The sequence below is a fragment of the Phocoena phocoena genome, chromosome 5 (assembly GCF_963924675.1).
Source record: "Phocoena phocoena chromosome 5, mPhoPho1.1, whole genome shotgun sequence".
Taxonomy (NCBI): Eukaryota; Metazoa; Chordata; class Mammalia; order Artiodactyla; family Phocoenidae; genus Phocoena; species Phocoena phocoena.
Window position 1 is genome coordinate 64,243,759 of NC_089223.1, and position 144,179 is coordinate 64,387,937.

General features: G+C 38.8%; 3 protein-coding genes across 5 annotated transcripts in view; 1 reads left to right on the forward strand and 2 right to left on the reverse strand.

Moving 5' to 3' along the window:
* The first annotated feature begins 21,780 nt into the window (after positions 1-21,780).
* On the forward strand, positions 21,781-78,474 carry CLOCK (clock circadian regulator). Of its 2 annotated transcripts, none has more exons than XM_065878248.1 (20): positions 21,781-21,827; positions 24,139-24,198; positions 28,925-29,073; positions 32,000-32,091; positions 37,818-37,907; positions 44,712-44,832; positions 48,630-48,743; positions 48,879-48,997; positions 50,760-50,842; positions 51,055-51,161; positions 52,907-53,054; positions 53,612-53,687; positions 62,675-62,816; positions 64,581-64,681; positions 65,217-65,306; positions 68,265-68,417; positions 69,264-69,473; positions 70,197-70,402; positions 74,708-74,969; positions 77,712-78,474. In XM_065878248.1, the coding sequence occupies exons 1-20, from the start codon at positions 21,781-21,783 to the stop codon at positions 77,889-77,891; spliced, it is 2,550 nt and encodes an 849-aa protein (XP_065734320.1). In that variant the 3' UTR covers positions 77,892-78,474. The 2 variants fall into 2 exon arrangements, with proteins under 2 accessions (XP_065734320.1, XP_065734321.1); XM_065878249.1 differs by having other exon boundaries at positions 70,200-70,402; positions 77,712-77,891.
* A 9,108-nt stretch (positions 78,475-87,582) lies between these two features.
* Positions 87,583-112,475, reverse strand: TMEM165 (transmembrane protein 165). The gene is made up of 6 exons (XM_065878059.1): positions 112,269-112,475; positions 100,967-101,192; positions 92,983-93,158; positions 92,245-92,427; positions 88,394-88,499; positions 87,583-87,659 (listed from the first exon to the last, which is right to left on the reverse strand). Exons 1-6 carry the CDS (start codon positions 112,473-112,475, stop codon positions 87,583-87,585), a joined length of 975 nt encoding a protein of 324 aa, XP_065734131.1.
* An 18,466-nt stretch (positions 112,476-130,941) lies between these two features.
* Positions 130,942-144,179, reverse strand: part of SRD5A3 (steroid 5 alpha-reductase 3) — a 14,388-nt gene continuing 1,150 nt past the window's right edge. Inside the window, exons 2-5 of one of the 2 annotated variants that reach the window (XM_065878229.1) lie at positions 137,756-137,898; positions 135,778-135,975; positions 132,268-132,402; positions 130,942-131,201 (exon numbers count right to left, since the gene is read on the reverse strand). In XM_065878229.1, coding sequence (XP_065734301.1) covers positions 130,942-131,201; positions 132,268-132,402; positions 135,778-135,975; positions 137,756-137,898 — 736 coding nt within the window. The remainder of the gene's footprint in view (positions 131,202-132,267; positions 132,403-135,777; positions 135,976-137,755; positions 137,899-144,179) is intronic. The other variant, XM_065878230.1, reaches the window with a different exon arrangement.

A 144,179-nucleotide genomic window follows, 5' to 3' on the forward strand; every position in this document is an offset into this window, starting at 1 on the left:
TTGTAAGTTATTAAATATTTCATGAGCTGACCCTAAACCTATTTTGTAATACTACTTAATCAAATTTCTTAACAGGTCCCTGTAGATTTATAGCACTAATAAAATTCTGTACTTCTTTTGGGTTGATATAATTCACTCGCTTTTTCTGGAGATCCATCTCAGAAATTTACATACACTTGCCTTTTAAAAACAAAACATTCCAGATCAGGAAACTTGCTCAAGCCTCTTAGATAGCCTCATCCACCAGAGGAGAGACAGCAGGAGCAGGAAGAACTACAATCCTGCAGCCTGTGGAACAAAAAGCACATTCACAGAAAGATAGACAAGATGAAAAGGCAGATGGCTATGTACCAGATGAAGGAACAAGATAAAACCCCAGAAAAACAAACCAAATGAAGTGGAGGTAGGCAACCTTCCAGAAAAAGAACTCAGAATAATGATAGTGAAGATGATCCAGGACCTCGGAAAAAGGATGGAGGCAAAGATCGAGAAGATGCAAGAAATGTTTAACGAAGACCTAGAAGAATGAAAGAACAAACAAACTGAGATGAACAATACAGTAACTGAAATGAAAACTACACTAGAAGGAATCAATAGCAGAATAACTGAGGTAGAAGAACGGATAAGTGACCTGGAAGACAGAATGTTGGAATTCACTGCTGTGGAACAGAATAAAGAAAAGAAGAATGAAAACAAATGAAGACAGCCTAAGAGACCTCTGGGACAACATTAAAAGCAACGACATTCACATTATAGGGGTCCCAGAAGGAGAAGAGAGAGAGAAAGGACCCGAGAAAATATTTGAAGAGATTATAGTCGAAACTTCCCTAACATGGGAAAGGAAATAGCCACCCAAGTCCAGGAAGTGCAGAGAGTCCCATACAGGATAAACCCAAGGAGAAACACACTGAGACACATACTAATGAAATTGGCAAAAATTAAAGGCAAAGAAAAATTATTGAAAGCAGCAAGGGAAAAACAACAAATAACATACAAGGGAACTCCCATAGATTAACAGCTGATCTCTCAGCAGAAACTCTACAAGCCAGAAGGGAGTGGCATGACATATTTAAAGTGATGAAAGGGAAGAACTTACAACCAAGATTACCCGGCAAGGATCTCATTCAGATTTGATGGAGAAATCAAAAGCTTTACAGACAAGCAAAAGCTAAGAGAATTCAGCACCACCAAACCAGCTCTACAACAAATGCTGAGGAACTTCTCTAAGTAGGAAACACAAGAGAAGAAAAGGACCTACAAAAACAAACCCAAAACAATTAAGAAAATGGTCATAGGAACATGCATATCGATAATTACCTTAAACGTGAATGGATTCAGTGCTCCAACCAAAAGACACAGGCTTGCTGAATGGATACAAAAACAAGACCCATATATATGCTGTCTGCAAGAGACCCACTACAGAACTAGGGACACATACAGACTGAAAGTCAGGGGATGGAGAAAGATATTCCATTCAAATGGAAACCAAAAGAAAGCTGGAGTAGCAATACTCATATCAGATAAAATAGACTTTAAAGTAAAGGATGTTACAAGAGACAAGGAAGGACACTACATAATGATCAAGGGATCAGTCCAAGAAGAAGATATAACAATGATAAATATATATGCACCCAACATAGGAGCACCTCAATACATAAGGCAACTGCTAACAGCTATAAAAGAGGAAATCGACAGTAACACAATAATAGTGGGGGACTTTAAAACCTCACTTACACCAATGGACAGATCATCCAAACAAAAAAGTAATAAGGAAACACAAGCTTTAAATAACACAATAGACCAGATAGACTTAATTGATGTTTATAGGACATGCCACCCAAAAACAGCATATTACGCTTTCTTCTCAAATGCACACAGAACATTCTCCAGGATAGATCACATCTTGGGTCACAAATCCAGCCTCAGTAAATTTAAGAAAATTGAAATTGTATCAAGCATCTTTTCTAACTACAACACTATGAGATTAGAAATCAATTACAGGGAAGAAAACGTAAAAAACACAGACACATGGAGGCTAAACAGTACGTTACTAAATAACCAAGAGATCACTGAAGAAATCAGAGGAAATCAAAAAATACCTAGAGACAAATGACAATGAAAACACAACGATCCAAAACCTATAGGATGCAGCAAAAGCAGTTCTAAAAGGAAAGTTTATAGCTATACAAACCTACCTCAAGAAACAAGAAAAATCTCAAATAAACAATCTGACTTTACACCTAAAGGAATTAGAGAAAGAAGGGGAAAAAAACCCCCAAAGTTAGCAGAAGGAAAGAAATCATAAAGATCAGAGCAGAAATAAATGAAATAGAAGCAAAGAAAGCAATAGCAAAGATCAACAAAACTAAAAGCTGTTTCTTTGAGAAGATAAACACAAGTGATAAACCATTAGCCAGACTCATCAAGAAAAAGAGGGAGAGGGCTGAAATTAATAAAATTAGACATGAAAAAGGAGAAGTTACAACAGACACCGCAGAAATACAAAGCATCCGAAGAGACTATTACAAGCAATTCTATGCCAATAAAATGGACAACCTGGAAGAAATGGACAAATTCTTAGAAAGGTATAACCTTCCAAGACTGAACCAGGAAGAAATAGAAAATATGAACAGACCAGTCACAAGTAATGAAATTGAAACTGTGATTAAAAATCTTCCAGCAAACAAAAGTCCAGGACCAGATGGCTTCACAGGTGAATTCTATCAAACATTTAGAGAAGAGCTAACACCCATCCTTCTCAAACTCTTCCAAAAAATTGCAGAGGAAGGAACACTCCCGAACTCATTCAATGCGGCCACCATCACCCTGTTACCAAAACCAGACAAAGATACAAAAAAAAAAAAGAAAATTACAGACCAATATCATTGATGAATACAGATGCAAAAATCCTCAAAAAATACTAGCAGACAGAATCCAACAACACATTAAAAGGATCATACACCATGATCAAGTGGGATTTATTCCAGGGATGCAAGGATTCTTCAATATATGCAAATCAATCAATGTGATACACCATATTAACAAATTGAAGAATAAAAACCATATGATCATCTCAATAGATGCAGAAAAAGCTTTTGACAAAACTCAAAAACCCATTTATGCTAAAAGCTCTCTAGAAAGTGGGCATAGAGGGAACCTACCTCAACATAATAAAGGCCATATACGACTAACCCATAGCAAATGTCATTCTCAATGGTGAAAAACTGAAAGCATTTCCTCTAAGATCAGGAACAAGACCAGGATGTCCACTCTTACCACTATCATTCAACATAGTTTTGGGAGTCCTAGCCATGCCAATCAGAGAAGAAAAAGAAATAAAAAGAATACAAATTGGAAAAGAAGTAACACTGTCACTGTTTGCAGATGACATGATACTATACATAGAGAATCCTAAAGATGCTACCCGAAGACTACTAGAGCTAATCAATAAATTTGGTAAAGTAGCAGGATACAAAATTAATGCACAGAAATCTCTTGCATTCCTATACACTAATGATGAAAAATCTGAAAGAGAAGTTAAGGAAACACTTCCATTTACCATTGCAACAAAAAGAATAAAATACCTAGGAGTAAACCTACCTAGGGAGCCAAAGACCTGTATGCAGAAAACTGTAAGACACTGATGAAAGAAATTAAAGATGATACAAACAGATGGAGAGATATATCATGTTTTTGGATTGGAAGAATCAACATTGTGAAAATGACTATACTACCCAAAGCAATCTACACATTCATTGCAATCCCTATTAAATTACCAATGACATTTTTTACATTTTTACAGAACTAGAACAAACAATCTTAAAATTTGTATGGAGACACAAAAGACCCCGAATAGCCAAAGCAGTCTTGAGGGAAAAAAATGGAGCTGGAGGAATCAGAGTCCCTGACTTCAGACTATACTACAAAGCTACAGTAATCAAGACAATATCTTACTGGCACAAAAACAGAAACATAGATCAGTGGAACAGGATAGAAAGCCCAGAGATAAACCCACTCACCTATGGTCAACTAATCTCTGACAAAGGAAGCAAGAATATACAATTGAGAAAAGACAGCCTCTTCAATAAGTGGTGCTGGGAAAACTGGACAGCTACATGTAAAAGAATGAAATTAGAACACTCCCTAACACCATATACAATAATAAACTCAAAATGGATTAAAGACCTAAATGTAAGACCGGACACTATAAAACTCTTAATGAAAAACATAGGAAGAACACTCTTTGACATAAATCACAGCAAGATCTTTTTTGATCCACCTCCTAGAGTAATGGAAATAAAAACAAAAATAAACAAAAACAAAAATAAACAAATGGAACCTAATGAAAGTTAAAAGCTTTTGCAAAGTAAAGGAAACTACAAACAAGAGGAAAAGACAACCCTCAGAATGGAAGAAGATATTTGCAAATGAATGAACAGACAACGAATTAATCTCCAAAATACATAAACAGCTCATGCAGCTCAATATTAAAGAAACAATCAACCCAATCCAAAAATGAGCAGAAGACCTAAGTAGACATTTCTCCAAAGAAGACATACAGATGGCCAACAAACACATGAAAAGCTGCTCAACATCACTAATTATTAGAGAATTGCATCAAATGTACCATGAGGTATCACCGCACACCAGTTAGAATGGGCATCATCAGAAAATCTACAAACAACAAATGCTGGAGAGGGTGTGGAGAAAAGGGAACCCTCTTGCACTGTTGGTGGGAATGTAAATTGTTACAGCCACTACGGAGGTTCCTTAGAAAAACTAAAAATAGAGTTACCATATGACCCAGCAATCCCACTACTGGGCATGTACCCAGAGAAAACCATAATTCAAAAAGACACATGCACCCCAGTGTTCTTTGCAGCAGTATTTACAATAGCCAGGTCATGGAAGCAACCTAAGTGTCCATCGATAGACGAATGGATAAAGAAGATGTGGTACATACATACAATGGGATATTACTCAGCCATAAAAAGGAACGAAATTGGGTCATTTTAGAGATGTGGATGAATCTAAAGACTGTCATACAGAGTAGAGTAAGTTAGAAAGAGAAAAACAAATATCGTATATTAACGCATATATGTGGATCCTAGAAAAATGGTACAGATGAACCAGTTTGCAGGGCAGAAATTGAAACACAGCTGTAGAGAACAAATGTATGGACACCAGGGGAGCAAAAGCATTGGGAGGATGGAGTGGTGGTGTGATGAATTGGGAGATTGGGATTGACATATATACTCTAATATGTATAAAATGGATAACCAATAAGAACCTGCTGTATAAAAAAATAAATAAAATTAAAAGAAAAACAAGAAATAACAAGAAAGTAATAATACCAGAGCAGAAAACAATTTCTTCTCTGAAAACCAGAAGGGGAGCTTCTGTCTTCTCAATCCTGAAAAAGAAAATTAAAAAAATAAAGCATTCCACAAAGGCTGGGATTGATCAATCTTGTTTTGACATTTGTTTGATACTTATAAATTATGCCATTTTTGTATATGGTGTAGCCCATTAAATAATTGTCCAAAAGGAAAGTATGCTCACATATTCATTTGGACGTTAAAACTTTTGCCATTCGGAATAGTATCCATATAGCTTGTTGCTTATAGCAATCAAGTTTGACCTTCAGTTGCAGTTGAACTCATGCAACTGGAATTCTCATCTACATTATTTTTCAATTCCCTTGAAGAAACATGAAAGGAAAAGATAGTTCAGATAGTTATGAACTTCTGAATGGTGATATAGTCTTTTATGTGTTGATAGATCAAATTATTTAACGTTTATCCCCAAAAGATAACTTCGTGTTCACCAAAGAGATTTCTTGGGTCATGGGATGTGGTAGGCAGAATAATGGCCTTTCAAAGATGTCCATATCCTAAGTTGCTGGAAACTGTGACTGTGTTAGGTTAAATGACCTTATAATGGGAAGATTGTCTTGGATTATCTGGGTGGGCCCAGTGTAATCAGAAGGGTCTTAATTAATAAGGGAAGAGGGAAGCAAAAGAGATGGCAGCCTGAGGAGGACTTGGTCTGCTGATGGATTTGAAGATTGAGGAGGAGATCCATGAGCCAAGGAATGCAGGCAGCCTCTAGAAGCTTGTAAAGGCAGGGAAACATTTTTCTGTTTAAGTTTCCAGAAAGAAATGCAGCCCTGCTGGCACCTTGAGTTTAGCCCAGTAAGACCTGTGTTGGACTCTGACCTACAGAACCGGGAGATAATAAATTTGTGTTGTTTTCTTCCATTAAGGTTGTAGTAATTTGTTACAGCAGTCACAAGAAACTAATACATAGTACCTCTGTTTAGTTTTCCACTAACATGCGTTTTACATGTTGATTAATTGAATCCTAATGTGAATGACAATGTGATTTCCTGCAAAGATCAATTTTAGTTTAGTATATTAAGAAGTCATTTGTGTTGATAATATGCTGGACACTGATGGGCAGACCTTTGTGTACCCGGGGATCTTTAGTTTCTCCTTCACAGGAATGGTGACATGTTTAGTGTGGCCAGAGAATAAGGAGTATGTATACAGTGAAGGTGGAGTGGGAGATGAGGCTGGAGAGAGAGAATGAAGCTAGAAAGGAAAATTGGTGTCTTATAATGTGGCAGAGCAAGTGATCTTCAGAAGCCGTGGTTTCCTTCCACCTGTTCTTTAATATTTGTATTATTTGTGCCTCTATTATTAATTGCTGTAAATAAGTTGGGATTATAAGATGTTTTTATTATCAGCTTGACTTTAGCCGTATTAGAGTTATAAGCAGGTTGCATTTTGCCACAGAATGGCTCATGGAATGGCTTATCTATATGTTAAATATACAAAGGAATCAATGGCAAAAAGGAAGCCTAGAGTTTAGACAAACATGACAAAGAATTGTTTCTGATAAGGAATAATGAACAAGCTGACCAACAGAGACCGTTACTATCTCAACCTGACCAACAGAGACTGTTACTATCTCTGATGTCCCCTGACCATCTCAGATAAACTTGCCTTGCTCCTTCGTACCTTTTATGGGATGAGAAACTCTAAGTGCTCAGCAACGATTAGGAGGCTAGGACAGGTTAAAAAAAAAAAAAAGACATAGACATAAATAAATAAATTAGAGCTATCTGGCCAGTTAGAAAAAAATGCTTGTGGTTTTTTTTTTTTTTTTTGATGGGTTTGAATCAAGCAGATCACATGCTATCCTAGCCCTTGTGTGAGATTCAGAGGGATAAAGTGCTTGAAATTGAAAATATGGAGGGGGGCGTGTTATTATTGCTAATGGTGAATTATAGAGTAACTTCAGGGGAATGAGTGGGAGGTAAGTGCAGGATTGTTGGAGGAGAGGAGATCAGGGAATTGACTGGCCAAAATGTTGGGAGGATCATTTATGTAGATATCAAAATCAAAAACAACTACAAAAGAGGTATTGGAGGAGATATAGTCTGGGGGCATGAGATTCAAAGCTGGGGGATTTAGGGAGGGAGAGAATGAATAATTCAGAAATGACAATGAGGCCCTCACACCAGGGCCTTGACATATGAGACATGGGAGAGAAGAACAGCTATCACTTGAAAGGCCTGGAGATAGAGCAGAACTCCTGGAGGAGAGCAAGAGATCTGTTGGTGCAGGAAACATGAAACGAGTGTACAACAGCAATATTGAGGAAGTAGGATATTTTGCTAATGGTATACTGTGAGTTCCAGAGGACACAATGAAAGGATTTTGGAAATTGGGAAAGAAAGGGGAAAGGGGTCAATGTGGGGATATACGGAGTATATAGGGACGAGAGTCTAGGTGATGGGGGGTGACCTTAGAGTCTTGGGCCGCTCTTGGTGACTGAAATAAAAGGAAAGTAGGGCATAATGGAATTAGACTTGGTGGTTTCCTAGTTAGATTATTGTAAATATGGAGGGAGAGAGGGTTTGGGAAAGGCAGATTTATCAAGAGCAGCCAGAGATTTTAGACCTGTATTAAATTTCTGTTGTCATAGAACAAGAAACTTAGAAACTACCACAAACTTAATGGCTTAAAACAGTACAAATTTATTATCTTACTGTTCTGCAGCTTAGAAGTTCCACAAGGGTCTCATTGGGCTAAAAGCAAGGCGTCAGTAGGGCTGCATTCCTTTCTGGAAGCTTCAGAGGAGAATGTTTCCTTGTGTTTTCAAGCGTCTAGAAGCTGCCCCTATTCCTTGGCTTGTGGCTCTTCTTTCACCATCAAAACCAGCAACACTGCATCCTTCTGACTTTTCTGTCTCACAGCTCTCTGACCACAGCCAGGAAAGGTCTTCTGCTTTTAAAGGCTCATGTGATTACATTGGACCACCCAGATAATCCAGCATAAACTACTCATCTCAGAATCTTTAACCTTGATCGCATCTGCATAGTCCCTTTTTGAAACATAGTCACAGGTTTCAGGGAGTAGGGCGTGGCCCATTTAGTGGGGCCATTATTCTGCCTACCACAGGGTCCCGTCTTTCTTCCTGTGGACACTAGTGTGAGGCCTGGTGCAGGGTGGTATAGGTTCAGGGTTACGGTACATGGTTCAGTGTGTAGTTCACATTGAGACTCAGGCTTGGGCTCTTCCTGCAGCTTCAGATCTTTTATGGGGCTCATTTGAGGCTGGGGACAGTCTCAGGCCTCAGTCTCATCTCAAAAAAGGGTTAAGGTGCTCATGTATTCTGTGGACCAGATCAGTCCATCACATGAAGAGGGAGCTCAGACATTATTTGAAGAAATACATTGGTTGAATAATTGCAGTAGTCTTGTGTGCCACTAAGAGAGCTGTATTAATTTTTCAGTTTTTGTTTACTTAATGAGGCTTCAAAAATACCTCACGTCTAGACATCTGGCAGTCTAGAATTTTGGTAGCATTTGATGTTTGTATTGAGCAAGCATCTTCTTTGGTTCTAAGAGGTCTGATTCATGAGACTTTGGTGTGAGGTGTGTTTCTTGTTCTTACTGTCAATTTTAAATTTAAGTTGGTCTTAGAAACTGCTGTAGAGTCAAGAATGTTTTTCATCTTGCTAATATTTTATATAGAGGTGGACTAATGTTCCCATTCAGTATTGAATAAATTGAGAACTGTTAAATTTCATCTTTACTCATATATTAAATAATTAATTTTAGAAGTATTTCAGTCTTTTTATACAAGTTAAAATTGTTCTCTTAGAAATACTTACCTTTTTAGCTATAATACAAAGAGTAATCTGCAGAAGCAAGTTTGAATTTTTCATAAATGGTGATAAATATAGTTAAGGACTGTTGGGTTTTGTATTATGCCAGTCAATTAAATTTCAGCACTACTTTTAATTAATGTTAATAGATCCATCCGTCCCAGAAAGATCTGTGATATCAGATTGAACTAACCTAAATTCCAAAGTAGGTCAGTGGGTCAATAGGTTATTAGGTTAGAAAAGGGTTTATTGTGGTTTCCATTTTTTAAGCCCAGGTTCTTGAGTTAAACCTTTTTAATGAATAATTTAAAAATTATCAATAATTAGATGAAATTTAAAGTTTTTTCTTTAAGTTACATGAACAGTACATAGGAAAATAGTCTCTGTTACTCATGTTTTTTAATAGTAATGTGTTACTTTGTTACTCATGTTTTGTTCTCTGGAATGGATAACATGCATCTTATGTTCTTATGGTAGCCAGGGCTCTAGTATTGGACAATTAAAAGAAAACATTCAAAAGCAGAAGTTAAGTTTTTCTGATTATAAAATAATACATGTTCTTGGAAAATTTTAGAAAGTGCTAAAGAAAAACTAAAACTGGAAAAAAATCCATGAGCAAATTACTCAGGAATAACAACAGTTGGTACTTAAACATATTTGGATTTATGTTTGATACATTTTAATGCCACTGTTAACTGCTGTTGGATGTTTAAATCTTCCAAGCTTTACTATTTTAAATAATAGTGCAATGAATATAAAACTTTGGCTACATCTCTGATTATTTCCTTTGTTTTTCAAAATGAAATTACTAGGTCAAAGGACGTAAGTGCTTGAATTATTGACACTTCTCATCAAACTTTTTTTAAGAAAGGGAGTCCTAATTTACTCTCTTAAAGCATTGTTCAGTGTCTATTTCATATCTCCATCACCAAACTTATCAAACAGTTATTAAATGTAATAGACACTTTAGAGTCACTTTCTTCTCCACAGTGCAGTGTTGGCATTGTCAACTTCTTAAAGCACTCTTTTCCTTTAATTTTAGTGACAAATAATCCATCCTGGCTTTCTTCTATATCTTTGGTCCTTTTCCAGCTAGTTGATACTATTATTAACACTAATCATACTTAAAATTTATTGAGCATTTGCTGTTTTCTATATACTGTCCAAACGTGTAACATAGTTAATCCTCAAAAGAACTGTATGTGGTAGGTACTACTGTTATCTCCATTTTAGAAATGAAAAAAATGATGCACAGAGATTTAGTGACTAGTCTCAGACTCACAGCTAATAAAGGGGCTGATCCATAATTCACACCCAGGAAATGTTTCTAGAGCCATTTCTTTACATTGTTGCTCTGCCGCCTCCCCGTTTTACTAGCTACTCTTCTGCCTGTCTGTAAAATATTAATTTTTCATCAGGTTTCAGTCTTAGCCATTTTTCCCCTAATTTTATATGTTTTTCCTAGAGAAGCCCATCTAATCATTATCTTCAATTTACCTATTTACGTCGATGGCTCCCACTTTACATCTTTACCCAGTTCTTTCCTGAATGCCAAACCCACATTTCCAACTGCCTACTGGACATTTTTCCTCTTGTATGTCCCATAGATATCTTAAACATAACATGTCTAAAACTGAATCCGTCATTAAAAGTGTTTGTGAGGTATTTGTTACATAGTGATTAAGAGCATAGCTCAGGCTAAACTGTCAGGGTTCCTATCTTAGCTTTACTGCTGATCTTGGCCAGCTTACCTGTTCTCTTTGTGTTTCAGTTTCCTCATCTGTAAAATGGAGATAATAATAGAGCCTACCTCATATGATTGTTGAGTCTTAAATGAGAGAAAACTTTAAAGAATGCCCAATACATAGTAAATGTTCAATAAATGTTAGCCACTGCTTTCAACATCTTTCCCTCACACTACCCTCCAACTTACTCCTTCTGTGTTACCTATCAATCCATAGATGTGTCCAAGCCAAAATTTGAGTGATATTCTTGTCTGCTTCCTGCCCCCAGCTTCTGTTAATCAGTCACCAGATTCTGTCTAGTCATCTCAGGATCTATTAAAATTCCTATATTTCTTTTTATAATCTCTGCTTCTGTATTATTCTACCTGAACTGTTATAATGCTCTGCTTCTACTAGTCTCTCTAATTCTAGTCGAGCCTACTTCCATTCCATTCTCTGTGTTGTAGCCAGCATGATGGTTCAAAAGAACAAATGTCTATTAACGTCACTTTCCTGCTTAAAACCTTTCAGTGTCTTTGTTGAGGGGGCGGAGGTGTTGGGAGTTACCTTCATGTGACCTTTCACGATCTACTCACCTCACCATTATCATCTCTTATGACAGCCTCTGTTACCCCCTGTCCTTGGTTTTTGCCCTAATCATACGAAACTACTTGTAGTATTCTAAAATCACAGTTCCTTCTCATGTCTCCAGACCTTTGCATATACTGTTCTTTTGGCATAGATCAAATTTCTCTATCTCTTTGCCTGGTGAACTGTTATTTTATTCTTCAGATCTCAGCTTACGTATCAGTTCTCCAGGAGGCTTCTTTAACTTCTTTGTCACTCCCAGTGTGTTCAGAGAGCACTTTGTGGGTTCTCTGGGAAGTGCCTCTGATGTAGTGGCTGTGTCTATTTCACCGTTTCCAAACTACAGTCAGCGTCGTATCGGACACTTGCTTGTATTGGTACTCAGTAAATATTTGCTGAATGATAAATATATGAAGTAGAATTTTTAAGGAATCACTAATATTTAACTATAATATGTTTTTACTTAAGTATCTTTGATTCCTAGCCAGGAATAATTTTTACATTTATTAGCCATTTGTTTTCTTCGTGGCTCCTCGTTTAGTTATACTCTTTGTTGTTTGTTTGTTTGTTTTTAGCTGGGTTTTAACATTTTTTCAGATAACTTTTAGAGACCCTTATATGGTAAAAATATTAACCTTTTGAAGTGCTGCAAATATTTAAGCCTTTTATTTTGGCTTTAAAGGGGGAGTTTCCATTTGTGTTTATTTGGTTAATAATTGGTATCCCTATATATTATATCCTTTAGTCTTCACAACAGTTGCCTTAGGTAAGAAATCTGAGGCTTAGGATAACTAAGTAAATTGTCCAAAGATTTTCATCCATGCTTTTCTGACTGCAAACTCATGGTCTTAACTTCTATACTTACTCCTCCAGCATGCTGGATTTGTTAGGTGCTTTAATTGCGACGAGTAACTCGATCCCAGAGTACTTAAAACCAAGTAGGGCAGTAGGATATGCTTCTGAATTTTGCTTCATGCACATTTTAGGAATTAAGTTCTATTGCTATGGTGTTTTTGACTCAGACCTCTTACTTTTATTTGAGTCCGTAATCTCCAGGGGGTTTTTTCTTGTTGCCATCAAAAAAAATCCCTTTTTGTACTCAAAAATACCCCCTCTTTTTTTTTGCTATCAAAAATATCCCTCCTTCTTGCTGTCATATTATATATACAGCAGATTCTTGGTGTTTTAAAAAAATTCTAGAATGGACATTGGATGAGTCAAGCAAAGTATGAGGGTAAAGTTTTGCATTAACTTTGGTGTGGCAAGGTTGGGTTGGTCTTGGTTAATTCAGTTATTCACAATGATTATTGAGTTTTTAGTATTTGTCAAATATTCTGACAGGTCCTAATAATAGATGAATAAGTGAAGCTTCACTCCTGCTTCGAAGGAGCTCATGATTTAGAAGAATGTTAAGAATGAGAATGTTATAGTGATATCTCAGTTCTACAATGAGAAATAGTAAGAATACAGCAATTCCTGATTTTCCTTGTTAGTGAAAACATTTCTATCTGAAACTGACAAGTTCCTGAAGTTCTTTCCACACCAGAAATTTTACTTTTTGATTAAATTTATTCCTAAGTGTTTTATCCTTTTGATGCTGTTATAGATGACATTGTTTTCTTAATTTCCTCTTCAGATTGTTTGTTGTTAGTGTATACAGAAATGCAACTGATTTTTGTATATTTATTTTGTGTCCTGCTATTTTTTTTTTTTTTTTTGCGGTACGCAGGCCTCTCACTGTTGTGGCCTCTCCCGTTGCGGAGCACAGGCTCCGGACACGCAGGCTCAGCGGCCATGGCTCACGGGCCCAGCCCCTCCACGGCATGTGGGATCTTCCCGGACCAGGGCACGAACCCGTGTCCCCTGCATCGGCAGGCGGACTCTCAACCACTGCGCCACCAGGGAAGCCCCCTGTGTCCTACTATTTGATATTTATTAGCTCTAACAGTTTTTTTTTGCTAGACTCTTTAGGGCTTTTTACATATAAGATCATGTCATCTGCGAAGAGAGATAATTTTACTTCGAACTTTCGAATTTTGATTTCTTTCACTTCTTGCTTAATTGTTCTAGATAGTACTGTGTTGAATACAAGTAGCTAGAGTGGCCATCCCTGCCTTGTTCCTCTAATCTTAGAGGAAAAGCTTTCAGTTTTTCACTGAGCATGATGTTAGCTGTGGAGCTTTTCATATATGGCTTTCATTATCTTGAGAAAATTGCTATCTATCCCTTGTTTATTTAGTGTTTTTACCATGAAATGGTATTGAATTATGTCAGATGCTTTTTCTGCATTAATTGATACGATCGTGTGATTTTAATACTTTGTTCCTTAATGTGGTATATCACATTAACTGATTTTTGTATGTAGAACCGTCCTTGTACTCCAAGGATAAATCCCACTTGGTCATGGTGTATGATCCTTTTAATATGCTATTAAATTTGGTTTGTTAATATTTTGTTGAGAATTTTTGCATCTATATTTATCAGGGATATTGTAGTTTTTCCTTGTGGAGTCTGTCTGGCTTTGGTGTCAGGGTAATGTTGGCTTCACAAAATAAGCTTGGAGGTGTTCCTTTCCCTTCAATTTTTTGGAGGGGTTTGAGCAGGACTGGTGCTAATTAATTCTTCTTTACATGTTTGGTATAATTCTTCAGTGAATGTTTGGTCCTGGCTTTTCTTTGTTGGGAGGTTTTTGATTACTGATTCAATTTTCAATTTTCTATTTCTTCATGATTCAGTCTCGATAGGTTCTATGTTTCTAGGAATTTACCTGTTTCCTCTGGATTATCCAGTTTATTGGCACTTAATTGTTCATGATAGTTTATTATGATCCTTTGTATTACTTGGTATCAGTTGTAATGTTTCCTCTTTTTGTTGTTCTTTGCTAAAAACACTTTTTTCCTGTTGTCTTATTTATGCTCTATTTTGTTTCTGCTTTAATCTTTATTATTTCCTTCCTTCTGCTAACTTTGGGCTTTTTCTAGTTCCTTGAGGTATAAAGTTAGGTTCTTTATATTTGACATCTTTCTTCTTTTTTAATGTATTTACCACTATAAACTTCCCTCTTAATGATGCTTTTGCTGCATCCCATAAGTTTTGATGTTTTGTGCTTTTGTCTCAAAGTATTTTCTACTTTCCATTTTGATTTCTTCTTTGACCCATTGATTGATTGTTCAAGAATGTGTTTAATTTCTACATGTTTTGAATTTTCCAGTTTACCTTGTACTACTGATTTCTAGTTTTATTCCATTGTGGTCAGAAAAGATATTTGATAAAGCATTTCAATCTTCTTAAATTTGTTAAGACTTGTTTTGCTACCTGATGTGATCCATCCTGGTGAATGTCCCCTGTGCATTTAAGGAAAATGTGTATTCTGCTCCTGTTGGGTGGAATATTCTGTTAAGTCCATTGGTCTTTAGTGTTGTTCAAGCCATCCGTTTTCTTATTGACCTTCTCTGTCTAGGGTTCTGTCCATTATTGAAACTGGGGTATTGAAATTTCCTACTATTACCGTGTTGTTGTCTGTTCCTCAGTTCAGTTCTGTCAATCTTTGCTACAAATATTTGGGTGCTTTGATGTTGGGTGTATATATATCTATAATCGTTATATCTTCCTGATAAATTTGGCCATTTTATTATATAATGTCCTTTTTGTCTCTTGTGACAGTTTTTTACTTAAAGTCTATTTTGTCTGATGTAAGTATGGCCATTTGTGCTTTCTTGGTTACCATTTGCATGGAATATCTTTTTCCAGTCTTTTAGTCTCTGTGTGTCCTTAAATCTAAAGTGAGTCTTGTAGATAGCATGTAGTTGGATCTTGTTTTTTTTATCTGTTTACCTACTTTGTCTTTTGACTGGCAACTTTATTTCATTTGCATTTAAAGTAGTTACTGACAGGGAAGGACTTATTGTTATTTTGTTCATTGTTTTTGTCTGTCTTGTAGCTTTTTGTCACTTTTTTCCTGTCTTCCTTTGTGTTTCATTGTTTTCTTTTAGTGACATGCTTTGATTCTTTTCTCATTTCCTTTTGTGTATCCTGTATAGATGTTTTCTTTGTGCTTACCATGGGTCTACATAAAACATCTTATAGATTTAACAATCTATTTTAAACTGATAACAATTTAACTTCAAAAACTCTACTCTTTTACTTCTCTCCCCCACCACACTTTATCTTTGTCACAAATTGCATCTTTTTATATTCATTATATATGAGTATTCATTAACACGTATGTGTGTATTCATTAACATATTTTTATAGCTATACTTATTTTTATACTTTTGTCTTTTAACTTCTATAGTAGAATTAAAAGTAATTGTTGTAGTTTTTTTATTTTTAAGTTATTTTCTTTTAGAGACAATTTATAGAGTTTAGCATTTGTTATATATTGGTTTGGCCAAAAAGTTCATTTGGTTTTTTCCATAAGATATTACAGGAAAACCCAAACAAACATTTTGGCAAACCCAATATATTTTTGTGACAAAGTTATAAATTTTGTTATGTTTCAAAATTATTTTGAAACCTTCTTCATGATAAATGTCCATATAAGTTGAGTAAATCTAACACATTTTTTTCTGGTTTAAACAGAATTCTGAGACTGATGGTCAGCCATACAGAAGAATACATTGAACTTACAGTTTTCTGAAGAATCAGTTCAAAAGATCCCCAAAATACAAAAGGTAATGAAAGGGTTGTATCTTGCAATGTACTTTGAAATGACACTTGCCCAGGGAAATGGGAATTACAACCAACCTAAGAGAAAAGATTTGAAGATACTGACATTAAGAATTTCCTCAATGAGGACTTCCCCGGTGGCACAGTGGTTAAGAATCCTCCAGCCAAGACAGGGGACACGGGTTTGAGCCCTGCTCCGGGAAGATCCCACATGCTGCGGAGCAACTAAGCCCGTGTGCCACAACTACTGAGCCTGTGCTCTAGACCCCGAGAGCCACAACTACTGAAGCCTGTGCGCCTAGAGCCCATGCTCCACAACAAGAGAAGCCACACTGCAACAAAGAGTAGCCCCCACTTACCGCAACTAGAGAAAACCCGCGCACAGCAACGAAGACCCAACAGAGCCAAAAACAAATAAATAAATTTATAAAATAAAAAGAATTTCCTCAGTGAAATGTCCCAACCTGATATCCTTAAAATAAAGTTCACAGATCCCATCCTTAAATATGAGCTGTAGCCAAAGATCACTGGACATTTTAGGAAAGCCTCTTTTGTGAGAGTCAAAGACCAAACCAAAATAGAAAATACCAAGTTAGGGGAAATGGAGACCAGATAGGCAGGTAAAAATGGAAAGAAACACAAAACTGTCATTTAATAGTTTGAGAAATAAGAGGAGATGCTAAATCCATGAACATGAGAGAGAAAAAAAATAAGAAATGAAATCAGAAATGGAAAACTCAATGGAAGGGCTAAAAAATGATACTGATGTTGAAAGTAAAGCAAAGAGAAAATGGGAGAGAAAAGATAAGAAAATTGGGGAAACTGTCCAGGATCTCCAATGTTAAAAAAAATCAGAGCTCTAGAAAGAGAATAGAGGGACTAGAGGGGAGAAATACAGAATAGTGAATGATTCAGCAAAACTCTCCAGAAGTTAGAGGACACACATTTACAGGTAGAAAGAGCCCATAGAGTGGCAAATGCAGATATGAAAATTAGTCCAAAATAGGGCATATAACTGTTACATTTTGTGAAACATAAAACTACATCTCTGATAGTTTAGTCCAAGATCTTTTCTCTACTTTTCCAGCCAGTTGGTAGACATGCTATATTTAAAGGAGAGATAAAGGAAGAGCTTCCAGAATAAGGAAAATAATAGGTCACATATAAGGAATCAGTAATCAGAATGGCTTTGGACTTCTTGATCCCACACTGGAAACTAGAAGACAGTGGAGAAGGGTGTCTCCATTGAAGATAGAAGGGAAAAATGATTTTCCTTCATAATTCTGAGGGAAAAATGATTTCCAACTCAGTATTCAGAATCTAGCTAGACTGTTGATTAAGGATAGACCAATGTTAGTTTTAGACTTGTGATGTCTCAAAAAAATTTATCTGCCGTGTTTCCTTTCTTGGGCAGTTAATGTAGGAGGTACTCAACAAAAATAAAGAAGTAAACTAAAAAAATGAAGCCGTAGGAAGAAACAGGGAATGCAGCTTACGTAGAGACCCAGGAAATCACCAGGATGATAGTGAAGAGTGATCCCAAGATTACAGCTAGTCACCAATTATAGTTATCCAGTAGGAGTAGGTCAGAAGGTGCCAGGAGAAATAGCTGCAAAAGATTAAATTGGTAGAATCTGTAATGTATTTGAAGATATTAAGAGTAGATTTAGACAAGGAAGAGTTTAGGGCTGAATTGTAGATAAGTATTTAGAAAACCAGGTAAATAACAAAACAAAACAATGATTAACTCTAGGGAAAACTATTCCAAAAAACAAATTGTAGTATACCATATGGCTTAACTGTGAATTGTATTTACAGAGTCATAATAATGTTAACTCTGGATATAACCACCTAGCCAAAATCACGGTATTGGAGATTTGGGCAAGCGTGCGTGTATATGAGGTAAGGATGGGGGAGTCAAAGCTAAATTATTATTTTTTATAGTGGAATTCAGTAGATGGTGGCTTAAAAAAAAAGACGCTTTAGAGAGCAAAAGCAAGCACTTTTAATAATTACATTGGGGACAGCTCAAATAAATTGGGAGTGTATAGGCATCCTACCTAAAATAGAAAGAATCAAGAAGTAATAAAAGTAAAAGTTATTAGAGATAGGGAGTTAACTACCAAGGGAAACAGTTAAAGAGATGAAAGTGGTTGTAAGTAGGAAATGCGGATCAGAAGACTTCTGATTTTTTAAAAAGTCTTGTAAAATTGGATACTTTAAACTCTGAACAAGTATACATTTGTGAAAATAAACATTTAAGTTTTAAAATGAGAGCGGAATGAATTAAAGATGTTGAAACACCAATTGTACACAACTCTGGCAAGTGGTTTTCCTTGTGAAAGGGAGCAGAAAAGGAGGCCATCCCTGAAGGGGGTTGCTGGGTCGAGGAAGTTTTTGTCTGTTTTGTTTGTTTTTTAAGGTAAAATACTAAGATGTTGATCAGAATATTCCAGTTATAGAGGGAGAAATTAGTGATGTAGAAATGGAAAGCTTTGAGAAGTGACAGCAGGTGGGATTCAGAGGACAAGATACTGATACTGCATAATTTATTTTTAATGTACAATGTGTTATAGTGTATGTAAGAGTTCTTTTCCAAAGATGGAGTGCCAAGCACTGAGATTTTCTGTTAATTATGTGTAATGTTGCATGCTGAATTTAAAACATACCTGCTTCCATATTTTGCAGTTTGAATTGCTTAGAAGGTTTGTTAGTTAATACCTGCCCATGTGATAAATGTTTTAAAACTTGTTTTTAAAATGATGTTTATAAAAAAAAATGCCATCCTGCCCTCCACTGTGATAAAATAGTGATGTGGTGCTTACTCAGCTGGGAATTCCTATCATTGAATGACTTTGAGCTCAAGTTGCTTAAAGTAAAGGAGCATTTGATTCCTAGCAGTAACTTGATCCTTTATCATTTAATTTAATTTTAATTAACTTTATCAGTTAATTTGTAACTGATCCTTTTAAAGACAGATTATTTTATACCATAGTGGTCTGTTAATATCAGTATTTAAGAAAAACGACTTTTAATAATATTTAATCTGTATTAGACCATCTACTTTAAATTCCTTGCTGTGAGTAGAGACATTGCATGTCTTCTAAAAATGACTCCTTAGAATCCATAGCATGAGCAAGTGTGACTCTGCCTAGTCTTTTTTGTGCTGAAAGTGTGAGTCCTAGGATAGACCCCACACAAGACCTTTGGCTGCTCCCACATTACCACTTTGTTTTGTTAAAGTTAATTCAACACCATGTAAAGAAGTCAAGAGGAATCTCCTAACAGTTGCTTTAGAGTACTTATTTGGGCCTATTTCACTTCTTCCTTTATCTTTCCCTTAAATATAGCATGCCTATCAATTGGCTGGAAAAGTAGAGGAAAGATCTTGGACTGAACTATCAGAGATATAGTTTTATGTTGTTCGGTTAGCTGGACAATAAATAGTGTTTGGAAAAATATTGTTAACCAACAATAGTAAAATAGCTTAATAAAGCATCAGTCTATCTTCTAAAGTGTTTTGGATTCACTTCCCTTATAGTCAGCATGGCCTCTCCTATATAGTGTAAGTTCTTATTCTTGGGGTCCTTTTTTCCCTCTGGTTTGCCCTGTTTCTACCTTCTGGTAATTAAACAAGCATATACTTGCTGCCATATAAGGCTCAGATCTGGTCTTTTAACTTTAAACTGAAACTGTTCTTTTTTTAATTCACTCAAATTGGCTGTGTTACCTTTGCACTGTTCTTTCTGTTCTAGTGATAGAACGAACCTCTGTTATTACCATGATGCTAACTAAGTATGTCTGTTAGACCAGAGGGCTGTACTTAGGTGATCTTTAAAGTCTCTTCTAACTCTAAAATTCTATAATTTTCTGTTCCATCTGCTGATGTTTACCCAGACACTTAAAATCACTATTTTATCCTGGAGTTAGTTCTTTTTATTTTTCCTGACTCCCCCACTCATTATCTTTTAAGAACTCTTAGCCCTTCACAGTTCTGCTTCTGCAGCCATAACCACAAGGACAACCCAGCATCATTTATCCAGAGTTATCCTCTCTTCCTCTCATGAATGTACATTTAAAAACAATGATAGAGTATTATAGAGTCTCATGTCCTTTAATATTCTCTCATTTAGTTAGAGTTACACAATAATTTACACTATTTTCTAAACTTTAATTAAAAAATAATTCTTATGCCTCAAAACTGTTAGGATATTTATTAGAGTTAAGGTGGTTATTCAATATTTAACTCATGACTATAAGTATCTTATATGGGTAAAACCTGCTTTATACTTTAGCAAAACTGTATAGAATATAGAGAGATATATTTTAGGCTTATGACTGAGTTTTTAAGCAGTAAATTTTAATCCCTTCAATGTGAGTATGAAACTTCATAATAAGGCTCTTCTCTGCTTGACTTGCCTTCACCCCTTTACCACTCCTGTTGTCTCTCACTTTATGCTCTAGTAATTAAAACTTTCCATTGTAATATGCCTACATTTTTCTCTAAAGAGAAAACTTTCTCAAATATGATGCTCTCTCATAAATGCCTGTCCCTTTGCAAATCACTTTTCTTGTGGCTTAGAATCCCTTCAACTGTTACCTCTTCCTGTCCTTTAGTCTGTTATTTCTCAAACTTAAATGGTCATACAAATCACATGAAGACCTTGTTAAAATGTAGATTTTGCTTCAGTGGGACTAGAGTTGGGATCAAGATTCTATATTTTAACAAGCTCTCAGATGATGGTGATGGTCTCTGGAGCACATTTTCAGTAACAAGAATTTAGACTGCCTAATAAACTCACTGTCATCAAGAATATTTCCTCTGACTGTCCCCCCCACCAATATACCTTCATCATCCCTTTTATTATAACTATTTAGTTATCCATCTCCCTCTTTAATTGCAGATTTTTGCTTATAGTGATTGTGTCTCTCATCCTTCTATTTCCAAAGCTAACTATACTGTTTAACAGAAAGTAGGCTTTCAACAAATGTTTATTGCCCACTAGCTGGTGTTATTCTAGCCTACTTACATAGGCTTACATATGTAGCCTATGTAGTCTAATATATATACTGAATATTAAGAGTGGCTTTTTAGGGGCTTCCCTGGTGGCGCAGTGGTTGAGAGTCCGCCTGCCGATGCAGGGGACACAGGTTCGTGTCCCGGTCCGGGAAGATCCCACGTGCCGCCGAGAGGCTGGGCCCATGAGCCATGGCCACTGAGCCTGTGCGTCCGGAGCCTGTGCTCCGCAATGGGAGAGGCCACAACAGTGAGAGGCCCGCATACCGCAAAAAAAAAAAAAAAAAAAAAGAGTGGCTTTTTAATTTCCACTATTTTGTTATAGAAAGAAAATGAATTATGGTCTTCAATTTTTCTTCCCCTGTAGTCCTTTTTTTAAAAGGAAAAACTGCCTCAAATGTGCCTCAACTAAGTATATTTGCTTGAAAATAATGTTATAGCCTTCAGTAGAAACAAAAACATTTTGAAGTCTCTATGAAAACATAGTGTTTCACAAATTACTGTGTTTGTAGACATAAGTTTTTTAGAAAACTAATGACCATTTATTTTTCTTTCCACCCAAGGAGAAGTACAAATGTCTACTACAAGACGAAAACGTAATATGTTATGTTGTTTACCGTAAGCTGTAGTAAAATGAGCTCACTTGTTGACAGGTATGTTTTTAGAGACTTGTTTATTTTGAATTATATAAAGCTATTAAAAAAATTCACTGTTAGAGTAATGGTCTATATCAAACTGATAAAAGGAGTATTATGCTTAACCATAATTACTGTTCCATTTACCTTCTGTACCAAGCAAATTTCATGTAATAGTAAGTAAGGTATATTATCTAGAGCCAAAGTCAACAGCATGTGGCTTGTGTTCTGAATGGATCTTGAACTGTAATTCTGAGTGATTTGGTCAGAACTGCTCTGAAATAAATTATGACAATTGCAGATGTTTGCTTGGTGCTTTGTGGGATCATCTGTCTCCTTATCTGTTGGTTCTAACTTCAGCCCTTTAAGCATCTTAGCATTTGTGACTCATGAGAGTTGACTATAATTAGGATTTCATTAGTTGAAATTATAATCTTTAAATCTTACTATTGGGAAAAGGATGGGCCTCCTTGTTTCTTTGATTTAAAGACTTTATTTTTTTACATTTTAACATGTCTGACATTGGGATTCATCTTACAATTGGCTTATAATTTAATTGGTGACATTGTTTTCTTTCATAGTGGCACATAAAATAGTAAGTCTTATAGTCAGTGGTGTCTTAAATTTGATGAAATACAGTACCAGTTTTTTTAAAAATACCTGCTCTTTGACAGCTAATGTACAGAGCACTTTTTATGTCTTACTTCATTTAACTTCACAATAATTCCATGAGAATTTACAGATGAGGAGTCTATAGGCCAGAGAGGTTAAATAACTTGTTTAAAGTCACATAGTAAGTAATAAGGTGGAGTTATGACCTGTACTGATCTGACACTAAAGTTCCTATAGTTCCTGTGCTTTTATTATATAGTGTAATGTGTGATTCTTCCATAGGGGATTCTTTAAGAGTTTTGTAGCTAGAGTTGTGCACAGAAGTGACTTTGACATCTAGGGACAGCTTTCCTCCCTTTTCTATGAGGTAAACAGTGAAGGTATGTACTCTATCAGAGCTTAAGACTTAAGGGGCAAGGAGTTTCCTCAGGGAGGCCTGCCTGCCACTGCCATGGATGTAGGCTGTGCCATAGTTTCAGGTAAAATCTATGTGTAGTCTTTTCCTCAGAAAGGATGTTTCTTCACTACTCCTAAAGATTAAATATGATTTTGGCATTATGCTTCTGAATGATTGTCACTTCCTATTCTAGACAGTATGACCTGTAGGGACAACATCTGGGTGTTCAGACATAAAGCAGTGGTTTTTAATATGAGTTCATTATCTCTCTGAATATCGTGAAAGTTATGGACTCTCTTCTCAATAATGTACGTTTACATACAGAATTTTTTATAAATTTCATTGTATACATGGAACCCCAAAAGTCTACTCATGAACCTCTATGATACGAGATTTGTAGATGATCTCAGTTGTGGGGCTCGTAGGCACTTTATAGGCCACAGAAAGATGTGGTTAAAGAAGTGAATAGTGAGTTCATGTAAAAGCTCATATCACGTGCAACTATTTACTATTGCCCCTTAGATTAAGGAGTTAGCCACCAGTGCTCTTGGTTTCACTTGTTAGAATGCTCTTCCCCTTGGTCTTCCCATAACCAACCCCTTCTTGTCGCTTAGATCTCAGGCTCAAACGTCCCCACTTCAGCAAGTCCTTCCCTAACCACTCAGACTAAAGTAACCACCCAGTAATTAAAACATCACCCCTTTAAAAAAAATAATAAAATTCATACATTTTCATGTTGATTTGTTTCTACTAGAAAATAAGCTATATGAGAGTGGGGATCTGTATGTCTAATTAACTGCTCTGTAACCATGTCCAGAACAGAGCCTGGTACATGAGTGCTAACAAATATTTGTCAAATGAATCAGTACTGAATGAAAATATATCAGTATAAGTTAATATGCTAGATATTGTGATGTTTCTGAGTGATTTGTGTTTTATAAAGTAAATGTCTCAGAAAATGTTTTTTAAATGTGCTACTATAATTAAAAATAATTTCAAATGAATCATTTTATATAATGGCAAATATACTGACTTTCTGTAGATTTTCACTGGTTACTAAAAGTTTGGAATAAGATATTTAACCTCTGGTAAAGTTAAATTCTTGTTTATTGTAATAAACTTTTTAAAATGTAAAACATAGTTGAACTTTGTCTATATGTGTTAGAAAACAGGTTAGTAGTTACTGAGTTTGAACTTATGCAATCCATAACTCTACAAAAATCCTAGGATATAACTGATTTGATTCATATGTTGTTTTAGTATTGCTGTTGCTTAGTGAGTCTGCTCTTATTTTCTCTATCCACTTTCTTTTTCTTTTAGAGACGATGGTAGTATTTTTGATGGGTTGGTGGAAGAAGATGACAAGGACAAAGCAAAAAGGTAGTTCAACTTCAGATATAAAATAGTAAATAAATGAATAATAAATAAATGTAATAGTAAATCAGTGATTTCCAAAATCTATCTGCCTTAAGAACTTAGATATGTTAGCAAGGTGGAAGAGGTTAGAGTATCAGTATGTAGTTTATAAATTAAATTATCCTCTAAAAGTGCCCTTCTCACCACATCATATTATGGCACATAATATTTACATGACATCACTGGGGATGTTAGCCTTCGTCACTCGACTAAGGCAGGGTTTGCCTAGATTTACCATTGTAGTTACTATTTTCTGTTAACCCACTCTATTCTTTGGAAATAATTTATTTAGGATAGCACACCTTCAGAGTAGGGATGGGGGAATTAAGCTTCACCTCTCATAGGAAGGGATATCTACACATATTTGAAATTCTTCTGTAAAAAAAAAAGTCTTTTTCCCATTTATTTATATCTCTATGGACTCATGTATATTTTGTATGGACTCATGATTTATTTTGTACTTTAGGTTATACTTCAGTGCTATGTTATTCTGTTGCTCGGTTTGTTCCAGCTTTGGCCTTTGGGAGGTCTTTCTGGGTGGGCTTCTGTGTCTTTTGACATGCCTCCATTCTCCAACAGAAGCGAAAGTGGGTGGTAGAGAGTGGGTGTCGGGGGGAAGAATTGATGGAGAGGTATCATCAAGTAGGTGACAGGATGGGATCTAGAGCCATGGTGGTGATGGTGGGGGCTTGACCTTAGATACGGGCCTTGATGGTGATTACAGTATCAGGAGGGAGGGTCCAGAGAGCATTGCAGCCAAGTTTGTAGTCATTGAGGGTAAGCAGTAAATACTTTATGGTTTTTTTTCCAGCCACATTGAACTACTTGGGTGCTTAGACACGAGGGTAGAGAGTGTAGTAGCACTACATACAGATACAAAAGATAAACATATAATAAGTAGTAGTTCCTAAATGTTTGTATTTAGCAAAATAAAAGGTACTGGGATAAGAAGAATATTCACATAACCAGATAAACTGCTAAATTCTTAAATGAATGATTAAAATATATCTGGGAAGAAGATTTTGAGGAAAGTTATATACAACTTTATTCAAGGAAATAAAAAGACCTGAATTTGAAGCTAAAAATATATTGGATGACTCCTTTCCCTTAACTTCAATCTAGTGGGGGAAGGTTCTTATAAAATATTTCAGGGTAGAGAGAAAGTCACTGATAAGGTGGGAATAATCAGTCTTGCCTGAATGAAGAGGCAGAACTTTTTTTTTTTTAACATCTTTATTGGGTATAATTGCTTTACAATGATGTGTTAGTTTCTGCTTTATAACAAAGTGAATCAGTTATACATATACATATGTTCCCATATCTCTTCCCTCTTGCGTCTCCCTCCCTCTCACCCTCCCTATCCCACCCCTCCAGGTGGTCACAAAGCACCGAGCTGATCTCCCTGTGCTATGCGGCTGCTTCCCACTAGCTATCTACCTTACGTTTAGTAGTGTATATATGTCCATGCCTCTCTCTCGCCCTGTCACAGCTCACCCTTCACCCTCCCCATATCCTCAAGTCCGTTCTCCAGTAGGTCTGTGTCTTTCTTCCTGTCTTACCCCTAGGTTCTTCATGACATTTTTTTCCCTTAAATTCCATATATATGTGTTAGCATACGGTATTTGTCTTTCTCTTTCTGACTTACTTCACTCTGACTTACATCCACCTCATTACACATAGCTCAATTTCGTTTCTTTTTATGGCTGAGTGATATTCCATTGTATATATGTGCCACATCTTCTTTATCCATTCATCCGATGATGGGCACTTAGGTTGTTTCCATCTCCAGGCTATTGTAAATAGAGCTGCAATGAACATTTTGGTACTTGACTCTTTTTGAATTTTGGTTTTCTCAGGGTATATGCCCAGTAGTGGGATTGCTGGGTCATATGGTAGTTCTATTTGTAGTTTTTTAAGGAACCTCCATACTGTTCTCCATAGTGGCTGTACCAATTCACATTCCCACCAGCAGTGCATGAGTGTTCCCTTTTCTCCACACCCTCTCCAGCATTTATTGTTTCTAGATTTTTTGATGATGGCCATTCTGACTGGTGTGAGATGATATCTCATTGTAGTTTTGATTTGCATTTCTTTAATGATTAATGATGTTGAGCATTCTTTCATGTGTTTGTTGGCAGTCTGTATATCTTCTTTGGAGAAATGTCTATTTAGGTCTTCAGAGGCAGAACTTTGAGGAATTAACTTGGACAGATTTAAAGGCCAAGTTTAGAGATGGATAAGGTGAGCTAAGGGTATTCTGTTCACAGAGACTTTGAAGGTTTGATCGTGTTTTTAGGGGACCAAAAATGCTATGGCTGTGGGAAACCTTGGAGAAAGAGAAGGCCTCATAATAATGCTGTCAGAATTAAATGGACCATGTTGAACGCTGACATCTGTGGCCTGTTATTATTGAGGTCATCACAAGGGCTGAGTACGTCCAATCTGAACGTAACATGAAATAAAGTTGCTTTAATGGGTGTGATCCACTGGTAGAATTGGCAGTGATACTTGATTTCTGTATATTTCTTATGCTGGAGTTAAGATGCCTGTTTTGAATTATTACTTCATGGTAACTGTATGATCCTGGGCATATTCCCTTTTATGCCTGAGTTGTCACACTTGTAACATGAAAAATAATAAAGTCTACTTTGTAGGAATTAAGTGAAATTTCATGTATGTTTCTAGTAGTGCCTTATATACAACATTTATACAATTATATACAATTTCCAGTAGTAACTTATATACAACAAATAATGGCTCTAAATTTTACTCATGTCTTCAGATATTTCATATATAATAAGTCTCAGTTGCTTATTTCCTACTTACTCCTTTCTAGAGGAATATAACTAGATCTGTATGTCTAACTTCCTCTAGTATGTGTCCTTTAAAATGTCAAACAGGCAATTTCACCATATTTAAATTCTCCCCAAACCATTGGTCTACCGAAACTAATATCTCAAATTATATTACACATGGGTCATCTGGCCTCCAGTCTTGTTTTGCATACAGTAAATTTCCAGTAGTATTTGTTAAATGAATTTGTTTTACCAAACACTGATCTTTTCATTACTCTAGTGCTAGAATGGTCTTAACAAGGAGTTCTGTTCATGTCAGTCATTTCTTTGCTTAAAACCTTTTAGTGCCTTCCCATGGCTTTCACTATTAAACTAAATCCTTTTGTGTAGCATAAAAACTTCATGATTTTTTCTTCCAGTACTTATTATTCCTAATTGCCACCCACCCTCCTCCTCCAACTCCAGCATAGCTGGGCACAGAAAGCTTGTACACTAGCTACATGAGCCATGCTGAACTACTTGTGATAGGTGTGTGGCCCTTTTTAAATTTTATTTTATTTTTTTGGCCACACCGCACAGCATGCAGGGACATCAGTTCCGTGACCAGGGATCAGACCCGTGCCCCCTACAGTGGAAGTGCAGAGTCCTAACCACTGGACTGCCAGGGAATTCCTGTTAGGTTTTCATCTTTGTGCAAGTATCCTGTGTCTGGAATGCCCTGCTCACACCCCGCCACCATCCCTTTCTCACTTAGCCTTCATGACTCAATTCGGCACACTTAAGGAGGTTCCATAGGTATTAGGTGAATTTCTTGAAAGGGCTTATCTTTCTCTAGTATCCCTAGTCCTTATTAGCACAGTCTCTGTCATTATAACAAAGCATTCAATGTTTGGTGAGGGAGTCAGTTAATTTCTGTTATGTTTCTTAAGAGGTTTGAACAGTTGTATTTTTTCCCAGTACTAATACAGAATAAATGCTCCTTTACTGAAAAAAATTAAATTAAATTAATAGAATTATCCTCTGACCTTTGGGGATCTTTTGGGAAAGTAGTGTACTTTCTAAAATTGAATTCTAAAATCTGACTTCACAAAGCAGGTAATTAGAAGTATTATGGAATGATTAATTGCTCTGTAAATAATTGTGTTTATTTATCTCAAGAGTTCTCAGTACAACTAAGAATTTGCTTCTAGTTACTGCTTCACATAGAACAGTGGGAATTATTCCTTTAGCACATATATTTTGAGTGCTTACTGTTTGTTAGGTGTTATGCTTAAGTGCTTAGATGAAAAAACTGGGGCTCTGTTATCAAGAAGCCTACAACCCAGTGGAGAGACAGCTATGCAAAAGAGTTGTTACAGCTCTGTGTTGGAGGCTGGGACGGAGGAATAAAGAGGAAGAATGTGTGGGTAAGCCTGAGGGTAGGGAAATTTTCATTTTTAGATTTCTGTTTATAATTTAAAACTTACAGGAGATGGATAACTTTCTCCTATTCAATAATTTTTAATGATTTGGACTTATACATTATATGTGCTTTCAGAAACTGTATCTCAGTAATATTCATAATAACCTTATAAGGAAAATACAGATTCTTGGTAAATATTAGATTAAATAAAACCTGAGATTTGAATGTAGTTTGTCTTACTGACATTTTCATAAAAACATGTATGCCGAATGCTTAAAATGTAAAAGTTTCTTTAGTGGTTAAACCAAGAAGAAAAATTATTGCCCTGATTAACTGTATATTGTTGGTAACCTAGGATATAAATATTTATTACCATCTGTATTGACAGAAGTACATGCTCTGTGGTTGTGTCTGTATTGAGCACTGTATTAAACTATTTGTGTAATTAAATGGACTGTTTGAAAACTGGTTATTTAATTTTTTATTTCATCAGAGTATCTAGAAACAAATCTGAAAAGAAACGTAGAGATCAGTTTAATGTTCTCATTAAAGAACTGGGATCCATGCTTCCTGGGAATGCTAGAAAGATGGACAAATCTACTGTTCTACAGAAGAGCATTGATTTTTTACGAAAACATAAAGGTACATTTTTAACTTTGTAAAATGGATTTTTTTTTGAATAATAACAGACTGTCTCTTAAAACATAATGTGATGGAATCTTGGCAGTGATGGCTTGAGACTGTATGCTTCCTAACCATTTTTAAGAAAAGTAAATAATCGCTTTTTTAAAGATTTCCTGGTATGTTCTTTCTTTCATTCAACAAACATGTATTTAGTGCCTACTAGTATATCCTAGATTCTTGTGGTGCAGGGTAACAGTCCTGGCCCTCAAGTAACTCAGGCCAAGGGAGACAAACATTATAAACAGCTAATTGCAGTGCAAGTAATTATAATGTGAGTAGTGCTCGTAAACTGTAAACTTTGTGTGAGAACACAGGAAAAAATGTGTCAGGGAAGTCTTAAACAGTTAATTTTTCAACTGAGCCTTCCTGTTAGCTTAAGAAAAACAGCATTTCACATGGAGGAAATAGCATGGGTAAAACCAGAGAAGCAGGGAGAGCAGTTTAACTGGAGCATAGTTTGAGTTGGAAAGTTATGGGTATATTTGAAAGAGAAGCAAGAGTCAGATCATGAGAACTTTATATGTCATTTTAAAAGATTGCTTCAGTGTATATCTAGGAAATAAAAACACTGTGTTTTAAAGTGATTATTTGTTAAAGAAAATCACTTTGAGTAAATAAGTCATGAAAAGAAAAGTTTAAAGAATGTTAAGTATTTTGGTACTTAATAAATGCTACTTAATAGAAAATAGGTGAAAAACTTGTAAAAGGACATTTCTTTTTCAGATGGAAATGAAACTGCAGAACTTCTCAGAAAGAGAGTTTGTAACTAGTGCCTCTATTGATTGCTAGCTCACTCTGTGATACATTACTAGCCTGGTTTATGCTCCACCACTGTTTAAAATTATTTTTTGTTAATTTAACTAATGCCATGACCCCCTACCCCCTCTGCTACCAATAAATCGGTAGCTTTTTCTTATATTTCATCCTCTTCTGCATCTCTGAAGCACTGGAAATTTTCATCCATCCTCCACTGGCTTCCTTTTCCGTTGGCCTGAGATACACTGTACTTCTTCATTCACCTCCCCCTCCCAACTGAGCTAACTTCTTTCCTCTTTCTTTTTCTGCCCTCTGAACATGACATTTCTCAAGGTCTTGTCTTTTGTGCCCTTGCTTTCTCTATGCTCCTTCCCTTGGTTTTGCCTCTCTCTTAAACTACTAAATCTATATTTCTAGATGCAAACTTTTCAGTTTTTTTTTTCCAGGTAACTTCTGGGTCTTTGTTTTACGTGTCCTCAGACTCAACGCGTCTGAAGTTGAATTCATTTTCATTTTTCAAGTCATCTCTTTCTCTCAGCTTTCCTTTTTTCATTTTCACACCACTATCCTTTCAATCCCCTGGGACTCAAACCTGAGAAGAATTTTGCATTTTTTTCATCTTCTGTAGTACAGTATCACAGTTGCCAGTTTTGTTGATTATTCTCAAAATTGCTGGTCTTCATTTTTATTGCCACCATTATCATTACATTTTATCTCTACAAATAGTATTCTCACTAACTTCAGGGCCCCTTGTTAGATAGCACACTCATTCCTCAGACATTGTAGGAGTTCAGTAAATGATTGTTGAATGAAATGAAATAATATGCATGTATAATTATTTCCCCCTGACAATAGAGGATTCATTTTGGCATTTAGATATTTTTTTCAAAATTGGGTATATGATTCTCACACCAAAAAATTTACCTGAAATTGAAAGGTGATTCTTATATACTTCTTACTCTAAAAATAAACCTGGGTTTAACTACACTTGATGGGATTTGCTTATGGATTGAAGTCCTTTTTTCTGAGTGTGTATAATGTGAATTTGAAAAGCATGACTATGTTCCACAGAATTAGTAGCTATACTTCTCAGTTACTCTTCATATCTAGTACAGGCATTTCCAATATGCCAAATTTTGGGTGCCAATTTAATATGCTATATATATATATCTGATAATAGAAAAATCAAAACAACTTAGTCCATTTTTTTCACTGGAAGGTAGAGTATATTTTGTAGAGTAAGCTCTATGACATAGATTTTAATTTTACTTGTTTGTTTTAATATGTCCACATTCAAAAATGAAAAAATATTACCTAAATAGTTCACATTTCATCATATATGAATAGTTTTCTCATAACTAAATCCATTAGAAGTATGTTGCAAGATAAACTATAATTATTGTGTTAAAATGTGTGCCTTAAGCCAGGGATCTGCAAATTTTTGACCAGCTTCCTACCACTAAGAAAACATACCAGAGGTCACTAAGCAGGATTACTCTGGGTTTATTACTATAAAGTTTTTGCCTAAAATTTTATTTTAGTCTCCTTGATTAATTAAGAATAGAATACCTTAGACTGGAAAGAATCTTTCTGCCTGGCAATAGGCAGGCCTAAAGTCATTCTTTTTTTAATTTTTTTTTTTTTTTTGGAGTGAAATAAAGTCATTCTTTTTTAGAAGCAGACTGACTGATCTCCTTGGCTCCTTTCCTCCAGGTTCACGTCCTTATGTCTGCTCTAGGTGCTACCGTTTGAATGGCAAAGAAAGAAAGGAGAAAAAGAACATATTCCTAATGCTTGGTCTAATCTGCTTGTTCTGATTCTTGTTTGGTCATTGTGTAAAGCAGGAAGCAATCTCAGGCCTGTCAGCAATACAGGTTCTCAGAGCTCCCCAAAGAAAATACAAAGAGACTGGTATTTTCAGGAGAGCAAATCCAAGGAGATAACTTGCTACATTAGCTCAAATATTTCCTCATCCCCAAACTTGGACCTCCTGATAACCTACCTAGACCAATGAATGTTATTGACTATGGTTTAGAGTGGGAGAAGGGAAGGCAACTTGTAGGCCTTTTGTACCACCACCCTCTCTCTGTGGTTGGACTCTACGGCTAATGTGTCAATCTGTTTACAGAAATCACTGCACAGTCAGATGCTAGTGAAATTCGACAGGACTGGAAACCTACATTCCTTAGTAATGAAGAGTTTACACAATTAATGCTGGAGGTATGTCCAGATTTAATTTTTGAAAAGTTTTATTTTCCTTAAAAGAGAAATCATTGGGGCTACCAATTTTAGTATAGTTTTAACAATATTAATTTAATATTGAAAAATCTTAATTCAGTGTAAGTCAGTCAACTATCTCTTCAGTTAAAATTAACTGATGTAAGTATTGTAAGGAAATAGTACTGTGTGGTAAAATAATGCCAAATCTTTGTGGTTTCAGTAACATCTGGATTTTTGAGAGGCTTAATAAAAGTTAGAAACCTATAACTACCAAGTTCTCTACCTGGACCACAGTAACATTCAAATGAAAAATAAAATATATTATTCATCACATACTAAATATTATTATGAAATGTATTCTACTAGACAGTAAGATTTTTTTTAGCAAATTAAAATCCACCTAAACACAACATAAAATGGTAATAAATGAAGTAGTTTGAAAATATTAAAATAATGAAATATACATTGAAAGGCAACTTTTCTCAATTCAAATAGAAACTTCTAAAACGAAATAAGTAGATGTTCTTTTGCGACAAAATTATTTTTGAAAACAATTCAGGTCATATTTGCTTAGAATTGCAAAATTTAATAACTCATACAATCAATTATAAAATCCACAAAAATTTTGAGTCACTCATACCTATCTATTTTACTTTTTTACTTTTTAATCATTTCCTATTTACATTAATAAGGTATCTATGCACACAAAGTACGGAGTTCAGTATCAGATTTCCATGAAAACTTATAATAAACAAAGGTGGTATACTTTGGTTGTAACAGTTAAGGACAAGAAAAATACATATGCAGAAGGTAGACATGGAAGAAGTAGAGGAAAGCAGTTGAGGTAGGAATATATAGAGGTTGTTAAATAATTTACATTTCTCATTCTGTTTGTTTGGGTCTGTTATTTTAGAACTTAAGCATTTTTCTGTGTGGTGTATGTAATGTGGTGTATGTATATGTAATAGCCATGTCTCAAGTGTCTTTGTATATTGACTAAAGCCTAAGGCAACATTATTTTGCTAATTAATGAACTATTTTTCTATTTATACTTTAGGTGGAACAGTTAATTGCTGGATTAATTAAGTCTTTACCTATTCAGCAGAAATGTTACCATATGAAAATTTGTTGGAGTATAAATACATTGTATATATATTTAAAGTTGTGCTTAAAATCTGAAAAATAACTGAGCACTTTTCACATATTACCTCAGTGAATCCTCACAATAATCTTCTGAAGATAAACTATTAGTATCCCTTTCTAACTTTCAGATGGGGAAATTGAGGAACAAAGGGATTATGAAATTTGCTCAAAATAAAACAGTAATTAGCTTAGCTAGGACTCACTGCAGGAAGACTAGCCTCGGGTCCCGGTGGCCCCAGCCCTTGTGCCCACTGCCACTCATGAGACTTGTTTTCAGTGAAGGCTAGCCGTGGCACAGGACTTTTAGCTTAGTAACCAGCAGTCAGCTCTTTAAGTTAGTGGACACTTAAGTTACAAACCAAATAATAGTTCCAATTTTGTTAAATTTTTTCTCCTCTTAAAAGTAGTTTGCCATTGTCCGAAATCATCTCTTTAGATAGAAGTAATACATTTACGAAGGGGTACACACAAGCTGATGTCTATAACCACAAGAAGAAATCAACTCATTTCATTCCTCTTTAATTTTTTCTTTGATTATTTCTCAGTGTAATCATTTAATAAGATCTTCTGTGTTAATCATAAGCTATTTATGTACCCTGCTTTATTGGTATGAAAAATTTTTTATAAATTCATAAATTGATGTAATATCCACACTTAAGAATCTTAGCAAGGTAAATTACCTATTCACTAATAAGCTAAACGGAAAGTATTGTCCTCAAATTTGTCTTTACAATGAACAGATTTTTTAAATTAATTGCCAGGACACATGTAGTGCATATGTAGATAAGTGTTAAAAATAAAGAGTCCAGAGATTGTAACATTATATATAATATGCAACAGAGAAAATTTAAACATGTGAATTTTGAAAATATAAATTAGTTGTCTCATGATTATCCTCACTGCTTTTAAAATTACATTCCTGAAAAATACTACATTTATTTATTTTCAGTATGTCAAGCATATTTTTGATTTTTAGTGAATATTTACAACTACTAATATGTAATTTTAAACTTAAAATTAAGTATGCATTTTAAGTTCATATTGCCAAGATTGAAGGATATGTATAAATGTGTGTACTGTAACCTGAGTCCAACTAACCTAGTTGTGTTACTGTTTGCTGGTCATGTTGATAAGATTACAGTTAGGCAGTCTGGATACCCGTTTCAGCAGAATTTCGGATGTAGGCTATATCGTAGAATGTTAGAGCTGCTAGTAGAGGAGTTGGGGTCATTCAGCTCAACCTCTTCATTTTACGGATGAGGCCTGGAGAGGCTGCAGCTTGTCTGGTCAGATTGCTAATTAATTCAAGAACTCAGACTAAGATCTTAAAATTCACTTATACCTTATGTGTTGGCTGTCTTTCTCCATTCTTCCGTTGCCACCCGTCCCTCTTCCTCTTGTCTCTGTTGCTTAAGGAATATTCCTTGCTACCCCTGGCTGGGGGTGTTGAGAGTAGCCAAGGAAATCAGGGCAGTTTACCCTGACCAGACCTCTATGCAAAGTCATCTCTGTGTGAAGTCATCTCCTTGTAAGGAGTTCTTTCTCCTTGGCACCTGGCAGCTCTCTCCAGTAATCTACAAGGGAAGGGCCAGTGCCCTGCCTGCCTCATCACAAGGTGGTTCTGTCCCCTTCCCTAGAACTTCCATCCAGTCTTCCCATATTAAACACCCACTAAGGAAACAGCGAAGGTTTACACAGGCCTTTTGTTGTGGGTAAAGTAGATGTCAAATAGGAAGATGAGTTTTAACTAATGAGCCCTTTCCCTCCTATCGTACAGTGTGGGCAAGGGATAACCTTCAAGGTCTTCAGTCTTGGTATGAGGATGTCCTTCTGTGTCTTGATCTTCCTTCCACATCTCTCGAGTCTTCCTCCCCAAGGCCCCTTCAGGTTTTGGTGTACCTGCTTACCTTCTTGGGAAATTACATTTTTCCACTCAAAAGAAGTTTGAGTCCTGGATCCCTTCTTGTGTTAAGACTTGGTGAGATGCTGGTGGAGGCTTTTCTCTGCTGAATCTTTGCCTGCTTTGAAAGAGGAAGGGGCAGGCTCTGGTTCTGGGAGTGGGATCAAGTCATTAAGAGTTCTGATTTTAGTTGATTCTCTTCACAGAAGAGAGTTGCATCCTAATTCCTAGCAAATAGAGATCATCATAGAAAATAGTAATTTGCTTTCAAAGATGACACAATCTAGCTTCACATGAGAAAAACATGTCCTTCTTAACATCATTTTGACCCTTTTCCTTAGGAAATAATACCAGCATTATTGTACCAAGGAGTTTTTGTAAAAATTTCATGAATTTGCTTAAAGTATAAGATTTTCACCCCCTCCCCTTACATTAGCCAAGAATGAGTTTGAGCCATTCTAGAAAACAGGCATCTACTCAAAATAAGTACTTTCTGATATCCAAACGTCTCCCTCAATAGAAGAGGAGGTGGGGGATGCCTTTTTCCCTACTTCCAACACGTACCTCAGCAGTTACTTGGAGGGAGGTTACTCTAACTCTCAGATCCATAAATTACATACGGGTTATTTTTTAGTTGCCACGGGCTACACATATGCTAGTGCTGCAGATACAGTATTGGAGGAGTTATACATAATTCTCACTAGAGATTGTATCTTTTGAGAGAACCCTAAAACAAGAAATTCAAATTTAGTGTGATAACTATTTTTTTTTTTTTTTTTTTTTTGCGGTAGACGGGTCTCTCACTGCTGTGGCCTCTCCTGCTGCGGAGCACAGGCTCCGGACGCGCAGGCCCAGTGGCCATGGCTCACAGGCCCAGCCGCTCCACGGCATGTGGGATCCCCCCGACCAGGGCACGAACCCGTGTCCCCTGCATCGGCAGGCGGACTCCCAACCACTGTGCCACCAGGGAAGCCCTGTGATAACTATTTTGATAGGAGAAGAGGAACTCCTCTCACGGTGTATCTTTTCTGCTGTATGTCTTCAACATCTTTTCTATTGCATCTTCTTTCCCTTCAGCCTGCAAATATATTTCAGTTACTTTTTTTAAAAATGACTTCCCTTGATACTTTGTCGCCTCAAAATGTGTCCCTTCATGAACTTTAGAAGGGAAGAAAGAGTGGTTTATAATAGACTTCTGATCATCCACCCATCTCTAAACTCACTGTAGTGTGACTCACCTTCCTATTGAAATTACTCTTAAAAGTCACCAAAATTCAGTCCTCATTTTCTCATTCCTTGTCTTATTTGATTCTATGTTATACTGAACCATCCCTCTTCCTCCTCATTCACTTTGCCATTCTTTCTTCCATTGACTTCATTGACAACAGCATATTCTGTCTTTGTCATTTTCTCTGGTGCTTTTGCTCCTTCTCATTCCCATAAATAGATTATTCCCCAAGGATTTGTCTTTGGCATTCTCCTCTCTTTTGCAGATCTCATTTCTTCAGCTGCAACTTTGGTGCCTAGGATTCTCAAATGAAAAACTTTGTGATATGTGAATACAGGATTGCTTCATTATTATCATTACTATTTTATAAATTTATTTTTTAAAATTTTTGGCTGAGTCGGGTTGGGTGTTTGTTGCTGTGCACGGGCTTTCTCTAGTTGTGGCGAGTGGGGACTACTCTTCATTGAGGTACGCGTGCTTCTCATTGCGGTGGCTTCTCTTGTTGCAGAGCATGAGCTCTAGGCACGCAGGCTTCAGTAGTTGCGGCATGTGGGCTCAATAGTTGTGGCTTGTGGGCTGTAGAGTGCAGGCTCAGTAGTTGTAGCACACGGGCTTAGTTGCTCCGCAGCATGTGGGATCGTCCCGGACCAGGGCTCGAACCCATGTCCCCTGCATTGGCAGGCGGATTCTTAACCACTGCGCCACCAGGGAAGTCCCAGGATTGCTTTATTATTAAGTATTGTTCCCCTATGCTGACTTCTCTCCTGAACTCTAACATCACATTTCTTAATGCTTGCCTAAGTCCGTCCTTCTCTATTCTTACTGCTGATAATTTCATTTGGATTCTCCTTAACTTCCCCAACTATTCTGAAGGCCACTGAGATTTTCCTCTTAATTCACTTTTTCCTCTAAATCCATTTTACACACTGCTTCCAGACCACTCTTGAAAAAAGTCCATATGTCTTGCCCTGGTATTCAAGGCCTATCATGATCTGACCTCAGCCTACTTTTTCACCTTACTCCCTTTCACTTTATTCCCCATGTATCTCCCTGTGCTTCAGTCTGTACATAATATCTCTTTTAATATATCCGAAGGTGGTAATGTGTTCTTTTGTGTGCCGAAGACATATTATTGGTGGCCTATGTGCTTCGGAGATATTAACATCTTCAAATAAGGCCATTGTTGTATAATAACATGATAAAGGTAGAACATTGTTTCTACCTTTTAGAAACCAATCATCCAATAATGGCCATAGGGTGATTTTTTTTTTCCAGAAGCATTTTAAAATGCACAAAGATAGATACTAAGGTATTGTAAAGGGGAAAAGCTAGCATTTTGACAGTGCTCTGGAATTTTCCACAGTTAAGTCCTTTGTCATTTATCTTAGATTTTTATTTCTGTCCTGTGAAATACTTTTTTCTTTTCATTTAACTGACCATTATGTTTAATTTCAGGCTCTTGATGGTTTTTTTTTAGCAATCATGACAGATGGAAGCATAATATATGTGTCTGAGAGTGTAACTTCATTACTTGAACATTTACCAGTAAGTATAAAAATCCTGTCATCTTCTTCTTATTTAATGCCTATTCTAAACGTTCTAAAGCACTAAGAAGTGGACCCCTCAGAGCAGTGCTGAACAGCGGTTGGAGCGGGGATGAGACCTCTAAATATGTCTCTTGTTTTAGTATGTCTGTATTCTCTCAGGTCAGTCATTAATCTATAGTGACTAAATATTCAACTACCACTTTACCTAACCTCTATTCTCCTTGCCCTCTTTATTATCATGCTGAGTTTTCAGTGTTAACTTTTTAATCAGCGTGGTGAAGATGTTGCTTAATCACTGAAATTATCTTGAGAATAACTAAATTTCTACTGAGATATTTGTTGCAGCTAAATAATAATTTTCTCAAAAGAATGACTTATAAGAACATACTGAAAATAATAGATATAGAACTTTTGTGCTCTGTGGCTTGAGTTGATAATATTTTAATGGCCATATTCAATTTGTTATTAATATCAAAAGAGTAGATAATTCGAAAAGAATTATAATTTTGATTAGAATGGTGAATACCTGAATTATGTATTTGCTGTTTTACTTAACATGTATTTATTGAACATCTGCTCTGCCAGGTACTATGCTAGGTGCTCTGCTACCATTGACAGTTCTTATGAATTTGAAGTTTTTATTGAATATGTAATGTTCTTATCTAAGATGGTGTTACCCAGAAACTGGGTTCGCCTCTTGGTGGGTGCCAAGCCAATAGACCCAACCAAGCCAAAGACTGGGAGAAGGAAGGATTTATCATAACTCGCAGCAAGTAAGGAGAACACGTGGTGGTGGTGATGGGGGGGATCTTTCACAAAGTAGTGTCTCCCCAGACAGCAAAATTGGGGAAGTTTTAAGCTAAGGGCACATGCATATTCAGGAAGGGGCTTTAGCAGAGGAGAATTCAGCATAGAAGTGGGGCAAAGGTTGACAGAGTCCCAGCTTTACTTGGCTGAAGTCAGAAAAGGTCAGCATCATCATTATATCCTCCACTTGGGGTGGGGGGCCTTGGTTCCTACAGAGCTCAGATGTATTATTATGTATATCCTTTGAGAAGGAACTAGGACTCTGCTTTATCCCTTCACTATTGTTTGCCTGCCTTTTCTCTCTCCCTGCATTCCTTTGTTCCCTTCAGATCATTAAATACTGAGATCAGGGCAAGCATTGTGGCCAGGCTTAGATTACAAAATGGCTTCTCTTATGTCAAGAAAGCTATTTCTGGTTCTCTTTCTCCAGGGGCCCCCTAACTTATCTGCTTACAGTGGGGCTTGTGGTGTAAATATTTTGAAGTTACTTATAAATTACTCTTAAAATGCCCATCTCTTGAAAATGTATAACAGTGCAGAGTCAACTGTTCTATAAGGATCTCTTTCAAGAGATGTTGAAAAGCAGTATCTCCTTCCCTCTGATTACTCTGCTACTTTGTACTTTATAAAGAGAATGGACTCTATACTTAAAAGGCCAGATTCTAAAAGGGTACTTTGTTTCTGAAAGCCAGGCAGTAAGTAATTTGCTAATTTCTTTGGGTCACACAGAAAATGACTTGGCTTTACTGCTTCTCTAGGGGCTTTCTTTACAAGTAAGCTCAAACAATAGGTGATTAGCCCAACATCTAAAAATTGTTTGGGAATAAACAGTGAGATTATAGCAACATGTAAGTAAACTACTATAGGCAGAGAAAAGGACAGAATTTTCTGGAGGACTCTTTTTAAAAAAATATTTACGGGGCTTCCCTGTTGGCGCAGTGGTTGAGAATCTGCCTGCCGATGCAGGGGACACGGGTTCGAGCCCTTGTCTGGAAAGATCCCACATGCTGCGGAGCAACTGGGCCCGTGAGCCACAATTACTGAGCCTGCGCGTCTGGAGCCTGTGCTCCACAACAAGAGAGGCTGCGATAGTGAGAGGCCCGCACACCGCGATGAAGAGTGGCCCCCGCTTGCCACAACTAGAGAAAGCCCTCGCACAGAAACGAAGACCCAACACAGCCACAAATTAATTAATTAATTAATTAATTTAAAATATATAGATATTTACGTAGTGAAAAAAGCCAGGGAAAGAAATCCTCGATAGGATTAAGATATGACTAAGATAAGATTGAATAGTGGGCTCTAATAAATAAAACGAAAGAATGTATATAACAAAACAGAAGCAGGCTCACAGATAAAGAAAACAAACTGGTGGTTACCCGTGGTGAGAAAGATGGGGGGAGGGACGAGATAAGGTATGGGATTACCCCTACTACGTATAAAATAGATAAGCAACAAGAATATATTGTACAGCACAGGGAAATATAGCCATTATTTTGTAATAACTTTAAAGTATAAATAACTTTTGTAATAACCTTGTAAAAACTTTTGTAGTAACTTTGGAGTGTAATCTATAAAAAAAATTGAATCCCTCTATTGTGCATCTGAAACTAATAATACTATAAATCAACTACACTTTAATTAAAAAAATAAAGTTAAGTAACTTGAATAAAGGTATAATTATATGCTTTTAAACCACAGACATTTTTATTGGATTTTCTTTCGGTTATGTATTTATAGAAACTATATAATCTTTAATTTAGTCATAGTCAGGGTATAATTTGCAATGTGGTCAGACTTTTTAAAAGCCTGCTTCTTGGACACTTTCCCTGGACTTCATTGAGAATTAGATTCCTTTTCTCTGTGTTCTCACGTTACCTTATATGTACTGCCACTGTGACACTTACAGTGAATTGTAATTTTCTGTTTATTTTGATAATAATGGTAGATGTAAGCTTCCCAAGTGCAGGGACTTCATCTCTGTATCCACGTGTGCTGGCTCATTTCTCAGAGAGGCACTTACGAATTATTGATTGAGTATAAGAAAGTGAGTAGATTATTTGATGTAGATGTTTTAAAAACTCCTTCCTAATGGCACACTGGTGTTGGATCTTTAGTGAGGGAATATTTAATTGCATTTTGAAATAACAACATGTCTGCCACAGATCTAGTTGGGATCCAAGTGTTTGATCATTAACATTCTCCCCTCAGTGAGAAACCTCGTCACCATTCCCTCCTGGATTTTTTTTTAAAACTTTTAATTTTAGAACTATTTGTAGATTTATAGAAAAATCGAGAAGATAGTACAGAGAGTTCCCATATGTCCCCTTCCCAGTTTCCTCTGTTAGTAACATCTTCTGGATCTTTTTGATTGTCTTGTCAGCCAAAGCATGTAGCAGGTGAACGTTTGGGCAGAGGAGGTCGCTGCTGATCCAGCAGGCCCATTTCATTCCATGCGGAGTTAATTAGTAGCCTTTATTAAAACAGTTTTTGTGTTTTTTTTTTTTTTTACCGCTCTCCAGTTACGGTGGATACTTTCCTTCACATCACTGACAATGTTGTATGTTATTTGAAGGTTTGAAAACAAAAACACAAGTGTGTTTTGAGAAAATGAAGTAATACTTGTTTAGGATCAAACACAGTAAGGAAAAAAGTATGTGATTTTCTGTTTTGACTTGCTATTAATAATTAAACTGTAACAGATGCTAAACAAAAGGTTTAAAACAATGGTGTGCCTTTCTTTGTATTTGAACATGCATACCTTTTTGTCTAAAACAGAATTTTGGCTCTTGCCCAGAGGGGGAGAAACATTAGCAAATCTCTAAATACAGACTTTAGTGTTTATAATTCAGTTCTGTTGAGAAATTAAAATTTGCCATCTTAATCAGTGGTCAGTGTAACAACATTTTTTAATTTAAATTTGACTGTAAAATTGCAAGACTGATTCTATAGGTCCTGCAAAAAATTTTTTAACTTTGTCATGTCATACTTATGAAATTAATTTAGGTACATTTTAACCTATTTGTAGCTAATAATCAGAAAAGGAAATTTATGAATTTTTTTTTTCCTGGTGGGGCTTTCTACAACAAAATTATGGGGTCATACCACCTCCATGCCAGAAGGGATTTTAGACATCCTTAGCCCAGCCCCTTTATGTTTGTTAGAAGCATACATGAAACCCAGAGAAATTGGACTTAATTGTACAATTTAGTGGAAGTGCCAAGACATAAAGTTGGGTCTCTTTACCAGGAACTTAAAGTTTGTAAAATTTTACAGTTTAAGATTGTTTTCCTCATACTTGCTTAAATGTGTTCCTGAGAAGAGAGTATATTAAATTTGTTACCATGTAATATAGGAAGGAAGATTCACCATGTTACAGCCTAACAGGGTCCAGGACTAAAAGTGCCACTATTAAGATACTGTATGAGCATTTCATTTTCTACTCTTCTTAACTTGGTAATTTTGAATTATAAACATAAGAATGTGCTAAGAAAGCCAGTACCATCTTTGGTGTAAATGCAGTATGCAGAAATAACAATTTAGAATTTTTTTCAATAGTTATATGATTATTGGTGAGTAAATACTTTTAATAAGAAAACAAATATTTGAAATAAGCAAATAAAGCTTACTTGATTGCGCCAGAATCTCCGTTCCTTACGCCTGTACATAAGGAGCATAGTTGTTTAAAAATATGTTATATCCAACATATACCTGACATTTTTTTGGAGGAGCTTTCAGTCCCTTTTGAGCAGCTACTCTCTGTAGCAGGTATTTGTCAGTTTTCTCGCTGAGGAAAAGATAATTGATGAGAGTTAATAATTTCCACCGAACGGTTGCATTGACCTAATGTAAAGAAAACAGCCTATTGATTTATATCATATGGCTATCAGCAGGATTTACATTTCTTCTTCATGAAAATAATTGAGGGACACAGAAGGATCCAGATACCTGTCACTTCCTTCTCTTTCCTTTGAATTGTGCTTGGGAACTGAGTGGATGGTATGGCAACATCAAGTATGATCAGCTTCATTTAGAGATTGGAAGTGTAATGGTTCATGGAAAATCACACATCAGTTAGTTGCCTACTAAGTCTGATACTTCAGTTTATCAAGTGTCTGGGGAAGCAGAATGGTGGAGAAGTAGTGCTTGTGATTACACCACTCTGTATACTAGATAATCATATATTTTCTCTATGCATATGAGACAGCCTATAGATTTATAGATAAAGCAAGGGTGACAAAGGTTAGATCATAATTTACTGAAATAGTGGAAGAAATGTCAGTAAAAGTAAATAGTTGTAGGAAACTAATCATCTCCAAAATGAGTTTTGGTTCTACAAATAGGTATCTTATTTTTCTATCAAGACTATTTTTTATATTAACGTCTGTGCCTATATTTTAATACTTTATTTTATGAATAAAAGGCAATTTTCTAGCCTTTTTTGTTGTTCATGCCTTAATTTTTTGTTTATTCCTTCTGTTCTAGAGACTTTTCAGACATTCAGAAAAATTCCTTGTTAAAATGCAGATATATTTTTGGTGTGGTTACCCCTTAAGGCTTATCAAGTAACTCCTTAATTCAAAATAACTTACTGCACTAATAACCGATATGTGCAAAGCTCAGTGTTATTGTGTCTTGATTTGAAGGATGGGAGATAAAGGTGTAAGAGATAGGGCCCTTTAATTCACCCACAGAGCGGTAGGACATAGAGATTAAAATATAATTAAATATTTTTGATGGGAAATGAAGGATATGAGTAGTAATTACTAAAGGAACTTTATTATTTTTACTTTGGATTATGCAGTTAAGGGACATATTATTGAAGGAAGTAATTTGAACTGGTGTTTGCAAGATGGAAGGGTACAAACATGTGGTGAGAGAGGGGAAAGGTACTCCACTTCATGAGGTGGACCTTGAAGGCTAGAGAAGATACAGAAGGAAGAGTGTAAATGTATGGCTTATACAAGAGTGGTAAACACCCCTTTTCCGACATCTTACCATCCCCAGTGGCTGTTTTTTGTTACTGTTTGAAGTTTGTTTTGTTTTTAACAATCTTTGCAGTGTTTGAAATACAAAATAAAAGTGAAATTTCTTAGTGGAACCCTTAGCCCGCTTTCACAACTCCTTTTCACTTCCCTTGCCCTCCATGCCTACCTCCATAGTCTTGAAGATACCACTTCAGTAACCCCAGGATTCCACAGGGCAGTTTGAAAATGTAGAGAAGCCAGGTAGACTGCATGGGATTTGGCAGGAAATGTGAAGTCACTAAAGTTTTGTTGTCGATGGTTCTTACGGATGGGCACTGTCCTATTCACTTCTGATCCCACAGCCATGGCACATTGTAGGCTACCTGTTGCTTGTCAACTTACTGTTGATTAAAGCTGTATTTTAGCAAGGATTATAATGCTCAGCACATAGCTTGCCTTTTTTGGGGAAGAGGGTGGTTATCTTAAAGCATGGCTTTTTGACAATGGGATACAGGATAGATGGCTGGAAAAGATGAAATAAAAAAGAAAGGACACATTGGACAAATGAAATGACACTAAAGTCAAGTCTCCTCTTCATGTAGCCTGTGGCCACTCCTGTGGTCCTTTATTGTAGTGTACACCACCATAACTTACCAGAGTTTGGGACGTATGGTAAGGCTACATCTGGTAGCCTAAGATTCTTCTAATCAACTTTCTTAGTCCTGTTATATTTTACATGTTCAAATTTGAAACTCACCTTTGCAAATAACTTATTGGACTTCCAAAGGTCATATTGATCATGAATCTGATGACACTAGTCTCAGAGGCAATGAAGTCATGTTAACCTCGTTCACCTTCTCAGTCTTGTTTTTTGAGTTGTGCTCTGTAACGTGACATTTGTCAGTTTTCACAGATAATTAAACGTTAACCATATGCTTATCTGATGTATTAAGAGTGATTATGTACTTTTAAAATAAATGTCTCTTGAATCACTATAATTATTTAACTTTTAAAAATTTCTTTTTCAGTCAGATCTTGTGGATCAAAGTATATTTAATTTTATCCCAGAGGGGGAACATTCAGAAGTTTATAAAATACTCTCTACGCATCTGCTGGAAAGTGATTCATTAACCCCTGAATATTTAAAATGTAAGTAGTAGTTCTTAAACAAAAAGTTAAACAGATTTGGTTGCGTTATCCTTTACTTTTGTAATTTTGTGACAAACCCAGGTATGTTTAACTAAATTAACACGTGGCATCGTTCCAAATACCCTATTAGATCCTTTTTAAATACTAACATATGGTGGAATTATGACCATATTAGAAGTCTGAACTCTTCCAGAATACATTGAAACCTCATCTTTTTGTTACAGTATGCCATAAAACTGTATTTTACACAAAAATGGAACTTGCAGTATATTCTTTTTAATTTTTATATAAAATCTTACTGTGTTTAATGAGAGAAAATGAAACAGCTCATTTTCAGCATCACTAACCAATTGAACACTGAAACTATGGGGCAAGACGTCTATATTTTAAAAAATGATTTAATAAAGGAAATTGCTTTATTAATTAAACAGTAATTTATTGGATATATCTAGTGTGCCAGACATTTGTGTGCTATACCATAAAAGTGCCAAGAATAGGGAAAAATAGTCCCTGCCTTTAATAAGTGTAAAATACCATGGTATAATCTGACTTTTCTCCTAGATTCACTGGACAAATTAACTTGACCAGAATACCTCATTTTCTTGCATAAATTATCTTGTGTAAAATCTGAAATCATTACAGCACTACATTTGGCCATTAGTGATTAGATGTCTTCTTTAGCTACTTTTTCCATGATTTTTAAGTTTTGACTTTTCCAGTAATACTGACGTGAATCATTTTAAAGGTTCTTTATATTTTGAATCTTCAGATTCTGTAGAATACTAACTGTTCAAGAATTGAGATACACATACACACACAGACACACACACACACGTGTAAGTATGTGTGAACATACATCTTTGATAAGATAGCCTGTCAGAAGGAGTTGAGAAGATGAAAAACTGGAGACCAGGAGAATCCATTTGAAGCCTATTTATAATTGTTTAAAAATCAAGTTCCTATGACATTGACCAAGAGACTAGTCTTTCACCTAGGAGAAAGATTTGGGTTGGATATAATGACGTAGAGGCCAGTTATAGGCCTGTAAACGGTATTTGAAGTCATGGATTGAATGATGTTGCTTGAGGTAAATATATAGAGTAAGGAGAGAAAAATTAGAAAGATGGAACCCTGGGCCATGGCAAGAGGTGGACAAAAGAGGAGTCTGCTTTAGAGACCTTCACAAGGGCAACATTGTCTGGAGAACTGAACGAAAGCCTTTGGCAGAAATACAGACCTTAGGCTTCCGTTTCCAAGATCAGGCAAGAATACTTTTTTTTAAAAAAATTAATTAATTTATTTTTGGCTGAGTTGGGTCTTTGTTGCTGCTCACGGGCTTCCTGTAGTTGTGGTGAGCGGGGGGCTACCCTTCGTTGCAGTGTGCAGGCTTCTCGTTGTGGTGGCTTATCTTGTTGCGGAACACGGGCTCTAGGGCGCGGGCTCAGTAGTTGTGGCACGTGGGCTCAGTAGTTGTGGCTCGTGGGCACTAGAGCAGAGGCTCAGTAGTTGTGGCGCATGGGCTTAGTTGCTCCAAGGCATGTGGGATCTTCCCAGACCAGGGCTTAAACCCGTGCCCCCTGCATTGGCAGGTGGATTCTTAACCACTGTGCCACCAGGGCAGTCCCCAAGAATACTTTTTTTTGTGTGTGTGGGACACGGGCCTCTCACTGTTGTGGCCTCTTCCGTTGTGGAGCACAGGCTCTGGACGTGCAGGCTCAGCGGCCATGGCTCACGGGCCCAGCTGCTTCGCGGCATGTGGGATCTTCCCAGACCGGGGCACAAACCCGTGTCCCCTGCATCGGCAGGCAGACTCTCAACCACTGCGCCACCAGGGAAGCCCTCCCCAGGAATACTTTTTAATAGAGAAAAGCCTTAATTAAATGACTTTCAGACCTCCTGCTTAAAGAACTGATATACAAAAAAAGTTATTTCTTTTTTTGTACATGAAAAAGATGTTTCATGTCAAAGGAGTAAACGAGATGTAAAACAGAGGGTAAATTGCTTGGAAAATTCAGGATTCTGTAAATATGCCATTTGGGCCATAATGAAGGTGAGGTAGTACAGGTGATGTGATTTGTGTCTAGAGAAGGAAATAGGGCCTAATGTTTCATCCTAAACAGTTTGGTTTTTATTTTTTAACGTAGTGAGAAGCCAGTGCAAGGAGATTTGGGTGGTTTTGTGGTCTGAAAAGGAAATCTCTCAGGTGGAAAATTTTGAAAAATAACCAGAATGGAGATTAAAAGGATAGCAGTAGAAGTAAGGATGGAGAGGAAAGCACGCATTCGATTGTTGAGTGGATAAACTCAGTAGGACTTGGTGTTAGGCACAGGTGTCCAAATAGCTAGGGATCATCCGTGGGGAAGATTTTAGGAAGAGAGTAGTTAGAGTTTGAACCTGTTGAGTTTGATGATAAACCCATTCATGATAATAACAGAAGAGTATGTGTTTGATGCTGTGAGTGAAGAGAGGTGTTATTAGTCCTTGAGTGCTGAAATAATAATAATGAAAGTGATGTTAGTCTTAGAGTAATAGGCAAGGGTGAATCTGAGTGGGAAGAGTGTGGAGGCATGGAGAATCCATTTTTGCAGTTACCTAGATACAGGGTAATTTACATCTGTACTAAGTTGGTGGTACTGGATGCTCATTTGGAAAAAATAACTCATGAGAGCTTCCTTGGTGAAATGAACAGCACATCCTATGACAGATTAGTTTGGGAACTGGTGATAGGATGAGAAGAGACCAAATTGATATGATTTCTAACTAAGCAGTTAGAAATCATATGGGACGAAGGGGAAGGGCAGCTGGCTTAGGAAGAAAGGGGGATAAATTCACTTTCAAATATTTTGAGTTTCACTTACTGATGGGACAATCAGGTAGAGATGTTCTGAAATCAAATAGTGATATGAGACTTGGTCTTATATAAAACGTTAGAGTTGGGGAGAGAGATTTAGGAGTAAATAATTTTGTCAATGCTGGTAAGTTTGTAAAGGATAATAGATTACAATCAAAAGAACTTTTTGGGCTTCCCTGGTGGTGCAGTGGTTAAAAGAACTTTTGTGATGCCCATAGTTTGGAGACTGATTAGAAGAAGAGATAGAAGTAGTAAGGTAAGTTTTATACTATGGGAATGAAAACATGTGAATTTTAAGAAGAGGTAGAAACAGTGGGGAAAGACCATTGAGCTTAATACAGATGTGGGTGATTTTTAGAAGAGGAGTTTCTATAGAGGTGTGAGGGCAAAAGCCACAATGCATAAAGTTAAGGGAGGTAAACATACGGAAACTAGAGCACATAATGAAAAGGAAGGAGATCTGTGTTACTATAAAGAGTAGCATGGAAAACTCTATATGTTTGCGATGGAAAGACCTGAACAAATTTAAAAGTAGAAAGTAAGGAACCAAAGAAGAACATGTGTGGATGTTAAAGGAATACCGTGGTGTGGCCCTGGTCCTGGAGAAGGAAGAGAGGAAAGACTGTTCAAGGTAGACATAGAAGTATTAACTTTGGAATAGGAAGCAAAACCTTTCTTTGAAATTAGAGTGAAGAATGAGAAGGAAGGACAAATAAAAATGGAGGAACATGGAGTGGCTTGTATCAGAACATCTGTTTTCTTTATTAAGGACAAGGTGAGATCATCTAAAGAAACTGCTTTTATGGACTAAACAAAATGTCATTGAGGACCTCTGTTGGAGGAAATAATGATTGTAGACTTATACAACGGTTATAATCTTACTTTGTGTGATATATCATTCATTATGATAAATCACAAATATGTCATTTTTTTTCTCTTATTTCAGCAAAAAATCAGTTAGAATTTTGTTGTCATATGCTTCGAGGAACAATAGACCCAAAGGAGCCATCTACTTATGAATATGTGAAATTTATAGGAAATTTCAAATCTTTAAACAGTGGTAAGTTAAAATGCGTCTTTTGCAATGTAATTTCACTTGGTATTCTTTTAAGCTCTTAAGGACAGATGTTTGAATATCAGTAAAAACTAGATTTTACTGGAGTAACTGTTGATACTTATTTCCTTATTGTTTTAGTATCCACTTCAGCACACAATGGTTTTGAAGGAACAATACAACGCACACACAAGCCTTCTTATGAAGATAGAGTTTGTTTTGTAGCTACTGTCAGATTAGCTACACCTCAGTTCATCAAGGTATGTTTCTAATTTTATTTCACAAAGGGGTTTCACTTTATATTATGAGAATTGTCTGTGTAATTTTTTTGTTGTTTCCAGATACTTCCTGTAAACATTGAAGTGGTAATGGCCATGAGACATTAAACATACATGATCATGATATTTTTGAAGCAAATAATGAGTTATCAAGGCACTCATTAAATTATGTAACTAAGTTTTAAATGTATACCCTTTGTAGTTAACCAGTGGTTATGTATCACCGTTGTCCTGCTTTTGTGCAAAATTTTAATATGCTTTTTTTGTATGGTTCACAACTACAGTAAAGGGGAAAAGCCAAAAATCTAGGTAAATTTAAAAGATTGGTTCTGAAATTTTCTTTTGAAATGCACAAGTTGCTTTTTACTGCCTTTCATGTACCTCTTCAGTTTTGAAATTCAGTTAAATAATTTATTTTTATATCCTGGGCCCAGGAAGCAGATGATTAGAGGGAAGTGGGAAAATCAAAGACTTCAATCACTGGAAAGTGGCTGGAAATAAGCCAGGCTAAGATTTTAAATTTAGGGAAACACCATATTATAGGACAAAGTACCGAATTAGCAGTTAGAGGATCTTGAACCAGTCTCGCTCTGCTTGTTTTGATCTTAATAGCAGTGGCTAAAATGTTTATTGAGTGCATACCACATGCTGTATACTTTACATGAGTTATTTAATTCTTAAAAATGCTGGTATGACCACCATTTTATATGTAGGGAAACTGTGGCCTTAGGGAAGTTAAATTACTTGCCCAAAGTCACAGCTATTAAGCAGTAGAACTGAGATTGGTTTTAATTCTTTTTCTCTCAAAGCCCAAACTCTTAATCACTACATTGTGCTACAGAAGGTTATTCAAGGACACAGAGGCAGGTTGGAATACGTTGTTGAGTATGACTAGAGTCTAGGGTTACTGTGTGTGGAGGAGTGGATAGGGATGGTGAAAGATGATGTTAGAAAAGTAAGCAGATGCCGGCAATGAAATGTGCTTCTTTCTTTGTTGTTTGTTTCTCCTTGCTGAAGAGTGTAGATTTTATCCTGATGGAATGAGCAACCATTAAGGTTTTTAAGCAGGGAAGTTATACAGTCATATTTGAGTATTTATAAGGTAATTGTGGCCAGAATAGAAGATGAGTTGAAGTACAGGGAGACTTGTTTGGGGAGACACTTTGGCAATAGTGTGAGCCAATGATGGCAAGGTTCTAGAGTCTAAACTAAGACGCTGAAGCTGGATGGGATCAAACAGATTGCTTAAAAACTTAGAAGGTGAAATTGAAAGGATTTAATAGTGGCCATTTAGATGGTGAATGGTGAAAATGAGTATATTGTGACTCTCAGATTTCTAGACTTAATGGCATAACACAAGTATGCCTCTGTTAATGAGATGGAACATTGTGTAACTGGGTATGAGGAGTAAAGCAGTTAGTTTATTTTAGGACACGTTGAGTTTGTGATGTGCAGGAACATCCAGGCAGAAATACAGAACTCTAATTCAGGAGAGAGATCAGAATTCAGAATTCGGGTTTTTAGGCATGTGAGTGAACAGAGAAATGTGTCGAGTGGGGAAGTACTCCTCCAGAAGCCTGCATCTATTTATTGCCATATTCCTTGGTACTAGAAAATAAAAATGTATTAAAAAAACGTTTAGGGAAAAGTTAGCTAAGAATTACTTTTACAGCTAACAATGTTTGGGACTGTGCTAAGGACACTGAAAAGTATTTCTAAATTTTAATTATTAATTTATTTGTAGGAAATGTGCACTGTTGAAGAACCTAATGAAGAGTTTACATCTAGACACAGTTTAGAATGGAAGTTTCTATTTCTAGATCACAGGTAACTCCCATTTTACAATTCCATAAAAAGATAATAATCATATTACAATTCTTGAAATTAATGGATTTCAAGGACAAACTTTTTCTCATCAGGGCACTCAAACTCATTATCCATTATTTAAAAAATAAAGGTTCCTCCCAAAATTGATTTCTAGTTGAGTATTTTTTATTATGGAAAAATTCATAATATTGGTTGTTTTATATGTAATTTAGGGCACCACCCATAATAGGATATTTGCCATTTGAAGTTCTGGGAACATCAGGCTATGATTACTATCATGTGGATGACCTAGAAAATTTGGCAAAATGTCATGAGCACTGTAAGTAGATTTTATTATTTCTGGTGATAATAACTTTTTAATCTGTAAATAACTATCATATTAATAGAAGGTGGTGAAATACCAACTCAGAACCATTTTTGTATTTTTGAAATATATTGGAAATTTTTTCTTTGTATATATAACTAATTCCATTAGGAATCCTAGATCAAGTCTAAATTAAACTTCTTCCCATTCTACATATTTCAGTCTGTAGTAGTAAGTACAGTTTTATAATATGGCATCTAATAAACCTTGTTTTGAAGTATATAAGCTCTACATCTAGAGTAAGAGAAGTAGATTTGTTTGAAAATTGTAATAGTATGTCAAAATATTAGAACACTATTTCATAAATTTTGATATCCAGGCCCAGGAGGTAGGGACACATTTAAAGAATCTCTTTTAGAAAACTCATAGTGAGTGCTTCATTAATGTTACCTGCCATTGTTATATTAGCAGAAGGAACATTATCATCGCATTTTTTGCCCTGTTCTAAACAATTTACGTACATTATTCTCTATTTTTCATCATCACAGTTGTAGAAAGTAGATACTACTATTATCTCCACGAGATAAACTGAGACGCAGAAAGGCTAACTAATTTACTTACAAGCCCATAACTCATTGGTGGCAGAGACAGGATTAGAGTCTAGCCCTACCCCTTTACCACGTGCTATTCATTCCTTGTTTCAGAAGTTTGTTTTTAATAGGTTTTATTTGCTTCTCTGATCCTCCTCCCCAAATCCTTCCCTCTTGAGTGTCCTCTAAATTAGATATTTAAGATACTTTCATAATGTCTTAGGCCGATCTCATAAACCTCTCTCTATGAAAATAAAGCATGTTATATAATATCATCAGCTATATGGAAGATTTTCAGACTAAAGTCACTTCACAAAAGAAACATTCCTCACTTCAAGTGATAATGGGCACTAAGCTCCATGATGTATTAAAAAATATCTGACACCTCTATTAGCTAGCTGGGTAATTTTGGACAAGCAGTTTGAAGTATGTAGAACTTGGTTTCCTCATTAATAGAGAGAGCAAGTGATTCCTGTCCAGCATTTCATAAGGTTTGTTGCATGAATGCCAGTCTATTAAAAATGAATTGTATGGTCAAGGAAAACTAGGTAACAGCTTATAATCCATCCCCATCTCCCCACCACCAGAATCTTGACATATATTAGCATACTCAAGGCTTTGAGAAGACCTGTTTAACAAATTTTCCCAAGTTAATTTAACCGCAAAACCCATTTGTTGCTTAATATCATTAAAAGGCTTCCGAACTTAAAATCTACAGAGAATGTTTTGGGAAATACTGTATGTTCAGTTACTTTAAATAATTAACTTTTTCTGATTTTGGTTAGTTAAGGTTTAGAATTAAATGCCTCAAAGATGCTGTACTTGTGGGGGCCGGGAGGGTGGGTGGAGCCCAGGTGTGATTACTTACTGCTGTTGCCCTCAGTATGTCTTAGCAGGAGAAAGTCAGTATGTGAATAATTTATTCTTGAGTATTTGGAAATTTATTGTATGTGAAAAGTATCTAAGACCAGCAATAACTGGCTGTAAATTGGGCACTGTGGAAGATATGCTAATTGCTGTCTCTACAGAATAGCATTTTCTTATAATTGATGTACTATATGTTATTGAAAAGCCAGAAGAAGAATTATATATATATAGATATAAATGTGGGTGATACCTTTGGCTAAAAATCTAATAATATGAATCAAAACATATTTCTTTTCTTCTTAGTAATGCAATACGGGAAAGGCAAATCATGTTACTATAGGTTCCTGACCAAAGGACAACAGTGGATTTGGCTTCAAACTCATTATTATATCACTTACCATCAGTGGAATTCAAGACCAGAGTTCATTGTTTGTACTCACACCGTAGTAAGGTAATAATTCTTTTTACAGAATTTCTGAATATAGAAACATCCATAATGATTCTGGAATGTAATTTTATGTATAACTTATTAATGAAGTACAAAGTGATTTTTTTCACCATTTTTGATATATATTTCAATTTATTATTACATTTACTTATAGGCATTATATAGAAAGAAATACAGTACAGATATGTAGAAATATATAATTCTTGACATAAATTTTATGGTTTAGAGCAGATGTTGTAACTGTCTTTTATGTACCACAGTCAGTCATGTAAAAGGAGAACTGGAGTAGATAAAGCATACTCTTCCCTTGTTTAATTCCTCTTAATTTAAGTTCTGTGTGGTTATGGATCATTTACAGTAGCACATAAAACTTTTGAGATATGTAGAAAAATGGAATTTGAACTAAGATATACACTGTATGTATATGTTTTAGGTTTTTGTGGTGCATAGAAAATTTGTGATGAACAAGTAAGACACATAACAAACACTGAATGGTTGCACCTCTGCAGTATTTTAAATGAATGATCAAACACTGAAATTCTGTTTTTTACCATTTGTAGTTATGCAGAAGTTAGGGCTGAAAGACGACGAGAACTTGGCATTGAAGAGTCTCTTCCGGAGACAGCTGCTGACAAAGTATGTTATCCTACAGTTTTTTAAAATTATTTTTATTTCTTCCCAGTGAAAGACAAGACTCAACAAATATTTCCTTACTTGTGACAGGGTTATAACTATGCTTTACTATTTATTTTTATATTAAATTTAATATCTTACAACCTTGTGTGCTTCTAAAAAAGGTTTGAAGGGCTGCTATTTAGTGATAACTGTATGAGAGACATGTATGATCTCAGATTTAAACTAACATTTGTTACAGTGTGCTAGGCTCTGGCTAGGTTTTTATATAATTTACAAAATGTCATTTATTTCTCAGACATCCTTATCTGAGTAGGTGATATCCCCACTTTGAGAATATTAAAACTGAGCTTAAAGACTCATGCCTGGCAAGTTGAACTCTGGTTTCTCTTTTCATTGTATCGGGTAGGAGTGTAGGATATTAGCTACCTATTGCTGTGTAACAGAACTTAATGATGTAAAACAACACACATATATTATCTGACAGTTTCTGTGAGTCAAGAATCCAGACACAGTTTAGTTGGGCCCTCTGCTTCAGAACTGGTCATGAGGCACAACGTTTCAGCCCAGGGTCTCTCACAAGTCTGTAATCAAGGAGTCACTGGGGGCCACAGTCATCTCAAGGTTCAACCTAGGCAGAATCTGTTTTCCAGCTCACTTAGTGGTTGTTGGAAGGATTGGGTTTCTAATGGGCAGTTAGACTGAGAGCCTTGGTGCCTTGCTGGCTGATGGCCAGAGGCAGTCCTCAGTTCCTTTCCAGGTGGCCCTTTCTATCAGAACAAGTATGCAAGAAGATCTAGGGAGAGAAAAATCCAGCAAGATTAAAGTCAGTCTTTTGTAACTTAATCACAGAAGTGATATCCCATCACTTTTGTCTGTTCTGTTCATTAGAAGTAAGTCACTAGATCCAGCCTACAGTAAAGGGGAGGGATTATACAAGGTTATGAATACCTGAAGGTAGGAATCATTATGAACCGTATCAGAAGTTGCCTACAACAAGTATTTTTGACCTGTAGAAAAATAAGTGGAATGAAAAGGTCCAGAATGTATATTAAAAAATGAGTTAAAATAGGCAGCATGCCAGGGGACAGAATGGGAGGATGTCATTCAGTCATTCAACAAACCTTATTAAGTACCTTCCGTGCACAGTGAAGAAAACCATCAACGAAATGAAAAGGAAATCTACCGAATGGGAGAAGATATTTGCAGATGATACATCCAATAAGGGATTAATATCCGAAATATACAGAGAACTCACAGGACTCAGTAACAAAAAAGAAGTCCAATTAAAAAATGGGCAGACAACCTGAATAGACATTTTCCCACCAGACACATGAAAAGATGCTCAACACCTTTCTAATCATCAGGGAAATGCAAATCAAAACCACAATAAGGTATCACCTCCTACCTGTCAAAATGGCTGTTATCAAAAAGAGAACAAACAACAAGTGTTGGCGAGGATATGCAGAAAAGAGAGCCTTCATGCACTGTTGGTGAGATTGTAAGTTGGTGTAGCCACTGTGGAAAACAGTATGGAGGTTCTTCAAAAAATTAAAAACAGGACGACCTATCAGTTTCACTTCTGAGTATTTACCTGGAGAAAACAAAAACAGTCGAAAAGATTTATGCACCCATGTTCATGGCAGGATTAATTACAATAACCAAGATACAGAAGCAACCTAAGTAAAAATGTGGTACATATATACAGTGGAATACTTTGCAGCTGTAAGAAAATGAAATCTTGCTATTTGCAGCAATATGGATGGATCTTGAGGGCATTATGCCAAGTGAAATAAGTCAGAGAAAGACAACTGATCTCACTTATACATAGAATTTAAAAAACAAAACAAATGAACAAACAAAACAGACCCATAGATACAGAGAACAAACTGGTGGTTTCCAGAGTGGGGCGGGGTGGGGGGTGTGGGCTGGGGCAAAATAGGTGAATGGGATTAAGAGGTACAGACTTCCAGTTGTAAAATAAGTAAGTCACATAGGAATACGGTTAATAAAACTAATAGCTTTGTATGGGGACAGATGGGTACCAGACTTACCATGATATTCATATTTAAATGTTGAATCGCTATGTTGTACACCTGAAACTAACAATATTGTGCATCAGCCATACTTCAGTTAAAAAAGAAGAGTGCCGGGCTTCCCTGGTGGCGCAGTGGTTGAGAGTCCGCCTGCCGATGCAGGGGACGCGGGTTCGTGCCCCGGTCCGGGAAGATCCCACATGCCGCGGAGCGGCTGGGCCCGTGAGCCATGGCCGCTGAGCCTGTGCGTCCGGAGCCTGTGCTCCGCAACGGGAGAGGCCACAGCAGTGAGAGGCCCGCGTACCGCAAAAACAAAAACAAACAAAAAAAAAGAAGAGTGCCAGGAAGTACTGGACATCGCTCTAGCTGCTGAGAATATGGCTGATGCTCTCATGGGTCCCATATGAAAGAATTTTTCCAAAGAGGCTCTGTCTGCTCAGTGGAGGAAAATCCAGCATGTTTTTAGTGAAAGAAATTTTCTGAGGAAAGTGCTTAAATCTAGAGTTCCTTGAAATAAGGACTATCATAGAAACCAAAGTAATACATATAGAGATTGTTCTCTTTACTTCTTTTTTTCCCCTAATGCCCATGTCCAATCCTAGGAAATTCAGCTAGCCCTACTTACAAAATATACTCCAACTATGTCTCCTTTCTCCCCACATTAATGTTACCACCATGATCCTCCTGAGTTTAGGGAAGAGGTCCACTTGCGATATATTTTTCAGAAATGTCCATGTGTGGATGGTTTTAGTCAGGAATCTAAACATGATCACCAGGGGAATGAGTGTAGAGAGAAGATGATCAGGCACTAAGCACTGGGGCACTCAACATTAAGACGTGAAGGGGTCAAGGAAGAACCAATCACAGGAGACCAAGGAGAAATATCCACTGAAGTAGGAATAATACCAGGAAACTAAGTTGTCCTAAAAGCCAAGAAAAGAAAGTGAGCGTGTCAGTTAGGAGTGAACAGTCAGCTTTGTCAGGTTCTGCTGAAATAAGTTAAATTAGATGAGTACTGAGAATTGAGCATTCAGTTCAGTAACATGTATTCATTGATCAGTAAGAACAGACCAGGTGGAATAGTAATATGAGGGAAAGCTTGATTAGAGTGGGTTTAGAAGAGAGTTTTCTGAGACAAGGGGAATTAGAGATGGTAAGTAGGGAAGGGTTTTACTACAAAGAGGAGAGAGATCCGGCAATAATAGGAAGCACTGGGCTAAGAAGAAGCTTTTGCTTTTTAAGGTGGGAGAAAAAATAGCATATTTGTATATGGACAAGAATGGTCTGAAGGAGAGAGAAAAATTGGTGATAGGAGAGAGAGCAGTAGAAATGCTAGAGCAGTGTTCTTGAGTAGGTGAAAGAAGATGGGATCTAGTGGACAAGTGAATGGATTAGGCTTAGCTAGATAGAGGAGCAGATGATTTCAGCTACAGAAGGAGTCGGGAAACTATGGCCGTTCGGCTTGATCTGGCCCTCTGCCTTGGTTTGTAACACCCACAAGCTACAAATATGTTTTTACATGTTTTTAAGTGATTGAAAAAAAATAATGTTTTGTGACACACAAAGATTATATCATCAGATTTCATAGCCACACTCAATCGTATATTGCATATGGCTGCTTTTGTACTACAACGGTTGAATTGTTGTGACAGAGACTGTGTGGCCCACAAAGCCTAAAATATTGACTCTCTGACCCTTACAGAAAAGTGTGCTGATCCCTGAATTACAGTAACATGAAGAAGGGTAGAATATGTGAGTATGTATGCTGGTAGGAAGGTTGATATAGTAGTGGAGCTGTGGCATTTCTCTACAGTGAAATAGGAAGTGGAGTTTGGGGTTTGAAAAGAGGGAAAAGTGTTGAATGATTTTCTAGGAGAGTGAGAAAGTGAATGGACAAGGGAATTTTAGTCTGTTTGGCAGGCAGGATTAAGGACTCATTGAGGGTCTTGGTCATTTATTTAAAGACAGAACGACGGTTAGCATGTGTGTTTCTTCAGCCATGTTCAGCTGTGCAGGAACAGATGTGGAATAGGTTAATAATTGGGTTTCACCAGCACTGGTATTTTCCTAAGGGAGTATGGTGAAGGGAGATACGGGCAAGGGAGTTGATGATACACTCAAGGGTGTGTCTGATGATTAACCATCATTTTAAGCTGGTTAAAGAGGGAAGAGAAGACAAGAGTGATTATGAAACTGTGGTAGAATTGATGTATTTTAGGTTCCACTGAAGGATTATTGGAGTTGGGATACTAAAGGGAATGAGGAAGAAACAGGGGGAAAGGTGGTTAAAGCGTAGGATGTTTGAAACTGAGGTTATGGAATGCTTATTTTTATTGATTATGACAAGGTCTAGGGTTTAACTATAAGAATAAGTGATTGAGGACAAGTGGATGTCAAGGTCTTCATCAAGGAATAGAGAAGTCATGGTGTCGAATATGTGAATGTTGGTAACCTAGGAATTAAGAATCAGTGAGGGCAACATCTAACATCATACTCAGCAGGAGAAAAGCTGAAAGCATTTCCTCTAAGATCAGGAACAAGACAAGGATGTCCACTCTCACCACTTTTATTCAACATAGTTTTGGAAGTCCTAGCCACGGCAGTCAGAGAAGAAAAAGAAATAAAAGGAATCCAAATTGTAAAAGAAGAAGTAAAACTGTCACTGTTTGCAAATGACATGATTCTATACATAGCAAATCCTAAAGATGCTCCCAGAAAACTACTAGAGCTCATCAATGAATTCGGTAAAGTTGCAGGATACAAAATTAATACACGGAAATCTGTTGCATTTCTATACACTAACAACAAAAGACCAGAAAGATAAATTAAGGAAACAATTCCATTTACCATCGCATCAAAAAGAATAAAATACCTAGAAATAGACCTACCTAAGGAGGCAAAAGACCTGTACTCTGAAAACTATAAGATGCTGAAGAAAGAAATTGAAGATGACACCAATGGATGGGAAGATATACCATGTTCTTGGATTGGAAGAATTGATATTGTCAAAATGACTGTACTACCCAAGGCAATCTACAGATTGCAATGCTATCCCTATCAAATTACCAATGGCATTTTTTGCAGATCTAGAACAAAATATCTTAAAATTTGTATGGAAACACAAAAAACCCCAAATAGCCAAAAATTAATTAATTAATTTATTTATTTATTTATTTATGGCTGCATCAGGTCTTCATTGCTGTGCGTTGGCTTTCTCTAGTTGCAGTGAGCGGGGCTACTCTTCGTTGCTGTGTGCAGGCTTCTCATTGTGGTGGCTTCTTTTGTTGAGGAGCACGGTCTCTAGGTGCTCAGGCTTCAGTAGTTGTGGCGTGCGGGCTCAGTAGTTGTAGCTCGGAGGCTCTAGAGCGCAGGCTCAGTAGTTGTGGCACACAGGCTTAGTAGCTCCATGGCATGTGGGCTTTTCCTGGACCAGGGCTCGAACCCATGTCCCCTGCATTGGCAGGCAGATTCTTAACCACTGAGCCACCAGAGAAGCCCCCAAAGCAATCTCGAGATGAAAAATGGAGGTGGAAGAATCAGTCTCCCTGGCTTCAGACTATACTATAAAGCTACAGTCATCAAAACAGTAAGGTACTGGTACAAAAACAGACTTACAGATCAGTGGAACAGGATAGAAAGCCCAGAAATAAACCCACACACCTATGGTTAATTAATCTATGACAAAGAAGGCAAGAATATAAAAAGACAGTTTCTTCAGTAAGGGGTGCTGGGAAAACTGGACAGCCACATGTAAAAGTATGAAATTAGAACATTCTCTAACAACACACACAAAAATAAACTCAAAATGGATTAAAGACATAAATGTAAGACTGGATACCATAAGACTCTTAGAGGAAAACATAGGCAGAACACTCTTTGACATCAATCACAGCAATATCTTTGGATCCACCTTCTAGAGTAATGAAAATAAAAATAAACAAATGGGACCTAATTAAACGTAAAAGCTTTTGCACAGCAAACAAAACCATAAACAAAATGAAAAGGCAACCCACAGAATGGGAGAAAATATTCGCATATGATGCAACCAACAAGGGATTAATCTCCAAAATATACAAATAGCTCATGCAGCTCAATACCAAAAAACAAACAGCTCAACCAAAAAAATGGACAGAAGATCTAAATAGACATTGCTCCAGAGAAGACATGCAGGTGGCCAATAGGCACATGAAAAGATGCTTAACATCGCTACTTATTAGAGAAATGCAAATCAAAACTACAGTGAGGTATCACCTCACATGGGTCAGAATGGCCATCATCAAAAAGTCTACAAACGATAAATGCTGGAGTGAGTATGGGGAAAAGGGAACCCTTCCTGCACTTTTGGTGGGAATGTAAGCTGGTACAGCCACTATGGAGAACAGTATGGAGGTTCCTTAAAAAACTAAAAATAGAATTACCATATAATCCACCAATCCCACTCCTTAGCATGTATATGGAGAAAACCATAATTCGAAAAGATACATGCACCACAATGTTCATTGCAGTGCTACTTACAATAGCCGGGACATGGAACCAACCTAAATGTCCATCAACAGAAGAATGGATAAAGAAGATGTGGTATGTATACATAATGGAATATTAGCCATAAAAAATAACTAAATAATGCCATTTACAGCAACATGGATGGACCTAGAGATTATCATACTGAATGAAGTAAGTCAGACAAAGACAAATATGATATCTCTCATATGTGGAATCTAAAAAATGATACAAATGAACTTATTTACAAAACAGAAGCAGACTCTCAGAGAACGGACTTGTGGTTATCAAGGGGGAAAGGTGGATGGGAGGGGTAAATTAGGATGCTGAGGTTAACATATGCAGACTACTATGTATAAAATAGATATTCAACAAGGACCTACTTCCCTCCATTATAATGAGGAGGGAAGAGAAGAAGGTTATGTTCATATACCTGGTATGTTAATAGGTAGAGTTACATATTTGGTGGTGGCAAGTATTCTCATCGATATAAGACAAAGCCATCAGTTGAGAGAGGGAGAAAGAAGCTTAGGAACAATGGGAAAGATATGGAGTAATTGTGAAGAGTAGGAAGATGAGCCCACTAGAAAACTTAATGTTTCTGCTTAGTTTTGAGTATCTTTTTTAGGTTGGCGGTCATTTTAGGTTGACTATAATTGTCTCCAAAGGAACAAGTGAGCTGGAAGGCTAGGTAGGACAGGGCTGGTTTAAAGTTAGATTTTAATTTGTGCTCTTAGAGGTGCTAGAGTATCTGGTAATGACAAGGAGTAGAGATTGAATGCGGTAAAGTAGAGGAAAAAGTTTCTTGGAGACGAGGAGTTCCTAGAAAGCTGAGAGGCCAGGACAGGATATTGGATGAATCACCAATATGGATATTGAATTCTGGAGAAAGGTCAGAGTTGGTATGAAGAAGATTTTGAGCAGTCAAACGCGGAGTTCCAAAGATGCTTTTAGTGCCTTGTCTGTAAACTTAAGTGTCATCTTAATTCTGTTGGGTTTTTTTTTTTTTCACTTTTTCTTTTTTCTGATGTGGTGAAATATATGTAACAGAGTTTACCATCTTAACCTATTTTAAGTATACAGTTGAGTGGTATTAAGTACATTCACACTGTTGTGCAAGCATCGCCACCATCCATCACCAAAACCTTTTCATCTTTCCAAACTGAAACTCCATACCCATTAAACAGTAACTCCCCATTCCCTCCTCCCTCCAGCCCCTGGCAGCCACCAATCTACTTCTGACTCTGTGAATTTGATTCCTATAGGTACCTCATGTAAGTGGAATCATACAGTATTTGTCTGTATGTGACTGGCTTATTTCACTTGGCATAATGTCCTCAAGGTTCATCCATATTGTAGCATGTGTCAGCATTTCCTTTTAAAGGCTGAATAATATTCCATTGTATGTATACACCACATTATGTTTATTCATTCATCCATCAATGGACACCTGAGTTGCATCCATCTTTTGGCTATTGTGATTAATGCTGCTATGAACATGGCTGTACAAATATGTGTTTGAGTACCTGCTTTCAATTCTTTTGAGGATATACCCAGAAATGAAATTTCTGGATCATATGGTAATTCTATATTTAATTTTTTCACGAGCTGTTGTTACGGTTTTCCATAGTAGCTGCACTGTTTTATTTTATACATTCTTGTCAGCACTGCACAAGGGTTCCAGTTTCTTCATATCCTCACCAACACTGGTTATTTTCTGTTTTTTTTTGTAATAGCCATCTTGATTGAAGTGGTATTTCTTGGTTTTGACTTGCATTTCCCTAATGATTAGTGATATTAAGCATCTTTTCATGTGTTTGCTGCTTATATATCTTCTTTGGAGAAATGTCTCTGCAAGACTTTTGCCCATTTTTTAACTGGATTTTTTGTGGCAGGTATTTTTGGGTTTTGTTTTTTGGTTTTTTTGTTTGCTGTTGAGTGGTAGGAGCTCTTTATATATTCTGGGTATTAATTCCTTATCACATAAATGACTTACAAATGTTGTCTCCCATTCCATGGTGCTTTTCCACTTTGTTTATAGTGTCCTTTGATACACTTCTGTTGCCTGTGCTTTTAGTGTCATATCCAAGAAATCATTGCCCAATCGAATGTTATAAAGCTTTTCCCTTTTTTTTTCCTAAAAGTTTTATAGTTTTAGTTCTTAACGTTTAGATCTTTGATCCGCTTTGAGTTAACTTCTATATATGGTATAAGGTAAGAGTCCAGCTTCATTCCTTTGCATCTGTTGTTTCTTTAAATAGAGAATGAAACCAAAACTTTCTGGCTATTAAAATTTTTTTTTTTCATTTCTTTACCTAATATTACACAGGTACACTTCCCTTGTTATGGGGTAAAAACTGATTTGGGGGAGGAGGAATTAGCAAGCAGTATTGCTAATTTGGTAACTCTGAACTGAACCACAAGAAAACATTTATTTTACTCTTGTCTCCTTAGAGCCAAGATTCTGGGTCTGATAATCGTATAAATACAGTCAGTCTCAAGGAAGCATTGGAAAGGTTTGATCACAGCCCAACTCCTTCTGCTTCCTCCCGGAGTTCAAGAAAATCATCTCACACTGCAGTCTCAGACCCTTCCTGTGAGTACCCCAGCCTGAAAGCAGACTTCCTTTAAAGAGAGTCCTTCTGAATTGTTTATGTTGCCGGTATCAGCATTTTTCATCGACTGCCACTTTCAAATGATAAGTGTTTACATTTCTGAAATACACTAGCCTTTTCAGTGAGCAAGAGGCACATTGCTCACATCTAGCGAAGAGTTAAGTTTATAAAGTAGCCTATAGAATATGTAGGTAGTAATATTGGTCTTGTTATTTTTTAATCATCCCTCAAGAAGAAAGCAAAACTATTACAGTAATTCCTTTTTTATTGGTAGAGCCAGTAAGTAGTGCTCTTTGAGTTTGCTTTTTGAAAGTGCTTTGTGTGTATCTTGTCTTTATGCAGACTTACATAACTGTCATTAAATTAATATCCTTTTTAATTTTTTAAAAAGAGTCTAGCACCTTTGTTTCTCAGAGTATTAAAACTATATATAATGAAAAAGGGGGTTGTCTGAACTACTCAACATTGTGGGTAGAACATCAAAAGAGGTTAAATATAGAAATTTCTGAGATCATAGAAAAAAATTTTTTCCCTATTATAGCTATTTCTTCCTTTTAAAAACCAAATTATTTTACTGTGGCAAGAACACCTAAAATGAGATCTACCCTCTTAAATTTTTAAGTGTACAGTACATTATTGTTGACTATAGGTATGACGTTGTACTGCAGATCTAGAGCTTATTCATTGTGCTTATCTGAAACTTTATGCCCGTTAATTAATAATTCCCCATTCCCTGCTGCCTGGCCATTGGCAGTCACCATTGTGCTCTTTGATTCAATGAATTTGACTATTTCAGATACCTCATATAATGGAGTCATGCAGTACTTGTCTTTTTCTGTCACTGGCTTATTTCACTTAGCATAATGGCCTCAAGGTTCATCCAAGTCCCAAACTGCAGAATGTCTTTCCTTTTCCAGGTTGAATAGTAGTATTTCACTGTATGTATACACCACATTTTGTTAATCCATTCATCTGTCAATAGACATTTAGATTGTTTCCATACCTTGGCTCTGATGAATAGTGCTGCAGTGAACGTTGGAATGTTAGTATCTCTTTGAGGTGCTGATCTCAATTCTTTTGCATAAATACCCAGAAGTGGGATTTTTAGATCATATATGGTAGTTCTAATTTTAATTTTTTTGAGAAGCATCCATACTGTTTCTACAGTGTCTGCGACATTTCCCATCCCCACCAACGGTGTGCAAGCGTTCCAGTTTCTCCACGTTCTTACCAACACGTCTTCAGATTTTTTTTGAACAGTTTATAAGCTGGATTTTTTTTTAATTGAAGTATAGTTGATTTACAGTGTGATATTTTTGATAATAGCCATCCTGACAGGTAGAGGTGATATCTCATTGTGGTTTTGATTTGCATTTCCCTGATTAGTGACGTTGAATATTATTTCATATATCGGCTGGTCATCTCTATGTCTTTTTTGGATAAATATCTGTGCAAGTCCTTAGGCCATTTTTTAATTGAGTTATTAGTTTTTTTTACTATTGAGTTATAGGAGTAGTAACCATTTTTATATTTGGAGTTTTCCTATTTCAGATATTTTCTTTGTCCTTAAAAAAGAAGTGATTAAAATGAATCATCTTGTTGTCATAGACTTCACTTTTATTGAATAATTTAGAAAAATAACTCAAAAACCACTTTTATTCACTGAAATGCGTTTTGAGATTGATCTTTGAAAATTATATTTTATAAAGTACTAATGCTATTCTGTTTTTGTTGACCAACCTTAGCTACACCTACAAAGATCCCAACGGATACTAGCACTCCTCCCAGACAGCATTTACCAGCTCATGAAAAGATGGCACAAAGGAGGTCATCATTTAGTAGTCAGGTAAACTCTACAGGTAGTATTCTTCTGAATAAAGATTTATTAAAGGGGAAAAAAACATCATCTAAATCTTCAGAAATTCATTTATTCATTATCCCTTTCTATGAAATTCAAAATAGTTGTTGATACATAACACTTACTCAAGATCTTTATTTTTCTGTGAAGTAGTTGTCAAACATACCAGTCCTTTTGATTATTTTTCAGGTAAACTGTTAGATTTTTTTTTTTCAGTTATGGAAGACTGATAATTTAGAGCCGTTTTATTTCTAATTTCAAATACCAATCACTTTCAGTAAAGTCCAACCAGCTTTTATTGGGAGCCCATGCAAGGTAATGTGGCAGGTGCCTTGAGAGACAAAAAGATAAATAGGGAATAGGCATTTCCAGTTTAGAGGGGGAAGACATGCCTATACTCAGCTAAAAAAGTATGAGGCTAACTGTAATTCAGTTATAAAGATGCCATGGTGATATTTCTGGTGGAAGTACTCATTTATGGGAGTGATTGTCACCCCAGTGTTATTTTCTGTTTTGCTTCTAGTCCATAAATTCCCAGTCTGTCGGTCAGTCATTAACACAGCCAGTGATGTCTCAAGCTGCAAATTTACCAGTTCCACAAGGCATGTCCCAGGTATTTCTGTTTGTTTCAGTTAAGTATTTTAAAATTATAAATTGTTTTTAAGCTACTAGAGATTTTTAAAAGTACATACTTACAGGGCAGTAAATCTCAGCTGTGGGCATTTAGAATATCTGGGGATTTTTTGATTGTCAATGATATTGGGGTACCACTGGCCCTTTAGTCAGCAAGGACCAGGGGTGCTAATTGTCTTTTAGGGTGTGTGACAGTTTTGCACAACAAAAAACTATCCTGTTTAATCCCTATTGAGAAACAGTATAGGCAGAAAGATACTAAAGATCAAATGTAGCTGTTCATTTTGTTCTTCTTATGGATAGTGGAAGAATTGAGTAATTTTATTCATATATTCATTCATTTGTTTATATACAGGACATTTATTGAGTTCCTTGTATTATCAGATATTGCAGGTGCTGGCAGTAAATATATCTGTACCAAGAGACTTTATTACATCTAGAGGGAAGGACAGTTAACTACAATACAATGTACTATAGTCTATGCTCAGGGTCTGAAGTCTTGATATGTGAGCACATTAGATGGACCCTTAATGCAGCCTGAGGAAGTGAAAGAGAACTTCCTGGAAGAATTGTTACTTGGACTGAGTGCCAGAGGAGGCTTAAATATAAAAACTAGCAAGACAAAGGAGAGGTATTGCAAAAGTGACACTTTTGATTATAACTTCGCAACTTGTCATTTATGACTGCACTCATTCAGTGCCTCAGACACGTTAAAAATACTACTAAGTTGTGCTAAAAATAATCCAAAAGTTTCTGTTTGGTGTTAAAGATATCTTAACAGTATCTTAATTTCAAATAATGATAGTTAGCAATAGGTAAAAACAATGTTTTTCTAAAAATACCCTTATCATATGTGGTTATTTAAATTATATATATATATATATAACTATAGCTATTATATATTATGACACTTGTACAGATATATTGGCAGTGCTATAAATTACCTAAATGTCATAATCTTGACCTTTAGCAACATATAATTGTGTAAGGTATTTATAACAGCACTGTATTATTAAATAGTATCTGGAGTTGCAGTAGTTTTTATCAGCACTGAGTCCTCAAAAGCTTTTTATTCTGAAGGGTAACAGAACTTTTTATGTAAATATTTGACATATTTTCAATATTATTAGTTCATTAATCTCAAGATACTGAATAAGCATTTCTTAACATTGTAAAGGAATATTTTCATGAAATAAATAGTATCGACTATGTCAAAAATGTTAATAGGTATTCGAATCTCGTATTTCATTCAGTGATAAAGCCAAGCACTCTGCCTCTTAGTTCTGTGATTTTATTTCCCGTTATTCTGCTTTCTGTGTTTATTTTTATTTTCGTATTTGTATTTAATAGAAATCCTTTAAGTGGTGACAATGTAATGTTTACCTAAAGGTATAAATAACTTTAGTTAGGATAAAATATATTTGTATGACATAAATATAAAATTTCAAACAATGAAAAATTAAGGCATGAGGGTATTAAACTTGTAATGTTTTCTCACACCTGGTGTAATCTAATGTATGATTTGATCTGGTATTGTCAACTTCAGAAGTCAGAGTCGTATACTTTGAAAAGTAATAATCAGTGTTCTTAGTACAAACTTTTGAAGATAGAGTAAAAAAGCTTTTGGGGGGCATTTCTCACTTTTACATGAATTGTAGGAGACTATTTTAAGATTAAGACAGATTTCCAATACAGTGAAATTCTTTCTGCTCTTACACTGTATCCTGTGCAGAATATTCCTGGAATTAAGTAAACGAGCTTAAGTGGTGAATCAACAAATGTGACTAAGTTTCAAGCAGTAGTAAATAGAAGCTGCCTATAACTCAGGTGAAACAGAGAAATAAGTAAGATTGAAAACATTATTTACTCTGTAGGTAGAATACCTATGCTTTCATTCATGTATGCATAATCGCTTAGTCTTTAAAAGCCTAGGTTTTGTACTTGTCTGAGAACAATTTCATGGTTGGTTATCTGTCAGACTTTTACAACTTTCTAATGTCAGATTTTTATAACTTTCTAATGCACAAAGAGGACATTCTAGGGATGACAGTTTGATGTGAACAACGCTAGGTGCAGGCTACTTTTTCAGTTGTTAAAGAGTAGAAATGAAGTTCAGTGACTTGTTCTAGCAAGTGGTAGTGCCGCAGTAGGAACCTAGGTCTTCTAAAGCCAGTGTTATTAATTCATCTTGTAATCAGTCAAGATCTAGTCAGAAGCTAGACCAGAAATTTGAACAGGGGTAGTATAACAAATTACTGGTAACAGAGATTAACTACTGAAAGCAGTTAAGAGAATTCAAAAGAATACAGGGAAAACAGCTGTAGAGACCAGCCACTAAATGTAAGTGAAAGGGAGAGTAGCCAAGGGGGAGCAACTTGGAAGACCCCCTCGACCCTCCTGAACTCCTGCTCTTCCAGGCCAGGCTGAGACTCAGATCCCATTAGGCAGGTGTGTTTGTAGCCACTGGATGGTACACACATTCACGGAGGTGCCACAGACTAGGGCTGGAGAGCAAGAAGCCACTTGCTGGGGTACCAGTAACATTTGCTGGGGAGCTGCCCACTAGGATGCCAGTGAGACTTGCTGGAAAGCCACCTGCTGGAGCGCTGATGACACTCACTAGGATGCTACCCATTGGCATAAAAACAAGAAGCAAAAGCACCAGAACCAGAAAGATAGGCACCTCACTTTGCAGTATCCCTCCAGCATCGTCACTGACAGGACTGCTTGTGCCTGCTGACTACGGAGATACATTTGTCGGGTCCAGCTCCAGTATCACAAAGCCGGGCAAAGACAGGTGAATTAGGAGTTGAGAGGCGATACATTAGTAACTGGCGTAACATTCTTAGCTCACGGTGTACTGCTTGTGTTTCACATTTTACAGTTACGAGAAGTGATTGTAAACTATGTTACACTTTTTCCATCCACAATACTTAAGTTTCAGTTCTCAGCTCAGTTAGGAGCCATGCAGCATCTGAAAGACCAGTTGGAGCAACGGACTCGGATGATAGAGGCAAACATTCATCGGCAACAAGAAGAACTGAGAAAAATTCAAGAGCAGCTTCAAATGGTCCATGGTCAAGGGCTTCAGGTACGTTATTACATTTGAATTCAAGCAAAGCATGCTATTTGCATTTTGGCTTCTTAAGGAAATTGACTTTTCTTAATTAAAGGTGAGATGCAAAAGATACATTTCCTCAGTTTAGTTCAATAAATACTCATTGGTTATTTACTCAATAGGGTTGTATTAACAGTCTCTAAAGATGATTCATTCCTAAGAGTGTTTCCATCAGCATCCTTGTTTCTCCAGATTAGAGTCATCTTTTAGCAGGCTAATGTTTAGTAAGCTTTAAACCCATAACATCAAAATACTTTACATAGACTTTTAGGTACACGTAGGTACAGAATTTATGAATCAATCATCAATCATTTTTTAAAAAACATACTAGTAGGTGTGATTCAAATTAGTCTCATTTGGTCAACCAACAAGGCCACTCTAAAGTTATGTCTATCCAAGGAGACTAGGACTTTGGTCAAAGGAAACTTTAAGTGAAGGCTACTTCTGTCTAATGCTGTGAATTATAAATGATGAGTGATGCAGAGCTGCCAGTCCACAGACCTTTGAGTAGCTCTGAGTTAGGGTAACGCTAGCTGATAAAATAATCCCCAACATGTAAAAATGTCAAACAAGTGGAGGTTTTGAAATTTATAACGCTTTTTTCCTGACAATTAGAGACATGATAGGGTTAGGGTGACTGAAAGAATGAAAATGAGTATCATGTTTTACTCAGCAGTTATGTTTTGCTCAGTGTTCATTCAGAATGACTTAGTCTTCTTGTTACTTGCCTTTCAAACTTAATTTTTAGCTGTTTTTTTTTAATGCTCTCATTCTTTTTAACTTAAAAAGATCATTTCAATGTAATCTTTATTTTTAAAGATGTTTTTACAACAGTCAACCCCTGGATTGAATTTTGGTTCTGTTCAACTTTCTTCTGGAAATTCATCTAATATCCAGCAGCTTGCACCTATAAATATGCAAAGCCAGGTTGTTCAGACTAACCAGATTCAAAGTGGGATGAATACTGGACACATTGGCACAACTCAGCACATGATACAACAGCAGACTTTACAAAGTACATCAAGTCAGGTAACGTTATCGAGTACAGTGGGCTGTGGAGTGTTCAGTGATTGAAATGTATGGTGTTGCTAAAACAAAAGCTTCATCTTGAACATTACCATATTTAAAACTTTACTAGTAATAGAAACTATAGTATTGAGAGTGATAATTAAAATATTTTGAGCAAAATTGTTCTTAATTGTTGAACATTGAATGCTTTCAGTATTTTGACATTTAAAAATTTTGCAGTTTGCTTAAAATGAACATACGGACTAGTTCTGTGTGTTAACAAAAAAAAAGACTTTGACTTGCAAGTGTCTGACTAGGACATATGTTACCATAGGTGAAGACTGTATTGTTAGGGCAGTGATGGCTTAATCAACATTCTAGGAAATTTTGGTAATTGGTGTGCATCTGTGATTATAAATCTCAAGACTTCAAATGAAAGATATAAAAATGTGTAATGTCAGTCACCTACTTTGGGTGTTTGAAGAAATTCTTCATGTATATTTCATATCCTCCCTGTTAAGAGCATGCTCCTTTTCAAAAGTCATAGCTTACCTTCCAGCAAGATACTGAAGGCTAATTCATCCTCAATGACTACAAGTTAGTCCTTGATTTCTCCCAGAGTAATATGTTCTGCCACTTCTTTTTCTGTCATGTCAGCTATTGTTAGAATGATGAGTAGTAGAATCATACTTCCTGAATAAATTTTTTTCAGATAATCTATCTGTAAAATCTTCTCTTTCCTAGCAGAATCAACAGAATGTACTGAGCGGGCACAGTCAGCAAACATCTCCTCCCAGTCAGACACAGAGCACTCTTACAGCCCCACTGTATAACACTATGGTGATTTCTCAGCCGACGGCCGGAAGCATGGTCCAGATTCCATCTAGTATGCCACAGAACAGTTCCCAGAGTGCTGCAGTAACTACATTCACTCAGGACAGACAGATAAGGTAGTGGTCATATTTCGTCCGTCATTTCAAAGATGTAAATTGTTTGATTAAAAAGCAATACTTTACGGCTTCCCTGGTGGCGCAGTGGTTGAGAGTCCGCCTGCCGATGCAGGGGACACGGGTTCGTGCCCCGGTCCGGGAAGATCCCACATGCCGCGGAGCGGCTGGGCCCGTGAGCCATGGCCGCTGAGCCTGTGCGTCCGGAGCCTGTGCTCCACAACGGGAGAGGCCACAACAGTGAGAGGCCTGCGTACCACAAAAAACAACAACAACAGCAACAACACTTTGATCTTTAAAAACGTGATTTTAATTTGTTGCTAACTCTTGAATTTGAAATAAAAACACAGAATGTATCCATTGTTTACGGACTTTATAATAAAAGAGTAACAACAAGTTTTGTTTTGTTCAGAAATGTGCTAACAAATATTATAGAATCCAAATTCTACAGCACACTGTTACACAAGTTTTATAATAGGGTTTGTCTATATCACTATAAAACTTTTATCATTTCAGTACAGATGCTGGTGAGTTGTCAGTGTAGTAACAGTGGTTAGGGTGTTTGCTGCCATAGTTTATATGTGTTATGGAGTAAGAGTAGCTCACCTTTCTTGATTTGTGTTAAGTACTGTACTACATGCTCAAAATATATTATCTCATTTAATTTTTATTTTTTAAAAAAATAGGTGTTAGGGTCTTTTATTTCCCAGGTAAGAATAAAGTGAGTTTTTAATAATTTGGTCAAGGGTCTATAGCTGTTAGGGAGTGAAGAAGGGTATCTGAATTCAAGCCTGGGTGTCTGATTTCAAAGCTCACGTGCTTTAACATATACTATGCTAAAGTTCTGTGGGCACTTCTAGAAAAACCGCCATCTGTGACTTATTTTAGTCATCCAAATAGCTGACTTAGAAACAAATATTATGAAGAAATACCCTTTTCGAATATTAGGAAGGAGTCTTTCAACAACTATAGGATTTCTAGTCTTAATGATATTTTAAATACATTTTATTTTTTACTAATTTTAGTACAATATAAGTAGGCTGCTGCTCTTATAATAAAACCTTGCTGTTGTATTAGACTGTGTAATAGATTTTATTAAAGTCCTATTAATAATTTCCAGAGAGGAAAGAAGCTGCAGGATTGCAGAAGCAGTAAGAGCAGAGAGAAACTCATTTCTTCTCTTTGGAATTCAGTTCCTTCAAGTTAAAAAGTCCAGCTTTCAGCTTTGACTTCTGAAAGAAAGTATTATGAATATGCCCCACAGAAATATAGAGAACTAGTTTTAAAGCCCGAGGGAAAATCCATTAACGTAGAACATTGACATGCATTTGGGAGGACACAATTTAGCAATTATTTGTAGACAACTGTTTTTTGAAGGGGGAAAAACATACTTCAGCAAACATTTGCGTGCCTACTTATATGAGTATGGCGCATTCTTTATCCCAGGACAAAGATCAGACTAGTCAAAGCCATAGAAAGGTAAATAATCAGTATTGTTTGATGTGGTAAATCCTTACTAGGTCTTTAGAAAGGAGGAAGTGAGCAGTGTTATGGGTTGAGGCAAGCAGGTGAAGAGAGGAGTGTGGTTAGGGAAAGCTTCAGGGAGGAGATACTTGACCTGAGTCTTAAAGAGCTTGGCTTTGGATATGCATGTGGCAGGGAGTCCAGGAGGGTGTTCTAGGCAAAGGTAGGAGTGTATACAAAGCCACAGAAGTTAAGCCAAAGTAGCTTGCAGACTCTCTTAGTGCCAGAGAGGGATGAGGTAGTCTCATAGTTTACCAGTGGGCAGTTGGACAATTCAGATACGAATTACTTTTTAGATTACAGAGAAATTAGTGCTTAGCATTTCTATGATTAAGCCACTTTGTAATGTTATTTGTTTCTTTGTGCTTTCTTTATAGGTAAATTTTTTACTATATATGTTTTTGCATTAAATAATGCATTTGGTCCTGAAGTATATAATATACAGTATTTTATTTTTAAGGTTTGGAATGGATTCAGAATAGATTTATTTTGTCTTGTGGAGCATATAAAGTATGTATATGTGCTAAGTTGAATCGTAGTTATGTGCTTTGAACAGTTTGTAATTGCAGCTGTGTCATGCTAAATCGACGGTAGAGTCATGTCTCAATTTCCTCACCGTGATGACGAGTGTTGGAAACTAACTTCATCTCACAAAAAAGGCAGATAGAAATAATATTGTTCCCTGAAGAGGCATCGTTTTTTGTTGTTGTCTTGTTAAAGACTGTGGAAGAAGGAAGGTGGGTGGGAGGGAATATTAGTGAATTGTAACACGGTGGGTACTCTGCTCCTTGATAAATTTATAAATTGAGTGTATTTTTATGTACTGTTAGGATGTCATTTAGTTTTGAATTATGTTTATAAGATACAGCTTGCAATGTAAACATCTGTAAACCTAGAGAGTTTTTTAAAAATTCCCTTATGACTGCTTTATTTTGATTAGTTTATTTTCATTAGCAAAATCATGTGTCACATATACCTACCTCCCAAGTACCTAGTAATTTTATAAAGAGAAAAAAGTTGATACTTTTAACAGGTTAAATTTTTTTTTATTGTGGTAGAATATACACAACATAATACTTACTGTGTTAACCATTTTCACACGTACCGTTCACTGACATGAGTGCATGCGCGCCATTGTGACAATCACTCCCTTCAATCGCCAGAATGTTTTCTTCTTCCCGAACTGAAAATCTGTGTCCATCAGACGGTAACTCCTCACTTCTCGTCCCCCTAGCTCCTGGGAACCACCATTCTACTTTCTAAGCACATAAGTCTGTGACTTTGGCTACTCTAGATACCGCAGATAAATGGAATCACATAATATATGTCTTTTCTAACTGGCTCATTTCACTTGGCATGATGTCCTCCAGGTTCATCCATGTTATAATATGTGTCAGCATTTCCTTCCCTTTTAAGGCTAAATAATATTCCATTGTAATGTATATATCACATTTTCTTGATCCATTCATCTACTGATGAACACTTGGGTTGTATCCATCTTTTGACTGTTTTGAATAGCTGCTGTGAACATGGGTGTACAAGTATTTATTTGAGTCCCTGTTTTCAGTTCTTTTGAGTATATGTCCAGAATTAGAATTGCTGGATCATATGGTAGTTACATTTTTAATATATTTGAAAAAACACCATACTGTTTTCCATAGTGGATGAACCACTTTACATTCCCACCAACAGTGCACAAAGGTTCCAATTTCTCCACACCCTTGTCAACACTTTGTTTGATAGTAGCCATCCTAATGGATATGAAGTGGTATCTCCTAGTGGTTTTGATGGGCATTTCCCTAATGATTAGTGATGTTGAACCTCTTTTCAGTGCTTATTGACCATTTGTATATCGTCTTTGAAGAAATATCTATTCAAGACTCTTGGCCATTTTTTAATCAGAGTGTGTGTGTGTTGCTGTGTTGTAGGATTGCTTTATATTTTCTAGTTATTAACCCCTTATTAGATGTATGATTTGCAAATATTTTCTCCCACTCTGTGGAGTGCCCTTTCACTGTGTTCATAGTGTCCTTTGAAACACAAACATTTTTAATTTTGTTGTACAGTTTATCTGTTTTTTCTTTTGTTGTCTGTGCTTTTAGTGTCATATCCAAGAAATGATTGCCCGATCCAGTGTCATGAAACTTTCCCCCTATGTTTTGTTCCAAGTGTTTCATGGTTTCAACATAATTTATGTTTAGGTCTTTAATCAATTTTGAGTTAATTTTTATATATGACGTAAAGGTCAAATTTCATTCTTTTGCATGTGGATATCGAAAAACAGTTTTGTATTTTTGTTTGGGTTCACTCCATTTTGCTCTACACATTTTTTTTTTTTTTTTTTTTCTTTTTTGCAGTACGCGGGCCTCTCACTGCTGTGGCCTCTCCCGTTGCGGAGCACAGGCTCCAGACGCGAGGGCTCAGTGGCCATGGCTCACGGGCCCAGCCACTCCGCGGCATGTGGGATCCTCCCGGACCGGGGCACGAACCCGTGTCCCCTGCATCGGCAGGCAGACTCTCAACCACTGCGCCACCAGGGAAGCCCCATGCTCTACACATTTTTGTTTCACTGATATCCCAAAGGGAATCTTTAAAAACATGAAACAAAATTGGAACGTACAGCTTTTAGTATGGCAGTATTAAAAGGGGATTATCTTAGAGTTATACCCTATCAGTTCATTGGCAATATCATGGGTATTATCTTAGAGAAATGTTCAGCCCACCACCTTTCATAATGTATACCTTGTACTTCTGACTCCCTTTCCCGTTCTTTCCTCCTAACAGATTTTCTCAAGGTCAGCAGCTTGTGACCAAGTTAGTAACTGCTCCTGTAGCCTGCGGGGCGGTCGTGGTGCCCAGCGCTATGCTCATGGGTCAGGTGGTGACTGCCTACCCTACCTTTGCTCCACAACCACCGCAGTCACAGACACTGCCGGTCCCGCAGCAGCAGCAGCAGCAGCAGCAGAGTTCCCAGGAACAGCAACTCCCTGCAGTGCAGCAGCCACCGCAGGCGCAGCTGGCCCAACCGCCGCAGCAGTTTTTACAGGTAATTCTCCCCGTGGGGAAGCTGTCCCAGACCTGTTTACTTTTATGGAGTGAAATTAGGGATTAAAGGAACATTTTTAAAATGATCTGAGAAGTCCATAAAGGCTCATTGTATGACTTAAGTTTATATAAAGACAGAACGCTTATCCCAGTTGGCTATTTTTTCTTCTCTTGTTCTGTCTTTGGAAAACCTTTAACCTTGCCGTGGAGATACCCCACTGTCTGAACTGCTGGACAGAGTAAGTGGCTGCTTCTTGCCCATATCAAGGTACTTTACATAGAGCTCTCTCTGGCTAGAGTTTCTGGAATTCAAGCAAAGGCACCTTTCTCTGTTCTCTTGTTTTCCTAGTGGCCCATCAAGCTGTACTCTCTACAGGGCAGAGGTGTTGAAAGGGATTTTTTTTTAAAAATTAGGCATTATCTTAAATTATTTTATTGGATTAAATTTTATAGTGACTTTTTGGTAATACATTAACATCAGAGGAGATATACTGTGGAGGCATAGCCTGCGCTGAGATGGAGTCACTGCTGTACCACATACTGTGTGAACTTTGGAGGTTACTCAACTTGCTAAAATTCAGTTTCCTCATCTGTAATATGGAGGTGCTAGTAGTTAATATCTCATGGTAGTTAGTAGTTAATAACTAGTAGTTATTATATCATGGTAGTAGTTAATATCTAGTATTTAATATCTAGTAGTTAATAGCTCATGGGTAAAAGAAGCATGCAAATCACTGAGTATGGTATAAGGCACATAACCAGCTTTATTTTATGACCACTGTCTTGATAAATGTATTAATAGACACTCAGATTAACCAAAATGCAGACACAGATCTCATGTGGGTATATCAGACAGAATCTACTTATCTAAAGGGTGCAGAACAAAGTCACCTAGACCGGGATCCTCAGCAAAGAAATCAGCAGGACAAATTTCTGGACCTCAGTACCCTCGTTGGGGGTACACAATAGCAGACTATGACATCTGGAAATCCAGCTTTTTCCTTACTGGTCTAAAAGGCCAGCGATTTTGAATGTAGGCTAAGCCTAGATTTGTGCTGGATACCATTCCATGTATGCCAGGTACATAGCATCAGTTTTAAAGTTATACAGCATATGGTATGATTAGAAGATTCAGTGTTATACTGTATGCTCAGACATAAATACAGTGTTAATTTATCGCCATTGGTGTTCTGGTACAAATATAATTCTGAACTTGGTGATGTGCTCAACTAAAAGAGGTTAGTTGCCTAAATATCTCTGAGAATCACACAACCCCTTAGACCTTAAGCCTACAGTGCAGCCATTAGTGACTGGGTTAGCTACTGTTACCAATGAATTAATGACAAGAATTTATAATAAGTTATAAACTGTTCTCTAGGGGAAATGTATTCAATGAAAATTAAGCAAAAGCTTAGAAAGGGAGAAGACTTGCCTTAAGAGCTCAGTTTTCTCTCAGGGAACGAGGGCTCTTAAAAGAATGAACATTCTCTTCCACTTCTAAAAAAACATTCCAAAGACGTGGGACCACTAAAGAAATAAGAGAGGCAATACCCTTTAGAAATACACTCATATGTAGATAGAAATACACAATTTGTCTTTTCTGGTTATATAACACCTAGTTCCAAAGTGTACCTCTGTTGTAACCCTGTAAGGCGTATAAATATCCTGAGTTCTTTATCTTACAAAAGCTTTTCCTAATAACAGAGGGAAGAAGAAAATGTCTCCAGGTCCTTAGCAAAGCTTAATGGCCTTAAAGTTTCAAAGATCTGTCCGTTTGTGTGCGTGTGCAGGTGTCCTTCATATACATTTGCAGAAATCACCCATCACAGTTCCAGTTTAAAATTATGAACCCTGCATCAAGATGTATTGTCAGTAGCGAGGAAAGACTTCCACCTTCTTTTGGCTAGTTTCCTTTATATCTCTAGAAGGAGCAATTAGGCAAAAGAAACTGAAGTGCATGGACTTGACATTTGCCCAAGGCCACACAGCTAATAAATAGCAGAGCAAAACTCACAGCCAGGGCTTCAGACTTCAGATTGCCCGCTCGCTTTTTGTTTTGCTTTTTCTTTGTTACATCATACTGCTACCTGTAGGACATAAGTCTCTGACTTTGCCTGCCCTCATTTTTATGGTACTTTTAAATAAAAATAATGTTAAAATTTAATCTTCACAGAAACCCATTGTGGGAGGTACTGTGATTCTCCTTATTTTGTAAATGAAGAAACTGAGGCCCAGAGATGTAAATAGCTTGACCAAGTTACACATCGGGTAAAATGGGGCAGCCAGAGTTTGAACCCAGGCAGTGCACCTCAGGGCCCATGCTCTTGGCCACTGAACTGCTGCTCTCACCAATCAAAAAGCCTGTGCAGAAGGTGTTGTCTGTTTGACCTCAGAATGTTCATGTTTCATGTGCTCTTAGCGATGCTTAAATTGTATCATCTGTTTAAAATGTGGTCTTTAGGACATATAAAGTGAAAGAATATGTGTGGTTTGCCTCAGGGCATAGATTGCTTTCTGTACCATAAAACCTCTAGCTCAGTTTCCTTTTAAAGAATGAAATTCTGTTATACTTTCAGGAAGAGGGAAATCCTCATTAGCGTTTTCCAAAATATTATTTTTAAATGAGAAAGCAAAACTTATGTAGAGATTTTGTTCCTGCGGAGAGTGGAAAAGTTGAGTAAATCTTAATGTAGAGAGTATAGTGCGGGTAAAGCAGTGTTGCATAATCCATTTGTTTTTTTAGACTTCTAGATTGCTCCACGGGAACCCTTCAACTCAGCTTATCCTCTCTGCTGCATTTCCACTACAGCAGAGCACTTTCCCTCAGTCACATCACCAGCAACACCAGTCTCAGCAACAGCAGCAACTGAATCGGCGCAGGACTGACAGTTTGACTGATCCTTCCAAGGTTCAACCACAGTAGCACACACGCTTCCTTTCTGCCCTCAAGGGAGGAAGGGGGTGGCCCATAAAAGAGTTGCTCGGATGATCTGAGGATAGTGGTTTCATGAGATGCAGTATTGAGTGTTCTAGTTCCTGGAATTAGTTAGCAGAGAAAATGCTGCCTCGTGTTGCGGATGTGCATTAAATACCAGCCAGCAGGAGATGATCATAGGGCCATAGCCAATCCTGACAGTGTTTTACTTGCCCAGATATTTTTTGATGGAAAAAGAGTATATTGCCAAATGTTAAGAAACTCAGCTATGAAACATGACCTCCAGTGAATAAGAAAGGCACTAACAATGTTAGTAACTTTGAGTGGTTCTGTGCCTGTTTTCAAGTGTTACAGAGGATACACCACTGCCATGTCAGGGGTTTGCTTACAATGATGCCATGAAGACAGTCCAGTAGACTCAGTAGGCCCCCTTCCCCAACCCCTCTCCCTTTTCGGATAATGATGGAATAGTAATTCATTTCGGAATGTTGTATGAGTTTAAATTCTCTATGTACAGACGCTGTAAAAATAATATTATGTATATGTCTGGATAAAAGGAGAGAAAGCAAAACATTTTGTATGCTGCATGAAAGCATTATCTCATTTAGGTATGAGTAGTTTCCTTAGATTCTGACACCATGTGCAAACTAATACATCCTCTTCTCTCTTTTGTTTACCATACAGTAGTGTTCTCTTCAGTTTCCGGGGCACAAGTCTTCTTATGTTCATACTTTGGCTGTGATGTCACAGTTTGTTCAGTGAGGTATGATGTGCTGCTGGGAATGGATTTTTTTTTTTTTTTTCAGGTTAAATTATTTGAAACAGGATTTTCAAGTTACTCAGAAATATCCCTCATTTCATTATTTTTCAATTATGTTTGAAAATAGGATTTGCACTGCTTTATTTTAAGATGGTTGGGAGTTTTGATCACATATTTTGATCTAGTTCATAGTTGGAAATAGTTGTGTAAATGGTTTTTAACAAGCCTGAAAGTAATTTCAAGAATGTTTCAGTTATAGGAGTGAATTTGCACACAAAATATTTTAGGCACTTTTTAACGTTCTCACTGGTGGGAATTTTAACTTTTAGGATTTGTTGGAACCTTTTTATTATCCCCACAATTTCAATGCTTCTTTTAGTCAGAAATGATTCAGGGTTATTTGAGGAAAAACAAAAAACAAAAAAAAACAACCCATTGTGCCTTGATTTTGATTCAGGTGATAACTCACCACCTTGAACTCATCGTCTGGTTTCAGTAGCAGTTTTGAAATCTTGGTACATTTTTAATAGCATGTGGGTGTCAGTGCCATTAAGTTTCTAATGAAGACTGCTTTGAGTCTCTTGGTTTAGAGGTACAAATAATTTCGAAATAAAAGATGACATCCTAATGATACATCAGAGTTACTAATGTGATCACAAAGTTGTTTTGCTAAATCATCATTTTCCTTAAAGCTATGTAGTCATTTAGTAATTACCAGTAAATATTTGCTCAATGTGATCTTAAAATCCTGTGAAGAAACAAGAAGGGGTAGGAATTGGCTTTGCCTTCACTACAGCAGTAGAATATTGTAGCTCACATGCTTCATAAACATGAACTAAGATTTCATTTGTTAATACATTTTAAAGGTAGTAAGTTCCAACCAGAATTACGTACATAAAAAAAAAGCATTTTATAGATTTTATGGTACTAGTAATTAAATTTATAACTACAGAACAAAGGAAAACTAATGGGAAAATATCTTATTAGAATATCAAAAATTATTACTGAGAAAAGGGAAGACAGCAAGCTATAATAAATCAAAATTGACCTTAAAAGAAAATGTGTAACAGAATTGAGGTTGTTAAATAGAAAAGATTTCAGCAATGAAAATAATCTAGTACAGAATTGCTAGATAAAGGAGTCAGGGGAACTCTCAGTCAGTTCTTAAGACTTTTCTGTTCTCAGCTTTGCTATCATCCTTAAGGGGTATACTTTGACTTTCTGTAGAAAACCATGCCTGGCCACACATAAACTAGAAAATTAATGTTGAAAACAACCAAAGAGACTTGGTACCTACCCTTCTACAAAAGAAGTGTTACTAGATGCCAATCAGTAATTAACATATCAAGGAGCTCCTCTTCTAGCTAAATGATCATGACTTTCTCATGAATGTCGAGAATAAATGTCAGAATATCTGTGTACTTGAGCATATGTACACGTGGACAACACTGATGTTGTAGAGTATGGCAACAGTATTTTTTTCCCCTTTCAAATTGCCTTTCTTAACCTTATCATGCCATTCCATATATATCTGAGTTGTGCCTCATTTATTTATTGGCAATATGTAGTGATACAGATTTAGCAAACAAAAGATATGATGAACTATTATATTAAGGTTTATTTTCTAAGTCCCATATGTGAAAAGAAAGATGGTGCACCGTGAGTACTGTGTACTTAGGTTAACACAAGCAAAGTGTAAGACAAGCCACAAGGTAAATCTGTAGACTGTTTATGCACATTCTCTTCCACCAGTCCCTTCAAGCATCTTTTCATCCTCACAAATATTTGGGAAAGAAAATTAGACAAGATCCTGCTTTATAATTCCTGCTGTTCCTCACAGCTCATTTTTTTCCTACTTAGAATTGGTTGCTACGCTTAAAGGAGCAGCTTTTCTTTTGCTGTCAGAATGAAGTGTTGGATCAGAAGAGCTAGTAACTGCCTCTCGGCTCCTCCTTTAACTCGGTTTTCCTCCTGCTTCCCTGGAACTTGGGGCTGCAGAGCAGTCCCTGTCCCCTCCTCCATGAATTGAGACTTGAGCATTCTGATGAAGATTCAGCAGTGGCCTGTTCTTCATTTCTGTAGCCAAAGTTGTTCATTAAAATCCAAATCTAAGTCATGAAAAAATACCAAATAGGAACACCTTTCAACTACTTAAAAATCTTATCTTGCCTCTGCTTTACTCTCATAGATCCTCGGTTTTTCTTAAAAAACACTTGATTCTGGGTGGCAGTCATTAGGTGTTATCTTCTTTGGACTGCTGTGGCACTGGGTGAGTCACTGTTGTTCTCACAGCTACCAGTGAGGACTGTAAGCGTTCATGAAGTTGCTGCCACGAGTGGCGTCAGACCAGAACCAAGACACTCAAAAGCACTTCAGTTTTTGAGTGAAAATATTGGGAGAAAAGCAAATATGGGGGAAGATGGGGGTAGCGTGTGAGTAAATACTACAGTTCAGTCTCCCAACTCCGTCCCAGGTTGAGGGGGTAATTTGAGTCCTGTGCTCTGCTTTGTCACGTAAGTCTGGTTTAGGGATGTACTAGTAATAAAAGGATGCCAGTGACTTTGAACAGTTTGTTGTAGAATTCTCAGTGTAGATTCGTGAAAGTGTTGTAATTCTTCAGAAGTGCTTGGGTTGTTGGTCATTGCCTTAAAGCGGTCTGCTTGCAGTTAGTTAAGGGCACTGCTTGTTGAAGGGAGATGAGCCCTTGTTCAAGAAGCCTTAGGAAGGGGCCCCTTAAAATAGTACTCTATTTGCCGGCTCTACACAGACAGGTGAAAATTATTTTAAACTGGAAGTTACTCAACGTGTTTTAAGATGTCTCCACGACATTGAGGTAGCCTATTTTTTTTTTTAAAGTGGACTGCAAATAGCATTTTGCTCTGGTATTGCTCATTTCTGCTTTTTTTCTTTTCCTATAGTTCTCTGGTAATTGAAAGTTTGTTGACAAACATTTGTGTAAAACTCATTCAAGTCTATATAACCTTTCCAATGTCTGTGACCCTGTTCTTAGTCCCTCGGGAGTCAGTGTTGGAAGGTATAAACACTGGATATTATTATTGCTGAGTGAGTCTAGCCAGGAATAAGCTGATTGGAATTTTTAAACAGAGGAAAAGAAACAGCACAAAGGCACTTGCCATTTTATAGTGATTGGAGGAAAAGAGTCTTTTGTTTGGGGTGGGTGAGCATTCTTCCAAAAGGAGCTTCTGAAGTAATTGCAAAGGAAAAGAGTTGACTATTTTTATAGCATATTTAATATATTTGTATATAACTATGAATATAATAGGAACCCTTCACATGCCTCCCCCCTTTTCTAATTTACTTCCCCTTTTGCCATAGCTCTAGCTTAGCCTCATCCGCATGGGTAACGTGCCTATTGTCAGCCTACCAAGAGATAGTGCTGCTTTCTGAGACAGGTGAGAAGACCCAACTCTCATGCCTGGGGATCCTTTATATAGGAATAGCACACACTTCGCAGACAACACACCACAGTCTAAAAGCATCATTTTGAAAGGTAACAAGCACTTTATTGCAATTACTCATTTTGATAAAGTTTATTATCTTAGATATTACCATTTCTAAAGGATCCCCGAATCATCACTTAGGTGAAATTTTTAAATGACACATTTCTGAGAAATGTTTAGATCCAGTGAACCATAGTAGGTTTATGGGAGTGATTTCATGGTAGCCAAATGAACTTTGACTTTTGTTTTGAATGTGGTGGAGTCAAGAGACTGTGGATGCCTAGCTCCATTTAGACACTATTGTAAACCTATCTTGCCTAATGTGTGGACACCAAAAGAGACCAATGAGCCTGTTTATTTTCAGAGGTCTAGGAGAATTGCATCAGTGTGAATAGATGTATAGAACTAACTTAAAAGTGATTGGTAGTCATATTTTAGAATACAGTAATTTCAAGAATTATTCTGGGTGTTTTAAATGTGCTCTGAAATGTTGGCATGTCATTTCAGTGTTTCCATTTGAATTGCTCTTGTAATATTTTTGCACAGAAAGGACTGAGAAAGACTACTTTGGTTGAAGAAAAGGAAAAAAAAATAATAGTTTGGTCATATTTTAATGTCTCCTGTGGAAACACTGGGGATGAATTTTGTTGGTACAGTTATTAATTCAGGATGTTTGAAACAGTATTGAACAGCTCACAAGAAATTAAGCAAACGTGGATATTAAAAATTAAAACTCTTTCCATGTGACTGTTTTGCATACTTTTTCCCCATGTCATAATTTAACACTACATTCCTTGTTTTTGTTAAATAAAATAATACTCTGCAGGTTCTGTTTTTGAGTATTTAACAATATTTTGTAAGCTGCCTGAGTTTTCCTAGGGAAACGTTCTTTAGTGAAATAGTTTATGAAGAGGTATTAAGTGAAAGTCCATCACCACCACCAGCAAATAGTGAGGTGCTGCATTAAGTGACAATCAAAAGAGTATTTATGGGAGAATTTAGAAAGTGGTTTTTAAAGAAGCGATTGCTTTGAAAGCAGTTCTCTGGGTTTCTTGAATAAAAATGGCTAAATGTATTTATTTATATTTTTAAATATCTTTGTGTTCTGTTTTCTCATCAGAGTGATCTCACAGCATATTTAATTGTGGTTTGTTTTGTTTTGCCTTGTAATCTTCTATGTGAAGGACTGGCTCTTCCTATCTGGGGTGCAGTCCTTAGCCCTCGCGACGCCTCTTCATGGCGATTGGAACCTGTTCCACTTCAGGACAGCAGTGGAGCCCCAGTCCAGATGCCCCTGTGCTTCCCTGCTGTTCTCAACTTAGATAGGAAACAGTAAAGGTAACTCCTTTCAAATCCGCTTCATATAGCTCCAACGTTTTTCTAGTTTCACTTGCTGCCTTTTCTATTTTATGGGCACTTTTAATATGATAACTTCCCCAACACAGCCAAACGCCAGTATGACAGAACCCAAAACACGCGCGGCCTGCTTGGGAAAATGTTATTAAAACGGTCAGCACCTTCTAATGGCCGTCACTATCATATCCATATTAAAATCCATCTAAAGTCCTTAAATATAGGTGGAATACGGCAAACTCTTCTACAAAAAATATTTGCTGTGTTTATATAGTGTAATGTTGCTTGGTCCTTTAAAAACAAAGCCACACCAAACCTCCATACACAGCATTGTCCAATAAAGCAGTGTTTGAACATTTGAGGCCTAGAAATTTGAGGATACTTCTTGCTGGTCTGTATTGGAACGGAATTCCCCACCTTAGGGCTCCCAGAGTAGTTCTTGAGTGCCACAGCCCAGGTCCAGAGCACGCTCTGGCTTTTGGGATCCCTTAGAGAATGGTAATTAAAGGAGGTCAACCACCAGTTGGATTTAATGATATAAAAAATGTTTCTTGACTCTAAGGGTTAAATTGGAGATAACGATGTTTTTAAATGTACGCTTTTTAGTTTCTGAGGAAACAAACGGTGACATTGCTTTAAAAACTACATTCAGATGTTTTATGATGTGTATTTTGAGTTGGCCTATACTGGTACAGATTCACTGCTGGCAATGGTTGTACCAGTACTAAAGAGTTCAAATGTTAGGAAAGCTCTGTTATTTATCTTCAGATTGGTGTATATTATGTAACCGGACAATCACCATCAAGCAAAAAGAAAAGGAATTTGGCCAGGAAATGTCCCTTTCCTTTATAGATGTCAGCCAGAACAGCTGTAATTTAGATCATCCTAGAATTACTCTGAAATCTGTTTTATCATGGTGTAAGCTGGGGAAGGTGCTCAGTATGGCACTTGCACATTCATTCTATGTAAAGACTGAAGCCCAAAGATGAGTTAAATTCAGTGCTGTATCGAAACCAGTTAGTGCAAAAAAAAAAAAAAAAAGTTTTATCTCTGTACATTTTTAATTGTTAATTTCACATCAGTTGGTAATTGTAAAAACACACACCAAATTCTTTCTAATGTTCTGTGTGGTTCTTAGTGTACTACTCTTGGCATTGATGTGTCCTTACTGCTTGGTTCTTGGTTTTAAATTAAAATTAGATATAGCCTGTCATTCTTCCTTCTGAAAGGGTGGAGCTATAAATGGCTAAGAATACCTTTTTTTTCCTAAAGCAAACATTTCATTGAAATCCAGATTGATTTACAAAAACAAGACTGACATTTTCCAAGTAATATCTTCAGCCCAAATCCTAAATTACACAGAAGCACAATGGGATAATGAATGGTTTCAACGGTGCTATAATAGCGTCTCTGCTGATTTTCATGAGCTATGTGTGGAAATTCAGTATTATATAAAATGCGGATCATTGTGTTACTTATTTAAATATTGCCATTTTAATTTGGTGTTACAATTGGTCACACTTGTTTCTCAAAGCTGTCCTTTGAGAACAGGTAAAGTGTTATTAGCCTACCTCCACTCAGGCCTCTTGCTGTATAATCATCTTTCCAGGTTACGATGTGCACAGTTTTTAAAAACTATATGTACTATTATAATGCTCTTTCCCATACTCTTGTATTCAGAACCTAAAATTATAGCAAAAGAGCCAAGCAGTAGCATTGAGTTTTTTTATAAATGTAAAATTAATTAGATTCAGACTTTGTTTCCTTATTCAGTTTTAAAAATAAAAAATACCTCAGTGCTGTTTTCCAGTATCACCTGCATTTCTCAAAGAAATAACACCTGCTTTATGTGGCACATAACTTGTAAGAATCACATTATTTTGGATTTTAAAGAATATTAAATATTTTAAAAGCACTACCAATGACATTTTTTCCTCTCTTTTATTCAGCAATGGAGTGTAACTGCATTAGCAATTTTTACCTTGTAGCTAAGGTCTGACCTGCCAAATTCTCTGAGTAGTTGTGTCCTGTTACAAGATTGTGGTGCCTCAGAAAGCTTCGCTGTTATTCGCCGTTAAGCTGGTGCTGGGACCAGGCGGCCTGCACTTCCAGGTGGGGGCTATGATGGTACCAGCTACTTCCTAACAAGCAAGTATCCTTTCTATTCTTGGAAAAGAAATAATGCAACTCCTCACTTATTCTGTTTGTAATAATCTAAGGCAGTATTAGGGGTATTTAACGCCAGAGAATTCTGGTGTAGTTTCAGGATTTAACCTGAGATTTCTTTGAAGTGCTTTATCTTAACTCACGGACATTGTGGTTTCTTTACGCTGTAACACACACTTTTCACGGTAGAGAACTCCTTAAAAGTTTCTAAAGACTTTTTCAGAAATATGTGAACTGCTGCTTTTTAACTGACACTTTTAGATCTCCTCACAGTAATGGTTACTACCTCAGAATGATTGCTGTATTGAGAATGCTGGGTGATTAACGAGATTATTTCACAATCTGTTCAAGTTACAAATGACTGTACATTGTGAACTTTGTAGTAGCTCAGTAAACCTGACTTGCTCTGGGTCTGCTATTACTTCACACAAGGAACATGTGGGAGTTTCTATAGAACTGTCCCTTCAGGTCTCTAGAGGCTTCTGATGGCAGTGTTATTGCATATGGTAATAGAGCCTATGAGGCTGGGAGAAAACAGTTATGCTGCTTGGACGGAACAGTTAGTAAGTACTCAAGTTAGAAGAGACTTACTTAAATGACTTACTTAAATGACAGTGATGATTACTGAAGTTGATAACATGAGGTGCCCTTCACCATAATCGGTGATTATGGTCTCTAGAAGTAAACTGTCTGGCTTGACTCCCTGCTCTATCATGTAACCATGTTAACCCTGGATGAGTTAACCCTTTTTTTTTTTTTTTTTTTAACTTTTTATTAGTAGCTACTCCCTCACAGAACTGTGTGTGTGAAGGTTAAGACAGTGCTTTAGAACAGTGCTTGGCTACTGTTTTTTATATCAGCTTTAGAAGCTGGTCTATAAATGTTAATGATTTGATAAATTAGAAAGTTATGAACTTGCATAACACACAAGGAAAAACAAGCACTGGTCATATCGCTTTTTTATTTATGTTGTATCTTTGTTACATTGTTTATTCAATATAGAAAAAATATGAATACACTCACAGTATTCTCTTTTAATTTGGTAATTCCACATGGTCAAATATTGACTGACTGTTATTATATTGGGTTTCCTACCCAATTGAAAAAAAGAGGAAGAATGGACCTGGCAGACAATTCTTGTCATGTTATTAACAGTAATACATTTCCCTTGCTCTTAAAAAATACATACAAACAAAAACCCTAATTTTTTTTTTTTTTTTTTTTTGCGATACACACACAGGCCTCTCACTGTTGTGGCCTCTCCCGTTGCAGAGCGCAGGCTCAGCGGCCATGGCTCACGGGCCCAGCCGCTCCGCGGCATGTGGGATCCTCCCAGACCGGGGCACAAACCCGTGTCCCCTGCATCGGCAGGCGGACTCTCAATCACTGTGCCACCAGGGAAGCCCCAAAAACCTAATTTTGAAAAGACTTCTGATTATTCTGATAAATCACTGCTTACTGGCTCAGGAAAATGTTTTAAAAGATTGATTGATAGAAATTAATTCATTCTGTCCCCCAGGAAAAATTTTAAGGTAAACAAACGTCGTAAAACACCTCAGTTATTCAGGACAAAACTCATAGTCCTTGCAAAGGGGTCAGTGCTGAAAGAGAATCAAGTGGCAGGCCCCCTGCCGAACAATGGCTCTCTATATACTACCCTCACCTCACCCCGGCCAAGAAAAGGAGACCATATTCACGTAATTAAGCTGGAGAAAAGAAAAAAATCCACACTTAGGTATCAGTTGGTTTTTTTTTTTTTAAAAATCCATTTTGCAAATAGAATCAGTGATTATTTCTCTTGGACATAATACGTCATTAAATGGGTCAAACTCACAAATCAATGCTACAAAATACAGTATTTTCCATCACTTTTAGTTATAATATACACTATGTACATAGTTCACCTATCTTAGACTAAATATAAATGAACAGTATCATGTTAAAAACCAGAATCAGGACTTATAAATAGTGCAGAAAATGCAAATGCCAAAAATACGATGCCTCCTATGATTGTCACTGTAAGAGAACAGAAAAAAGTTTAAGGCAAAATTCCTCTAAATAAGCCCTGATGGTGCCTATTATTCTTCTAATCTAGTAAACTAACATTAAAAACAAATTAGGAATACTTGAACAAATGAGAAACACTTCAACCTCATTTCCACAGCAAAATACTTAACATGCCCGACTGTGAACAGGTAAGAATCAGTTTATTTTCCAGCACTCTTTTACTGACAGAATTATTAAATTGAAACAGTGCTGACAAGCAACAATAGAACTATAACTCATCTTAAAACCCAATTATATAAAAGAGAATTTTCAGCAACTTCTGACCACCAAAGAGACTATTTATTTTTATTCCATTTTTAAGATCTATCAGCTACGTAGGAAATTTTCAGCTGAATCAGTAAATATGGTCTCCATCTATGATTGCCCATCCCGAAGACACGTTTTCAAAGCTAAGAAGTTCTCGTATTTCCACAGGGTTGTTTCACTGACTTAAAAATGTTGACAAAAAGCTACTATGAATCCAGCAATGCTTTGAGATGGTTCTGTATTTTACTAACACCTCCAAGTGAAAAACAGTCCATGTTTGCCACAGCAGAGCCAGTACGTTGGACCTCTAAGAGATTATCGTAGCAAAGACCAAGTCTGCTTCAGAAGAAACACATTCTCTTTTCTAACCTCAGTGATTCTAAAAGTTAAAATAAATGGAATTTTCTTTCTAATTAAAAAAAGAAAAAAAGACTTACCAGTTCTGACAGAGATTTTTTGTGCTATCATTCTTCCTCCAATTACTGCCAGTCCAGTGCAGAGGCAATGTCCCACTGTTCCACCCACCGCTACGCCATAGGGGTCCTGGAAACATACCACTAATTTAAAACCAAGGTTGAAACTGCTACCTGAGAAAGATAACTATCAAGCAATGAAAACAGAGGTCAGTAACAACAACAAAAAAAGCATAAAACAATTCTATGAATCCAGCTGTACAATTTATGAAAAGTGTCATGGCTGCTTGAAAGAATATGTTCCATTCATACCTAGGACTAGAGATAAAAGAATAAACTCAAATCAATGTGTAAGATCAAAGTAACCTAATTCAACCTTTCAGCAGTTGTTGAACTTACTTCACAGGCACTATTTAGCTCTTAAGTGACAAGTGCTAAGGAGACGTACCCTCGACACCTCTTCGCTCAGGCAGTATTTGATACTGTCTAGAAACTACGTAAGAGCATAGCCTCACTGTACTTCCTAAGAACAGAGACCCTGCCTCTCAGTCTCCACTGGTGTCCCAGTGCTTTAGCTCAGTGTCAGGACACAGTATTCGTTCAGTAAACACCTGCCACCAAAGCAAACTGGAGGCACTCAGATCGGGAAGACCAGTGAAAGTTTTCCAGAAAAGACAGCCCTGAAGCACAAGCGGGAGCACCTGACCTGGCAGCAGGCCAGCAGCAAGAGGCAGCTGCGGAGCACTTGAGTGTTTCTAGAGAGAACCAGTGAGTCACAAGAGGAGGAGTCCCATCAAGGTAGGAGGGGGCTGGGTCACGAAGGACCCGGACAAGCTTAGAGTTTAGACTTTTTAAGACACTGGGGAGTGACAGACAGGTTATGCTTTAAAAGTCGAGTCTAGAGAGTGAACTGGAGGGGAAGAAGACTGAAGGCAAAGTGATCAATCGAGAGGCTACAGCAATAGCCCTGGGAAGAGAGAATGCTGGCCTGGATTGGCATGGGAGACTAGGCAGAGAAAAGCAGATGGATTCGAGAGAAACTGAGGCACTACTGATACACCTTAGTGAGAAGGGAATGACAGGAATGAAAAAAATCAGGCCTGACACTTGAGTTCCTCACCCATAATTCTCTAGATGAATTATGGCAATACCAATGTGATTTAAAAGGTAGAGTAAGCAAGGGAGAAAGGGTTTGTGGCTGCCAACAAAGGAGTTCAAAGTAGAGAAGTTCAAGAATCAGTTGAGTTCAATGGAGAAGAAGTGATGGGACTGAACATTATAACCCCAGGAGAGAATGTAGGAAAGCGCTGACGATACGATCATGAGGAAAGCAACACTGAAGAGCTGACAGGGGAAGAGGAGCCCAAGGGAGATGAACAGGTGGCCAAGCAATTAGCCTCCCGAGATGACCACGGCAAGCCCCACTGGTGGCTGCAGTGAACTTAAAGCACCAAGTCAACCGGTGAGTCAGAAGCTAGAGCCCAGTGGGTTTAGTAAGCAAGGGAGTAGAGCCAACTCCTGTTCCCATCACAGCCAAGCCCTCTGAAACTGAGGGAAGTGGGGGAGGAGGAGGCTTATATTTGGAAGAGAAGCAGAATTGAGGAAGGGGTAAAACTTTTTTAGATGAGAAAAACTTGTGCATATGCTCGCAAAATTGGGCTGGAAGAAAGGCCAAGATTTAAGCTGTAAGTGGGAGCACCGGGTGCTGGAATCCAGAATACAGGTGGGCAAGGACCCACTGTGATGGGTGGCAGTGAAGAAACAATGACCTCTGCTTTCTTCTGTGAAGTGGCAGGAGGCCTGTTTGCTGGGGTGGGCAGTGTGTGTGTGGACTGGGGAAATGGAGAGAGCTGGAAACTGTCTGTGAGGAATGGAAGAGTGGGACCACATTTCCTAAATTCTGTTATAACCTCTAAAACTAATATCCCAGAAGATGGTTTCATTCTATTTGAAAGTGACACTTGAAAAATCACTGGATTTAAATAAAATTAAATGGTTCCTTTAATACAGGATTTTTCAGAGTCTTTGGTATTTTGTATACTCCATCTTCAAAACAAAAAAAACCAGGATATATTATTTGCCAAATCTATTTGACCCTGGAAACTTTTTCCTCAATTTTTTTGTTTGCTTAGTACCCATTAACGTCTCAAAGGACACTAGGATTCTGTGACATCCAAACCGAGAACACTGAATTCTACTGGGAGCAGAAATGAAGTTCAGACTAAAATGGACTGGACCTGACTACTGCATGGGTTATACAAAAAAGTTACCAAAAAAAAATTAGGAAGATTAAAGTAACAAAGATAGACAACCGCATCTGTGCTCGTGAAGAGCCCATTGCACGTGCCCGTGGTGCTGCAGCGTGGAAGGTGGCTGACGCTGAGTGCTCCCCACGGTGGGGACCCTATGTGCATCACTTTGTTTCAGCTCAGAGCCACCCTGGAAGTAGACGCTGCAGTGATGTGCTCGCATGGCCAGAGACTCAACCCCAGGCCGCAGGTGCCGCACTGCTGGCAGGGAGCAGACCCCGGGGGCTCAGGGAGTCTCGAGCCTGTCCCAAGTCGCTCGTGCCACTTAGACGACAGTATTAAGAAAAATGCAGTGATTCTGCCGTCACGACAGCTCACGTGGCAGAACCAACCGCCACAGAATGATCACTTGCTTTCAGGTCCCAATTGTGACAATCTGAATGCCAATAAAAAAGGCTGGAGACCAAGAAAAATACAGGTCAAAGCCATTAAAATGACATTTTAAAAGAAAGCTTATTTTTAAATACGGGACTCAAATGAAAAACCGAGTTCCTTTTTTCCGCATTTTTGAGGCTGCTTTGACAAAACAGCCCATCCTCAACTATCTTAGCCCTGGCTTTCAACTCTTGTTTTATATTTTGAACTGCAGCCTATGTTGAGGAACTTGTTCTTTTATGGTAGATATTTCCTAGGAGTTAAAAATAAATTCAAATCAAGCTTGCTATCTAAAAATCTTACCATCTGATTAAAAACAATGTAATTTCATAGATATAAAAATATAAGAAACAGCATTAGTTAAGATCAAGAAGAGCTGAAAAGCAGCAGCAGCCTTCCATCCCACAACCGTCTCTTCAGGAGACCTCAATCAGTGTGAACAATAACAGACACCTCATGTAAAACTTTACTCCCCTCAAAAGAAATGAGGGTTAAACATTTTCTCAACAAACAGTTATCTTTTACAGAGTGGCATCTGACAACTATGAAGAAGATACAGCAGAAAAGCCTAGAAGGCAGACAGCCTCGGCTCTAGTCCTCGTCCCTGCTACCAACTAGCTTATGTCCCTGGACAAGTCACCCGGCCTCTCTGGGCCTCAGGATCTTATCTGTAGAGCAAAGGCTAGAACGAGATAATCTCAAGTCTCTTCTGGCTTAACATCCTAGGACTGAGTAACCTGGGGCTAAGACTTAACAAGTTTTCTAAGTAACCTCTGCAACTCTCAAATTAGTTTTTTAGCACAAGGAACAGAAAAAGCCAAAGATATCTACTTTCAAGGCATTAGGTATTTATTGCCAAATTGGCCTTCAATAGTAATATACCAATTTATGTTCTCAACATAAAGTATACAAAGGAAGTTTCTGAGAAAAGAAAAAACTAAGCCAAAACAACTGCCACACCATCATTTTGGCAAAATTGAAGGGAAGAGGAGTCAAAAGAGAGTAATCTGACCGGCTGTAGAAACTGGGAGAAGGTCAGTTTTAAAGAGCAGTGGCGTAATTAGATCTAAAACAGTCTAGCATATGAAGTCATCCCTTGACCCACCCTGACTCTGTCCCGTGACCTCTGGACCAAAGTAACATTAGTTATGCTTAGTTTTAATAGAGAAGTAGTCTCCAAGTACCACTCACCTCTCTAGCTGCCAAAACAATTGTAGTTAGTTGAGAGCGATCACCCCATTCTGCTAAGAATGTTAATGTAAGAGCTTGAACAAAGATGGGTGAAATAAAATGCAGCCACTTTTTCTGAGGTATTGTCGTGCTAGTACCCGTTTCAACATCTCCTGGTCCATTTAAGAGTTTGGTTCGTTGAAACTAAATTTCAAAAAAAAAAAAGACATTAATTCTAGGAACCAAGTCAATAGAGCACAAAATTACTTAATCTTTCTTTTAAACAGTGTTTAAATTCCATGGGAATATGCTCTGAGAAACTAAAGTTATGTGACCCCAGACTTCTCTTTTGAACCACTGGTCTCACATAGCAACAAATGCTATATTCTCAATTTTTCCATTTCTTCCCAATGAAATAAACAATATTAACTGATCACTCATTATCCTAGATGCTGTGGAAGGAAACAGGTAAAATTATGAACTACAGTTCCTGTTTTTCAGGAGCTTATAGTCAGTCTAATTAAGGAACTTGATTACAGGTGTTCAGTATTCATCCCCGAGTCCTTTCTCTACCACATTCACACTAACCCAGTCCTATCACAGCCAGATGTAAGAACGGAAACTAAACAAAATAAGCTACTTCTGTGTAGCCCACACACATCACAGATATGGATGACTATTGGAAAACCTCTGGATAGTGTTTACTCTTAACAGTTGAGTGCCTTTTTGGTCCAGATGTTTAACAGTGCTCTGACTTACTTCTTCATCTTTTTTCTTTAATTCTGCTTGAACTTCTTCTAGTTCCTCTTGACCTTCATCTGGACTCATCTTTAAGCCTTCCCGAAGCATTCTAATGCCAAAAATGGCAAATAATGCCGTTGAAACATAGTATGTATACACCCTGGGGATGACTGTGGTGGCATAGCCAAACAGAACTGCAAGGAAGTGCAACAGTGTATTGGTTAATTAGCACATTATACACCAACCAAAGAAACAGTTAACTTCAGAAGTCATCATTTACCACTGTTTTAAAGGGAAAATGGTTCACATTAGAAGCTCAGCTATTACATAATAACCTTAAACTCCACTTCTTTTCCTCCACCAATATCGAACCCTTAAGCTCTAGCCAATGACTCATCACAGCTTAGCAAGAAATCAGTGGTGCAGGTTGAGGTGGCAGGGCTTGCACACGTATCTCTCATGAGATGATCATCTCCTCTTCAGACACCCACCAGGGGCGGGCTCGCCACAGGTCGTGCAGGGCACAGAACTTTAGTTAGGAGGTTAACTTTGACACCCTCTACGGATCCCATGATCTAATAACCTGGAAGCTATGCCACTGCCCTATGTGATATTTCTTCATCACAAATCTTTAAATTACAAACTTCTGTAGTGAAGAATCACGACAAGATACTCATGTGGCATTATTCAAACTCTGCAACCATTTAAAAATAAGTATTTAAAAATAACTATATCTTATGAAAGAAAACTAATAATTCCATATCTATACATATACACATACATATATATCCAAACTCACATATATGTAACATAACAGACAAACTTACTCAGTACTATGCTTTCCTATCATCAAGTACAGAGACACAATTGTATAAATTATACAAAAAAACTATACTTGGAACTATCGATATATCAAGAACCTAAATCCTAACTGTGAAACACATTCATATTGGTAATATGAAGTTAGTAATTAAAAACTATGGAAGGGCCAGAGGGTATTTGCATATATATAACAAATGCAATTACTCTTTACTTCACCAGCTCTTTTTATAAAATGGGCACAACACTTACAAAACTGCCTGAACATCAAAAATATAACTGCATAGATAAAGCATTCCTTGCTTCATTATATTACAAAATGAAAAAGACTTTAAAATCATGTTTAGAAATGTAAACCTATGCTTATGTGCATATCTATATCCAAGTTACATAGGTACGTGTGTATATGTACCCGCACACACACACATAATACAGACATATATTTTCTAGTTCCGTCCACTGAAAAGGCCAAGAAGCCAAGACATCTCAATGACAATGAGCCATCTTTGCACCCAGATCTTGATTTCTAATACATTCTCCACTAAAAGTCTCCTCAGAGAAATGGCTAATTCCAGGACTGGGCAGAGCAGGTACAAGATGAGCCTGCACTATCCTGTTACACTAGAAAGTAAGGAAGAACAGAAACACATAACAGCATGTCACAAGGACACAGGAGTCAGGCTGCAGGGGCTCCTAGCCGTCACATCTGGGACAATTTAAGGAACAATATAGTTAAGTAATTAATTATAAACCACTGAAAAAAAGGAGTTCATGAATTTATATTGATAATAAACATACAAACCAATGGGAGGTGGGGTGAGCTCTTTATCTTAGAGTAGCATGCCAGGGCCCACTGGTAAACGTGGATGGGGTACTGGAATTAGCCATCATTTTGCAAGCGTCGAGGTGAAGTTCAGATCATGTAAGAGTCATCAACTGATGCTAAACTATGGGGAACAGGGTATTTGTATTGTCTTAAAGTGTCTCCCTAAAGATTACATATTAATTGCAAGGGAAGAAGAAAAACAGTATACAAAGAGAAATCCTTACAGGGTGATCAAAATTAACATCATCAGTGAGGGACAAATGGACATCATGTGCTACCAGATGTGATACTCTTTTAAGAGGGACATGCATCACCTATACAGTGTTCTAGTCAAGAATACATAACCTCAACCTAGTCATGAGGAAACATCACACAAACACAAAAAGAGGAACAGCCCGTTAAAGGGGAGGGGGATGTATCTTAGAAAAATATTATAGAATACATAAGAAAAAACTACAGAAATATTTCAGATTAAAAGACTGAAAAGGACTTAATGTACCACCTGACCTAGATTAGATTCTCTACAAGAAGGAAAAAAGTGCTAGAGAGAATATTTTAGATCAACTGACAAAATTAAAATATGGATGATAGAGTAATGTATCAATGTCTATAAAGATGTGTCTATGTACTTTATTTCTCTATAGATATATAAACTGTGTGTATATGTACATATATACCTAGAGATATATAAATTATGTGTGTATACACATAATTTTATTCAGATATAAAGGGATAGGACACAAATGCTAAAGCAAATGTGGTAAAATGTTAACAACAGGTGAATCTGGATAAAAGGTATATAGGTGTTCTCATACTATTTTATTTTTGCAACTTTGTAAATTTAAAATATTTTCCATAAAAGGTTTTTAAAATTTTAAAAAGCGACGTAGCAAACCTTTTTAAATCTCCTAAATTTGGCTTTCCTTTTACCTTCAGATAATCTAAAAGAACTATTTACTGACACAATCCCATGTTTTCTGCTTTGACATCTCCACAGAGAGAAAAAAAACGATCTGGCACTATAACCTTGTTCTTCTTCCGCTGGTTGCTGTCCCTCAACTTCCTCATTTTTGGAAGTCTTTCCTCAGACACTCGAGTACCTTGGTTCTGTGAATAAGGAGAGGTTATTTCTCTTTAAGCAAGTGATTTGCATCAAGTCAGAAATCACTGATTTACAAGTAATTAAACTGAAAACACTTGGCACAAGAACATTAGTGTGAGGGGAAAAAATGGCCCAAGGATAAAACTGTGGGGAATATCAATATTTATGGTACAGTTTGTTTTTTTTTCTCAGAGGGATAAGACTATAACTCAAAGTAGGGGGCATCTTAGAAGCCAAGAGAATAAAAGGATGAGAATGCCCATGAATGTGGCCTGAGGGGCTCATTAAAATGAAAATTGAACTCTGTAATAACGAAAGCTGATTACTGAAGCCTTTAAAACACAGACTTTCCGGGGGACACGGATGAACAGTTTGTGAAAGAATCTATTTGCAGAAGTTCAACTTCCATGGGTACTTTTCCCTAAAACTTATCCGCCTGAAAACATGCTTGTAGCTGAGGAGTCGTGCGGGTTCTCCTTTCTCACGTCCCTTCTTCACAGCTGCCCTCTGCTCACTCTACAAAGATGCCTTTCACCCAGCACCTATGGTGCATTTCCCACAGTATGTAAAGATATCCTAGGGCACCAAAGAGAGGGTCTGAAATACTGGTATCCCCAGTCAAGGCATCATAAACCAGAGATGGGGCTTTGGGTCTTCCCTGTCTTATACAAGTTTCCTATAAGGCCACGGCATTAGAAATAATGGCATTTTAGGCACCGGAAGTAACGGTCATGGACGAGAAATAGGGTATTTGGACCTCAGTAGGAATACTTTTTACTTAGAAATTGTGCTTCCTTCATCCTCCAACCAGGGGGATGCTTTTCCCTAAGGCAGAGTCTTGATACAGCAAAGAGAGCATCAGAAAAGATACTAAATCCCAGTGGCTTATTTCCCCAGGCAGCTCACACCGAGCTGGGTTCCAGGCCCAATCTGGCCAGCCAACCATTTTAGAATTAGAATTCTGAACAGCTAGTTGCCATGGGGACATATATCATGTTTATTAAATTCAAAAACCAAGTAAACGTCTTCTGACAGAAAATAAGCCTGACTTAGATGGTTCACTATGGAGCAACTGCCATGGCAATTAGGCAATGTGGTAGACATTTTCCATAAACTGAATGAGCTAAATCTGTGGCTCCAAGGCTCCAGAAAAATATATTTTAAACGTGATCTGATACAATTTTAAAGATGAAATCATTTATTGGTGAAAGTACACTGAAATTAAAAATATTTCAATTTTCTCAACCATTTCTAAATATATCCAATTAAACAGGGAATTGGGTTGGCCAGAAAGTTTGTTTGGGCTTTTCCCCAAGATGTTACAGAAAAATCCGAATGAACTTGTTGGCCAACCCAATACTTCTAAGTAAAAGACTAAACATGTATAAGAACAGTCATTTGATGAATTTCAGAAAAACACTTTTTGGTATACTCGATGGTTTCCAACTCTCTGCTTCTAACAAAATTGACAGAAGACCTTATTAAGTTGTCAGTTGGTAAATCATTTAAAATCTCCTGATGATAGACCAGTATGTGATTTTAAACATATATATAACCCAGGAGTTCAATGAACTGAGTGACGTGGCTATAACAAAATTCCTTCCTTTTTTTTTTTTTTAGAAAGACCAGAATTGATTCTAAACCTAGCTTCATTCTAGCAATAATTATCATCCATGGACATACAAACTAATTTTAAAAGAACAGTTCTATCATCTCATTAAGAGATGCATTTCCAACTTTTAAAAAATGTTTACTTAAATTTGTGATATATTTTGCTTTGATCAACTGTATGCTAGTAACTATAACTCAATCGATAAATGTTAACATTTAGAGACTTAACAAAGGAAATTTTCACCATCTTCTAAAGTTCAATTTAAATGCATATTTTTGCTGCAGATAAATGACAGTGTGATCCATAAAAGATTTTCAAGCAAAAAACTTATCATCATTAGAGTAAAATTCTATGAGGAAAGTAAATGAAAGTAAGAATTAACGGAGGAAAAAGAACTGGCTGAGTCGGGAAGGAAATCAATGTTGACTTACAGCTGCTCCTACCTCCCCGCTGATTGCTCTCCTTCCTCTCAGGCCTTCTTCCAAATCTGCCCTGGGTTTCTCTATAGTCACTCCTCCTAAGGAACAAACTCACAAAAACTGAGAAGTTGCCTCTCTTGACGGCTTTGAATTTTAGTGAGAAATTTTGAAAACAGCCAAAGACAAGAATGCCTGATGGAGGCTGTTCAGACATCGAGCTCTCTTCAGGGTGGGACGGGGCAGGGGGAGACGCCTCTCACAGCCTCCGCACTACTGGCTGCCCATGCCTCTTCCACCACGCATGCCTGGCCACAGACCCAACACTTTTCTAGGCACACAGGTGGTTCTAAACAAGTACTTGTTGAATTAATTGGCCATTTTTGTAAATAATGTGAAAATATCCAAATAAATGGTTCAGTTGTGCCCTGGGCACAGGTGAACCATACCTAGATGCAAAGCCTCTTTATGATAAGGGGGAAGAGAACTAACTGTTACGGAACTAACCATCCTATACAACATGGTTTGCTTGCTTTCCTTCATTTAATCTTTCTTACAATTCTGTAAGGATTGTTACTATCAGTATCCTGAGTTTACAGCAGACAAAGACTCTCCAGGAGCTTAAATAACTTAGAAAGTCATAATGGAGTAAAAATATAGTTATTTCCCAATGACTTTTAAGCTTCAAACCTTTTCCCAATAAAATTTTAATTAGCAAACAGATGACAGTAAACTGTTCTCAGAGGGAGGATTGGGGGCCCATAGCCACCCTGACTGTACAGCCTCCAGCCCTCATCCACCTCCCCCTGCAGAACCTCTTACCCTGAAGAAAACCATCAGAAATCCCTGGATTCAGAGACAGACACAGCCTTTGAATCCCAGCTCCACTGCCTGTGAGCCATGAGTGCCTAATATGTCTCTGCTTTCTGTTTGTCCATCTGTAGCAGGACAAAGGGTTGTCCTGAAGCATCATGCACACAGATGGTACTCAGCAAATGGCAGCCGTGTGACCTGCTCCTGTCTGCATGACGGGCAAGCAGTAGAGGCTAGATTCAGCCCCAGGCTCAAGACGTCAGGTCTCGTGCCTTTCCTGCCCCCCACCCCCCAGCAGCTCCACGCTCCTGAACAGAACATAGAAAAAGGGCTCAGGACCCAAAGGCAAGCCAGTTTAGGAGCAAATCTGGAATGCTGACAAGAAAGAAAGAACACTGGCAAACGGAAATTTTGCAAAGGAAAGCACTGGCTCCATGCTTACAGACTGCTGAAATTCCCCTGGAACTGAACTCAGCCATCTAGGGGGAATGGGTACAGTGTGACCAGGCTGATGGGGAAAAAAATGGGGTCAACAGATTTGACCGGGGAAGCAGTGTTTAACCTATCTCCAAAGACTGTGTTTAAAATGTATAATGTCTGAAATTTCTTTTTTAATCAGTTTGCAAATGCAATATAAATTTAAATATTGTGTAACAAATGTTAAAACACTTATAAGACAAACATAAAAAAAAAAAGAATACCAACTATAACAATTCTACACAATATACCAAAAATTAGATCTTTGAAACTCCTTGAACTTACGATGAAAAGTGAGAGGGGGTATAGTTTTTCAAAATTATTTTAGAGATATACAAGGAAGAGGTTTGAAGACCACTGATACAGCCCATTCCTTCAAATAGTCCAGGTGAGAGGAGCTGTCAGTACCAGCAGCCAGAGGGAGGTGGGCCAAGGGTCAGGACGAAAGAGACCAGCCCCACTCACCGCTGAGGGAAGGGAGCTAAACCCATAGAAAAGGGGTGGGGGGGGAACGCATGGAGCCAGGTTCTGAGGAGGGAATGCGTGGAGAGAGGACAGCCTTCTACTTTATCCTCAAAGCTGGAAGTTTCAAAACTAAAATTCTCTGATATTATTCAAACTCATTCCAAACAAGTGACTTCACCATTTACAACCTGCTCCACTATTTCCTAGAATCAAAATTTGCTTTTGAAGAGAAAATTTCTGTGTGTGAAATATGAATAATGCTAATATCCAAATGTGAAAAGTAGTCAATTTTTTTATTCAATAAAATACTCATTATAGTAGGTTTAAGAAGACAAACTTTAACAAGCATCCAAGCATCCAGAAATAGAACCTGTCCTGTACTTTAAGAACTGTGTTTCAGGAGAAATCTAAGGCATGCTGAAAGAGAGGAGTGAATGACTGAGCACCCGAAATATAAGATCTCATTTTAATACAAACCGCAACCCTGTGAGGCAGCTAGATACTATCTCCAGTTTACAGATGGGGAACTGAAACTCAAAGAGGTTAAGTAACTTACCATTAAGTCAATACACAGCAAAATAAGACTCCAATCCAAGTCTGGCTCTAAGGGGAAAACTCGCTGTTTTCCGTCCAACTACATGGCTCAAGGTAGCTTTTGAATCAGAGACTAAACTATGTTTAATTATGTAGTGTTAAATTTACTTTCTCCTGGTCTTAATTCTTTGAAAAATTGAAGCCTATATAATAGTAACTCAAATAGTAATACAAACCGGGAATCTAAGAATGTTTCATTCCCTACTGTTGGGGTAAGAGGTTAAGAATAGCTTAACAGAACACAATACTCTGAACATTACCCCTCACTACTGATTACCAAATGCCCTTCAACAGAAAATACACAATTCTCTGTGGTTGCTTGTGTCCTGTTTCTAAGATATCAGATATAAATTTCTCTGGACTTAAAAAGGAAAAAGAAAAAAAAGCAAGGATAGCCATAGCAAAAGCAAGGATCAAAAAACTAGTGAATAAATGAGGAGCATGTATCTTGACTGTGAATAGCTAAAAATTTAATTTCAGGGCTTCCCTGGTGGCACAGTGGTTGAGAGTCCGCCTGCTGATGCAGGGGACACGGGTTCACGCCCCGGTCCGGGAAGGTCCCACATGCCACAGAGCGGCTAGGCCCGTGAGCCATGGCCGCTGAGCCTGCACGTCCAGAGCCTGTGCTCCGCGACGGGAGAGGCCACAGCAGTGAGAGACCCGCGTACCGCGGGAAAAAAAAAAAACAAAAAAAAACAAATTTAATTTCAAAAGTGCAATATCGTTTTTAGGAATTTATGTACTGTAAACATTTTCTGCTTACTAAGTTCTGAAACATGAACCAAATTCCAATATAACTAGTTGAATGATTCAGTGACTTAATACCACCATGCTTTCTCTTTAATTCAATAAACTCATTAGGAGGAAAAAGCACTCACCTGATAAGCACGTCATTAGGCCCAAGGCAAGCATAGCACCAGCCAACACTGTCAAACGATTATAGCGCATTGCCATGATGGCTGCTATAAAAAATGTCTTATCACCCAGTTCAGATACAATGATAACTGATATGGCAGCCACAAATGCATGGATAAATCCCAAATTAGTTTGGGTAGCTGGATCTTCTTTATTGGTATGAACTGGAGCAGCTGGTGTAAATCCTTTCTGAAAAAAAAAAAAAAAACATATTTATCAGCTACTTCTTTGAAAAAAGTCATTATTTTAAATTATTTTATTTTGAATGTGAATTAAGATTGTTTTTCTGTCATGGTCATTAGACTGACTTACTGTCTAATCACTTTGAAAGCCATTAGCAATGACAGAAACCTCTGATTGATGCCTGCTACAATGGAAATCCAACTACAGGTCTACAAAACAATTAAAAAAAAAAAGAGTAGAGACCAGCTATATCCACACATCAAAATTACCTTGTTTTCTAAGTGTGAGTTGAGATTTAGTTCTTAGCTATGTCTCATTCAAATTTTTATTCATAACTTGTGTGTAAGACCCAAGGTATGCTTATCAAACATTGAACAGGAAGCTGAGAGAAATTTCATGATGAACACTTATGAGAACAAAGTAGGATCCGGAAAGCTCTCAACAGGCTAGAAGAAGAGTTGGCTCTAGCTAAGATGAGATCTAATATAGCTGGATATATGGCTGGTCCTACACTAAAAATATCCTAGGCCGAAATGTGGCCTAATAAAAAAGATAAGCCAGAGTCTCAGCTGGTGTTAAGGTCATTCTGAGTTGAAAATGTGACAAAGCTCCAAAAAGGCAGCAGGCACTTTAAGCACTTTAAAGAGTTAGTGACAAGCCCATCTTCAGTGCTGCACAGCCCTCACCCACAGTTCTGTACTGGCTCTGAGGCAGCACATTTTAAGAAGGCACTGCCCTCTGAAGATTACTGCAGACAAAAGAGACTCTAAAGCCAGGGACTGGCAAGCAACAGCTAAGAGTAAATCCAGCTGAGAATGACTTTTACGTTTTTTAAGGGTTTGCAAAAAAAAAAGAAAAAGGGAAAGAGGGAGGGATGGAGGGAAGTAGGAAAAGAAAATTATGCAACAGAGACCTTAAGTAGCCTGCAAACACGTGGCCCAAACCTAAAATATTTATAATCTGGCCCATGACAAAAGGAAGTTTGCCAACTCAGTCTCTAAAACAATCACATAAGGGACCAGGAAGGACTGGATGCCTATGTTCCAATAATTGAGAAAGTCTAATGAAAGTCTATATGGTCCCAAGAGATAGAACTAAAAAGTTATAGGTGGCATGGCAGGTTGTAGCTTAACACACACAAAAGATTTCTACTCCACAGGAGCCCCCAGAGGCTGAAATGGACTTCTAGAGAGTGTAGCAAATTCCCCCCTCAACGTTAGAGTTCCAGAGAAGAGAACCACCACCTACAGAAAGTGTGCTCATCAGAGGTTCTCAACCAGGGCGATTTTGTCTCCCAGGGGACTTTTGGCAAAGTCCGGAGACATTTTTTTGTCACAGCTGAAGGGAAACTAATGGCATCTAGTGGGTGGAGGCGAGAAGTGCTGCTACGGACAGGACATAATGCGTAGGACAACTCCTCACAACAAAACATTATCTAATCCAAAATATCAATAGTTCCTAGGGGGAAAGACCCTGGACTAAAGGAATCACTTCTAAAGGTCTCTTCCAATTTTAATTGCCTATCTTTAATTAATTTTTAAAGCCTATGAGTCTCTAGAAACCTGAGGGATAAAAAAGAAAAAGAAACCCAAGAATGTATGTGATTTTGGACAGAGTATAAAAAGAAGTACTTTGGGCTTCCCTGGTGGCGCAGTGGTTGAGAGTCCGCCTGCCGATGCAGGGGACACGGGTTCGTGCCCCGGTCTGGGAAGATCCCACATGCCGCGGAGCGGCTGGGCCCGTGAGCCATGGCCGCTGAGCCTGCGCGTCCGGAGCCTGTCCTCCGCAACGGGAGAGGCCACAACAGTGAGAGGCCCGCGTAACGCATAAAAAAAAAAAAAAAAAAAAAAAAGTACTTTTATTCACAAAGGCTCCAGTCAGAGATAAGAATAAAATCCTAAATTTTTAAGTGTGCATGTCATTCCTTAACACATGACATAAACTTGACTCCCAAATTCCACGGTAAAGATCAGAAAACTTTAAGCATTACTCAGACTAGACCTCTGAGCTAAAAATTGGGGAAATTTAACAATTTAGAAAATACTTGGTGTGAGGGCTAAATCAAAAGGGCAGCCTCAGAAGCTAGCTCTTGATTAAGCAAGTACCATTTTAAGGGATTTTAGCTTTCTCTCCATTATCATTTTAATTCCAACTATGCTGATCTTCTTGTCTCTTCCAATACCCTATGAGCATTAAGCATCATAAAAAATATAAGCATTTTCATTCAGCTTTCACTAATGCAACGTTTTCCTCTTGGAAATACCTTTTGAATGAAAAAGTTTCATTGCAAAATATTTAGGACCTGAAATCCAAGAAAATTTTTTAGGAATAAATATTCCTAAAACATTTATTTACAACCAATTAGCTGCAAGCTCAAACAGAAAATGTTTACTTTTAAAAACAAACAATAATGATCAAAACCACAAATTCTCATCGTTTTATAATTCGCAGCCATAAAACCGTGGCCACATTACTTAGCCTCTCTGTTCCTCTGTGAAATGATGAGAATAAAACTTGCCTTGCAAGCACAAAGCAAAAAAAAAACTACATATTCTTAAAACCTTTCTATATACAAAGCACAAGAAAAATTAACTTACAGTTTTTTTTATATATTGAGCTCATCCTGGATAGCCAAAATCAGTGTTAAACAGCCACCAACCACGGTGTGATAAGAATTTAAAACAAAAGTACCACGGTATTATGAAGATAGAAGATTTAAAAAACTTGAAGTGTTAATAAATAGGGGCAGAAAATGATCAATTACCATTCATTCATTTGTTGTCGATCAATTGCCCAAGTGATTACTGTGTACAAGGATCATCTCCTTTTTCTAATTCACCTTCAGAGTGACAGAATGTACTGGTTTAATAGGTGGGCTCTGGAATCAGACTTCCAGGGTTCATAGCCAAGGTATTACTGGTTACTGTATGACCCTGCACCAGTAAGTTTACCTCCCTGTGACTCAAGTTACATCTCTAAGATGAGGGGTACCTATACCTTACAAGGCTGTTGTGAGGATTAAATGAATTACTACACATAAAGCCCCTAGGATGGTGCCTAATATACAGTAAGCACTCAGTTACAGTCGGTTATTATAGCACACCACAACGTGACCAGTTGAATCTTCCTAAAACTAATTTCATCATGACCTTCTTATGCCTAGAACATAAAATGCAAATACTTAATTCTGGTAACTATCAAACATGTCCCATCTAATCACATACCAATTCCCAAAGTGAACCTTGGTGAACCTCCCTAATGAAGGATGAGCCAGAGCAGCACTGTCCAACAGAAAATAATGCAAGCCACATAATGAATTTTTAAAATTTCTAAAGGGGGCTTCCCTGGTGGCACAGTGGTTAAGAATCCGCCTGCCAATGCAGGGGACATGGGTTTGATCCCTGGTCCGGGAAGATCCCACATGCCGCAGAACAGCTAAGCCCTGGCACCACAACTACTGAGCCTGTGCTCTAGAGCCCGCGAGCCACAACTACTGAGCCCGCGAGCCACAACCATTGAAGCCCATGTGCCTAGAGCCCGTGCTCTGGAACAAGAGAAGCCACCACAATGAGAAGCCCTCACAACGAAGAGTAGCCCCTGCTCACCGCAACTAGAGAAAGCCCGCGCGCAGCAACGAAGACCCAACACAGCCCAAAATAAATTAATTTTTTAAAAAATTAAAATAAAATTTCTAGGGAATTCCCTAGCCGTCCAGTGGAGTTAGGACTCCATGCTTCCACTCCAAGGGGCACGGGTTCGATCCTGGTTGGGGAACTGGGATCCTGCAAGCTGCGCAGTGGAGTCCGAAACAGTAAAATAAAATAAAATTTCTAGTAGCCAGATATTAAAAAGTAAAAACAGATAAAATTACTTTTAATATTATTTAATTTAACCCAATATATCCAAAATACTACTCTAGGAATATTTTTCAAATGACTAATGAGATATCAGTATTTAACCCTCTTTTTTTGTTCTTACCAAATCTTCAAACACCGGTGTGTATCTACTCACTGCACACATCTCTTGCACATCTCAGTTTGGACCTGCCACATCTTTTCAAGTGCTTAAAAACTGCCACATGGCTCATGGCTGTAGTACTGGGCAGTGTGGCTCAAGAACACTTCAAGTTTTTGGGTAACACAAGCCTTCAGTCACGCAGTCCTGCTTCCCTTCCTACCTTCCTATTATTATGCCCCTATTCATCCACATTCCTCAAGCCCCAACTTATGTAGAGCCTCTTGAGCAAGCTGTACCTCAACAACTCCAGCCCCTTAAGGATCCCACTTCCCTCAAACTGCAGGCATACTGTGGGCAATGAGTCATACCAAGTACATGACTGGAACAAAGTTTGAGGTAGGAATACTCAGGGAGTTAATCGTTTTGTCCTAGAAACGCGTATAACTGTAATGTTATCATTTGTAATAATTAAGAGACATAAATAACTAAATGTCCATCCATAAGGAACTGGTTAAATAAATGGTAGCTCCATATACTGGAATATTACGGGGCTAAAAATAAGAATGTTTTATATACACTAATAAAAAAATCACTAAGACGTTTTTAAGTTGAAAAAAGTACATCTTATGTACATAGTTACTGCATATATGTTATGGGGTGGTGAGTTAGGGAGGTATATAAAGTATATACACAGTTGCTAATGAACCGGAAATCTCAGGACACGGTAACAGTGGCCAGGGAAGGAACCAGGATGACTAGAACAGGTGTTGGCAAACTTTTACTTAAAGGGCCAAATATTTAACCTCATGGACTGTAAAGTTTCTTTGGTAATTACCCAACTCTGAGGCTACACCCCGAGATCAGCCGTAGGTAACACTTAAACGAATGGCCTGGCTCTATTCCAACAAAACTTTATTTACAAAAACAGGCAATCAGTGGCAAACTACAGTTTGCTGACCCCAGTCAGCGGCAAACTACAGTTTGCTGACCCCTGAGCTAGAATACAAGAGGAGGTGACACACTTCTCATTCTACATTTTTCTGTACCTTTTGGATTTTTCACCATGCACATGATTAAAGACACCTACTGTGCACCACTTCAAAAATCTCTTGACCCAATCTCTTACTCCAGCTAGGGAGGACCAATTCCTTGCAGGCTGTAACTAGCTTTAGGCAGATCCAACCAGAAAGTAAGCGCGGTGCACATACTTACTCACTACACTACCCAGAAGTATACAGGAGTTAACCCCTGTGGGGCAACCTTTGACCAATGCGGAGGAATCGATTCTGAGGTTCATTACATTAGGCTCCCAGAAAGTCGCAGCAGGATTCATACTAGTCACTCGTGGAGTGGCTAACTTCAAAATGCATCAGGTACATGCATTCTCCTTCTGCCCTGGACTGACAATTTGAGAAAATACAGGCTTTATTCTGATAACAGGGAGTAAACCACCAGATGAATGGTTGGGGTAAGATAAGAAAGATAAACTGGACTGGAACCGAAAAGCCTGTATGTTTATGGACCAGCTTAGAGGCAAGCGAGAAGCCCTTTCAAGTTTCTGAGTAGAAGACACAAACGTAATTAAGGCACTGTGACTAACAGATCGGTACAGAAAGTAGAGAATATAGAGAATACAGGCCACTGGACCAATTAATTAGAAGTAGGAGGTCTGCTGCACAAGACCAATGTTGAAGACAAAATAAAGGAAAACATTCTGCACATGATGAAAAAGAAAAATTAACAGAATTTTTTAAAGGCAAAGAATCAAAGATGCTATTCATATTCTCATAAGGTACACGGGAAAGAGGTATAAAAATAAGGGGTTTGGTTTCACACATGTTCAATTTGAGGATAAAAAGCATTTCAAATACAGCTTTCCAAGAAGTCATCAGAAATGAAAACCTGAGTTTAGGCCAGCACAGCCTCAAGGTATGTATTTGGTTGCTGGCAACCTGAATTTATCAGCTAGTCTTGCAAAGGCAGAGATTACATTGAAAAAATGAACCTTAGACAATGTCTATATTTAAGGAAGGTGTGGAGGGGGGAGAAAAAGAGAAAACAAAATTGTCTTAGATATTTAGAGGCGCAGGCAGGAGAACACCACAGATGGTTCAAGTTAGGGGCAATCACCATTTCACTGAGCTGCTAACTAAGGGCCAGGGATTTCCATATACATTGTTTTGATACTCAAAACCTTAAAGCTGTTATCCCAGCTTAACACAAAAGGAGAAGCTGAGAACCAATAGAGTTAAACCATTTCCTCAAGTTCATACAAACCAAGATACATCAGGAGTCTTAAAAAAGTGGATAGATAATAGCGTCAAACGGGAACTGAAAAAGAGCCCTGGATTTAGCAATTAAGTAGGTTACAGGTATCCTTCAAAAATGAAATTTCAATGTAAAGACATGGGCTGATGCCAGATAACAGAAGACTAAAGCAATGTGGAAAAGCAGCTAATTCCCTAGTTAAAAATTTCATTTACAAAACTGAGGAACAGAAACTAATGCAGCCAAGTAGAGTTAAGTCATTGGCCTTTTTTTTTTCCCTCCAAACGGGAGAAACCTGTGGGCATGTGTAAGCAGATAGAAAGGAACCAAAGAAAAGGAGAGAATAAAGATACTGAAGGGAAAGTACTGGAGGTCAGAGGAGAATGGGCACATGGACAGAAAGAAATATGGAAAGGGTGATCGTTTTGTCCAATTCAGAAGAAAGGCAGAAAGTACTGGCATAGAAGCAAATATTTAGATTAGTAAAGGACAGTCACATGCAGCAGTGACTATATTTCCAATTTTGGCATTCCACTAGTCAGTTACACAGTGTTAAAGTAATGAAACACAGTGTTTTCCTTAGTACAAATACCACCCTTTCAGTATTTTAATTTGGGTCTGAAACTCAGATCATTTAATTTGATCTGAAACCCAATTTACATCCTGATAGCAGAGTCAACAACTTATAATTAGAAAACAAAACCAAAAAACGTACTGAATAAAACTCTTTAAGTTAAAATTAGTTCCAAATTGAAAAATTGTTAAAAAGCTCCCTCATTTAGAGAGTATCCTTTTATTCTTTCATTTTCTTCAGGAGATGAAAATAACAATTAACAATGAAAAAATAATTCCTATTCTAGTTCCAGGGCGCAAATGAACACATACGTGACTGTAATGAAATTGATACAGATCCCTGCATCAGAATCATCTACACGTGATGAACTAGAGAAGATGAAGATGCTTTCTTTGGAACAAAAGCTAGAACCTGCTACCAAGAAAAAGACTGATGTCCCTGCAAAAACAAAGTCCCTCAACAAAAGTTACCACCCAAGAGGTAAGATTATTTGAAGATAAAGAAGTCATAGGAAAACGCTTAGAACTGTCTCAGAACTGTCTCCTTGCCATTACTTTATTATATGAAGTCAGAAAAACCTTTCAGAAATTGGAAAAATGTGCACAAAAATACACGTGTAACTTAAACAATGACACCATGGATAATCTTGGTTTTAAAAGACTGCATTAATATAAAGAAATAGGGCTTCCCTGGTGGCGCAGTGGTTGAGAGTCCACCTGCCGATGCAGGGAACACAGGTTCGTGCCCGGGTCCGGGAAGATCCCACATGCCGCGGAGTGGCTGGGCCCGTGCGCCATGGCCACTGAGCCTGCGCGTCTGGAGCCTGTGCTCCGCAACGGGAGAGGCCACAACAGTGAGAGGCCCGCGTATACACACACACACAAAAAAAAAGAAATAAAATTATATTTTATTATAAATTTTCATTATCACCTTTTATTTGTGGATGTTGGACTTTTTCTTCCATAAATTTTTTATTTATTTATTTTTGGCTGGGTTGGGTCTTCATTGCTGTGCGCCGGCTTCCTCTAGTTGCGGTGAGCAGGGGCTACCCTTCCTTGCAGTGTGCGGGCTTCTCATTGTGGAGCACGGGCTCTAGGCACAAAGGCTTCAGTAGTTGTGGCACACGGGCTCAGTAGATGTGGCTCACGGGCTCTAGGCGCGTGGCTTCAGCAGTTGTGGCGCACGGGCTTAGCTGCTCCGCGGCATGTGGGATCTTCCCAGACCAGGGCTCGAACCCGTGTCCCCTGCATTGACAGGCGGATTCTTAACCACTGAGCCACCAGGGAAGCCCTAGCTTGTTGTTTTTTAAATAATATTTTTATGAATGTTATTGTTAATTCATATTAGAATAATATATTTAACAATTACACTTTTCTAAATACATTTTTATTTTAATGAATCTTTAAACAGCTGTTTTTATGAATGTTACTGTTTCATAATGTATTTATAAATTTTGACATTTGAAATGTATTAAGTGTATTTAATTTCACTGATTTTTTTTTAATGAATTGCTTTGACAGCAGAACACCAACTAATAAATGCAGTAACATCATGATCGTTTCATTCTGACACAGCAATCATGAGTAAGACAAGGGTCTTCATACCCTTGGCATCAGTCTTAGCCGTAAGGAGGCTAGAATTGGGAGTTTGGACTGGATGGAGCAGGACTGCAACTTAATGAAAATGGAAGAAAGTTTAAAATATTGTGTGGAAGGCCTTGGTGTTAGAAGATAATAGACAAAAGAAATGCCAAGAAACAGTAAAGCAGAAATACAGTAAGGAGAATGTGTACGGGGTTGAGTGACAGGCTTCTGTGGCTTTATCAACAGTGCTTCACAACCAGAGCAGTCCTTCACTGGCCCTTCCAGAATACACAGCAAATTATAAATTACCTCTGTTAAATCTAGCTGATTTCCCCCAACTAAAGGGACTTAATGCTTCTTGTACTACATACTCTGCCCAAGGAAGGATAAGAAAAAAAACTGAGTATGTCACTAGAAGTAAACTGCATAAACGAAAGGATCTCAGTAATCTTGCTTTAAAGCACCCTATAAGATACAACTACAGGGCTTCCCTGGTGGCGCAGTGGTTGAAAGCCCGCCTGCCGATGCAGGGGACGCGGGTTCGTGCCCCGGTCCGGGAAGATCCCACATGCCGCGGGGCGGCTGGGCCCGTGAGCCATGGCCGCTGAGCCATGGCCGCAAGATACAACTACATTTTTATAATACATTTTATATTTGAAAGCTTACCAATACATTTTTTGCTCTCCATTTTCATAAGTCCACACTCACACAGTGGCATGAAAGCATATATTTAAACATCCTACCCTTTTAAAAGATCTGCTCCATGCAGTTGCAAAGCAAAACAGTTGAAACTTTCGGATATGCAGTGATGCTGAATCCTTGCTTACATGGCTATTAAACTGAACTCTGGCCATATTTTACTTCTGCCAAGTGGACAAAAAAAAAAGCAAATGATACTTACATTACATAGCTTAGAAAATATGTGAAAGAAAAATCTCTTCCGATATACTATAATACCAGAGGGAAAAAGACACTTGAGCCATAACAAAAAGTTACGTGAAAATATAATTAAAACAAAATAATTAGAGTCTACTACAATACAGAAGAGAGTAAATTCCTATCTAAGAAAAACCACAGAGAATATATCAAAATAGTAAAGACAAAAATCATACTATCTTGTGCCTGTCCCTTCCCTTCACATCCCCAGTTTTAAAGACAAGCATCCTTAAGACACTTAAATATGGTCACTGGATACTGCTGCCTTTTTTTTTTTTTTACACGGCTATACTTCTCCTAGCTGTCTAAAAAGGTATCGATAAGCATACCTACCATTATTTGTATCTCAAAAACTACTATATGACTAAAACTTTAATTCAAGGCCTGGAAAGTTACACAACCCAAAATATTTACCACTTTAAAATAAACTTCTGATAGTGAGTTAAGTGACAGAAAGCTAAATGATGAACACTAAGAATGAATTTCATGAATCACCATTTCGGTTGAATTTCAGAAGTGGAAATGGTGAGCCGGGTCAGCTGAGCCCACGAGTGACAGGCAGGAGAGAGAAATAACTTTTTGCCCGGAAATTTTAGGGAAGTCTTCACGGAGAGGAGATATCTGCTGGTTCTTGAAGAGTGGGAAAGGTTCTGATCAGTAGGCTTCAAGCTCACTAAAGCCCTTTTATTTAGAGGCCTTTTGTTGGAGAGACTAGCAACAAGAGCACATGGCACGTCTTGGATTTGAGTACAGCATATGATTGCGCAAGGGAGTGAGGACTAAAAAGTCTAGAGAGGTTGACTGGAGCCGGATCACCAAAAAACCTGAACATCTTGCTGAAGAGGCTGGTCTAAAATCATTATGCCGGGAAACTCACTGAAGATTTCTGAGAAGGAAAACGGAATTCAATGTTTAGGAAGATTAGTCACCTGGGAACATGCTGAAGGTAGCCTGGGGTGGAAACGGGAGGGTTGAGTGCCAAATGGTCCCCTACTAGAAGACACTACAGAGGGCCTGGATTCAGGAATTCAAATTGGAAACGAGGAGAAAGCCCGGGACCCACACTGGGACTAAATTTAAAAACGCTGCTGAGATTTTGAACACTAGTGACTGATTCTATTAACATAAATTAAGATGTTAATTAATATCTACTTAGTGAAGGCCAAAATGCAGGATTCTGGTACACTTATAAATTTAGTCTTGGCATCCCACACCGCTGCAGCACTCCTTACTGTCAAAGACTGACTGTTCCTCTGCATTCCTAAGGCTACTTCCTGCAAGCCAGAGCACGTTTTTAAAAAAGTGAGTCACACTTCGTTATCCATATACATTTGGCAAAAATCACAAGTCGTGCAAAGCTGAATTTGGTAAACAATTTGGGATAGTCTGTTTCAACAATGAAATGGCCCATGTTATTATTCTCAGAGAATACGAAAAGCCTCCCAGCTGCTCTCCGTTAAAAACTTTCTATTTGGGATGAGTATTTCCATCTCTCTAGAATACATCTGATCAACAAGACGCCCATTCCTCAGCAGCATCTTTATCCTCCCGAGCTAAAGGTTTACAGTTGGCATCCCAGCTCTGCTCTCCCCTCCCCTCCCCCCATAAGGAGCCGGGCGAGGCCAGGCCCGACCCAGGAAAAGCGCACTCCTCGGTCTTCCACCCCAGGGAGCCGGGGCCGGGCTCCCCTCCCCCCGCTGGCAGCCTGCGTCAAGGGCGGCGCTCCGGCGGCGGCGAGCCTGGTACCCGGCCCGTCCTGCTCACCTCGGCCCGGGCCGGCTCGGGGCCCTGCACGGCCGCGGGCTGCTGCTGCAGCTGCTGGGCAGGCGCCGGAGGTTCCTTGTTCCGGTGGCTGAGGTCTTCGTCGGGTACGGCCCGGACCCGGGCCGGGGCCCACAGCAGCGGAAACAGCAGGAGCAGAAGCAGCCGGGGCGCAGATGCGCGGCCGCTACCCCGGGCCGCCGCCGCCATCCCGCCCTCCGAGACAGCCGCGCACGGGCGCCTCAAGAGGAAGTGCGGGCGACTGGAAGCCTCGACCCCGAGCCGTCCCCGGGCGCGTCCCCCACGCCTAGCCGCCACCTTTCAGGGAGGAGCCTGCAGCATGCGGGAAGTGGCCAGGGCGGACGTGAGGCTTAGGTCAGGCCGGCGACCGTGGCCGGTGACTCGCACTCTCCTCGCCCACGGTGGCCACACGACTCCGCGAACTGTCTCAGCGGAGCCCGGCCCAATTCCTCCGGGCTCCGCCCCTGACTGTGACGGCCTCCCATTGGCCCGGCGTCCGCCTCGGCGTCGTGACGTCCTCGGGCAGGTTGAGGTGCGACTCGCGCCCTCTTCCTATTGGACCCGGCGCTCCCGAGGTACAGGTCGCTGCGTGACCTTCCTCGCCTCGCATCCTTCTCGCGCTCCACCTGGGACCCGTTTCCCATCTGTCTGTCCACCGTCCCAGAACCGCACGGCTCTTTACTTCTTGTTCCCTCCTGAGTCTTTTGCCCTAATATCCAGTCCAGCCTGTCTCTTAGCCTTTCCTAGATGTCAAATTAGTTCGAACGCCCTGGCTACGTGGCAATTGCGGGAGCCGCCACTGCTTAGCCGGGTTCCGCACTCCTTCACCGATTCTCGGTGCCGCCTCCGACCCGGCGATCTACTGAGGACAATGGGCTTAGAGCGTCAGGATGCGATTATTTAAAACAAACCTCTGAGATGAGACTTAGGAAATAACAAGAAAAATGTCAAGCCTTGTTTTAGATGTTGTTTGTTTGCCTATAATCGCCCCCAGACCAAAAACATCTAACATTACCCTTTTCCTGTAACGCCTTTTCGTTTTACGTGTTTTGTGCCACACCTATCTTAGACTGGCCTCTTAATATGTTTGGCTTTTGAAATTGAGTGTTTAGGATTTTTGAAGGATGGGGATTGGGGTGGGCAAACATAGGAAATAGGAAAGGATGATTGGTTGAGAATATTTTTACATCTTATTTTTTAAAAGTTGATCTATTTAGTTATCAGAAGTGTGACTAAGGTTGTGCTAACCTTGAGGCCAAGGCAGTATTATAAATACTTTATATATATTAAGCCTGTACTTTGTGAAGAACTAAGGCAGGTTATCAATAAATACTGGAACAAGAAATTAATCCAACAAAACAATCTGTGGAAGAGTGGACAAACCTACTTTGAATTCACTGAAGATACCATGTTATGTCATGGGTTAGTAAAGCTTTTGTCCATGCTGTTCCTGTCTGTAACTAACTTCCTCCTTTCTGTCATTGTAAACTCCTACTCATACTTCCAAAACCTGTTCAGGCCTGACCACTCAGAAGTCTTCCCCCAACACCTCCTCTTACAGAATTCATCAGTCCTTGCTTCATGCTACTGTAGATTATGCATGTTTCTATTACTGTGTTAGTAACTAGGATGCCATACAGCTTGGCATACAGCTATTGTGCCTCCCAGTTCATCCCTAGGATGCAAACGTTTGAGTCTCACAAACTAGTAGAGAACCCAGAGGTGTGAACTATCCTCCCTCCAACACCCTCTCCTTTACGCCTACAGCATTTGCTGAGCTTAAGAGGTAACTGAAAGGAAGTCTGCTGGCTCAGTCTAATGACTGAGACGGAAGGGTGAATGCAGCAACACTGGCCATGTGTCCTGGATTCCTGGAAGGTGCTTGGCTTATTTTCTGGAATGGGCCCCTACACTCCAGAGCTCTCTAACAGGAAGTACTCATGGCTGAATTCCCAGCCACCTTGGCAGATGTGGCAATGAGGACTTACGGGTTAAGCTGCAGGATGTCTATGCACCAGCCACTGAGTGAGGGGTGGCTCAAGGGCAAGGCAGCAAAGCTCTTAGCAGATGTAAACAGACAGAAAGCCTTGCCCTCAGGGGGGACCTGCACAGTGGGGTCAGTGACAGTGTCAGAATCTTGGCCAGAGTGGGGCTCTTCCAGGCTGTTCCAGTGCACCCTGATCCAAGGGCCCTCAGGCTCCTCAGCCAGTTTAGGCTCCAGGTGTCAGATTCCAAAGTGATCAGCTCTTTCCATGCCCAGGAGTGCTACATCAGGGCTGGTTCTAGCTTTCACCACCTTGAGGATTTAGAGTTATCATTGTTCTACTCCTCACTGGTAACTAACTCCTTTGGAAAACAAAACAAAACAAAAAAACTAAAAACACAGGCAGTTTCCTGATACCTTTCTTGCAAACAGAGGTACTTACTTGACCCCAACCAATAAGGATGTAGGAGGCTCAGCAATTCCAAGATTATTTTTTATTTATTTATTTATTTATTTTTGTCCTGGCCTGCATAGATAGAGCCTCACTAAAAACGCTATCACTGGTAGGCACCCTTCTGGTAAGAAACCCTACTACATGTGCATTACACTGTATTTTTTTTAATATAAATTTTATTTATTTATTTATTTTGCCTGCATTGGGTCTTCGTTGCTGCGCACAGGCTTTCTCTAGTTGTGGTGAGCGGGGGCTACTCTTCATTGCAGTGCACGGGCTTCTCATTGTGGTGGCTTCTCTTTGTTGTGGAGCACGGGCTCTAGGCACGCAGGCTTCAGTAGCTGTGGCACTCGGGCTCCAGAGTTGTGGCTTGCGGGCTCTAGAGTACAGGCTCAGTAGTTTTGGTGCACGGGCTTAGTTGTTCCACGGCATGTGAGATCTTCCTGGACCAGGGCTCGAACCCGTGTCCCTTGAATTGACAGGCGGATTCTTAACCACTGCACCACCAGAGAAGCCCTACACTGTATTTTAATGTTTTTTTTCCTTACTGAGCTTCAGATGGTAAGATGATGTCTTTGATCTTTTATATCCCTGGCACCTAGCTGATCCTAACTTACTAATAGTGATAGCCATCATTACAGTAGTAATAGTAGCAGGAAATCTTTACTGAGTGCTTATTCTGATCCATGCAGTGCACTGAATGTGTTACATGAATGATCTCACAAGGCAGGTACTCATTTTTTTTTAATTTATTTTTTACACAGCAGGTTCTTATTAGTTATCTATTTTATACATATTCGTGTATATATGTCATTCCCAATCTCCCAATTCATCCCACCACCACCACCCACCCTGCTTTCCCCCCTTGGTGTCCATACGTTTGTTCTCTACATCTGTGTCTCTATTTCAAGGCAGGTACTCTTCTACTTTTTTTTTTTTTTTTTTGCGGTACGCGGGCCTCTCACCGCCGCGGCCTCTCCCGTTGCGGAGCACAGGCTCCAGACGCGCAGGCTCAGCGGCCATGGCTCACGGGCCCAGCCGCTCCGCAGCATGTGGGATCCTCCCGGACCGGGACACGAACCCATACCCCCCGCATCGGCAGGCAGATCCTCAACCACTGTGCCACCAGGGAAGCCCCCAAGGCAGGTACTCTTAAACTCGTTTTTACAAATGGGAAATTTGAGACAGCTCAAGTAACTTTCCCAAAATCGCACAGTTCATAAGTGGCAGAATTGTGCTTGATATCTGCTTGTTGAACTTAACTGTGTCCTACTTACTAAAAAGCCAAACATATAAAAGCCGCCAATTAATGGTGAACATTTCCATTATCATTAGGGGAGAATGTCCTCTCTCCACTCCAAGTTTCCATGAGGAGGATTGTTTCCTGGCTTCTGAGGCTTAACCATTTCGCCTCTGATGATGGAAAGTAAATTTGGGCAGAGTAACTGAGCATACTGGGCCCAGTTCTGCCACCTTTGTCCTCTTGGAAGGTGCAGCCCACAGGGAAAAACAAGTTTCTGCTGCTCTCCCTGCAGTCTGCTCGCTCCCAGTCCAGAGCTGCTTGGAACTGGATGGGGACAGCTCTTAATTCTGAAATTCAGTAGTAGCTCAGCACACCTGGCTCCCAGACCTAAAGTCACTCCTGTGGGCCTGTCTCACTCTTTGTTTTCTTCCTCATCTTTTCAGAAGTAAGGAAGAGGTGATGAGCTATTTCCTGAGCTCTCTTAGACACCTCTCCCTGCACTCCAGTATCATCAAAGGGTGACTATAAGTGTTTTAACTTGAAACAGTCTACAGAGGAAAGGCTGGTTAGAAAAGCCAGGGCACGAAGTGATGAGAAAGGAGAGGGGGAAGCAGAAACCAGAAACTTCCTGCTAACAGTCAACTGAAGATCATTCAAAATTAAGAAGGTGCTTGGCAAACTGAAATGTAAGTGAATGACAGAGAGCAATTTACAAGTTGCCGGACCTGCACAACTCTTTAAAGCACTTCTACTATGTGAAATGAAGCCTATCGCTACCCGTAGGTATGCTAAAACCCTTTAGATGATGGGGTCTGGACCTTGTAGGGCACCTCCACTGGTCCAGAGGAAAGGGGAACTGCCCTTTTAGGGTCATTCTTGGACTTTCCTAAGTTTCCACAAGCAGGCTGAAAATTCCAAAAAGGATGCTAAATATGTCTCCACGAATTCTTATTTATCCAACAACATGTTCACCATCTCTATCTAGCTGTTTCACAGGCATTTCAAATAAAGCATGGGACAAAGAGTTCTCTTGATTTTCTTCCAAAAAGCTGTTCCTTCTTCAGGCTTCCATCTCAGTAGATGGAAGCAGCAAACCCATTTAGATTCCTCTCATTTTCTCCTACTCCATATCCAATCCACTTGCCAAGTTCTGTTGTCTCTACCTCTAAAGCAGATCCTGAATCTGTTCCCCTCTATCTCCACTATTACCACCTTGTCCAAACTAGGTGTCATTTCTTACTTGGGACTGTTAAAACGACACCCACTTGGCCTCCCTGCTTGCACTCTTGCCAATCTATAATCTAACCAGCATCCAGGGAGAGCTTTCAAAATTAATATAAGTCATTTCATCCCCCTGCTTCATATTATCTTAATGGCTTCTAAATGCCCTTATAATTGAGTCCAATCAATGCCCTTAGAATAAAGTCCAAGTCTGAATTAAAGTTCGATGGGGTCAAGCCCCTGCCTTCTGTGTGACTTCATCTCTTGGCTTTCTCTACCTCATGATGCCCAACCAAGCTTTCTTCTACCTCAGGACCTTTGTAGTTGCTGTTTCTCTTCTTAGAGTACTCTTTTTTCAGATCTTCTTTGGGGTCATTCACGGTAAATATCACCTCCTCAAAAGAGAACTTCCGGCCCATCCATCTAAAGTAGATTGCTCCCTTCCCCCTTGTTGCTCTCCGTCTCACCTTTTTTTTTCTTAAGTTGGGTTTTCTTTTTTTTTTTTTTTTTAGTTTTTTCATAGCACTTATCACTATCTGAAATTACCTTGATTATCTAATTTTTTACTTGCGATATTTATTATCTGTATCCCTCAACTAAAAGGTAAGCTCCATCAGGGCAGAAATCCTACCTGTTTTGCTCACTGTATTTCCAAGGTCTAAAACAGTGCCTGGCCATTGAAGACACTCAGATATAAATGAATCATTGGTTTAACGAAATTCTAAGAATGAAAAGGCAAAGATAAATCTAGATATAGACATAGACATAGTTTGGCTTGAAAACACAGATTCCTAATCTTGTCATAGCTTCCCCTTTGAAGGTTAGCCTCATTCCACACCCAAAAGGCCTGAGCAGTTTTGAAGGGTCTTTTATGCCTTCTTTGTCCTTAGCCTGATTCTGAGAGACAGAGTTCATCTTACTTTCTCCTTGTATCCTAGAGTTGTTGAGTTCATTCATAGCCAAAGATAAGAATCAGTCTTTAGGGCTTCCCTGGTGGCGCAGTGGTTGAGAGTCCGCCTGCCGATGCAGGGGACACGGGTTCGTGCCCCGGTCCGGGAAGATCCCACATGCCGCGGAGCGGCTGGGCCCGTGAGCCATGGTCGCTGAGCCTGTGCTCCGCAACAGGAGAAGCTACAACAGTGAGAGGCCCGCATATGGAAAAAAAAAAAAAAATCTGTCTTTACTTCACCAAGAACCCTTCCAGTCAGAACATCTCTCCTCCCAGGTCCATTTAGGTCTGACAGCAACCGGGCCTCCAACCTCCATCCCCTCCCCCAAATTAGGGGGAATCCTCTTAGGCCATGTCAAGTCAATGCAGGAAGTTTGGTGACGCTATAAAGGGCAAAGATGGCTGGAAACTGGGTGGGGATGATACACTTTCACTAAAATAAAACGAGTATATTAGTGAGAAACTGGGTCAAAATTATATGGACTACAGGAATACAAATTCATTAGACTAAATGAAGGTCTTTAAAATGAGAAGACTGTTGCAGCCATGGAGTGGAAGACCCTCTGTATCCCTCCTCCCAAGCCTTGAGTAGAGCTTCCGCACCATGACAAGTCTGCACACACGGAGACCTGTCCCGCTCCTCCCATGGGCAGGCCTATAGGACTATGAGGCAGTATCTCAAATGGCAGAGGAAGGCCCGTTTCCCCCTGCATCAGACACATCTTCCTTTGTGGACTACACCAACTTGGGAATGCTCCTGCTGCAAATGATGCAGAGAGGAAAGACTAAGCTATAAGGTTGGCATCCACGATTTTCCATCCTTCCTATTCTCCAAAAAAAGTAGCTGGAGAAACAGCCTAAGAGGACAAAGTAAGTTTGTGCAAGGGCCTATCACACAGTAGAAGTAAAACCCCATCATCTATGTCAGGAATAGAAGATCACATGCCTTCAGGAATTTAAACAGAGGAAAAGAAGCTGATGGGGTCTCCAGCTCTGTCTAAAGCAGGTGAGCATCCATTATCCTGCCCTAGGCTGTTGCTAAAATGAGGAGCATGACCCCATGTGTATCAGATATTCCAAATGGTCAAGGGATTAGAATTTTTATTCCAAATGGTCAAGGGATTAGAATTTTTATGTGATATTTTCTAATTTTTAAACTAGGATTACCTTCCACTAAATGTAACAGAAAATCTAGAACATCATCTGAATTAGATAAGAAGGTTTTCCTTTGTGAGAGGCAGTTCAGAACTAATGTAGTAGGTCCCAAGGGATCAGGGATCCAGGTTCCTTCCAGCCTTCTGCTCTATCATTCCTAGGGTGTGGCCTTTATCTTTATGACCCAGTATAGCTGCTAGAGCTCTAACGGCCTGGTCCAGACAGCAGGATAGAGGACTGGCTGGAAAAAGAAGGGCCACAGGATACGTGTCTTTTAAGGAAGCTGGCACAAAGCATATCTGCTTACATCTTATTGGCTAGAACCTAGCTGCGTGGCCACTGTTAACTGCAATGTCACTTTTCCCAACTTCCCTTGCAGTTACGTGTGTGTGTGTGTGTGTGTGTGTGTGTGTGTACAGAGAAAGACGCTTATTTTAAGGAATTGGCTCAGGTGATTGTGGGGGCTGGCAAGTCTGAAATGCTTAGGGCAGGCCAGCAGGAAGCTCAGGCAACATTTTTATATTGCAGTCCTGGAGCATAATTCCTTCTCCAGGAAACCTCAGATTTTGCTTTCAAGGACTTCGGTTTATCAGATGAAGGCCACGCTCATCACTGAGGGAGACTTCCTTTACTTAAGGTAAACTAATTACAGATGTTAATCACACCTACGAAACATCTTCACAAGCAACATTAGATTAGTGTTTGAACAAGCCATTGAGCACCATAGCCTAGCTAAATTGACACGTAAAACTAACCATCACAGCCGCCCATTAAAAAATGTTCAAAACTGTGCTGGCAAATTAACACCCATGAGTCTGATTTGGGCTTCAGCCTGCCCGTTTGCAATCCTTCCCCTACACTAGAGCAAGGAGCTCTGTTACTTTATAGCCCTAGAATATAACAACCCCATATACCCTCCACACAGCTGGAATCACACATGTATGATAACAAGAGGCCTGCAGTCCCACCCTTTCCAGGAGACTATACCTAGATAAATAGCTAATCTCAGGTTTTTGTGTGTGTTTGTTTTTATTTTTGTTTTTGCCACTGTGTTGATGGTATCTGATAAACATCCTTTTCTCTTTGACCTTGTTCTAGCTCATTATTTTCACTGTAAATTCCAAGCTTTCTGGTGCTAGTGGTTTAGGGAGAGTAGGGCGGGCTGAGGGGGCAGGCAGGGCATTTTGGCTAATAAAGCCTAACCACCAGTCACTGTATTCCCTGAGGACCACCCAGACAGAGGAATGCCACTCTTTTCCACACTCTCCTCAGACAGTTCTTTTAAACTTGCTTTTGTCTTTCAAATCTAACTTTGATACAGTCAGCCTAGAAAACTGAGGCCTGCTGCAGTTATTTTGTCACTAATTTGTAAGAGGGCTTTATATGAGTGTTTATTTTCTCATTTTTATATGTATTGCGCTTGTTTTTCCTAATTTTGTAGACATTGTTTATGATGCCTTTCTCTGTAATTCTGTACATGCTTGCAGCTTTTCTCAGTCTATTTTAACATTATAGGTACTAGAAATGTGACCCATTAAAAGCACTGATAACACAAATTATATCACTTAGAAATCCATAACTTCATTAAGTCAGAAAGACAGAACTAAATTTGTTTTGGGTAAATGTGCATCTTCTTTTAAAGCTGTTTTATGTAACAATCTTCACACAAAAATAATTTTAATGAAGTGGATCTTTTTTGTTAGCCTTATGGGAAGCAAATTTGGTTTATCTGGTTTAAATGCTTTTCCTTGATGTTTCATTTTCAAATGTAAGTCATCTCTACGGTGATTTTGTATCTACGGTAAAGTTCACTAGAAGTCGTCGGTTCTGAAGAATCCTAGAAGGGGAGGGCCCATACTGTGGTGCCATTTCTCTGGTTTTGGGAAAAACAGCTCTTCGTACTTGAAAGTCACAGAATGCTGACAGGACAATCTGACCGACTTACTGCTTATAAAGTATGAGTTTGACCCTCATTTGAATGGATGTTTATTCCTGTTAATCTCATGCTTTGGACGGCAAACACTATAATTTTAATCAGGATGCCAACCCATTGGAGGTATTGTCCCCAACTGTTCGTGACGTCCGTTTTGGATCAAATACAGATTTTTCCTTTTGCCAAATTCTGCACTCTGGCCCAGAGTATTACATTATTTTACTCTTAACATAGGTAAAATGCCTACCAGCTGATAGATTTTTGTATGGAACACATTAAGAACATGTGTTTTCTTGGGCTTCCCTGGTGGCGCAGTGGTTGAGAGTCCGCCTGCCGATGCAGGGAACGCGGGTTTGTGCCCCGGTCCGGGGAGATCCCACATGCCGCGGGGCGGCTGGGCCCGTGAGCCGTAGCCACTGAGTCTGCGTGTCCGGAGCCTGTGCTCCGCGACGGGAGAGGCCACAACAGCGAGAGGCCGGCGTACTGCAAAAAAAAAAAAAAAAGAAAGAACATGCATTTTCTTGCATATCGTGCTCTTTTCTATACTTCTTAAGCATTCATAGCACAAACTGTCTTCAATAATGGCTTATGATGAATATTTGTCATTCTCTGACCTGACCAGGGCTGGCTACATAATTTGCTGGGCCCAGTGTGGAATGAAAACGTGGGACCCCTGTTCAAAAGCAGGGGAAAAAGTGCAGTTAAAGGTACTAGTGTAATAGGGGTAATGGTGATAAACGGGTAACTTGGTGAACTTAAAAATTGCAAAAATATATTTGGGGGGGTCAATATTCTATATAATGCCATAAACAACAACAGTATATTAATGTGGTATCTTGATCACGAAAATTTTTCTGGCTCACCTGTCTGCAAATTAAGATTTATACTTGTCATTTTTTTTTCATTTTCAACAGGTAAGAAATTCATTTCACATAGTTTTTTTTCCCACGAGATATGACTGAAAGAAATATCAGTCACTCTCGGCAAATGCAAGATCACAAGTTATGACCATTTGCATTTTGAAAAGGATCTTTCTGCTGATGCAACTGTTAAGAAAATTTTATAGGCTGTGACAACACAGATAAATTTCTAATAACATTTTGAGACATAAATTTTAGTAGTTCTAGTCTATTCTAGTGTTGATTCTTGTGGAATTATTTTTCTAAACAGATTTTTCACATGAATACATTTTATGTAAGTCTGAATTTAAATATAAATTTATATAATGGCATTTTAATGTTTCCTCAGACATGGGGAAATGTTTCCTGAAACTTGTGGAGGTCGTACAAGCAACTGAAAGTGACTTTATGGTTTGAGTATAAATCAAAAGGCCTGTTCATGCTTTCCGTTGTCGTAGCTTCAATTACAAGGAAAAAGATTTAATTGCCTTCCTCTTTAACAATTGGTTCATTCAGACCTTCAAATGAAAATAGTGTTTTTTAAAAACTGACATATAGTTGATTTCAATAACATTAGTTTTGGGTGTACAACATAGTCAATCGATGTCTTTATAATCTGTATAAAGTTATTGTAAAATACTGGCTATATTCCCTGTATATTACAACCTTGTATCTTACTTTATACCTAGTAGTTTGTACCTCTTAATCCCTTAACCCTATATTGCCTTTCCTCCTACCTCTCTCCCCAGCAGTAACCACTAGTTTGTTCTCTGTATCTGCAAGTCTGTTTCTGTTTTGTTATATTCATTTATTTTTTTAGATTCCACATATAAGTGATAACACACAGTATTTGTCTCTATCTGACTTATTGCACTAAGTATAATACCCTCCAAGTCCATCCATGTTGTTGAAATGGCAAAATTTCATTCTTTTTAATGGCTGAGTAATATTCCACTATATATGTACCACATCTTTCTAGTGTTATTTTCTGTAGAATATGATGATCTTTATATTTAATTTCTATTTCTACATGTGTGGTTATTTGCTTCACCATGTTGCAGCAGTTTTCAAAACTAGAGATTCTAAATACTTTAAGAATTCTAATAATTCCCTGATAGGCTTTATTACAATGTTCATGTATTTTGTTTTTGTTTTTTGTGGTACGCAGGCCTCTCACTGTTGTGGCCTCTCCCGTTGCGGAGCACAGGCTCCAGACGTGCAGGCTCAGCGGCCATGGCTCACGGGCCCAGCCGCTCCGCGGCATGTGGGATCTTCCCGGACCAGGGCACGAACCCGTGTCCCCTGCATCGGCAGGCGGACTCTCAATCACTGCACCAGCAGGGAAGCCCTGTCCATGTATTTTGTACTAATTTACTGATAAAGTCTGCTGCCTGAGTGCGAGCAGTTCCTGTCCCAGGGTCAGGCTGATGAGTTCATTTGTGTGGATGACAGGGACTTGCAAGCTGGCTTCCCACTGCAGGTCCTGGTGCTGCCCCCGTGCAGAGCCCCTTCCCACCTGTCGAGCCAGGGCTGCCACAGCTGTTGCCTCTGCTTCTGCTGTTGCCGCCACCATCCCCACTGCCGTGCAGGCCCAGGAACCTGCCTGGCTTTGGCGAGCTCCTCGGAGGCGTGTGTGTGCATGCTGGGTTGCCTGCACTGCCCGAGCCCTCTGCGCACGTGCAAGCATAACCTCTGGTTATGTTTCCACTGTTCACGTGCATATTCCATTGTCCTATCAGACTTCACTTGCCAAACACAAGTTCAAAAATAAAATTATTAAGAATTTCAAGACAGGAACAGCAGAGGATTAAACCAAGCGTGGGGTCTTTCTGAGAGAAGGGCCCTGTGAGACTGCACGGCTCATACGCTCACGAAGCTGCATATGGTTGCATAGTCTGTCAAGTGTCAGGATTTGAACTGGAAGAACAAGAGGTGGTAGGGAAATGATGAAGCTGATGGATTCCCTCCATGACTTTAACTTAAGGAAATAGGTTGTTGATAAATCTGTGTCATCCTCATACTGAAATGTTACTTATTGAGAGCAAGAATCGTGTCTTATATAACCCGGTACGCACCACAGAGCCTACCTCCATGCTTTGGATATAGCAGATGTCAAATAAATTTGGTTGAATAGATAAATTGCTATTCTTCTGTTTTCAGAGGGGTAACATCTAAAGACCTGGCCACAGACAGATGATCTTTTTATGTAAGTCACTAACCTGATCAAAGTCGGTGTAAAAAACTCTGATCTGATTGTCTGATCCAGGAGGAGGAATATTGTTAGTAAGCATTGTTTCCTGTAGCGATTCTCTAAATATGCCTGTATGTAAACTTCCTAAGTTTGGCGGGCAATCCTTCTGCCTTTCCCTGGACTAAAAGAGAATCTCTTAATTGATTTCCATTTTTTTTCTCCTTTGTTTCCTGAGGGGACTTTAATTCTTTTCCAGACCCAAGATTAAGATGGCATTATTCTTTACCCAGAGTTTCCAAAGGTGATTTTGTAAATATTGTCTTAGACCTAACGATGAAAGACTGCTGACTAGGGAAATCTAATCAGCAAGTGGGAGATGAAGGGAAGGAGCAAAGTCTATCATTCTGCCTGTAACTTTTTATTAAAAACTGTCTTCTATAGTAGGCAAATCAGGGTGCTGCTCCATCAAGTTGCACAGGTACTTGCCTTGGAGGCTTCCTTGTTTCACTTACTGTATAAGTTTGAATTTAGGGTAATAAAAACAGACCTTGTAAGATAGGCCTGGATTCTGCAGGGCAGTTGCAATAAGTGCTCAGTCTACAGACAGCCAGGCCCTTGGCCAACCTCTACTAACCAGTGTTAAGGTCTATCCACAGCCCAAAATTCCTGTCGATCTTGATAAGTCTACACTCTATGAATAAGTAAAATTTATTAGTATGCATGCCAAAATGGCACACTCGGATGTTACTTATTCATACTGACACACCCTGATACTATCAGGCGCTTCCAATTCTAAATTACCACACATTCCAGAGGATGCGATCCAGGGAGTACAAATAACAGTCCTCTGGGTTAATAAGAGCCTACGTCCCTCTTATATAAAACAACAACAATAGAACTTACTGATGGGACCTCAGCCCTGGTGACACCTTGACTGCAGTGAATTCTTGAGGCAGAGGCACCCGGCTAAGTTGTACCTGAAATCCTGACCCACAGGAACTACGAGAGACGTTTGCTGTTTTATGCTGCTAAGATTTGGAGTACGTCATTACACAGCAGCAGATGATCCGACTTAAAGGGGGCGCGGGGGTCAGCCACGTGGCCCTCTGGAGGAGGAGCACTCTAGGCAGAAGAAACAGCCAGTGCAAAGGCCCTAAAATAGGAGCACGGCGGATATGTATACGGGACAGCAAGGGGGGCCAGTGTGTAGGAAGAGGGCATGAGGGTAAGAATAGGAGATGAGGTAAGGGAGATGACTGCGGGTCAGATCATATGGGAAGCTGGCAGGTTACTGGAGTAACTCTGGTCTTGATCTGAAGAAATTGGGAGCTGTTGCAGGGTTTTGAGAGAGTAGCGGCATGATCTACGTTTCTGAAAGATCACTCTGGCTTGTGCTGAGAAGCAGCTGTAGAGAATAAGGGAGAAAGCTAGGACACCAATTATGAGTCTGGGGCAGTAAATTAGGCAAGAAATGATGGTGGCTAAAATCAAGATGGTAGCTCATAGAGTCAATGTAACAGGGATGTCTTCTGGATGTAGAACCACAGATTGGTCTGCGGGGCATGAGAGAAAGAGAAGAGTCAAGGAAGATCTCATCATTTTCAGTTTGAGTAATAAAGAAATGGGAAGACTGTAGGAGGATCAGATGTGGGGATGAGGAAAATCAGAAATTCAATCACATCTATCGAGATATCTATTACACACCAAGTAGAGACATTAAGCAGGAAATGGGACATATGAGTCTAGAGTTGGGGAATGATGTTTAGGCTGGATATATATATTTAGAAGTCGTCAGTATACAAATAGTATTTAAAGTCATGAGACTGTATGAGATCACCATCTAAAGATAGAGGGACCAAGGGACCAAAAACTGGGAATTGGCATATTCCTACATTCAGAAGTCAGGATAGAGAGAAGGAATTGTAGAGAAACCTGGGAAGGAATAGCCAGGGAGGTAGGGGGAAAACTCGGAGTGTGTGGAGTCTTGGAGTCAATTAAAGGAAGTGTATCAAGGTGAAGTGGCAGACCACCACTGCTGTGCTGGTATGAATACTGAAAAGTGACCGCTGGATTTAGCATGGACTTTCAAGAGCAGTGTCAGTTGAGTCGTGAGGTCTGGAGAGTGACTGGAATGGGTTTGGCAGCGAGAGAAAAAGAACTGGAGCTAGTAAGAACAAAATAACTCTTTCTAGTTTTGCTGCGAAGCCACCAGAAAAATCAAGTGGTGAGGGCAATGGGGTTAGGTGTTAAAAAGGTATTTTTCTGCTGATGGGAAAATTGAGAAATGGCAAAACTTTGCTGATTTAGTAGGAGGAAGAATGGCTAACCAATGTCCTTAGGTAGACTCTAGTGCCCAAGTAGAGGGCCTAGCTTTGAGTAGAAACCCAGAGAGATTGTTTAGTCTCAGGAAAAAACTGCAAGTGACTTGGAAATGAGCAAAAAATATTACGGGTGCCCTGTCCAGCACACTCCTCAGGTTATCTGCACCTCGTCTTTGAGCTATTTTGCAACTCTGTAAGCAGCAGACTCTCGGTACTGGTTCTAACATCTTACTAGTTCCTTCATTATGAGTTCAATAAAATCTTTGGCATGTGCTCATTTTATATTTGTGAGAGAATCATGATTATACATCCTCTTTTAAGAAGAAAGTATCCTTCAACAGTAACGAGGGCGGACAACATAAATGGGCAAATGCTTAGGTGGGTGGAGGCAGTGGTGGTAACAGTGGAAGCCGTCTTCCAGCAGCTTCATTTTCCTGAGGACAGGGATGTGACACAGTCAGCAGAGTGGGAGAGTGAATGGACTGGGGAAATTTAGTATGACTGCAGCAGTGAACACCACTTGAGGTTAACGGCCATGAATTCGAAGGGGGATGTTGGTGGACTGTATTTCTCCAGCCACAGTTCGTTGCATAGGTGCACACACCAAGGAGGGAGGGTTGAATTTAACCAGGGGTGTGCCTTGGTTAAACCACCAGGAAGAAGCAATGTGGGGCGGCAAGAGAACTGGGGATATATACAGAGAATGCTTAGAGTGATTCACTTAAGCAGGGTAAGGAGATATGACTTAGAAAAGGTGAAGGACTACGTTCTATCGACAGACTGGAGGTCCCAATGGGGTGGAAAGACTTGGAGTCGCTGTACTAGAACAATAACCTGGGAAGACAGGAGCTGGTAATCAGAGAAGCAAAATATTCTCTCTACTTGGGGCCAGCATCCTAGCATCTGCACAGACATTCTGTTTGAGGGTCACTTACCTGTTAACCACCAGACTCCTCTTCTAGTGTGTGGAAGCGGAGATGTTTTGCATGGAGTGCTTACTTCCCCTTCTCCTAGTTTAATTCTTATGGTCTTTCTCAATGAGATGATTCCATGAAATCAAGTTTTGTTTTCTTCAAGAGTGAACAGAATCTGCAGACAGACAGGCAGCACGATGAGCAGGGTCTCTCTGGAAGGTTGTGCAGGCTGCTCACTGCACAAAGGACCGCAGGCTGAAGGGTGAGTGGGCTGAGATCCAGCTCAAGCTCCGCTCACTGAGCTGCAGTCCTATCACCAGCTGCCTTTTGTGTCCACAAAGGTTCATGCCCTGCTCTTGTGGGGATGTTCTAGAGTAACGACTTATCTAATTCACAGAAAGACGCTATGTAGACCAAGGAGCCCTGCTAAAAACTGCACATGTGCTATGAGGCTTTACCCAGAGGGCTAGGCTCAGGAGGCAGATATGTCTTTTGTGTAGAGAAATCTCTTGTGTTCTTTTGTCCTCTAAGCATTTCAAGTGTTCAGAGTCTTTTTGAAGGAAGAGACCTGATATTATGTGCATAGAGTAGCTCTCTGTTTCCCCCAAACCAATACATGGCTTTCTAGATCACTGGTATTTGAGAAAAATGATGAAGTATGCATCACGTGAATTACTTAGGGATCACTGCCACCTCCACTGTTTCTTGTCCATTTATCAGAAAAATCTTAGACTAATGTAAGACACTGATAAAAATCAGCTGAATATTTTTTTTTTCTGATAAGCAATGTAAGCGAGTGGGCAGAAATTGCTTAGATAGGTGTAAAAAATTTCTACTTGCTCATTTACTATTTTAAGACCTTTAATACAACAGTTCATTTTGAGATATGTTACTTATCAATGGCCTTTGAATTTTCAGGTAACTTCAGTTATGCAAATGTTTACAGTCTCCTTAAACTATCCATTAAGCTTCATATAAGAGTACCGGCAAAGGCTTCTTTTTGGGATAGGAATTCTAGCAATAACCACTCATTGAATTAAAAACACAATACAGAACAAAGCTTTGTGGAGACAAAAGAATCCATGCTACTGAAAGCAAATGTTAGTATAGAGGATGAGCTACAACTTGGAGACTTAAAAACAAAGGCTATTTTCAGTACACTTTTCTAGTCAGTAGCTAATCCAGGGAATGCTGTCATGAGGTAGTTCAGTAACATTTTCCCGAACTTAACAGTAACAGAGAATTAAAGAGTAAAGCTATTCAACTAAGCCAATAGGAAAATCAAGACTCTCCAACCCCAAGCTATTTCTGGATTATCCATGTGAAGAATCTGCAGACTCTCTCTGGTGTTCTCCCTTTAGGCACATGGACTATTTTTACCAGCACAAAGAGCAACGTTGACTGTGATCTTGCGAGCACAATTCTCAATTATTCTCCACGGCTGAGCTTTCGGCAAAGACCACACAACTTTGTTCGGAGCCTCTTTGAGGACATCACTACTTCCTTTTCTGTCTTCACCTAGAAATGCAATGTTTGGGCAAGGAAGGGGGAGGGAGAGTAGAAGACAGGAGAAGCATGAGAAGGATGGCAAGAACGTGGGGAGCACAGAGCTGACTGGGAACCCTCTCTCAGGGCCCGACAGGCTTCTTCACAGGGAATGCTCATTATTTTACTTAAAAGTACAATGAAATTCCAGAATAGCAGACAAATTCCTAGTCTAACCTGGTATAAAACCGTACGCTAAAGCAAAATACATTTTTCTCCCCAAATAATATGCTAAAATTATTTATGCCATTTGTGTGGAAATTAAGACCAAAATGCAATATGCTTTACATTTCTGGTGTAGAAAGTTTTGTTCCTGAGTCCCGGTCCTGAGGATGGCAAATCTAAATGATAAATGAAATGACTATGTCATTTATTAGATGGAACAGCTGATGGAAGTGGTATTTGATTATTGGGGAGAAAATGCTACTTCAGACATCTAAGCACTTTAGAAAATGTGCTGATACACGTACATTGAAAGCTGGGTTAAAAAGAATCTGTTTACCAGCTTCGGTTTACTACTCCAGAGATGCAGGCTGGGAGGATATTCTTAGACTGTGCCTTCCATGCGTGTCTGGTTAATAATGAGGTGCTTTCCCCCACAGCACGGTACATCTTAGTGCAAAACTTTAGTACCTAGTAGACTATAAGAAGATATCTGTATAAAAGAAATAAAGTTAATACCTCAGCCAGTAAGCCAGTAAATCTCATGCTGTACGAATGTGCAGTTTTTACTGCGTTGCTCAGGCTATAGTATTATTTTCTACTTTCACACCATGCGGTTATATCCACTTGATTGAATCATGGATATTTTCTTTAACATAAGCTATCTTAAGTGTAAACTTCATTTTTAAATGTCTTCAGATTCATTCTATTAGTTAAAATACACTCAGGCAGACATTAATCCAATTTGAATAACTACATATGAATGAGGCTACAGCACTATCCAATACCGAGTGCAAGTCAGTTCCATTCATGAGGGCTTTTCGTGCATAAATATAAAAATATTTTATTTCAGACGCTTACACTTTTAAGGTACTCCCTAGAAAGGGATGTCAAAAAAATATTAAATAAAAGAGGTTTCAAACTTTGTTAGGCTATGATTTGAGGGGGAAATGACTATTGATGGTTACATAGCTGGAAGTCTTTGTGGTAATAAGTATAAGCTCACTTCAATAAACTCACTTTTCCCAGAATCCATTGGTGTGAAATTATACATTGTTGTTATTGTCAAAGGCTGTTCAGCTTTGACTGATAGGCAACAAGCAGTTACTGAGCATCTGCTATATTGCTTATTGTGTAGTCTAGTTAATTTGTCTCTAGCAAAAACAAAGCCACAGATGACCTTATCTCTTCCACTGTGTGTGTGTTTGTTTGAAGCTGTTTGTATATTCTTGATTAGTCTGTTTTTGAAGCAGCTTGGAAAAGTCTCATCTACTTTTTAGCATTTGGCTGCTTTTATAAAGCATCTTAGAAAGCAGACATAGCACTCCCAGGTCTGCCAGAAGTATTTCTTCTCTGAAGACTCAATTTCTTCCATTGTTAAAAAAAATTTTATTTATTTTGCCACGCTGAGCAGCAAGTGAGATCTTAGTTCCCCAACCAGGGATCGAACCCATGCCCCCTGCAGTGGAAGTGCGGAGCCTTAACCATTGGACTGCCAAGGAAGTCCCAAGACTCATTTTCTTGAGTGGTATTGCTTTGCTCATGCACTGAAGACTTCTGGTAACAGAAATGGACCAGAGGGTTTTAAACAGTTCTACAGAAATTGTACTTTGGTCTCTAGACTTCGTTGTCCTTGGGAATTGGAACTGTCACCTGGTGTGCATTCCTCATAACTGAGATTATCTTAAAACAGAAATGGTAGGAAAGCTTTCCTGTGCTTCGGGTAGGAGACGAATTTGCTTTTGTAGAATTTGTGGCTGAGGAAAGCAGACAGGGCCTGGCTGAAGAAGACATATGTTACCACGAGCCACCAAGTTAAGTTGTGGAAACCAAAGGTGACAGCCATGGAAATGTAGATCATCAGCTCTGCCAAGTAGTTAGGGGAAGAAACGTATTCAAACCAGTCTCCAAAAGGGATTCGGTGGTTACAGTGAATGACCACTCCTGAAATGGAAAAAGAAGATACCCTGAACATTCGAAGTTGCCAAAACAAAGTTTTACCACTTCACCCTCCAAATAATTTATAAAACTTATTTAGAAAAAGGTGTCACAGACCTGTACAAACCACCATCCTGTCACACCTCCATTGTCATTCTACTACATATTAAAAAGTCACATGCTGAGGTTATACTAACAACTGTAAATAAGTTTCTCCAACAATCCTCCAAGCTATTAAGAACTCAGACACCAGCGTCAGACTGCATGAGTTCAAATCCTAGCTCTGCCACTTACAAGCTGTGTAACTTTAGATAAGTTGCTTAACCTCTCTGTGCCTCTCTTTCCTCAACTATAAAATGAGGATAAGACTGTACCCGCCTAAAGCGAGTACTGTGAAGTTACATATAAAGCACTCAGAACAGGGCCGGCACAAAATAAGCACTTGATAAACGCTGAATAGTACTATTCCATTTTTAATACTTCAAAAAGTCTAATAAAAACTCTAACTGTGATAAGTCAACACAAGTTAACTAAAGAGTCAAGGTTTTTTTGCCTTAGCTGGAATGATACTAACTTGGCACAGTAATACTAGGGCTCACATGCTGGTTAGACACATATATGCAGTGTAGGTCCCAAAATGTGGGCACAGAATACAGTCGTAGAATGTCAGGGCTAGATGGTGTCAGGGAGGTCTAAAATGCTCTCATTTTACAGATGGGAAGATCAAGACCCAGAGAGTCTTGTCAAAAATGAGCATTGGAGGGCTTCCCTGGTAGTGCAATGGTTGAGAGTCCGCCTGCCGATGCAGGGGACGCGGGTTCATGCCCCGGTCCGGGAAGATCCCACAGCCGGCAGAGCGGCTGGGCCCATGAGCCATGGCCGCTGGGCCTGCGTGGAGCCTGTGCTCCGCAACGGGAGAGGCCCGCGTACCACAAGGAAAAAAAAAAAAAAAAAAAGATCATTTGATAGATTAGTCAACTAATTAGGGCAGGAAAGAAAAGAGAGAAGTAATACGTACACCTAACTTCTGAGGGCTAAAATCCACATGCAGTGGTTCTAAAAGATATCTCACCTGCTTTATTTTTCCTGAGATTGCCGAGAATGACATGACACTTATACTGATGGACAGATGACCAGATGAACATCATCATTCCGAGGATATGGAACCACCGAGCTTGCATCAAGAGATTTTTCCCTATCACATAGACTACAGAAATAAGAATTATCTTATTAGCCAACCCTGCAAAATTTCAGAGGCTCAGAGCATTAAAAATATCATATAATCAGTAGAACACCATTACCTACTTATTCTGTTCTTCACGACTGGAAAATCATCCTGCTATAGTTTCCCAAGTACAGAGGGGAGAACAGCATCCCTGTGGATGGGGGAGGTGTGCTCCTCAGCCAGGGGCAGCTTCAGGGGCCCCTGGCAGAGAATTCCGTATCAACACATTCTCTTGTTCCTTCTTCAAGTGCTTCAAGCACAGGGGTCAGCTCTGTCTCCCACTCTTGTGTGGTGAGACTACTTAGCATTTTTATTTCTAAGCCTGGTTTTATGTCCTCTTTCTTACAGTCCGTCAGAAAAACACTTCCTAAAGGATCTCATCCCGAGCCATTTCTAAGGAAACCTTTAAGGCTGACTTGACTGGCTCTGGCCAGTGAAGAAAATCACTGGAAGTAAAGGCTAACAGTGGAACTTCTCAAAAAGAGGAGAAATGGAAACTGCAAGATAAAGACCAAAACAGTATCCCTTTCTGATTAGAGAGAATCTAGTCAGAGAGATTTCGTTTCAGGAGTAGAAACACTCAAAAGTTTCATCTTCTTTCTTCTCCAGCTACCAAGAAGACGTGAAGAATGCAGGTTTTCTAAGGACTGGCATTAGAAAAACAAATTAAGGACTTCCCTATGTTCAGCAGGAAGCAGTGAGGCTAGTCAGGGATTTGACTGAAAAAACAAAGCTGTCCATTGACAACGGGGAAGAGCCGGAGGCTCTGCAGCCAAGAGGGAGCCCCTACAAAGTTGATTCAGGTAGGAGAACCAAGGATCAAGCTATTCCATATGGGTACCTGGAGGCAGGACTCAGCTGATGACAGCTAATGACTAATGACAGTCCACCAAAATCTAAGTGTGAATTTCCTTTAAAAACTTGCTTTCTCTAAACAATCTACCATAGTCTCTTAATGTTGACTAAGTTTAGCCATTTAACTAAATAGTTATATTTTTATAAGTTAAAAATAAACAGACTATGAAAAATAGTTTTAAATCAGAGGCTATAAGAGCAAGTCACCACAGGACTAAAAGTTGAAGCAAGTGTCTGAGAGTTCATGTTACAGCCAAGTAAGTCACCTACTCTAAAGGCAGAGAAATTACCTATGAGAGAAAAAAAAATTTAAGAGTAAGTTTTGATACAGGAAAGGGGAGGCAGGAGGAAGGCTATTTACTGAGAGTCTAATCTGTGTAGTATTTAGTTATTCATTTATTCATTAGTTCCTTATTGAGTGTCTACTGAGCGTGGCATCTCTCACAAGGGATAAAGCAGTGGGTAAGTCAGGTGAGGTCCCAGTCCTCATGAACTCACACTCTAGTAGCAAGAGATGAAACAAGTAAAAAAATCAATAACCAAGATAATTTAAGGTACAGATGGTACTCTGAAGAAAAAACAACAGAACAATGTAATGGAGAGTGACTGGGGGTGGACCCTCTAGATTCTGAAGGCAAGGAGATGTGAAGATATGGGTAGTTTACAGACACACTTTCTTTCCACTTCCACAAAAACCCTCTGAAATCAGTATATGTCCCTAATTCCAGATGAAGGTTCTGAGGCTCTGAGATGTTAATAAGCCAGACTTCAGACTCAGGCCCATCTGACGCCCAAGCCCCTGTCATTTCTATCAGACTCTGCAGCTGGCAAATGCCCCAGTGTTCTCTTCCAGTGAATTCCTGAAACCAGTCCTCCCCATACTGTCCCAGATGATCTCTTGAAGGACAGGTAGGTGAAACACAAGTTTCAGAAAACTTCAGAAAGGAGTGTCTAGGGTCTACAAGCTATTTTGTGGGTGTCTCAGCAGCCTTTCCTTGACTTCTTATACAGGAAGGAAGGTGGAAGTTGGGGTCCAGCCAGCAGAGGAAACTCCAGGAGAGATATGTAATGCTAACAGACTGCAAGCTAGTGGGTTACCAAAGTGCTTTGGAAAGCTCCTTTGGGTTAAAAACCTCGGACTGTTCTCCAGGAATACGGCTCAAACCATGACATGGGAGGCACAAGGATGCCACAGCCGAAAGCTCAGGTAGGAAAAACTGACTTACGTTCAGAGAAATTAGATGGAGAGGTGCTAACTGAGTGGCTGGAGCCAATAAACAACTCAGGAATTGAGAAAGAGCGTCAATAAGTCATACTTTAAAATCGTTCCTTGCGCCATGGAGGCCACGGGCTGTCCTACAGCAACAGAGAGGGAGGCCAATCAAGGGGTACTTGACACTGAAATCAAACCTGAGGAGAGAGCTCACTCACTGAGTACTGGAAATATCCAGACCATGGGCTCAATTTACAAGGAGGGATAGGGCAGCTTTAGGAAACAGGGAGACTTGGGCTTAGTGAAAACGGCTGTGAAGGACCTACCCTAGAGCGTGTGGGCTGACGGATACCAAGGGTGCGAGATGAAGTTAAGCTCAGCACTAGAAAACTCATTTCCATCACCCAAAAGGACTTGAATTCTTTATTTTAAGCATGCACTGCTTTTACAAAAACCATGGTCAGATATGTCAGATATCCAATCCTCCCTCTCCCCCATCCCCCAAATCACATTTCATTTCCTCCTCATAAACAAAGTCATGATTTTGCTTCCCTCTTCCTGGCTAGTGAGAGCTCAGAAGTGTTAAGGCACAAATTTGATTTACCACAGTGCTCTTTTGTCCTCTCCGCTCAGGCTACCTCACTTGAAATAAGCTTTGTTACAACGGGAACAATCACAAGAACGAGATGGCAACAAAATGGCTCCCTACCTCCTCGTCAAATCCCAACTATTCACCATGAGCTCAGGCCACCCTTTCCTCCTCTGGTATTCCATGATTTCACCGTGCACAACAACTTTCCCTTCCCCACCCTCATCCCTCACCCCTCCACCCCTGGATGATGAGGCTTTGGTGAGGCAGCTTGGCTTGCTGACCCTTTCTCCTGTTCCAGTGTGTTCCCCTGCTTCCTGTTCTACTCTTGACCACACTGCCTCTCCTTTCCAGACTAACTCCACAGAAGTTCACTGACTTCAATCCCACTGATGGAAACCCCACATCCCACTTCTTCATCCCTAAACCAGGCCTCCTGAAGACTTTGCACTTTATTCTCTTTACTGAAGGCATTGCTGCTTACATTGGTATCTCTCAGGTTTTAGCAGTTATGGTTGTGATGTGCATCTGCTAGGCACCCTTGGGCATGTTGACTTTTTAAAGCTACAATTAGAGCCCAAACTCCTCAAATGCAAAGTGAACTCCTACTTTCTAACTTCCATAATGCTTGGTGGAATGCTTCACCCAGAGTCCCTCATATACCCAGTGACTCAGCTGACAGACCCCAGCAACCACTCACCATTCCTGCCGTCCATTGGCACTTGGCTCAACACAGTTAGGCCAACAAGGACATAGTAGACAAGTCCAAAACAGTACTGCACGACGTGAATCATGGCATTGGAGAAGACACTGACATAGAAGCACTCGAAGAGTCTTCGTAGGCTGTGCAGCCACAGAAACACTAGTACTAAGAACGCAGACAGCGCGAGCTCACCCCCTACAATTCAGAATGGAACACACTCAGCATCTCTCTCTCCAGGACTAATCCAAAGTTATGATTTCCCCTACTGTTAAACAGGGTATTAAACAAGATCAGAGCTTGGAAGGGGCCCTAGATATCATCCAGCCTAACACCTCCTTTGTTTGGCAACGAGGGAGTGAGCCAAGTGAAGTCAAGGCATTTGGCTCAAGGTTACACAGTAAGCTGGTGACAGAGCTGAGACAGACTCGGGTCTCCTGACTCTACGCTGTGATGTGAAAGCCTTCTGGGTTACATGGCTGTGAAGGGATCCATGCTCTCAGAACCCAAACTCCATGGTCTCTGGTCCCTGGCACTAATCCCCATCTGAAGATAGGAAGAGTTCCTGGATGACCTCTGAGCAAGGACTCCTGGTGGGATCCCTGAGGTCAGGGGGGAGAAGAGACACAGGCATATACTGAAGCAGAAAGGGGGATGGGAACAGAGACAGGAAGAGTTATGCATTTCTTTCCGTATTTAAAAAAAAAAAGAAATTATACTTTTGGGGGACTGTGAGACTTGAGATCTATCTTCCTATCTGCCTCTCAGCCCTCTGCCTCAAGAGAAGTCAGAAGAAATGCTGGTTTTTAAAATGACATAAAATCTAGATGTTTTTTAAAAATGTTATCACACACATCATAAAAATACAATAAGGACACAGCCTAATGAATTTTTGCAAAGTACACCAGCCCATCCCACCCGTACGACCAGCCCCTACATCAAGAAACAGAACACAGCCAGCACCTCGTGCTCCCCTCCAGGCACCCTCCCACGGGTACGCTCTATGGAGACTTCTATCACACAGATTGGCTTTGCCTGCTTTTCTCATTTAAATATAGTGAAACCTGGTTCTAACTCTTCAGGAATAGGATAAAACAACCAACCAAATACAACTCCTCACAACCACCCTTCAAATATCCGAACCCCAGCCAGCCCCCCAGTAAGCGAATGAAGAGGTAAAGTTCTAATGGGTGAAGTGGGATTCACCGAGGTATCTTCCCCTCCCAAGTAAGATCTGCATAGCTTTTTCTTTCTGTCATCTTTTGCAACAAGTTCCTCTGGTTATACAGAAAAGGACTGTTCCTAGGAAGCCAGCGGTTTGGCTGCTGGAACAAAGGACAGAGATAGCACCAGAACAATTTGTTTCTAATTCTGCCCCTCTCCTGATGCCTGATATTAATTGAGGCCACTTTATGGTTTTCACCTTCAATTCCTTACCTTTTAAATTGTTCTGTGTATCCTTTATTCAAGGCACAGTGAGGCAAATTTAAATGCTATTTTGTAATCATCTGATCAACAACTATTTACAGTCAATTTTTTAATATAACCAAAGCCTCACAGCATAACAAACATTTTTAACCTGTGATCAAAAAGTAATTTTCTATCAAATTTCTGGAGTCCAGAGGCATGACTGTGGTTGGAACTATATATGAGATAAATGTTTCAAGGCAAACCTGAGGGATCCTAAAGTACTAAAAATATCAGAGGGAGAATAGCCAGTCCTGTTCAGCACAGCACTTGCTGGGAAATCAGGGATGAAGAGCTGACTCTCAGCTCTGCCACGATCTCAGTGAAGGACTTGGGGCCTTCCCCTTGGCCATCTGGCTGTGATCCACGCGGAACCCTTTCTGCCCCACCCTTCACTTCCCAGCCCCGCCAAGAAGCTGAGAGTGGCTATGAAATACCGAGAACACCTCCCCGCAGGCAGGAGAGACAGGAACAGGATACAATGGTTGGTATTAGCCAGAGGAGTTGTTACCTCGGAATTGCGCAGCCCCAAGAATTCTGAGTAAATGATGAAGCCAGTTTGGAAAAGGTGCTCCCACAAACAGAGACTGAGTAAGGCTCCAAAGCAGGAAGCCATTCCACAGCACTGAGATGATATAGAAGTGAGAAAAATACCTGCGGAGGGAAAACAAGTTAGGTAATAATCAGAGTGGATCCACTTTAAGCCTTTATACAGGAAGACTATTTTTAGTTTCCCTATCCTCTTTCCTTCATTCTGCAAGTATAGCTTTGCTTTTTTAATAGAACCTGAATCCTACAGATGTTCAGATTTTTGAAATTTCCTTTCAAATGATGGGACTGGTTAACTAATAAGAAAAAGGCTTCCTAAAGTCAACAAGAACATGAATGACCTTGTTAAACTTAGATGTAGGGTTAATTAGCTCTCTCTTATCTTCAGGTAACAGGATTGGGCTCAAACTCAAAAATAGGGGGCCCCAGGGCCTGGCAGAGACAGCCTAGATTGTGCTAACACTAGCCAAATCTGTGGAAGATTTCTAAATCTCGAGTGATGTTGCTGCAATAGCTGTACAACTGTTACACAAGATTTGCACAATCACAGGCTCTCAGGGTTGCAAGAAACCTTAAAGGTCTTCTGATTCAGTGTTTTCTTAAATTGTGTTGATCTAAATTACTTTTATAATAACATGACAAATATTAACTCATAAAACTAGCTATCAACTCCTGATGGGTACCGCTCTCATACAAATACAATACATATTTTGCAATCAACACAGTAAGGAATGAAATAAATAAAACCACAAAACCAATAAAAGTTGAAATTAGCAATGTCAATTTAACATGAAAGATTAAGCTGGTTTGCTGCAAAGGAATCACCTAATACGGCACCAGGGCCTAACATGCTTTTTTGAGGTCTCTTTACCTATACCTCTACTATTTTTCTCTAATCAAATCAATGCAAAATCTTTCTGACTCTGCAGGGTGCCTGGAAGTCACCTGGCCTTCCCTGGTCTTCAATGATCACATCTATATTAAGCCCTTCTTCTTGTCTCATTAATCTGTGATGCAGTAAGACAGCCTGGAGTCAATAGGATTACACATAGATTCAGGGACTCCTCTTCCAGTTGATTCAGAGTATGCTTGTATGTACCAGACCTCACAGTCCCCCAGACTATGCCCACAACCCGTCTGATAAACACTGATCTAAGCTGACCATTCCATAGCAACCCACTTAGTCTCCCCACTACTGTTACAAATTCTATCACCAGATCTGTCCTCTCTGAGATGTCCTGTTATTCTGGATTCAGATCTTCTCTAGGCTCAAGTGCTTAGTTTCCTGCAAAGTTCATGCATGAGTGTCAAGTCTACCCCCTCGTCCCCACCCCTGGGCCCCCGGCCTTTGGTTGCCTCCCAGGGTCTTCCGTAAGACACACTTCCTAGAACTGAGCCCAGGTCTGGTCTGAGCCAGCAGAGCAGAATGGCAGCTGCAAGGTGCTCTGCAGGCTCCCATGGAAAGGGGAGGGGCCGGCTTCTGAGGAGCAACTTTCAGCCGCTTTACCTACTTCATGTTTTCAAAACAATTTACTGAGCACTTAGAACATGCTAGGTGATGTTCTTGGAGCTGGAGACACAGCAGGGAGCAAACTGAACAGGTGGCTGCCGTGATGAAGTTTATCTTTCCGCAGACAGTCAGCAAATGAACCTGTAGACGTCTAGCCCAGTGCTGGGTGAGGGGACAGAGACGGTGCAGAGGGGAGGCCATTCTGGGTGAGTGGTCAAGGATGGCCTCTCTGGAACTGACACTTGGCTAGAATGAATAACCTTTGTGAATTTCTGAGCAAAGAATGTTCTAGGCAGAGGAAACAACCACCACGAAGGCCCTGAGGCACAACAAAGGACACATGTGTGGAGGGTGCTAGGGCATTAAAAGCAAGGGCAGACCCTACAGGGCCCTGTAAGGACACTGGCTTTTTCGCGCAGGCTCAGCGGCCATGGCCCACGGGCCCAGCGGCTCTGCGGCATGTGGGATCTTCCCGGACCGGGGCACGAACCCGTGTCCCCTGCATTAGCAGGCGGACTCTCTCAACCACTGTGCCACCAGGGAAGCCCAGGACACTGGCTTTTAAGTGGGATGGGAAGGCATCTGAACACAGCAACCTGAAGTAATACTTTATGTTTTAAAAATCCTTCTGGCTGATGGAAAAGTTCTGGAGATGACGACAGTGGTCATGGCTGCACAACAATGTAAATGTACTTAAAGCCAACGAGCTGTACACGCAAAAAGGGTTAAAGTGTAAAATGGTATGTCGTGTATATTATATCACAATCAAAAGAAAAAAAGAGAGAGAGCATTGTTCATTCATTTTGGTCTTTTTTAAGTTAAAAAAAATCCCCCTGGTAAGGAAAGAGAATCGTCCAGTTGTGGGGAGACCAGTTAAAGAGTATTTCATTTCATCTTCCCAACAATCCTGTCAAGTTTGCATTATATTTACACGTGGCAGCTGAGAAAACTAAGGCTCAGAAGGTTAAGTTACTCATCCAAGGTCATGCAGTAAGTGGCAGTGTTTGGCTCCACACTCAGCCCTGATGACTCTGAAGTTAAAATCACATGGCTGTGCTCCTATTCATGCCATCTAGACTTGCCAGAACCTGCTTTTCCAGCCCTATGTTACATGTACCAATTTATACCAAACCATAAGTCAACCAAATTACTCAAGAATGTTTGATATAAGATGCTAAGCCACATTTTGCTGTGCCCTACTTGTGCCATGGGGTTTTGATTCACAGGCAGATTGTTTTTCTTATTCCTACATTTTGCACATTCTATCTCTTGTTTTGCTTGCCTTATTTCCTGCTACAGGAAACGTGTCCTACTCTTAATTCGTGGTTACATCTGTGTTTTGAAAAGACCCAGCTCTAGCCTCAAAAGCAGATCTGAAAACTCTCCTTCCTTCTCTTCTAGACGCTCTCCCTCTTTTTCCTCCCTTGGCACTTTGCTTAACTGAAGTGAACCCCTGGGAGCAGGGATATGGGGACCCTTATGGTAGCTCAGGGCTGGGCACCGAGCAAGCACTCCTCTGACTTAACAAACATTTTGGTGCTTAGCATAAGCCAGGGACTGCTCTAGGCTCTGGGGATACAGCAATGAACACAAAAGACAACAGTTCCTGCCCTCATGGAGCTTATACTCACAGTTACACACAGAAGTAAAATTTACACCATGTCAGGAGGTGATAATTGCTAACAAGAAAACTAAAGTTGGGAAGAGACGAAGGAGTGCTGGGGATGGTAGTATTATACTTTTAAACAGGGTGGGTAGGGCAGCCTCGTTGAGAAGGTTATACCTGAGCAGAATTATAGGAAGTGAGGGCGTAAACCATCTGGCTATTTGAGGGAAGAGCTTTCCAGGTAGAGGAAAGGCCTCTACAAGGCGAAGCCCCTGAGGGGACAGAAAACAAGCAGAGAGACCCAGAAAACTGGATTGGAGCCACACAGGGGGCAAATGATAGGATCTCAGTGAGGTGGTGGGGACAAGACTGTACAGGGTCTTGGACTCTTCCTGGGAGTGAGCTGGAAGCCACTAGATGGTTCTGGGACAGGAGATATCTGATCTAACACTACTTGCTGATTGCAAGAACTGATCCCAGGACCAGTTAGGGGAGTCATAGGTTTAATTAAGGAAGGAAACCAATGGTTCCTGAGTTCTGACGAGGTGCCTGGCCCTGTGCCACGTGCTTTAATGTCATCACCACCTGTATGAGGAACAGGTGCTATTATGCTAACACTCTAGTCCATACCACCACCTCTTGCCTGGAGCACCCTTAACGGCCTCTTACCCAGTCTTCTCCACACAATGGCTAGTCATCCTCTCAAACATAAATCACATAATGCCATGCCCCCTTCCCCATCCTAAAGTTGCTTTCCACATACTCAGAATAAAATCTAATCTCCACTATGGTCTGTAAGGCCTGCTGTCTGTCCTGGCCTCCCAAAATGAACTCATCTCCTGCCCTGCCCCTTTCTGATCATCCTTTCTAGTGTTGTCATCGGCAACCCCATCTTCCTCATGATCAAGTAACCAGGCTGGATTTCCTCTGAAGCACTTATTACCATCTGAAATTATTTTGCTTGTTTTACAAGATTTGTTTACATATTTACCGTTTTACAAAAACAAAGGCTCCAAGGAACCTAGAATAGCTCCTGGCAATAGTAAGTACTCTATAAACAATGGTTAAATAAATGAATGAAAGAGAAGGTACCACATCCAAAGTTACTCTCAGAGAAAGCAGTCAAGTTAATCAACAAACTGATTAAAGCTAAAACCTTTTTTTTTTTTTTGATTCATTCAAAACATTGATTGAGGACCTTATTATTATCAGGCATTGAGCCCGGGATATGGTAACAAACAAGACAAATGTAAACATATGGAGTTTACAGTCTAGAGCAGGGATTCCTGACATTTTTCTTCCATCATGCACTCCTTTGGCAGTCTGGTGAAGGCTACATGCCTAAAAGACATAGGGATAAACGAAACCAATTATGCTGAAATATAGGTAACACAACCACTAAGAAACATTTGTAATATATGTGCTTCTTAATTAATGTATTAAATAACAAGATATAGTGGAGGATAATACAGTATTCTTATAGTGAAAATGTTTTGAGGTCTCCTCAATATTTTTAATATAACATTAAAAAACTTGTCACAAAATTGCAGGAATTGCTAATTCTACTGTGGTTTGTTGATTACATTCATCATTAAGAAAGTGCCAAATTTCAGCTAGAGGTTAGTGAAATAAAGATGTAATTTTTTCCAATCCAATTTGCCCCAAATTCTATCCACAGATCCCCTGGACTGCTGGTTAGGAACCCTGAACCCTAGTAGGGAAAGTCTGGATGGTTCTCTTTGTCTCTACAGCTCAATTCAATTGCAATGTTTCTATAACATTTTGAAATATTAGAAACAGAAGTACTTCCATATACACTATGCAAGTCAAGAGCACTGTGACTCACGTTCGAGGTCATGTATTTATTCAGACTTTCTGGGAAATCAAAACTCCAGGAAGGGCTTCCCTGGTGGCACAGTGGTTAAGAATCCACCTGCCAATGCAGGGGACATGGGTTCGAGCTCTGGTCCGGGAAGATTCCACATGCCGTGGAGCAACTAAGCCCATGTGCCACAACTACTGAGCCTGTGCTCTAGAGCCCGCATGCCACAACTACTGAAGCCCACAGGCCTAGAGACCATGCTCCGCAACAAGAGAAGCCATCGCAGTGAGAAGCCTGCGCACCTCAACGAGTAGTAGCCACAACTAGAGAAAGCCTGCCCGCAGCAATGAAGACCCAATGCAGCCAAAAATAAATAAATAAAATAAATAAATTATTTTTAAAAATTAAAAAAGCACAAAAACAAAAACTCCAGGAACCAAAAGAAAACAAGAAAAGCAACTATCACCTTAATTAAAAAAAAAAAAAAAAATCTACCAGGCAGGGGTAATGGAATCAACATTCCATGAATTCAATTAAGGTTTAATTCTTTCCTCTTTAGGAAAAAATAATCCCAAACAAATTCACCTAAGCTCTTGGGTGCAGAAACGTGATATACAGCTGCCTATTTCTAAGTGTAAAAATTACAGGCTTACTTTCACCTTTAAGAGTACTACTGAATTCTGAACAAGGAAAAATATTTAAATATAGCATCTAGACATTTTTGCCTTTCATGACTGGCCTGGATTTGCTGCACCTTCTCTAGTATGAAAAGAAAGTTTAGTTTAAATTTAGAAAAAAGACCAAACAAAACACCATGGAAGGGTCCGTTCTAGAATTCTCGAAGAAGAAAAACACATAAATTATTTCATAATATAGTAGAAGTTACAAGGAGCCCAAAAAGTACCAATTTTGTAGTAAAGAGTAAGGGAAAGGTACAAAATTTGTTTCTTGGCCGTCAAATATAACGACAGACCGGAGTAGTAACAGGTAGGGTATGGGAGCCAAAGAGGTAAGTGCAGAGAATGATTTGAAATGTGCCCTCTACTCCAGAAACAGTAGTACCTTCTTTAAAATTCAGAAAATAAATTGTTAGAACTCACACTCTCAAAAGAATTTTTTTCTTCACCTTATAACACTAAAAAAATGACAATCTAGGAATGTTCCTGCTATGAAATAGAAAAGTACTACACTCAAAACCTGATGAAAAATAGGATGACCGGAAATTTTAGCTTACAAAGAGCTTCTAAGAAATAGGAGGTTTAATCACTGTGTGTGAATCGTCTACTTCTTCCCAGAGCCTCATTCCCGTTATATTTCCTCAGAATGACCTAGTGCTCGCTTCTCAGTGTTAATACCTGATGAATATTTCTGCAACAGTCAAAAGTGGGAAGCCAAGTTTATTTAGACTCTTTCTTGTCTGCAGACCTGGGGCACCGCCTAATGCGAGG

Bases quoted from the DNA above. Each gene is read 5' to 3' on its own strand.
- CLOCK (XM_065878248.1), top strand. From the start codon at position 21,781: ATGTTGTTTACCGTAAGCTGTAGTAAAATGAGCTCACTTGTTGACAG. The intron at 62,817-64,580 runs GTGAGTACCCCA...GACCAACCTTAG, and splicing joins TGCAGTCTCAGACCCTTCCT to CTACACCTACAAAGATCCCA. The intron at 69,474-70,196 runs GTAACGTTATCG...TCTCTTTCCTAG, and splicing joins TACAAAGTACATCAAGTCAG to CAGAATCAACAGAATGTACT.
- TMEM165 (XM_065878059.1), bottom strand. From the start codon at position 112,475: ATGGCGGCGGCGGCCCGGGGTAGCGGCCGCGCATCTGCGCCCCGGCTG. The intron at 92,428-92,982 runs GTAAGTCAGAGC...TTTGAAATTTAG, and splicing joins TAAAGAAAAAAGATGAAGAA to TTTCAACGAACCAAACTCTT. The intron at 87,660-88,393 runs GTAAGTCTTTTT...GTTCTCTTACAG, and splicing joins AAAAATCTCTGTCAGAACTG to TGACAATCATAGGAGGCATC.